Source organism: Ascidiella aspersa, chromosome 7 (genome assembly GCF_963924565.1).
Source record: "Ascidiella aspersa chromosome 7, kaAscAspe10.2, whole genome shotgun sequence".
NCBI lineage: Eukaryota > Metazoa > Chordata > Ascidiacea > Phlebobranchia > Ascidiidae > Ascidiella > Ascidiella aspersa.
Window position 1 is genome coordinate 5,759,024 of NC_139453.1, and position 144,179 is coordinate 5,903,202.

Genomic DNA, 144,179 nt, shown 5'->3' on the forward strand with positions numbered 1-144,179 from the left:
GTTATCCTGGTTGTCACCAAACGCTCCTAAGCTACCGCAGCCTAGCGACCAAGTATAGCCCACGATATAAAGGATTTTTTTGCACGGTTGATCCTGAAATACCGGTAACCAGGGTTTCCAAGTAGGCTAACCGTTTTTTTCGTGAAGTACTGGTACCCAGGGTTTGGCAACGGGTTTTCATACCCCGTAAAATGGAAATAATTTTTTTCTCGACCAACTATTGTTGTTCTTGAGGATGCAAAACTTATTCTAAATGTGAGTCGATATTTGTTATAAGTTTATAATATTTTTATTAAGTAAACATATATGACAAATGTAGATTAGTATTTTTGTTAAATAAATGACTTTATTTAATGTATTTCATCATACTAGTTTTGCAGAAGTTTGAAACAACAAGATTTGTTATTAAAATTGTCATAATTTTGTTTAACTTGCTAGAGTATTTTATTTCTCGACCAACTATTGTCAACACAATTCTCCTATTCGCGATTAAAGTGACATTAATCCCTCATTTAGAAACTCCAGTACCTATACAGATGATAAAAAACGGCGAGAGTTTTTTTTTCCTTTCAAACAATTTTACTCTTTAATTACCGATACTTTTATGAATTGATAGACATTCGGGCGTGAGTTAACTTTAACAGCCTATAGCAAAAGTCGTATGATTGGTTAATTCCTACGTGTTTAACCCGCAACTAAGCACATAATCATACACGAAATTAAAGCAATGAAAAAAGTTCGAATTTACTTTATTAACTTCGATGTCAATATATAGAATGTCACCCCTTATCATGTTAATCACACTATATCCAAACTTTGACAGTTGTTCCCACACATCAATTTTGAGCAAAGGGAAATACGCAGCTCGAAATTATTTGCGTAATATCTCCAGAAGTAATCAACTCTTTCACCAATCATGACTTCTAATTTTTCTCCAAACTCCAACTCTATAACTCTAATTCCATCAGCTCTTCAACTAATTCTGACTCTTTTGCTAAACTCTAACTCTACCTCACACATTGTGTATAAAATGATCGCATCCCTGTCTCAAGTGCCGGAAGTAGCCAATAAACTTGTTTTACGCATGTTACCAGCACGTAACGTCTTACCGGTGGTCGGCGTCTTCCACGAAATGGTTTAAGTAAAAAGAAAACAGTTAAAAGAAGTGGCATTAAATTGTGACCGTAACGGGTGACCGGTTGTCTTATCACCATCGATAAGAATAAAAGACATAGCGACTTTTAGTTTTTTTGTCATCGCTAAATTCGCGGTGATATCAGCTATAGGGCGGACCGCGCAGAACCAACTTAACCTGATAACAACGTGTCAAGGTTTTGATAAAGCCTGATTGAAGTATCGGCCAGGTTGCTTAAGTGATATGTAAAAATATTGACGGAAAATCTTCTTTATTTCTCGAGTTATGGGACTTTTGCTTTTTTGTCCGATTTGAAATTATCGACGTTTATGAATTCCGAATATTACTGAATATTAATATTCATAAATATTTTTTTTAAAAAAGTCTGATTGCTGGCTAGCTTAGGTTGCTTTAAGTAATGTGTAAAGATTTCAGATCGATATCTTGTTTACTTCCGGAGATATTACTCAAATAATTTCGAGCTGCGTACCATCTTTGCCATACTACACAAAAAAAGTTTTATTTTTGGTTTGTAATGTTTGCGTTGTATTATAATTAAACAAACCAATGTGGTGACTAGACAAAAATATGTGTATCAGTGGTATTAATTACACTTTTTTTTATATTTATCGACTATTTTTGTTTCAACATTGGTGAAAATAAAATGGTTGCCATCGTAACTTTATACGCTTGAAGAGAGAGATTTTTAATTACTCCAGCACTACAAGGTTTCAGTGCAAAGAAGTTGAAATAAATATACAATTTTATTACCTTTAAAACTAATTATTGTTTAAAGCCATCTCTGAAGTGTTTGTTGTTTATTTATAGATGGACTTTAAACCGATTGTACAATGTTTATAATGTAGTACAATCTACCTCGGATGAGGCGGATTAAAAAATAAATTGTTGTGGCTTGGAGTTGTGAAGATCTGTTAATTTTGTAACTTTTTTAAGTTTAAATAGAAAAAAAAGAAATATAATATGGTAAGTAGGAAAATAGGACCAATTGTTAGTTATAAAATTTGCGTTGCATAACGTATGTGTGTCAGCTGTTTCACATACATAAGAGGCACAAGCATTTGTGTAAAACTTGTTTTCGCTTCTTACTTATACCTCGTTCAAATTTAACATGCTTTGTACACTGTAAAGGTCAATACATTTTGGTTGTGTTTAGGAAATATTCGCCGCATGTCTAGAATCTTGCCACTTTTTTTAGTATACCAACGAAACCAGTCGTCAATTTTTTTAATTCAACGAAACCAGTCGTCAATCATTTTTTTAGCCTCCCAAATCACCGAATCCCTCGGGCAAATCGACCCCAACCAGAGCTCGTCCTGTGGACAAGAAAGACGAAGAAGAAAATCCAGAAGAAAACGAAGAGGCCAGACTGAAAGCTGAAGAGGAAGAAAAGCAAAGACAAATCAAGGAGGTTTATTTGTAGCTTTCTTAAATTTAAGAGTTAAAAAAAAAAAAAAGCTTTTTCGGTGTGGTAGTTGGGTTCTTGTTACAAAATAGATAAAAATATTTATTTTATTTTTTAAAAGACTAATGTGCCAAACAGAGTTGGATCAATTACATTAATTTAGTTCAATTACAATTGCTCCCAAATGTTTCAATTACATTAAAAACTATAACTAATTATATTAATTACAACTTTCAGCATTGACACATTCTTTTAGTGTGGTACCATTGGCTTTAACTTATGTTTAATATTTTTTTTTTACCTGCCAACTAACTTAATTTCACTTTTTTGTAAATAAAGGCACAAGAACAACTTGAACAAAAACTACTGGAAGAATTGATCAAGATTCGTGATTTACAAGAGCGTGAAACGACTAAAGAGCTGGAGAATATTTTAAGCAAAGTCGAACAAGTTATCAATGACAAGCGAGCGAATGCACAAGTATGTTTTGGGGCAACATCCTTGGTGAAACTGCAATAATAAAGTTTAAAACTATATTTTTGATTGCTTGTTATTTTTTTTACTCTAATACCCTTAAATAACCAGCCAAGCCTTTAACAACTACTAATCAAATTTTAATTAGGGGTATTTTATTTGAATAGGCCTAAGTCTTGGGAGACACAGGCTTTAAGAAATATCAAAGATACTAATTTATAAACTAAAAATAATGATACATTTAATTTAGATTCTGTGCATGGGTGTGTCAGCTCAACATATTCTTTTTGGGGGTAATTTAATAAATCTGTGTTCAAATTTCAGTAATTAAGTAATTTTTTTCTAGTGGAAGCGCTTTATGAGGTGCGATGGCCGACCAGATCCAACATCTACGAAAGAGATCAACACATTTATAGCTTTGAGTAAAGAAAATGGGAACCCAGACATTAATGTTGTTCTTGAGGATGCAAAACTTATTCTGACTGTGAGTCAATATTTGTTATAAGTTTATAATATTTTTATTAAGTAAACATATATGTCAAATGCAGATTAGTATTTTTGTTTAATAAACGATTTTATTTAATGTATTAAATGTAAAAACAAGATTTGTTAACAAAATTAGTCATAATTTTGTTTAACTTGCTAGAGTGCTAGACTATATATTTTACAATAAAAATGTATGTCTGTCCACTATATTACCAACTGTAATAAAAAGTCATGCTTCATTTAGTTGATTTCAGAATTGAATACAATAACTGAAGATCCAGCTTTAGAAGAAAGCCTTGCTGAAGAGTACAAACAAACAGTTCTGTCGCTGCAAAAACTCCTCTTGATTAGATATAACGAAGCAACCTTAAAAATGCTAAAAGTAAGTAAGACCTTATGACTGATGTTCTTAATTGCCTTTCTAAATTTCAATATATTATAGCATTAACTAAACTTTTTAACAAAGATGTTACATGTCTGAACCTATAATCTTCTGATGATAAGTATTTTTCCAGTTTCTTTTAATTTCTGTGTTTTTAATTATTTCCTCGACATGTTTAGATTCAATGTATTATATTTTTCCTAGGAAGCAAGTTTTGAGGCGGATTCAGAGACTGGTAATCTTCAGAAGGTTATAAAAGCCGACAACGAGACCCTAATGATTTGGGGAAATTTGAACAAAAACCCTCGCTTTAAGGGTTACGAGTTTGAGCAGCAAAATCTCATGTTTGAACTTCCCAAGGTGTTGGCACTTGCTGATGTGGCAGGTAGCTTTTTTTTTTAAACAGTGCTCAGTGGTTGCTAGTTTATTTTTATCTGGTAATATTTTTTTTTATATTTCTTCCTGCAACATTTATTTTAAAAAAACACTAAAATCTTCGAACTGCTCATTTTTTTTAAGGTCATTATACTAACAACTTGAGAACTACTGGTTTAGCAAAACAATATTATTTCCATCATATGGTTTGTCCTCCAGTCAACAAATTTACCTTCGCAGTGTGATTGCAGTTTTGACATCAAACTAAAAACTTCCGAAAATCAAAAACGTTATATTTATAAAATTATTGGCCAATGTATTGCAGTGCGGGTTCTTCATACTGACTTTGATCACTATTCTAAACAATGCAACACTTTTCATGCCAAAAAGCCCAAGACAGCTCCAGAAGAAGGTAATTTGAAAAAACGATATAGGCCTACTATATTACTTCCCTAGAAAAAAACATGCCTTTCTTATTTTCAACATAACAAGTTGAAGAAGAGGTGGAAGTACCACAAGAGGCCGGAGATGAAAATGCAGAAAATGCCAACGTTGAAGATGCAGAAACAAAGTCCGTCTCCGATGGAAGAAAGGTTATACTTTTTCAGTGAAAGATTTGTGAAAGATTGGCTTTTTTATAGCTATAATATAACGATGTAATTATCCTAATTTGGGCTAAAATACCGCCAATAAATGTTTAGGTTTTATCTTCTGTTTCACCTAATTTTGTTTCATTATGTTACGATGTTTTATCAGTTAAAATTTGTTAGATCGCAAAACAAAAAAAACTGTTTGGAAAGCCGAAGTCGGTTAAAATTACCACCCTAAAAAGGGCAACTGAGCAGTAAGTTAACAACACCAATGTTTGACACCTTAACACGCTCATTAATTAGAGTCGAAAAGTTATTAAACGATGTTTCGGCAGAAGGGTGAGTTAATACAGGGTTCCAGAAAGTCTTTATTTGTATTGCGGGAATAAAATACAATAAAATACTTAAACAAAAAGTCAATTTTTCTGTTTAGAGTGAAATGAGTGCTTCTTCTGATAAAGACAAAGCGGAAGAGAACCCCGCAGAAGAGAACGAAGAGAAAAAAGAAAAAGAAGATGAAGAAAAAAGCCGAGGTTTGCTTTGCTTTTATTATTACAACGACCTATTCCGACTTTGATAATTCTTTGACAAATCAAAAAAAAAACATAACTATTTTTTCTCTTGCACATAACAAACAGTGTAAGCTAACTCTGATTCCAAAAAATAATTAATCTGTTTCTATCACATTTAAATGCACATTGTTTTTTCAAAACATAAGTAAACGTTGTAGGTAATATTTAAAGCTTGAAACAAAACACGTAAACGAAAAACAACAAACATTTTAATCGAACAAGCATTCCTATGCCTTGTGTGTGGCGATATGACTTTTCAAACTGTCGACGCGCGTAAAACGTTTGCCGCACTTTTCGCACACGTGACCCCTGATCTTGAGATGGACCGACGAGACGTGACGCTTTAGATTGGAAGGCAGCGAAAAGGCTCTCGCGCACAACTGGCAACTGTACGGTTTCTCACCGGTGTGAATCCTGACGTGGTTCCTCAGATCCTCAAACTTGCCGAATTGGGCTTTACAAATGTCGCACATAAAGTCCTTAATCTTGTCGTGTACATTTGCGACGTGATACTTTAAAGAGCTCGCGTAGCCGAACTGTTTCGGACAACGCTCGCACTGGTAAGGTTTGGCACCGGAGTGGCTGACCACGTGGCGCTCAAGGTCACCGGCAAGGTGATAGCTGCGCGCGCACTTTACGCACTTGTGTTCTCTAGCGACGCAATGCACGGCGCCCATGTGACGTTTGAGGTTGTCAACCTGCTTGAATTCCAGCCCACAGGCGCCGCATTGGAACGGCTTGTCGCCTGTGTGTGTTTGTATGTGTCTTTCGAGGTTGCCCTTGTGAGAAAAGTCTTTAAGGCAGACGCCGCACTTGAAATCCGCCCTTTTTAAATGCACCGAGTTTAAATGCGTGGTCAGCGAACCGCGGCTTGCGAAGACTTCAAGGCAAAACTCGCATCGTACTATGGCGCCTTTGCTTTCTTTCTCCACTATCAGTGTTTCCGAGGTTTTCGAATAAATCGTAGTTTCCGAATAAATTTTCTTGTTTTCACGTTCTTGCATTATCCTCTTTCCGTGTGTGACGCGTTACAGTTTAAATCCGGGCGACAACAAAGGTCTAAAAATATTGCGCTATCCACTATTTAATCAGGTTTGCTGTAACTGAAAATCGATAAGAACATCACGTTTTAGGAGTTGAACATAATTACCTAACACCTGATACAAAAACTGTAAAAAACACAGCAACACTAAAAATAAAATTTCAAAAATACAGATTGTCTAATAATTTAATCGATTGCAATGCCAAAAAGGTTTTCATTATCAAGCTACATTACAGACCCGTGTATAGTGTACCCAAACAACTCGTTCAGGGGTATAAGAAACCCACGATTATTTTATAATTTTTAGGTAATGTAGCAAATGACAACGGTAGACATAAATTTTTCTTCTCGCAGACGGGGAATCCCGTGTGTCGGGCGAGATCAGGATAGAAATCGAAGAAGACGAAATTTTGGATCCTGATGTGGTGGATTTGCGCCAGTTTTCGCCACTGGGGGGCGTATACCACGTCGATCTACTCAAGTTGCCTCCACAGCCCAAAGTTGTGAACGGGTGGACGTTGACACAGGTTGGTATATAACAGACTGGTGTTAGGTTTCAGGTCGATAATGAAATCTATTCGTGAATTTTGTTACAATACAAAGGATGAAAAGCTTTGTGGCCCGCTAATACCTGTCCTTTACGCACTTACTTACCTATTTTCTGTTGTCTTTCATTAAACCTAAGAAATCTGCTGTTTTTGGTCCAACAAATGTGAAACTACAATTGAGTCTAAATAAATGGCCTGCTAATACCCGGGGATTTATGCACTTGCTTATAAGTGCATTGAAAATGGGATTGGGTTGTATCGATACCTGTAGGGCTTGTTTCCACCTACTTGTAGACAGCGCTATACGACTGGTGAACTTGAACTACCTTTTTTTATTTTACCGTAATATACGTATTGCTCGAAATTAAGCCAGTTTTCGAAACACTTGTTCATAGAACTGCGATTAGGTAGCTTCAAACCACTAATATAACTCAGATAATCGACCACCCCCTGAGCCAAGTCAAGTACCCCTCCGAGCACCTGGGTAAATCCTCGTCCAGAGCCCCCTCCGCCACCCCTGAAGCCAGAGAGGGTGAGTCTGTGTCCCCTTCGAAAACCCCCATGGAGCAGCAGCAACCCCCGATCGGGGTCACCCTCACTTTACCAGAAGACGTGGCCTTCTTTGAGGAGCCACAGGTGGCGAAATGGGACGATAATGGTGAGTTAATCGATTTAAGGAATAAGTGCTTGCGATATATCGACCTAACCAGTGTTTGTTAACCTTTTTTCAACCAGAGACCACTTTATGCATAGAAATAATTTTGCGGAACACGGTCCCGGTATGGCAGAGGTCGTGGTTCAGCAGGCAATGGTTCTACGGTTGTTTCTCGGCGTGGTTCCTCTGAGCGTGTGTAGCTCAGTTAGCAGATCGACAGTCCCGGTATGACCGGAGGTCGTGAGTTCGATCCTCACTGCAGGCTTCATGTTTTTAGCCTTGCCTTGCTTAAACAATAATCCTTGTTGACCAACCGATTTCGACCCGTATTACGGACCCCATATATTTTAGAACCAAGCTGATCAAATATGACCTAATCATTTTCGGAAAAAAGCTCAAATCCAGGTTTTAACGTAAAAAATTGACCTCTCATTTCATGCGGCGTTTATAAAAAAACAGTGTTGAAATGACTTAAGTCAATGACTTGGCTTTGACTTAAGTTACTATTTTTAAATGACTTTACTTGACTTGAAATGAAATGTTTTCATTAGGCATTTTTTAAACTGTGTTGTTTATTTTATTTTTGCACATAAAACAAAGTTTCTTGCTAAATGTTGCGTTTTTCTTGTTAGTTAATTTATTGCTCACTTACCAATTTTAATAGCTTAACATTTAAAAAAATGACTAGTTTACAACACTGCTGAAAACATGACTGACAAAAAAAGGCCCTCGTTATCTTCAATTTTTGTCTAACCCAAAAATTTCTTTTTTTTTCGCAGACAAGCACTGGAAAACGTCGGGCATCGTGGACCCAAGTTACGACGAAGAAAAGCGGGTTCTCAGCTTTAAGACGAGCGAGTTTGGAACGTTTTGCTTGATGCAAGAAACGCACCTTAACATGCCCTTTCAATCTTGGGAGCTGCGACCTAGGGGCGTCAACTCTTGTCTCCTCACAGTTACTGCCGCTATCGCAGAAATCCACATCGAGATACAGGTGACTATGGGGTAATAATATGCTTTACAGTTTTGGGATATTGCAGTGATTCTCAACCAGGGTGCCGCGGCGCCCTGGTGTGCAATTTCTAATGCTCAAAGGTGCCGATAGGTATTTTAGAATATTTAAGAATCTTTTTTTTGCTCAATTGGTAAGCTTCGTGGTACAACTATTTGTGTACGATGAGAAACCATTATATCAAATGACATTTTCCTTCATGTTTCAAGTTGATCGTGTTGCTCCAGTTCCATTTATAGTGACATTTAAGCTACTATGTTTCTGGAAGGGTGGCTTACTGAAATGATTCTTTGGCAATGTCAATTGGCTTTTTATACCGTTAAACACTTTTTAGATGTTCGGAAACAACAACAAGGCCTTTCAAATGTACAATTCAAAACTAACTGGTTTGCAGTAAACAAGGTAAATTATTTGAACAGCCGGGTTACTCTGCACATGTGGACGACTTAGGGAGTTTATCACATTTACCACAATCGTTTAAACTAGTTTAGGTTAAGTGCAACTAAGTGGAATTGGTAGAAGCAGCCCTATACAAAACGAGAAGTCTGAATCCGCGTAAGCCAATTAAAAAACACCCCTCAAAATGGTTTCATTCTGTTTTTTTTCCATTACAACGCGTACATTCTTTGCGCAGGGCAAGTTATGTCGTCTTATGAAAGGGGAAGAACCCATGAACGAACTCGCCAAGATATACGACCATTGGATGTCGCCCAAGAGTCTGATCGCGCAAATCCGGAGCGCTGGGGTGAACATTTTCCCGGCATCGGATGCAAGCAAATTCGCAACGGTTCAGGAAAAGGTTACCGTCGCGTTTTTTTCCACAAAACTGCTGTTCTTTTGTTTTATTGTTTTGTAGCTTTCATTGTAACAGTCTGCATTTTTTACAAAGTTTGTTTCAACTTAGGTTGAAAAACGATTGCAAATTATAGGTAATATTTACGAGAAATTATATTGCAAATGGTTTAAACTTCCAAGTCAACCACATTTGACTTATATACCTACGACCAGTCCCGGATTAACCATTAGGCTACTAAAGCAATACCTTAGGCCCTTGGAAAAAGTCAGCCATCAATTTTTTTCAAGGTTAAAGGCTGATAGTGATACAGATCCAGTACCACCAGTACAGCTTGGTTTACAAAATTAGGCACTTCTCTAGTCTACAGCCTTAGGCTTACAGTACCCTTGATCCGGCCCTGCCTACAACAATACTAATTCTATTTATTCTTCGCACAGGATGTTGATATGGACGTTGTGTACCAGCAGATGGCGCTGTTGTCCTCGTCTTTCGCTTTCTCTTGGAGCAAATGGAACAGCTCGGGGGCAAAGAACCGCATTTTGTTCCAGGTTTGACCCAACTTATCATGCTCAGTTCTATTTGAACTTATTATGCTCAGTTCTAGTAAGGATGCCCAGAAAAATAACCATTGATATTCACAAACTCAAAAGTCATATATATAATTCCATATCGCAAATCTTCAACGATTTGGTGAAAAATCAGTTCTGAGGCCAGTCGTTTTTTAAGCATTGCTTCGTCAAAAGAGTCAACCCTAATGAAACTGTACACCAAAATCCATCGCAGACTCACCCAATCTGTCGATCAATGATGCAAGCAAGGCAGGCTAGAAAAACTAACCTGTAGTAAGGTTCGAACTCACAACCCCCGGTCATACCGGGGCCGTTTCTCTACCAACTGAGCTACTAATGATACGTAAGCCGTAATCGTTGGTCAAAAAGCAGCTTCAGAAGGGCTAGATCACAGTTGTTAACACACATACGTGTGTGCATAGTTCATCTAATTAAAACGGGTAAGTAGAGTGGCACTAGAGAATTTTTTCAGCGGCGCTATTTGAAAATGACAAAACAAAAACGCGCACGGCCTTTTATAAAACACAGTCAATCATCAGTGCCGCACGACAAGGCAATGAATGAAACCCATATTAATATTATTTGTCTACTCTAATGGATAGTGCACATCGCATCCTTGCGTGCTAATGATTAATACGAAAATAATTGCTGTTTAACTATCGATACTGAGGAATACAGGCTCCATTCGTTTGAATAAAAATGGCCTGACGTTTAGTTTTTACCTCTACAAGTTTCAAGGTAAAGGTCCAAAAATAACGTTTGGTAATCGCAATTTTGATATTGCAAGTATCAAACCATTTGGTGTAAAATCATTTGTGAAACGTACGACATGTGGAATGGGAAAACCGTTAAAATAGCAGCAGTTAACGTTAAACCGCGCCACTTCTTAATAGCATAGACGTTTTACATATGATGCATGGAAATCGCTCTTTAAAACAAAGCGTCTTTACATAACATTTTGTTAGGCAGAAAAACAGTTTTGCGTGGGAGAAGCCTGGGATAGGAAATAACGTATGAGATCCGCATGAAATGACGCCATTAAGCTGCCCTGTAAACATCAGGAAACTTTCACAACTCCTGTTCACAACATAGATACTTTGCCTTTCACAATGTAACGTTTATAAACTTTTGCATATACCGTGGTTCCGAAACCATTTAAATCAAACCACCAGTTGTTAACAATACGATTTTCTATTTACTTACGTAGCTCATTTTATTCAATTTTAACACATTTTAAAAACTGGTCCTAACACAATTAAATTCATAGCGTAATTAAATGGAATTTCAGATCCAATTTGCCATAGCTGATGTCATTTGTAATACAATTAGATTCATGATCTTAGCATACGAAATATCAGAGCCCACACTCAATAGATTTTATATGCTGTTTGGTTTTTAAAACGAAACAATTTATAAAATGTTTTGTTTGGCTTTAATTCGTGTATTGATAAAGGTGTGTCAGAAATGGGTAATATTGCTGCAAAATCTTTTAAATGTTAAAGAAACCCGACAGGTTTTCTTCATCTTTTAACCAAGACCTTTGCACAGGCGCAATAAAAGTAAGTTAGGTGAAAACATAACGGTTCTGCCCAATGAAAAAAGGTGGTTGTGATATGTCTAAGATATCGATCAAATTGGTCGAAAATGTATATAGTTCATTTAAAAACATCGAAAAACTTTAAGAACATCCAAAATAAATTTCTGTAAATATTGTTTTTCGTAGGCCTACCTACTACAGCTTCCGCACAGGAAATAATATTTAACAAAAATCGCAAAAAATGCCACTGCTATTACCCGCGAAGGCGAACAGTTCTGTTTGCAGGTGCTTGTAACACAATACACCGGAAATCACTGGTTGATCCCCAAACTTCGAAAAAATACTAAAAATCTATTCGATATTTACTTTACCACGGACGAAATTTATACATCCAGCCGAAACTAGTAGCAGTTTTTCACGATTTTGCTTTTCAGACGGCGCCCCTCTACGTCATCAATGACGTTAGACCGGTGCCGGACGACGATTGGTCGATCTACGCATGCGCAGACGACCGTTGCTACAAGCTGGCCCTTCAGGAATACGACGAAGAATACGCGCAGACGCTCGCCGCCGACGCCGCGTACCACTGTGACGTCATACACGCCCTGCGCTCCACGTCACTGAAGGGTGACGCGTCCGGCAAGCTGCTGACGTCACTAGTGGAACGGTCACGCTCGGTTGACCCCTTCTACGCGGACGCAGTGTACAGAGTGCTGGCCGCCACCAAAGTGATAAGTTTTTCGTGAAGAAACATTTTTTTCCTGATTTTTGCGCCTTTTTTGTTTTGTAATAGTCTGGAGTCAATACAGTTTACAACTTGACATTATTTGTGGATTTTTGTAGGGTTGAACCCTTTCAGAATTTTCACTGACAAGAAAAAATAAATTCTATTAGTAGAACACACTGTATTACCTCGCTAAGACTAACCAAATTCGTTCCGTCTAAAAGGTTATCATTGCAAACAGATAATCAGGTAATCAGGTTTATGTTTGTATCAGGGACCGCCCACCAACTATAATGGCTAACGATAATGGAGCGGAAGGTTCATAATTTTGGAAGAAAAAAAAATCGTACACAATAGGCATGTATTCAGACATAGGGAACTTTGAATTTGCAGTAAACATACGAAAAACGATTAGATCTACTTAAATTATATTTACTTATTGACTTGCTGTACATTTTGGCGAATGTTACATTATATCTTTGCCTTTTAGAAAATGTACCACAAGTTAATAAAGTTTAAGAACCACGTATTTATTGCGACGTAAAGACTTATCCAATCAGGCGTCCTACAAGGGGAAATTAATGCAGGGCAATGTATTGGTCTCTTGGAAATATGCCGTATCTTGCTTTGGTTGGTTATATATTTTACTTTCCCGTGAGGGTTCGTGTGACTTTTTAAAAGTAAATTTTGGTTTAATAACTTTAAACTAAATACCCCGGATTGTTTCAAATACATCACTTTTGCTAATTTGGTCATGGAAATGACGTCAATTAGTATAGGATCGGTATAATTTTTTTTGACTGAAGTTTTTAAAAGTAAATTCTGGTTTAATTCTCTTATGTTTTGCCCTATCAATTACGGCATCCTTTTGTCCAAACCATCAGGTGTCGGAATAATATACCGAGAACCGGACATTGCTATTTTTTAAAGCTATAAGACGGGCCAGGGTTTAATTCTTCCAGGCTTGTTACACAATTTTACTAACAAAATACATTTAAAGACTTTTCGAAAAAGATTAGGTGTTTTAAGAACTTAAATTAAAGATTCAAAGACCTAGTGGCCACCCTGTCCTGTTATAACGTCACACTTAAACGCAGCTATATTTAGACGGCTGTTTCAAATCTATCCAAATAAAGGATTGAAGGAATAAAACAATGGCCCTGCACTTAGCTGTCGGAATTTTTCACGTTGTGTGCAACATACATGGAATTCAACATAGGGCTTAGTCGCCAATGCTGTTTTTAAAACAAAGCCGAAATTTTCGATGACTAACGCCACTCGTTTTGATACAGGTTTCGATGCGACTGTTCTACAGCCAAGAAAAAATATTTATAGCACGAAAAATGTCGTTGTGGGTTATACTGTGTGGAAAATATGGACTTAAAAACAAAATACTCAGATCGATCAGGGAGTTTTCGAATAATAGAGGTTTGCGGAGCAGTTGGTCGCCCGTAAAAGTCCTAATCAAAACCAAAAATAGGTAAATTACATGAATTGAAGCAAGTAATATTCATTAATACACTTACTAATTTTCAAGTTACCTTTATTGCGATATTGATTAATTTTACAGCGGTCTTTAGGTAGTGGCAAGGCACCGCAAACATTAAAGGAACTACTATCCCATGCTCTACTATAGTGTCCGCCAAGTAAACTATTATAAAAGTTTGGAAACCAACTGCACTAAACAGTAAAACAACACTGTTGTATTTCCAGTGCGATACAACCTTTTATTAATTTATTACCCCTATTTGAAAAAACTGTAAAAAATGTAAAAACTTTCGAATGGTTTTCGTTTACAATTAAACTGGCTACCCAAAAGAAAAAAAGTTATTGGTAGTTTATGTTTGATCTAAAACAAAAATCCCCACGAAACCAACTTTCGATGCTGCAGTTTCACAAGCCTTGTACTAACGTCGCCCGACCTTCCAGCCACTGGCGTCTAACCTCACGGACAGTCAGAATCGGAGTGACGTCATGCCGAGCGCTCTTCCTGCAACTGTGACGTCACAACAGTGCGGCAGTGAATCAACAATCGATGAGTTAGAGCTCGGCGCGAAAAAAATCTCGACTCAGCGGTCACGTCTTTTTTTCAAAAATAGCAGGAGACAATTGTTGTCCGGGTGGCGAGAGACTAACGTTTCACCCGGGTGGTTCACTAGTAAATGCCTAGCTTGTGTAAGTGGAGAACCTAAATAGGCGACTGCCTATGCGCCGAACTTTTAAAATAACCGGGCGTTATTTTTTAAACAGTGCAAAATTGTATATTAATTACAAAATGTGAGCTTTTAGATGGCTGCTTTTGAAGTCTTACATGGTATCACTGAAACAAACCATTCCGCATTATATAACTTTCTTATAGCGCCTTACTAAAAAAGATTCTATTAAAATGGAAAAAAATTAATTAACGTAAATATTGTTTTTATTGATAACTTGGTTAAATTCGAGGGCGTTTTGACGCCCTTTTAAAAATTCAGGGTGTCTAAAAACGTTTTTCACACCCACGTTCGACGCCTATGGGTGACTGAATATTTGTTTATCTGTCATTTCTGTAATAAATCCATAATTTCTCCTGTACTTCTTAGATTGGGCGAAACAACTAAAAAAAATTTGACCTAAAAGCATTTTCTGTATCCCTGTGATTTAAAATACCTTTTTTCATTTCGGAAGTATGAGCTTTATGAACCAAATTATTGCGCGACGCAGCTATCGTGTGAAATACGACCGCAATTTCATGTGTTATGCAGTAATTTACGAACTCACCACAGTTTTCTTCCAAAGAATGTGGCAGGACACGATAAAGCAATACAGAGAAGGCCAGACGGCTTTTGTGGTTGTCATTACTTTAACATTTTACCCGTTGTTGGACTACTTAACTATACCAGAGTCACTAGTCCGACGAACACAGAGTATACCATTTTTAAACCGACAAGGCCGCAAACTGTAAATTGACACAGTAAAATAATAGTACATTTTATCACCACGTATTGCGAGCAAATTAATTATATGGCACACCCTTGAAGCGGATAACACCCTGTTTGAGTTAATTAAATGGGTGAAATACATGCTATAGAACGGAATCCGCAAATTGGCTTGAGTTGGACTCGAGACTTTTTTTTTCGCAGCCCTGAATCAAAGTAAACTTTAGATTGAATGCAGTTGAATGTAAACTAAGGTAGCCTACAAGCTACAACAGTTCAAAATATTGGGTAAATAAAAACAAAGTAATATATTTAAAGGTTTGTCAAAAAAAGTTAAACTTGAATAAAATTTCTTTGAATCTGCTAAGGTCAACAATCAGCAAAAACACTGCGCTATAACCTTCAATGCCTTCCGATCCCTTTGAAAGGACACGAGGGAATGTTCACTTGAAAAACACATAACTCGAAGACCACGTTTGACGTACTTATCTACACGTTGAACGAATATTACAATTCCCCAAACATGTCTGGATCAAGTTACGAAAAGTCTAAAATCTCTCTAGAGATTTCTTCAACTACGCACGATAGTGTTAACACAGGTGTGGCTGATTTAATGCATTTTTTTAACACAATCTTTCACAAATAAGGCTTATACTTATATTTTTGTTTTTAATAGTGCAAGAGAATGTATAAAATATTGCAAACGTTTTACACCATTGCCTTCATTTTTCGAAAATTAAAAAAACGGTTTTCTGTAGCCTATACGTATTTCTAAACAACTTTAAAGTAATCACGCCAAGGAAAGCAAATAGGTATAAATTAACGCGTCTTAGTCAGTCATTACCTAACTTTGTATAAGGGGATTCTATCAAAACGCGAGCAACCTGTTCGTAGAAAACTAAGACCAAAATTGACAGGCCAAAAAAATATTTTTCTAGGTCATCGAATTTACAGAAACAAATTGCGATGTGACGCAGTAACACAAACGTGGTGTTAAGCCTTAAATTCACTCAGGGCTGATGCATTTTAACCAGCAGAAACGTCATGTAGAACAGGGTTTCTTAAACAGGTGGATGGTTCACCCCAGGGTGAATAATATTTTTGCAGGGGTGAAACAACAAAAAGGGGTGAACAAGGGAGAACCGTCAGAAATGGATGAACGCTTTGCAGTAAATCGACTACTGAACTGTTGTTTTTTGGTGTATTTTTGCTTGTTGTAATAGTGAAGTTGGTTTGCACTGTAGTGAATAAGTACAAAAATTTGGTGACCTTTTTAAAGCTTTTGTAGCTTTATATTTCTGGACTCAAAAAATTGTAGATTTGCAATAGTAAAACTTAGCTTGAGCTGATCTTAACAAAAATCAAAGTCATTTTGTGCTGTTATATATAGACGAGTTAGTTCTGTCATATCATGAGACAAGGCTGAACGAAATCTAGAGATAGGTGCTAGGGGTGAACAAAACTAAAAACGTTTAAGAAGCACTGGTATAGTCGATGCAGACAAAACGACAATACTCGAAAAACCAAGACATTTCGCCAAGCAAATTAACGGTCTCAGTGGGTAAAAATCGGTTCAAAATATCAATTGACTTTCGCCTATTCAGACTAAGGATGCGTATTTTGCTTCGCGCCATGGAATGTCAATTGGGATGCGCTTCGCTAAATTACCTTAACGGGGCGAAACATTGCCTTCGTTTTGCCCGACGACAACGTTGGCCTCCATTAGTGAGATTTCTTTCTATTTTTAACCGAAGCGACTCAGTTAAGGTTAGACGCGACAAACGAGAGACTGGCGCGTCTGCTGACATTTGCCATGATTACTGTGACCTAAAAAGTGAAGAGTGGCCGTTTTAAGGCCGGTTTTTAGCACGGGCCACGCGTTTTAGTAAATCAAACGAACGGAAAAAGTGGCCTTTTTTACCACGATGTGGCACTTCCCGAAACGACCGAGCTAAATATCCCAAATGTAGGAAAATAAGAAGTATATGTATATTCGATATGGGTCTACTGCGTTGGATGAAGTTCACAACAAAAAACTTCGACTTAATGGTAGCGGCAGCAGTGGTCCAGCAATCCAAGGTTGGAAAGGGGGAAGCGAGTTTACAAGACGACTGACATTTCACCTACGCTCGCGACAAAATGACGCACCCGCAAAGGCAGCAAGCGCGCGACGCAGCTTTGTGAGGTCATAAACAGAAGGTGACCAACGCCGCTGCACAACGCGAGATTTCAGGCTGAAAATAACAGCTTCACAAGCGGCCATAACCTTTTTCGCGGGCGTGCAGTTTATTCGACGCTCGTCAATCGAACAGGATTTCCTGCCATATTCGACTGTGGCCTTTTTCGCATTTTTACGTTCTGGACGCGAACAAATACGTACGCCAAGTTGAACAGGCATCAGGTTGTAGTTTTTTTCGCTTCAATTCAGACGAAACCATATTTACAAAACATAAACTACTTAATCTTTGTGGTGTTTTAGATCAGAGGCAAAAAAGTGGTAAAAAATAATTAATTTCTGAAATAGTTCAAAGTGCATACAGTTATTCTATATGTTGCTGCCTGAACAATTTAGCAAACACACAGTATTCTCGCTTTGGAGCATACTGCTTTGTGGTTGTAGTTAGACGCAGTAGGACTATAAAACCCCATGTTTAAGTAGGTAACGTTTTGAACGGGTTAAATTACCCTTCATTCATTTATAGTAGTCTTACTATTGGAGAAAGTTTCTAAAAGTAATGTGGATTTCCACGTTTCTGAACACACATCGCTCAGCTGAGCGTCTTGCCTTGCTCAAAAAATCAGCACACTAGTTTTCAATTGTATTAAGACGTGTTAATTATTAATAGTCGTTTGAAATAAGGGACAACAAAGTGCCCAACACGGTTGCTACTGCCTCGTCAGAAAGCAGTGTAAAAATAGATGCTCACTGGGATGGGAATATTATGTACAATCAGGGTAATCTAGGGAAAAGGGTGTGATTGCTCAAGGGAAAGTTTCAACGAAAGGCACAAAAACAAAACAGAGCACCCAAAATCAGAATTCGTGAAAAAAGAGGCTAAAAAGAGATAGGATAAGTTTCTAAACTTTATATCTTGCAAATAATATAAAGGTGGAAAGAGTTCATGATTTAGGTGGTTTTGGGAGGAAATTCTTTCAACTTCAAAAAGTAACAGTAAAGTTCAGGTTTTCGACGCTGGAGCCAGTATACATAACCGCCACTTCAAATATTTGCAACATAAAAAATGCTTTGCTTGCCTTTGGTTGATAAAAAGAATTCAGTATTATTGGTAGTTTCAGGTTTACAACTCAATAAAAATTCTGACATAACAAATTATGTTAAAAAACGCAGTTCTGTGTTTTGTAATGTAATCCAGCATGAAAAGTGCGTAACCCGAAAAAATGACAATATACGTATTTAAAAAAACAAATGGTGACATGGCAATTAGTTTTGTGCTATCTCTGCAATTGCCAAGGTCAATAGGCATGTTTACAATACAAGGGAAATGCAAAAGTGTCAAGAAACATGTAAAAACAGCTGACATAAAAACACTTTGATTACAAAACAGCGGATAACATGGGCTTCGACTCAAAATTTTCGCAGCATTTTGTTTCCACCCAATGAAATGTTAAAAACCTAGCCTAAATCTTGACAACCATGTTTAAGATTCTTAGCAATAAGAATAACCCATTGCCAATATAAAATCAGTGCAATTAAAAGATTATTGATTTTTTTATGACCCTTAAAATCATGGATAATAATTTAAATGACAAAAATCACTAAGTATTGCCAAAAAAGGAAACAAAAAAAAACGTTACTAAAAATTCAATCATCGGCATAAAAAAGCGATACAAACTTGCGAGCGTTTGAAATATTTACAAAAGCACGCCAAAGCGCAAGGAGTGCTGCTGAGAGTAAAAAATACAAGACAATTTCTTGTGCGTTAAATTAATCGCCACTTTATTTCGGGGCGTGTAACGCTGTACATTCGCCAGCTTAGCAGGACTTCAATCAAAAATAGAGGATATATTGTCATAAAAACAATAAGAAGAGCGCCAGCTCACGATTTGTGCCCATCTTTCCAATTTGCCTCGATGATCTTCACATGTGTGAATGGAAATCTGCCCTGTTTATCTTTGCAAACTCCTTCCCACTGACCGTTCTTGTTCATCTTTGTGACTTTTATGACATCTCCAACCTGAATAAAAAAGTAATGTCGTAAAATAAAGATGCTGTCATTTGTCGAAAGCAGCTCAAGTGATTCTAAACTGCAAAAAAATCTTGATTGGCCAAGATATTTTTTTTTCTAAAACAACATGTAAAATTATAACTTTTAGAAACTAAAAAAAAAACATAATAAAAACAATTAAATGTACACTACAGTGGGATTTAATCTTTGGTAGGATCCGCCAAACTCAAAACCAATTGTAAAATAAGCTTTTAACTTTGGGAACTACATTAGGCTCACAATTAAATAGCTGTTGAGTGGATACTAAAAGAACTTTTTCAGATATGTCATCCCAAATGCAAGCAGAAATTTACTGCGTTTGGATATGGAAAAATATCAAAAACCTATTACTATCTACCAAATGTACAAAGCAAATCGTCACCATTTAAATGGCAAAAGTAAAAAATGACTTAACTGTAACAGGATAAAAATAGTTTTTTTTATGTGTTGCATTTGTATCTAACAATTAAAAAACATAAGATTAATCATTAACTATTTAAAGCACCTGCATACATTGTAGAGCCAGATGACTAACCCTACTACATATAAATAGTGGTATTAGTCACAAGGCAGACTTGGCTATTTAATTAGCAGCAATAAAAGCTCAATTGTTACATAATTATGAAGAGTGTTTTTGTTTCATAGAACAAAAATAGAGATCCAATGACACAACGAGTAACTGTTTGCATCACTGAGAACTATGATTTAACAAACAGAACCTATATCATCTTGCAAGTTAAGTGATGATTAGGGCGATTCTTTTTTTGTTTAAAATTTTGTTTAAATTTGCACAGTAGGTCAAAATTTGTCAAAGTATTCAAGCCACAATCAATAAAAATTGCACATAGAAATATACGGTACAAAAGAGCTTGCAGAATTAACCACATTATTTGCTGTATTTTTTGCCTGTGATTTGTAATTATACCAATTCCTATTTTGATAACTAGGTCTTTGTTAATTTTCTGAAATTATTTTTTAGCCTAGTGAATAAAGTGATAAATATCAATAGTTTTTTTTTATTATTTGGTGGAAATAGCCCACTTTTAATGCTTTTCAATTAATTTTTTTATGTTTTTTACTACAAACAACCAAAAAATATTCAAACGCTCTTACTGTGAATATGTATCATTGGTTACTATCATTCGATAAAGAAAAATTGAGTAGGCGGGGTTACAGATCCTTATAACAACACTGGGAAACTAAACTACAACCGGATAATATATATCGATATGAAATCATATAACAACATATTTGGTACATAACAACGGAGCAACAAGTCAAAAAAAAAGAAACTGTGCTGGGAAATAGTGCTCAAGTGAGAGTTTATCTCACAACATTGGGTAAAACGTGCCTCTTATTTAAACAATTAGGCTTTTTCAATTACTTATGTCAGTTATTTCAGATAAACTGTACAAAGATAGTTTATATTCATGATAATATTGGTTTGTCTAACTACGTTATAATACAACTCTTATTTTGTATATTAACATGATGCTGAATGTATGTTAAATCATCCTGCCATAAAAATTTATGAAAACAACAATTTTGGAAGATAAAAAATAAAAATAAAACAATGGTGTCTAAAACAAGAAACACTATACAAAATAAAATGTAGGTAAAATTATAGGCCAAATTCAGAGATAGTTGTATATTGGCATGAGCAATATATCGGCAGATATTATATTAGTGAACTGATTTATCGGTCTACTAACTATAGTAGTTTTAATTTAGAAAACAGATTCTAAACTTTAAACTATTTATGAAGGGTTTTCAGGTAAACTTTTTAGGAATATTTACCTCCAATGCCAGAGCGGTAGGGTCGTATGCGTTGGGAACCCGTCGGGTTATTACTTCTGCATAAACAGGGTCATTTATTGTTGGCATTGACATTGGACGGCTTTGAGGAGTCTGAAAGAAACTCAACATTAATAGATGCCAGACAACAGTGGCTAAAACAACTAAACAATTATATATATTTGAATTATTACAAGCAATTAAGCTATTCACACAGCTGTTCACTTTAAAGGCCCTTTCTTTAGATTCACTAAGTTACAAATTAGACAAAAGAAAAAAAATTGCAGTTTTGATTTACCTTATATATTTTTAACATAGTTTTAAAGAAAACCTCATACCTGGTATTTGTCACACCCTTATTTCTGTTTTGCTGTCAAGATAAACATTTTCTTTTCAACCAACAACCTTTCATTTTCAAAGAACAATAAAACTAAACTACTTGTCAAAACCACACAGAAATGTTAAACCATTTCCGACAACCTATAATTCGCACTGTCACATTAAGTCATACAAACAAGCAACTCCCATATACATATCTTCATAAAATGACTACATTCACTAATCAATTTGGTATAATAACACTACGTTTTTGTGAAAAACATATAAGCTATACTACTTTATCACAAAACCTCAGCTATGATAGTTTTGAAAATCTTTTTAATTGGACAAGATAACTCTTTAAATTGCAGCACAAGGAGCTGCACAGAATTGTCTGCATTATGGTGCAGAATTGACTGCAACTGCATTATGGTGCAAATTTTGGCAAACAAATAGTATTGAAACACATTGTGGCATAAAATCGGTAGTTACTCTGAGATAGCTGACCCTTTACTTAAAACACAACATTTTTCTGAAGAATGAAGTAGGTTGCTATGTTTACCATTAGGCTACCAAATCTTGTTGATTTCTTCTCAGCTGATAAGACATTTATCTGGCTGATTCTACAAGAACAAATCGTTTATCAGGAACACAAAACTGTCTTGCTAAGTAAAAAATATAAGGAACTATGGTGCCACATACCTGAGTTATTCCAGGAAACTGGTACGTACTCGGCATTGAGTTTCTATTAGGCACATGCGGTTCCACATAGGGTACGGGAATCTGTCCGATTCGCCCCTGTGAGTTTCGGGCATTCCACCAGTTTTCCTCCGGTTTTTCGATCACCTCGAGAATTTCACCTTTCGAAAAAGGCAAATCGTCAAGGTCGTCACTTCTAAAATCAAACATGGCCTTCACCAGCTCGGTTCGACTTGCAGGAGCGCTGTCGACAGTATCCTTGCTCGCCGTATCACAGGACGGGCCGTTAGCGCACTGATCTTGGCTAGAACGATTGTTCACCACACTGGGTAGGGTCATTTTTGAGATGGGCTCGATTAGGGTCGTTGTATCCAAATAATGCACTTTGTAAAAGTCAAGCAAGGCTGGCATCGACTCGAACGCCTGATCTCCGATCTTGAGTAAGTTGTCCTGCTTATTGATGATGTAATGGCTCACGCGGCTGTTCTCGCTCACAGACAAAACATAGTCGCCCGGGCACGAAGTGCTGTCTCTAACCAGGAATGTGCCGTGCTTCTGGTGAAGCAACCGCTCTTGCGACTCTGTTCTGCTTAACTTTTTGAAATACCACGACTCCTTGTTGTTGGAATTAAAGTTGGCCGAAGCCATGGTTAAATTGGTAAACAAAACCTATACACAAAATCTGAAAAAGTGGGTTTAAATAGAGAAATCTGTTGTTTTGTTTCGGCAGCAACATGGAAAAGTCAATTTTATTGCGACCACATTATTTTAGTTTTTATCTAATATGATTAATTTATATTTTAATTTATAAAGTTAAATAAAATTAATTGTTTTAAACATGGCTAAAATTTAAAAACAAAATTCTTTGAAAAAATGATTAAATATGACCTTTTTAAAGTATAGTAGACCAAACCGAAACTATAAAAAAATTCACAAATAAAATCTTGTTTTTTAAAGCATTGTGTAAAATGTTGAATCTATGGAAAATATACAACACACAATGGATAACCAATAAAACATAAAATAGCACTGGTCTAGAATCCTACCAAATTTTTGTCTGGTGGTCAATGTTGCTAACAATATTAGGGTTATGGTGAGAGTTAGCGTTTGAGTACGTGTCGAGTATTAATATTATATTTATTCTTACAAATTTATGCCTTTTCTTGCAATTTGACTTTAATAACTTGTTTTGTTGCTGTTATAATAAATGTGGTAGGATTCTGCGCCCATGAAATAACTAAACAAAATTATAAAAACACAACGATTTACTAACAATAAGTTAAAGTTGTGCATAATATAACCATTACTCGGACAGCTAATAATAGATAAAAGTTTTGAAACTTTCAAAACTGTGATTATCAACTAAACTTCAAAACCTTCAAAGGTATATAATTAAGTAAAATGTTTTTTCGTTAAAATCGATTTAAAATCTTAAGGAATAAAAATCAATCAACTATTTTGTAACAACGCTTCGTCCTTTCAATGGAAATTAATTACAGATCAATAAACTGATAACCCTGGCAGGCCTTGTTTGGGCTTTAACGCATAAAAGTCTATAAATAACAAACTTTTTTTAACTACTTTTTTGACGAAACCCGCCGGGCAAGTCTTTACCAAAATGGAAAAATACAGTCTATTTACACAATGGTTCGATAAATATGTTACTTAACAAATTAACCTGTCGGCTTGAAACGTGGTGTAAATAGATAAATATTTCAAATTTATTGTAGTGGGGTAGCCTGAAAAAAACAACATAAACTGCAAGGAGTAAAATTAAAACGCAGTCGTCAATTATAAAACAGAGTTGTGAATACTATTTGCCAAAACACTTTAAATAATCTTTGTTTAGTACAAATCTAGCAAAATTGAAGTAGGAAAGAATAGTTATTTCGGTTTCATCTTCTAAGAGAAAAGACTAATAAAATAAATCAATAGTCATCATGGGGTAGCCCTAAAAAGCACGTAAAAAGTTCTGGGAAAATATAGGCAAAAACCACAAAATTAAACAAAAAGAAAGACATGTGGGCTTTAGTGTCTTTGAGCACCAATAATTTTATACAAAAGCGGGTCAAATCTTAATTGAAGAGAACATATGTGAGCCATACTGTTAACAATTTTTTGCAAAGTTGAGCGCAAATAATAACATGTTGCTTTCGGTCAATAGAAAGTCGTCTTCAGCCAAACTGTAACGGAACTATTTACGCGCTTCGCGTTAAAGTGGTCAGAGGATTAAAAGATTCGAAATTTTTTAAACTGCTAGTTGAAAAAATACAGACCTCCCGCCCAGTTCAAATAACAGCAACAGGTGCTACGAATTTTTTAGTGGAGCCCAATTTAGGCAATGAAAGTTAAAAATATGCCTTTGAAGTTAAAGTCAATTTCTGCGATAGCACCGTACGTACCGTAGCCTACTCCATTCAAATAAAAAAATAATTAGGCCTATTTATTAAGTAATAACAATTGGACTGCCAACCGATTTTTTAACTTAATCCAAATCGTTGATTATAACGTTTGTGGGTTTTAAGCACAATTAAATAATGTTTATTGCAAATAAACAAGCGACAAACGACAAACAGTACTTACACAGGTACTTACGATACATAGGCTACAATAAATTACCTCAGTGTACGGTACGTAGCGATCTGACCCCAGCTAAGTGAACAGTGGAACTGCTAAATTAACGATTTACAACATTTCTTATATAGCCTACATCGGACAAATGTAAGTAATTACTAATTCGTTAGAAAACGCGACACAAAACACGACTTAGGAAATCGGCCATACGACCAACAAAATTACAATACGCGACGGGAAATTAAAGTGACAGCATGAGCGATTCAGCCGGCAGGCTGTTCATAGAATGGACAGAGTTGACGGGGTCACAGAGTTCCAAAGAATCCACTACAATTCACTCTCCCTGCCTTTAAGACAAGAGGTCTGGAGAAACTTTATCTTCGTGGTGTTCCTCCTGCATGTCAAACATTGTTCATTGGATAATGGTGTCCTCCTTGTCGGCCGGCTCCTTGTAGCAAAAGTCAGGAGCGGTGGCGGACCGTCAAGGCGTAGATGACTGTTGTCCGGCGATGAAAAGCTCGCTTCGTACAAAGCGCGTTGGTGGTCAAAGAGCTGAAACTGAACTGCTCCTTATAGTGTTCGGGAATCCCTCCGTAATCGAGCTGGTACTTTGTTGCTGAACGATCTGTGTAAAAATACTTACACCGGCGATTAACAACATGCTAATGTACAAAAAAATAGCCTACAATGCAGAAATAGAGCCGTAAAAATCGTAATTTTAATGTAGAAAGACAAAAACCGTCAGTCAAATGCCTAGAATCTATCGTTTACCGAAATCAAGAAAGTAAAAGGTGCTAAACTCGGAAACTCGAAAACAAAATTAACGCCTTGTCCATTTTAAAAGTAATTCCTAAATGACAGACATTTTAACCTTGGCGTAAAGGTTAAACTAAAAAGTTACACTATTGCAAGCTTGTAACCAAAATGGACATGTGACGGTACCTCAGCCGTCAGTAAGGTAAAAAGGCTTCACGGCATCACGTGGCCTTGAAATCATCGGGAGCTTTGCCCGGAATACAAACAAAACGGTCAGGTTATTTTAGGTGTGATATCTCTGATCAAACACCGTAAACCATATAGGACCAGACTGCAGGTTAGCTGCAAACGGAAATGCACTTCAGAAGGCGCAACTTCTGTAAGTGTGAGAGATAAATATATCTGTTTATAGGCTTAGAGAATAGTTTACGAGAGAAGAATATTCTCTTACGTAAGGTTTCACCTTTAACTTAACAAAAAGAGACGTAATTTTGAAAATGACTGAACAGCTATGCCGTAAATTTAGTTTTAGCTCAAAGGCGGTTTTAAATCTGCATTGATCGACCGATATGACAACATTAAATCGTGCGCATAATTTAGCAACAACATACTTACAATGGCGGCGGCTTAGAGAGAAAAACAGGCGTGGTGCGTTAAAAGGTAAACAAGGCATGTATCAATAACTGACAATGCATAGCGCGAAAAACATTACGAATAAACTATAGCTGCCATCCTACGTGAGCGTATTAGTGAAATTCAATTTGATTATGCAAGGCACATCCCTGCGTTAACGATAACTTTAAGCCATAGGCGCTAAAATTACCCAAAAAATGTTAACTAAGCGTCTATCATAAAAAACTAACAAGAGGCTGAGAAATAAGGGGAAACCATAGTTTAGGAAAGTCGAAGGTTAGAATAGTAAGAGGCCGTAGATAGATAAGGTAAAGTAAAGTAATGAAAGCTTACTAGGTTATCATCAGGTGTAAACGTCGTAGGAAAGTGCTGTTTCCTTCGCAACAAATACGAACGGTTTTCTTGCAAGCAGTTAAGTCGGGCGGACGTTTCCAAGCACCGCAAAACTCAGCAACATCATATGGTCGGCAAGAAATCCTGTCTGATAAGATGAGGTAAAGAGAAAGTTGAAATAGACAGGTTAAAAGTACCTTTCGAATAGAGTCTGGCTTTAAATAGCATGTCGTCTCAGATGTTTGGAACGTCGTAGATGCAGTAAACTCGCTTTGTTGACGAGGCATCGCTTCTGCATTTGAAAGTTCGCTGTTGGACGTAACTGCAACAGGCTGAAAAGATTTTACCGGAACATTTAAAGGTTTTGCCGTGGTGCAAAACGACGATGGAGCGGCTTCGAAAGTTGAATTTGGTTGGTTGTTGTCAAACTGCAGGTCAGCTGAAAGAGAAGCTGCAGGTTGCAAAACTGAATCGTTAGACGAGATTGGCACTGCAATCGGTGGAACAACTGGAACCGATGGCATTGAAACATCATTTTCTGTAAATTTCTTTTTAGAGAAAGGAGAAATAGGTTTAGAAATAGAGCCTATTTTCGTATGACGTAGCTTAGAAATGGAAAAGTTCGATTTAATTCCCTTAGGTTTCGGAAAAACATTACCTTCCCTTATATTACATAGCATGGCAGCTATACGCGTTGAAGGTTTGACGTTGCAAGCTTTAAATTTGCTTGAAACCTTTGAAAACAAAACGGAAAAGTTATTCTTCGACATAACGATTTTAAGAATAGCACACGGTAAATAAGACTAAAAATAGGTACAAAAGCGTAGGTTACAAAATAGATTTAAATCAACACAATAGGTTAATATTAATTATTTTAGAATATTAGTTAGTCAGAAGGTATATGCGTGTTCAATATCACGTCGGGGTCACCAATTTGTGGGTTTTAAGCACAATGAAATAATGTTTATTGCAAATAAACAAGCGGCAAAGGACAAACAGTACTTACACAGGTACTTACGATACATACAATAAATTACCTCAGTGTACGGTACGTAGCGATCTGACCCCAGCTAAGTGAACAGTGGAACTGCTAAATTAACGATTTACAACATTTCTTATATAGCCTACATCGGACAGATGTGAGTAATTACTAATTCGTTGGAAAACGCGACACAAAACACGACTTAGGAAATCGGCCATACGACCAACAAAATTACAATACGCGACGGGAAATTAAAGTGACAGCATGAGCGATTCAGCCGGCAGGCTGTTCATAGAATGGACAGAGTTGACGGGGTCACAGAGTTTTAAAGAATCCACTACACGTTCGTCAAACAAAACCCCGTTTGAATAACGTGTACAACCATATTTTCACCAGTATAGTGTCGGCGATAATCATAAGATAAAAAGTCAATAAAAAGTCCTTTTTCAAAATTCAACACGACTTTATATCTTGGTACACCCGAAGCCATGGCAGATTTATATCGCATCAGAGTTTTTCGATTTAACAAAATAGCTTACTTGAAAGGTTTAACAACCAAATTACATTTTTACTAAAACAATTAATGACTTTGTTTGCGAAACTGTTTCGCTTGCATTAAAAGTGGGCCTACCGTGGCCTACTGTAGAAGATTTTTAGTTTTGCTTTTGTATAATTACCAGTGTTGCATAAACAAGTCATTTCAAAGACTCAAATCTTTCAAAAAAAAATTTAAGTTAAAGTCTATTCATTCCTAACAAAAGCTAGACAGCTCCTCCAAGTCAAGTAATTAGCATCAAAACCAAACGTTTTAAACTATATGGATGGTAAACTAATTCCATCTCTAGTTTCATTTCACCAAAAAACCACCAAAAGAAACAAATAAAAACAAACTGTGTTAGGCGAAAAATGGGTAAAATCCATATTCTACCAATTGTATTCAATTAAAACGCGTCCAAGTTTTTCGCCAAATTTACCAAGAAACTGAAGTCAATGACTCGACTTAATGGCACTTAATTCACTGTGTTCCAATGACTTGAACTTAAGTCTTTTGGACAAATTACTGACTGAAGACATTGTATCAAACAAATTGGATTGAAATAACGTTTCATTTTAATTTTGTTTAATGAAACTGGGTTATTTTATCCCAATGTTTGCACGTAAAATAATTAGCTTTCTATATGTTTTGTTGTTTTTCAGTTGAGATATTGCCCATACACATAAGAGTTTTTCAAGTTTTATGGTTTAAGATTTTATTTTCATGTAAAAGACTTGACTTAAAGTTGACCTGCTTCAATAATGACTTGACTGGGACTTGGAATTTTTTTCAAATGACAACACTGGTGGCAAATGTTGAGGCGATAAAAGAGCTGAACATATATTTTTACAGCGTTTTAAAAAGCCCTAGTAAAAATATTTGTATAAATTAGTCTATATAGTCATCTAAAACTGTGACTAACTGAAGGCATTAGGACAAATACTTTAACATTCAACGACCACCAAGTTTCGCGCCTCACACTTTTGCAATAAAGGGTGCACAAAAGGCCTATGTTTTGAGAATTTACTTCTATTGATTGTACAGCAAATGGCATTGTAAAGGTGGAGACACGAAATATTGCTTGTAGGAAACGGCGTAAGCGACCACGGCGACAAGCTTTTCAATTGCTCTTCGTTAACGAAAATGACAAAGTGATAGTACAACAAAGTAAAAGGCATTCCAACAAGAACACTGACGCCGAAAAAAACATCAATGCTACAGCAAGAATGGCAGTTCGGTCAGAGAGGATCCACAAAATCGGGCGTTTAATTTGAAATAACAGGTGTTTCAACATCACGACAAAATCATAGCATATAACAGAGCTTTGCTGCAATGACAGGCGCCGTACAGTTTGAAGTGTGAAAGATACAAAGCATCGACAGCGGTGGTTCTCAAACCATTTTCAGCTTAGGGCGGAATAAGAAAAATAAATAAAATTCGCGGCGAAGTTTTCGTCATTACATAACAAACCAACACAGCTTTAAGTTGGCAATCGCCATTACTATACGGCAGGGGTGACAAACTACTCTTGACAGCGCAGGAGAAGCAGAAATTTTCTTTGCGGGCCGTGTCAAAATAGGGATCTCGAAAACACATACCACAACGTGCGATTTTTTTTAAACGAATTTTCAAATATCAATAGGAGGATGCCTTACATGAGTTATGTAATCGATAAAATATTATGAAATCAAGAAAAATATGTTAAGGCCTGTTTTTGCCTAAAAATTTTTTTGAAAATGGAGTTAAGGGCTGGATTATATTGCTTGCCGGGCCGTAGTCTGCCCAGGTCTGGTCTACGGCAAGGCAACATATAAACACCATAATATTATCAGTTATATATTTGATGGTTGCTAGTGTGTAAGCCTTTTTGCAACAAGAATAGGTTATTTTCTTGCATTAGCAAACGTTTTGCGGTGCACAGTTCGAGAACCACTGCTCTAAAAAGCATAAAAGTTACAGCAACAAACACTCTTATTATACAATGTAACCATGTTTGAAGTCTGATAAATTTTGAATACACACGTACTTACCCAACATGTTTTTCTCGGGTATTTCGGCCGCAGTTGTATACGCAATTGTAACATTTACGTTTTAATACGTAGCGTCTTTATTCGGCTAATACTATGAAGAGCATACACTTGGTATTTCGCATTGCATTTGAAGGCGTTACTTATGATCCTACTCGATACAATTGAATGTGAATGTAGCATGCAAAAATCAAAATGAATGCACGCAATTTTAGAAACAATGTAGGATGAACAAAAATAGGGTCGCCTTTACAAGAGTCGCTTGTACAGCGCGTAGGAAAATATTTGTCTAACAGTAAATAAATATAACTTAATTTTTTAATATTTCGTAGAAAACCGACATTTTTCAGAAAAAATAAACAGATTTACCTAATAAACTTCAAGTTAGGTGCATTGTACACGGATATGTAATGTAGCTTGTAAATGAATGTCAAAGCCTAATAGTCATTTTAATAAAGACGTTTTGTTGTATAGTGATAAAAGTGCGTTTCAAAACGTGTTCATTAATAAGATGTCTAACTACTCGACCTATTTGACTTTGACATTTATTTACAAGCTACATTACAGATCCATACACACAGTGCACAACCTGATATACTTAAAAATAGCAATATCATAGCGTTGTTACTAGGATATTCGGTTTGCTGTGGAAAACAAACAAATATTTTGACTAATACTATTTCTATAGCACTTTACACGCCAAGTCAATTTGCGCGTAGAAATAAACTTGGACTGAAGACAAGATAATGAGGTAAGACACACACACATTACATTGGCTTGTTGACTCGATCAAGTTAGAAATAGTGACGTCATTCGTTACGTATAGGTGCGATTTAGGTTGAAAGTTCATGCACAGCGGATGAGTCCAGCAAGCGGATAGCTAAGCACGAAAAATCATGAACGCTTAACATATATATATATATAAATTGGTTTTCGTTGTTTAAAAAAAAAAAATTAAAACAAGGGATGTTTTGGATGATAATTACAACTAAAATAAATAGTTTTTTTTAGGATACACGAAAAGAAATAAAGTTTGCATGAGTTAAACATTATCCATTAGAACTAATAAATAATTTGCTTTTATAGAAAAACTCCGGAAATGAGCAGTTTAAGTCGCAGTCACGCATCATAATAAAGAAGAGGATTGTGTGTAAGAAAAAGCGGAAAGAAAGAACGTTGTAAGCCCAGAGGGACAACCGAGGTTTATTGCACTGACAGTACTAGCTCTCTGCAGGTAAAAGTGGATTGATGACGTAATTACTGTTACGTCATTATGACATCACCTCTCGGTCTGCCGAAACTTGATCGTCATCTAAAAAAATAAAAAGTTTTAATTTTACGGTTTTTCTCGGTCGGAAAGTGGTTTGCGATTCACAACAAAAGTTAAAAGTCAGTTTGTTTTCTCCAAAAAAAAAAAACCAAGAGTTAAACTAAATCCCTTAAATAATAACCTAAAATAAATATTATACACAAGCCTGAATATTTTATTACGTCTTCTGAAATACTCACCAACAACAGTTTATTAGTTAGCAAGTGATTGAACCGTGAATAATACACATAGCAATAAATATACTGTTGCTGCCAGGCATTATATCATTTTTAAAGAGGGTTCTTCTGACAAATATTTATTCTTCGCCGACGTTTCGACACATAGGAATATCGTGAACTCGCCTCAATCGTTCAGACAACGAAAACAAAGTAAATGGTCCACTTCCTGCCTTCGGAATAGCCTATTATGATCAAACCAAATTTACCCCAAACTTTGGATTAATTTTTGCTAAGCACATTGTGTATAGACTTAAGAAAGTAGGCCATTAAGTCCTTTCGGTTAAGGCAGTGGTTCTCAACCTTTTTTCATTCGTGGCCCATTTACGTTGCAAAAAAAATCTGTGGCCCAATAAAATGTTACAAAAGAAAAAACTGTAAAATAGGTTTAGAACAAAACACAGCAGAACATATTTCAAAACAGATTAGTTTTTCAACCGTGTATTAGTGAGATACCTACGGCTAAACAATAAATTTACATTCCTTTTTTATTTCCTCCCCCAAGCCATTACTCCTGTAAAATTAAAATTAGTGACACAACTGAAACTAAATCTAGCTTTTTTAAATTGGTCTGTGGCCCACCTTAAATGTTCCTATGGCCCACCAGTGGGCCATGGCTCCAGCGGTTGAGAACCGCTGGATTAAGGCAATGTATGATGGAAGTTATCGGTACTCATTAAAAGCGAGTGAAATTACCGAGGAAAAATCATGGTGATATAGCATTTGTAAAAAATGTTGCGTCTCCATTGCGCACATGATATTTTATGTGAATATCACGTGGTGCTGCAACTTCGATAAAATTAAAACCTTGTATATCACAAATCCATACGGTTCTTATGACATCTTCAAGACCAAGGATTCCAAACGGGGTCATGAGCCTTTCTGGGATTCAAGGGGTCGCGAGTGGGTGTACGTCAATTTTAACCGAGCGCCACAACTTTACATATTGTACTTTTACTAACTTTCGTTATGAGTATGTCAAAATTATTCAAACACAATCCTAAACTAAGTTGCACATTACTTCAACAACAGAAGCGTACAGAAGCATACATCTAAAAATGTTTTGTGTATGTCAGACGATAAAAAAGTTTTACGAGAATAAAAAGCGTCACTAGGGATGTCCGATAATATGGGATCGGGGCCGATATCCGATGCCAAGTGGTAGTATCGGTACTCGTCCGATACTAGGGTGGTATCGGTGCCGATCCGATACCAAAATAAATTCATTATATTTGAACGTAGAGTTTTGTACTTTGAAACATATGTTTAGATAAAGTTTATAAAGATTTATAAAGTAAAAAAAAAAATAAAAAAGATTTATATAAAGATTTATAAAGTAAATAAAAAATTACTTTATAAATCCTTCCCAGAGCAAAAGCAAATTTCAGCCTGATACCCGGAAAATTATTATTACATTTGATTAATTTTGTTTATTTCGCCATATAGTAATGACGTCATTTGATATCGAATCAGACCGGCGGTACTGTGGCCCAAAATATCGGGTATCGGTATCGGAATAAAATATCGGGTATCGGACATCCCTAGGGGTTACCTACTAAAAAGTTTTGAAAGCACTGTTCTAGACGTATTACAAATTACAAAGTTTACTAAAAAAAATAATTAGTGTTGGCGTATTTTAATATAAGCTTTGCTATTTGGGTGAATCGAAAATTTGTGAAGTTTCAATGACGAGTAATACAACACAATTCATTGCTTGGTGCACATTTCGAACTTACTTCATGGAAATTTAGTCAAAATGGAATCGTGTTGTTAACTTGAAGATTGTGATAAACTTCAACATGGTTGTCCTAAACCAGGGGTTCTTAAACTGGGGTCCATGGACCCCTTGGGGGTCCGCGAACTAGTTTTAGGGGGTCCGTGGAGGCCTACTTGGTATATTAGTGTATATTTAAGAAGTAATCTTTTTTTTAACAAAACAGTTTGATTAAAATTAAAACGGTTTTGCACTGAATTCTATTTAGACTCTATTTCACTTTTACATTTTCGGACCGAAATTAGCAGATTTATGAAGTCTCTTTGCGTTGTGACGTCAATTTATGACGTCATTTTGGAATTTTTTTGCCGACAGTGGTCCACGCAAGGCAAAAAAAAATTTAGGGGTCCGCGGTAAAAAAAGTTTAAGAACCCCTGTCCTAAACTAATTGCAACATCACAATACTGCCAACATAAATGATAAGCTGGTAACAATATTTTTCTTAACGACAAGGTGTCCCTTGATACAAACAACAATGAGGACTTGGTATGAAAGGTGAGCTAGAATCAATCTCAAGGGTGAAATGCAAAAATTACAAGGTGCTAGCGATTCTTGCGTTTGGTCCTATAGTGATCCATTCCTTATTTTTAAAGTAGCCAAAATAGGCGAAAGGTTGATTACTGTTGTGTTTTTTCAACATTACTTTATGGAACCTGTAGTAACAGTGATAGTGATATGAAAATTACGTCTTACTGATTTTAAACTAAAAAAGTTTAGACGCTATATTGCCAAAGGGTCAATTAAAGTGGTGAAATAAACCTTTCCTTCACATTAAATATTGAAGTTAGACAAAATTTTTTGAAGGTAATAGTCACTTTAGGGTAGATTTTTATGTTTTTGTCTTTCCTTGTGAAATGCGAAAATAAGCTATTTCGAGAGTTGATCTGATTATCACTGGCCTTGTGTGATTTGAGCTTGTTTTGTGAAAATTTCTTTTTAATTGAATGTTCGTTGTGAGCTGGTCTTCTTTCCTTTTTACACTCGTGGCTTCTTTTTGATTTTTCCTCTCTTCTCGGATTAGTAATTATTCGCTCTTTTTTACCAAACGAACAAATGCTGAAAGAAACGTCGAAAAAACACACTAAGCCAAGAAACACCGAGCCAAAGATTACTAAGCCAATGAATACCAAGCCAAATAGTACTGAGGTAAATAGTACCGAGCAAAAAAGTTTTGAGATATAAGCAACGTAGTTCTGAAAAAACAAGTACAAAGCAAGATAGTGCTAACTGCTAAGCAGAATATTACTCAGCAAAAGGCCCTGAGAAAAATCAAACGCTAATCGAAAGTCGAAAACAACACTAAGCCATGAAACACTAGGCAAAATAATACTATGCCAAAGAATGCAAAGCCATAGTATTAAGCAAAACATAATACTAAGCAAAATAATCCTAAGCAGAAGAGTAATAAGCCGAAGAGTACACGCAATACAGTGCATTAGGGAGGCTCAAAGAACGCAGCACAGCTTATAGGACAAATCGCGCCAAGCACAGTTTGGCAGGCTTGATGTAAAATTAAAAGCTCAAGAGTTTTCCGTGAGAAAGCAGTTTTCACCACTTGGGGGAATACCCCAGCGCCAAATTAGGCCTTTCTTTAATTTGACGAAGATTTTTGCGAAGAACACGACAAACAAACAAAAAGCCTGGCACTTTTTGTTGCTTTTTAAACTGAATTTTTCGCACAAAACACCAGAGTGCAAAGAGAATTACCTGATTTTGTACCGCGCGTATCATCGAAAAACAATTTATAGCACTGTTGCTTTCAAGATTGGTCCAACAGCTTTTAAAATGAGGGCGACTTTACGTAAACATATAAGAGCTAGTTTCAAAAAATTATAAAAAAAATTAGGTATTTTTCAATAAATAAATTATCCGCCTTGAAATGGTTTGCCTGCTATCCCAGTTTAAAACCGTTTGTATATAAATATTTTTGTAGGAATGTATGAATCTTGTTCTAACTAAAATTAGGGGACGCTACTTGAATAGTTAAAATGTCAGATAATATAGGATCGTCGTTGCTAACCCGGTAAAGAGTTAAACCAGCTCTGACTGTATTAGGTTGCTAGCAGTACCCCAACTTGGACAACTAGATTTATTTTAGCGTTTTTTAAAGTAGATAAGTATTAAAATTAGAGCATTTTAGTTTTTCCAAATTAGATTAGAATTAGAATCACCGAACTTAAACTAGAATTGCATTTAATTAATTAGTTACAACCAATTTTATTTAATTTGCGATTTATTCTCATGTAAATGGTTAATATTTTGTGCTAACTTTATATGTTTTAGCACAGCACATGCTTTTCAAACTGTAAAAATTACCAACAAGTCGTTCCAACAGAAGAGTATTAATTCCAAATCTTTGTTATGACTGGGAAAAGAAAAATGTTGTCGGACAAAGTATAGAATTTTTACTAAAAGCCAAATTTGATTAAAACTAGAAAAAGAGCACACAAGCAATTCACAAATTAGATTAAAATTAGAATTAGCCGCATTTTGCTCTTTTCTTTCATTGAATTACAAAACTAGAATTATCTAGTGTCTAGTTGTCCAAGTCTGGCAGTACCGCTATAATAAACAATCGAATAATCTGCTTCCAGCGAAAGTGCAAATAAAACTGGCCCCAACCTTGGCCGATCTTTACGAACGTCACGGGCGTGAGCATCTTCGTGATCGACATCACGGCCAGCGTGAGAAGAGCCATCACCGTGATGCCACCGATCACGAACACCATGATGTTGCGGAAGAAGATGCCGCAAGCCGGGCACTCGCACCTGCGCGATTGTGACGTAACAGTGCTTTAATAATGGATTGTTGCGCGTGAAAAGGACTGAATGGATTAGAATTGTTGTACTTTTTAAAAGAAAACAAGTGCGGTATGTACTGAGTTAATGATGAAGCAACACTTTTCAATAAATTTGCAATTTATTGCCATTTATGAAAAAATTGTAGGCTGGAATGTTTTTTTTTAACGGTCAAAGATTATAAAAAATACCATGTTAAAATAACTCCTTTGTGTGAATCAGCTTACAGTTTAAAAGTTAATAGCTAAATCCCTTTTTATTCTAAAACGTTTTTTCAACTAATCAATATTTTTTTTAAAATTGGAACGTTTTGTACACTAAATGCACAGATGTGAAATATGCTTGAAAACGAATGCCAACACTAATTAAATCAAGAAATCGACAGCATTTTTAAAATGACGTTTCGATACGAACATGTTTACTCACTTCGCTTGGGCATTGCTTTTCAAGAAAACTTTTATTTATACATTTTAAAATTAGTTTCAAGAAATTAGGCTAAATCATATAAACGCAGTCGAAAAAAGTACAACCATGTTTTTAAATGCAATAATTCTGGGTTTATTACACGGCGGCCATTAAACCTGCAGCTTAAACCATTCAAAGTGTTAATGTTTCAGAGTCATAAGTCAAGACATTAACTAATCGGCTCGTTTATCAACTTAACATGCCTATCATTACGCCTATTCGGATAGTCAAGAACAAAATGATTTCCACTCACAAGCACGGGTTAAGGTTTTGTATGATGACGACGGCTGCTCCGTTTGAAACCTTGTCTGTCAGGCTCATGGCTCCGTACACGAAAGCACCAGTGCCCTGGAAAAAAGTATGTGAAATCTCAAATATATTGTTCTGCCAATTACCTTAACCAGTTTACCGTATACAGATTACAGATTGTAAAAACTTGCTAGTAGATTTTTGACACACAGTCCTGACATAAAAAACGCCAATGCCCAAAGTAAAAAAATCTATAATACCATGTAGTATTAAAAGACCAATGACATAATTAAGCCAAACAAGCAGTAATACCCACGACAAAATAAGAACTTAATCGTTTGAATAAGACATAAACCTGTCGGAATAAGTCCTTAATTCATCGAAATAGGGCCGAAATGGTGGCCGCCGGTCTGGCATCGGCCGTTTTGTTGTCGACGTTTGGACGCCCTAGTTTGTCCGCGCCGTTTTGGTGCCCTAGTTTAGGGCGCCGCTGTTTTGGCACTGGATTTTTTGCCCATGTTTGGGGTTATTGGGGGGTAAATGTAGGGCTTGGATATTGGGTTAGGGTTAAAATTATTTGGGCGAGTTAGTAATGTAGTTAGGGGTGGGGTTTAGGTTAGGTAAAAGGTTGTATAGGCCTGATTCTGAGCATTTGGGTCTTATTGGACTTATTCTGATTCCTATTGGACTCATTCCGATCATTATTACGACCATGGGCATTAGTCGAATTTTGGTTTTATTTCGAGCTGTGTTTGATTCAGACGTTGATTTTTTTCTTTTCGAGTCCTTCGATCATAGTTATGATGTCATTTGGCATCAGATTGGATCGCAATACTTTTTGGGCAGGAAATCCTAAAATATACCGCCATTAATAGTTCAAAACAGGATGTCTTTTAAGCGTCGCATTTCTCAATTATTAATTAAAAAGAATTGCTTTTTGTGCTGGAAATGCTACAAAAATACCGCTATTTATAGACAAAAACAGGATGTCTTTTAAGGGTCGCATTTTTCATTTATTGATTAAAAAAAAATTGTTATGTTTCCTGCATATGCGATTTTGTTTTGTCAACAAGAATTTTTAATTTACTGTTTTAAAAGGTGCCAACTACCAAATATTGATAAAAGGTATATAAGAGATCCTGTATCATTTAGCTAAACGACGCACACATAAATACACGGGCTTACATTTTGACGTATACTAGAATAAATTGAATGCACACAGGGCGTTCTCAGTATTTTTATGAGCTGTTGACAAAAGCACGAAAAATAAAGTACTTTAAACACTGGATGAAGGCGCGTAAACATATGTGCTTTTGGATAAGAAAAACAACAACTTCTTATCACTGCTTTACAGTATACCTGCATTGTTTTACTTGTTTGATTGGACTTAAGGTAAAGAAATCCTTGTTTAATAACATTTTACACAAAACACTAACCTAAAACAAAAACATAATAAACACAAACAAACCGTTGCTTTCCCGATGAGCTTGGCCAGCATTGAGAGCGACATAACCAGGATGACAGAGGTGCCAGTTCCCAGCAGGACAGCCATCCCAAACACCATTAGGTTGTGTTCAGGTAGAAACTGGGACCACACACAAGAACCAAGCACGAAAAAACATCCTACCATGTACATCACCTGAGAAAAAATCGGTATTTATTGGGTAGTGTGCGGTATAAGTGAGGGGTACACCGAAATCCCATCTCAGACTAAACGAATCTGTCGAATATTGCAAGGCATGCTAGAAAACAACTAGACAGCGGTGGGGTTCGAACTCACGACCTCGGTCATATCGGGACCGTCGCTCTACCGATTGAGCTACACAGGCTTAGAGAGAAGCGAGTCGAGAAACAATCATATGCCAATGCTTGCTGCATTCTGTTAGTACAAGTAACTTCACATTGTATGTGTTCAACAATTGTGATCTAGCACTTCTGAAGCTGCTTTTTGACCAACGCTTACAGCTTACATATCATTAGGTAAGGTACTGTCAAACAGGGGGTCGCTTGATGAGATTCATGGGGCAACATCTCAGTGTTCTTAACCTTTTTTTGCCGCGACCAGAAAACTAAAGCGTAAGTACAGAGTTCGGTACTTGTATAACTGATAGTCACAAGCAAGTGACTTATTAGCGCTTTTTATTCAGGAAACTATACTCCCGACTGATAAAAGTTATAAGTCTGTAAAATATTTGATGTTATGTGAACCCCTTTAAAGTTCTTCAAGGATCACCAGGGGTTAGTGGAACCCAGTTTGAGAACCAAGTGGTATTTTTTCGATGTTGCACTGTATATGTGATAAAACAAATCACGGTGACCCTTGCAAGATGAAAGTCGACCTTAATTCCTGATCAGTAACAGCAAAATACTCTAGCAAAGCTAACAATTTAGGTGAGACACAATTAACAGAACTTTTAAGATTGAAGACTATTTAGCTGTACTTTTTTCTATTTGAAGATTTGTCTACTCGTCGATTTTTCTACATTTTTAATAAAACGGTCATGCGATGTGGAGTGCACAGAATTCAAAAGCACAAAACTTAATTGAAGTTTCAAAACATTTCGTTTTTTCGTCGCTCTGTTCACCTCCTGTTTGACTTTGCTGGAAATTGGGCGAATCAAGATGGCGGCGAAAAAGCTGGAAACGAAGACAACGAGTGGAACAATTGCGATGAAGCGCTTGTGGAGCATCAGCGTTTCGGTGAGGTACATAGGGATGTAGACCTATGCGTAGGAACAAATGCAGGGGTTAAGGGTGATTTTCAGTTTCACTTTTGTTTGACAGAAAGAAAACGGGTTTTCTGAATCTGCTTATTTTATGACCTCATCTCTAAAAAATCCATGCCGACTCTGAACGAGAAATAAAGTTAATGGAAACAAATTTCGGTGTGAGTGGCTTAAAAAGATATTTCATAAAAATAATTTTAGGTAAAAGAACATTAAATCTAATTAAAAAAATGCAACAAATAGTCTAAAAATGCCCGACTGAAAACATGAATAAATAAATCTTAATTTGAAAACTGTGAAAGTTTCCAAAATTTGTTGCATCGCCCGGTAGAAAATATTAAAAATTACATTCCTAAGCTATGTTAATATCGAGCTACACAACCAAATGCTATTTATGGGCAACGCGGCGATATTTTAGTCGCTGCTCTGTTATATCAGTCAACAGCGCAGTTAAATTGAGTTTGATTGCATTCGAATTCGAACCATCAAATATTGACCAACGACAGTATGCTGCATATAAACAGGCGTTGCAGACCTGTATAAGCAAAAAACAAACACAAGTCCTGCCTCATTTAAAAATAGCTCTGATAAGTAGGGCGATTATTTTTTGACTTGTCAAAAAAAGTCAAAATTTTGCCAAAATTTACACGTTAGGTCACAATTTGTCAAAATTTTTCAAGTTAAAATCGAATAAAAATGCACATAAATCGTTTACAAAATTAAAAAAAAGTGTAGTCAGCTTTTTGAAATTCGTCTTTCGGTTGTTTTGAAATTTATCAAAAAATATTAGTTTCAATTTACGTTCAAAGTCATTTTAACCGTTTTAGATCTTTATTAGAGCAATATACGGCAATATATAAAAAAAAACGCGTGATTAACGACACCTAGGTTATTTAAATCGATGTATTTCTAACAGGTCAAAATTTTGTCAAAATAAATTATTTTTAGGTCAAAATTGGTCAAAATTTAAATTTTTAGGTCAAAATTTCCTATTTTTTAGGTTAAAAAATATTCGTGTAAATCTTCTCAGTCCATTTCTCCGTATATATTTGTATTTGTAATTTATCCTGCCAACGCAGCAACTTTTATTAAGTTTAATAAACATATTGAGCAGGCGTACAAGTTATCGGGTTAAAATAACCAGTGGCAGTCATTTTCAGGCTGCCAAGTCGCAGTTGGACATAGGAATCTTGACTCGATTTATTTTTCTTTTATGTTTGAGGACTAAGTAAGACTACCTGAATCCCGAGTCCGCCATGCGCATTTACAGAAGCAAATTAGAAATCGATAAGGCCTCAAACTGTAAATTGGAAAAGTTGAATAGCATATAATGTAATATCGGACCAGGTATTGTTGGTGGATGAGTTATATTCATGACCTTCAACCCACTTAAGTGAATTTTCGTATATCCAACCTGTTTGGAGCATAATGGTTGGAGGTTGTAGTAATACGTAATAAGAATACCAAAGCCCATACAGAAGTAGGTATCATTTATGATGTTGAAAAGTGAATAAAGAGTTATTCGAAACGTTCAAAATTATACCTACTTCTGTATGAGCTTTGATATTCTTATTACAACCTGTTTAAGTAAATGGTTGAAATACATGCTGTATGGTAGGAGCCGGTTTTGGACCCGTTTTTTACCAAACTTCGCAGTCCTAGTTGTTTAGCGCAAATGCCTGACTTCCTTTGTTAAAACTGTACTTTTAATCCATGGTTATAAGTAGTTAATGTGATCAATAGAAGTCGCTTAACTTTTTTCGCGCTGTATTCCTGAAGTTTCAACATTGCCCACAATGTAAATTATTTATGCACCACAAGCTTCAACTGCAAAATCCAGCGCCCGAGACAAAGTACTTTTAGTGGCTTATGCAACTTTTATATAACGCCTTGGAAGTCGATTTTCAGCAGGTAATATGTTTGGAATAAATTTCCTTTTAGTGATAAATTTGTAAAATAAGGCGTATTGCCGATTTAACCGGGTTACTTGGCAAACTACGCACATTTATTTTCAAAGCTATTTACGCCTAGCATTTATTCCGTTTGCAGTTTGAAAGAAAACCGCAACCGTTTTGACTTTTAAACGTTTTTTTTTTCACCTTTCGAGGTGATAAACAAAAAAATAGACACACACACAATGTTTTAAATGTTAAAAATCAGTAGACCGTTGTTTTTCTAGGCGACATTTAAGATGACCTCGTACAGCACTCAATAAACGGGTTGGTTATCCGTTTTGCAGCGTGCGGATCTAGGGAAACTATACAATAAACATGCTGTAGCTACTAGGTATGGTATATACCGACAATAAGTTCTTGTACGATACTATTTTTTTCTGGTGGCTCTGTTATTGCAAAAATAGAGAAATCATAGTGAACGTCTATTTCGTGAATCGTGGCGTATCCACCAGCGGCTGGATACCACGAACATAAAAACCGACGTTTAATTTCCAGCTCCATACAAACAGGACAAACAGGTGTTATTTAAAAGATAACAAACGGGGTTGTGCGTTGTCGCTCTTATCTCTGTTTATTTTAAACGTTGTTTGGCGCATTTTTTAACTTCTTTTTTATGTCGTTTGATGAGCGTGCTGTTGGGCGTGTTGGTACATTCCCTGATAAAGGCATCCTGGATAGGCGAAGGACACTAGGTAATCGGCTGTAAAATTCAGTGCATGGCATCCAACGATGATGGATTTTACGGCATCTAACGAATATTTTTTTGCGACAAGCTCCAAATTGAAACCGCCATGTTGTCAATAAAAGTTAACGGTGCAAGATCAAATTAACTTCGGTTACATTGTGATTTGTATACGGATATATGATTTTATATTGTCTTTTTTTACGATTTCCACACATTTTGGTGCGGTACACCAACGGTTGTTAACGTTTTATGTGCTTGATAAATTAGGCTTTTATAACCCTTTTTCTCTTGCCCATCGCTAGAATGACGAGCGGAAGTAAACAGGATGGCAATTATTCGACTGTGTTTTATAACGAATGAATTTGACGGGTTCGTGCAATAAAAGTGAAGTTGTTTCAAGTCCAAAAAATCAATCACGTTGCTAAAGGCGTTTTAGCTCCATTTACCAAAATATCAGGTTAAGGCGGTTTATTTCTTTGAGAATGAGACGTTTATATTTTTGTTATGACCTAAAACAATTCTTAAAAGAATTGATTTTTTCTAACACTTTACTATCCAAATTAGTGTAAAAACTGGGTTCTCACATAAGTCAATGAAGGACATTCAAAGACCAAAGAAAATTTGTAGGTTTTTAGACACCAAAAACTAGAGTTTTTAAATACAATCGAAAACACAATAAAGAACAGCCCTAAAACATGTTTATGGTACTTTTTAAACACAAAAAACATAAAATAATTTAAAGACTATTATAAGACTTTGAAACAACATAGGGTTTTTAAAAGACTTTTTAATATGGTAATTAATTCAGAGATAGGTTTAAAGACTTTTTGGCAACCCTGCAAAAAGCACTTGCAACATTGATAACGACATTAAACATTTACTGGCACCTTTTTCGTGGCGCGATTTAGAGCTATGGCAGTTGCGATAAATATACAAAACTTAGCGAATTACCTGCGAAAGGTTGACGATTAGCCGCGTGCACATGTACAACATCGCCATCTGGAAAATACACGTGAAATTGTTACTGCCAAAAAATGTTTAGTAGCACAAAAGAATGCATTTATGGGAATTGGCAAATTGATTTTCGTGCAATAAGCAGCAAAACTAGCTGTTCCAATATGACTGAAATCGCGTATAAAGTACTTTTACTGATTTTTTTGGTCACTTACAAATCATTTATTTCCTTTTTTTCTTTTACAAATAAAAGTGCTATGAATTTATTAAACGTTTTCTGAAAAAGATCCACACACATATGTGTGTTAACAAATGTGATATAGCCCTTCTAAAGCTGCTTTTTGACCAATGATTCCGGCTGACGACGGAAAGGCCATTGCAGACTTACCGAATCTGTCAATCAATGTTCGAACCTCACTGCAGGCTAGTTGTTTTTCTAGCCTGCCCTGCTTGCATCATTTTCTAAGACTAAGCGGTTTTCTAAAATTAAAATAAGAAACACACCAAGCTTACCAAATAAAACTGCGGCTTTTTGAACCAATCATACCAGTGACGAATAGAACACGCTGTCGTGACTGAAAAGACAACAACGAAATTATTATAAACTGTAGATATATATTTCAATATTTTTTACTGGTTTGGCATAGACATTTGATAAATGGCGTATTAGGCAAATGTGCAACAGGAACAACAACACCTTTTTATCTGTAATTATCAAGGGTAAATGGCTAGGTTAAAAATTCAAATTTACAATTCACACTAAGCTTCACTTTAACATAAACGGGCAAAGAGTTTGAAAAAGCAGCTTCAAAATCGTTAATTGATTTCAAGCTTCTTTATCCAGCATATTTTTTTCTTTCGTATCAAACCCTTGTATTACCACGTTGAGCTAACCAATCAAGCATTATATATGAAGAAAATTATTTTTTTCTAAAACAACGAAAACTTTGAAAGTTATAAAATTTCGAAAATCATGAAACTTAGAATTGCATTTTTTGTGACACAGCACTCACTTATTTGAGGCTTGGTGATGAGAGGTGTATCTTCCACTGGAATGATTCCGTTCTCCTCATTGCCTTGTACTGTGTCAACAACTGAACCATGAGATAATCAGAAAAAGGGTTATTTTACAGCAAATAGAAATGCTTATCCTTGACTAGAAAAAACAAGGCGAGCAATGATTTTAAAGTCCTAATAGTTACAAATTAGTGACAGAACTAGTACAGGTTAACAAAGTGAGTACAAATCTCAGCATGTTTACTCCAGTATTTTCTTTTATATTGATAGAAGCATAATATCGGCCATTTATCGGTAAACCGATATATCTCTACTTGTAATTTACACTTACTATCGGTGTATCCTCCGTTAACTGCAGCCTGTGGAGGCACATTTTCTTTCAATCCAAGGTGAAAGGTCAAAGTAAAAATTATTCCGATGCCGACAACAATCAGAACAAGTGTCTTTATATAAAACAAGTATCGTCATTGATGTGCTTAACTAACTTGGGACCTTTTTACGTGAAATAGCAAGGGTCGCCAGCAAACAAAAGTATTTGTATATATGAATCTTTCCAAATAAAATCAACAAGGCAACTACAGCAAACAAATATTTTTAAAATATCTTTAGAATTAAAACACATAATTTTGGTAACTTTTAAATCTATCCTAATGACATCAACAAGGTAAGCAAAATAAAAAATAATTTTTGAAGACTTTTGTATGCTGTTTAAGGCCTATTTTATTTACGATCCAACTTGCACATATTGAATTTTAAGATTTTCTAAACAATTACACACAGTCCTAAACTTACACAACACTACAACAATATAGTTTATATTAATAGTGAACAATTTGTCCCTTAAAAAGTTTAGCAAAGGTGTTTTATTATTTAATTAATTTTGATGGTAAATTACCCTGAATGCTGGTGCATCAGCAGGTGATAGCGTGCTTGATTTTGATGATGGAGAAGATGGCATGTCTAGCACCCCCCAGGCAACAGAGTAAACAATTATGCAGCTGATCACAGTAAATGAATATCTGAAAGTCGGAGCAAATTTATTTGTTGGTTTAGGAGGTAACACCAGCAATTAAAAGCCTAAAGTTTAAGGTTTGAACTTAAAAGATTTGTTATGTTAAAAAAATTGGCTGTTACATACGTTCAATAATATGGTTTTGTGTAAGTGTTTTATCATGCTTAAGATTGTAATCATATTTCATAATAGTAAAAAAAAAAAAATTGGAAATCAGGTGAAAACAAATATATAATTAATTTACCAAGGGGAACAAATGTACAACAACAAATTGAAACAATAAAAATAAATGTGTTAAACAATTTAAATTTGAAAATGTCACTAATAAATAGCAGAGTTATAATTACTTAACTTAATGACTTGACTTGGTGTTTAAGTGTTGATAAACACGTAACATCATTCTAGTACATGTCTTAACTGGGATTTAGGTTATTTCAAAATGACTTGTTTACAACACTGATAAGTACCACAATACTAGTAGCACTACGGTATCTTTAAAATTTTGTAACCAAACTTATTATTTAAGAGATTAGAGGTATTTAAGTTGCATCCTTCTCTGGTTTAAAACCGCACCTTATTGCATTTAAAGTCACTTTGTCGCTGTCTTTATGGGTAAGATCAGGTATTAGGGCGAGATGGTTGATCTGCGTTGAAGCCCAGCCGAACTGGAAAATTATAACCAGCGGAGCGTAGTAGACGAATTGCGCATATTCTGCCGTCTCCTGTTCACAGCCAATGCAGCTCATAAATAGCAAGGGAAATGTCAGTGCCACCGAAACGGAACCTACAAGAAAAAAACACATAAATTATTCATACATAAAGTCAAATAAAATAATAAACACAGCTCTATTTTATTTGGTTATTTCAAAAAGTTCATAATAATCAATTTGAATGCCTGTAAATTTTTTTTTTTCTGTGATGTAGTCTCTGTTCCAGTAAATAGAGCAGCAATATTTATATAACAAAAATATTTAAAAAAATATATATTTATAAAAAACATAATAATTTTCTATAATAATAAATGTGAATACCTGTAAAATATTTTTTTTATAAGATTTAGTTTAATTTCTAGTAATAAAGGAGCGTTATACATTACATAAAAATAATATACATAAACTATATAATGTGAACTTTTAAACTCGATAAAATTATAGTCGAGTTATATAATCCGGTACATGCAATAACTCATAGACATAGAACTTACCGACCAAATGCCATGATTTTCGCTTTCCATATCGGCATGTAATACTCGAGTGGTCTGACTCATAACCTACAAATGGTGTCGCCAAACCGTCGGCGAGTTGGCCAACCAATAAAATGTTGCCGGCCATGCTGTTGCTAAACTGCAATATCTATGTATACACATACTTAGCATTAGACAAGCACTCCATGAAATTAATCTACAAGAAAGTTTCCTTGCAAAATAGATTTAACCCAAAATAGAAACAGTTTAATGTAATGCATGATCAGATTTCATGATTGCTAATAGTTTTGTTCAAGGTTGACTTTAATAATTATAAAAAAAGGGAACTCTATTTTAAGTATGTAAATGACTTTGGGTTTCAGAGTAGGCCATTGAAACATTTTCTGTTCCTAAAAGTGTCTTTAAAAAACACGGATTGTTTGTAATTCACTAACTCTTAGCTATAGATGTTAAACAACATTAAAAAAAACAGTAAAAAATATAACCACAACTGTAGTAAATCTATGTAGTCATGGCTGCGAAGCTGGACTAAAAAATGTATAACTGATTTCAAACGCATCGCAATATTTAACCATTGAAATTGTACAATTGTTCTTCCGTCAAATTTTATTTAGAAAAAATTCTTTCTGGCAAAATTTTACAATCAATGTCTAGAAGCAACAGTATATTCATTTCACTGTAGCATTGTGTACCAATATTACGAAAAAATAACATTCTTACCTCATGAAAGAAGACGAGCAAATAGCTAAACCACATAGAAGCACATAGGTCGTTTAGCACATGACCCACGCCATAACAATACTTCTCACGTCTCGTTAGAAAACGAGGCATATTAATGGAATATGAAAAAATAGCACTTGTACAAAATAATTACTTTCCACTTTACAAGACTACATATGACGATATGGTGCTAAACAGTTTAAAACACCTGGAAAAAGTATGTACATAGCAAAATGTATTATGTTCATGTTTCGATAAATAAAAAAACTAAGTTTGTCAAAGTCAAATTTACTTAATAAAAATATTTAATCTGTTTTATATTTGCCGTTTAATTGGTAACAACTAACAGGTAAATGTCACAGTTATAATACTTTTTAACTAAATGACTTTAAGTAATTCAGCGGCTTCAGCCGAATTTTCATAGCATTTTTTTAACAAAAGCTTAAACTGAATAATTAAATTAAAAGAAAGTGCTTCTAATTGACTAAAATTGACAAGTTACTGCATTTGCAAAATGAACTGGGCCATAGGTCAAACAACAGCTAAATACAAGACTGGCTACATGCAACACAGGTAGTGCGTATTTACTTGTGGTTTAGAATTCGTTTTTTGTAAATTAAAGCACATAGAACGTCATTACAGAAAACAAATTTGCCAAAATCATATAGGTTTGTTCAAAATTTGTCTTAACACTTCAATTTCCAGTTACGTAACACATTTTTAGACTGCGTTCTGAAATAATACTGCTTGCCCCTGTGGAAATTGTACTCAATAACATAAACAAATCAAAGTCCAATCGGTGAATACTACCACTTTGACTGATTTCTTCATTATTTCTTAAATATTATAGATCATAGAACAAACTTTACTGCGAATTTACTTAAAGAACGCCCAAAAAAAACACTGTTTACACCTGTTTCGCTGTACACTTTCAACCCATTGACTACGGTTTTAGACAAACGTCACAGGACCTTATATAACCACAAACAATTGTAAATCGTTGAACTGAAACAGATACAAGCGGCAGAAAGAAGGTTCTATAATCAGAGAATTTAAAGCGAGAAGACTGGCTTTTAAAAACGATCTCCAAGTCTGCAGTTACTAGCTTAAAAGTCAATAAAGTGCATTAAAATGCGCCTTTTTTCAGTTTGCATTCGGTCGGTCACATGGGTCTCGTGATAAAAGGGGTTGTAAGTGAGTGACGACTATTTGCATTGCAAAACTGAGAGGCTGGAACCTATTGTACGAACAATAGCTCGTTTAAACGGTTCCTCTGTGTGTTTTACAAACAAAGGGGTCCAATGGCAAGTTTCGTAATTGTTTTTGCCACCAACCATGATTTTTTTTTGCTTTTTAGTAGATAAAAACACATTACATCTGAATAGTCTAATTAAGATCAAGGTTTGGGTTTTTAACTGTTTATAAAGTAGGTTACATGGTCCAATAGTCTTTTTTCAGTTCTAAACTTTCTTTTAAATCAAAGCTGTAGTAGCCTATGATACGAAGGCCGGAACATAAGTTGTAATAAAACGCCCTAAAAACGGGCACAATATCCAACAATTTATTTCTCTTATAGAAAGGGTTTTAACAAAAAATACCGGCGAATCTAAAGGATTATTTACGAACAGATTTTAAAACGCTAGAAGCTAAACGGTACAAAATGTGAGCCAATGCGAGTTCGGGCAGTTCATACCAACATAGCCTACCATGAATAATAGCTTAATCAGTGTCGTGTATGTGTGTTATAAGCGTGCACTGAAGTATCTAGTTACCAGATACTTGAGACAGGCAAAATCTTGAATGACGGCCAAACGGACGTGACGTGTTTTGTTAAACGCAATGTATCAGCAAATGTTAGGCACGATCGCAAAAAGTCTCGGAAAAAAATATTGCGATCACGATCTAGCCTACTTAGCTTATATAACTCTGCAATTTTGTGATAGGATACAACAATTTGACCCAAAACATGGAAAGTCCCATGTAAAAAAAACAAAAAACATATTTCTTAAGTTAAAGATCGCCCTATAAACTGGTTAGAAAATGTGTTAAACAAACACAATGAAAAAATACCTTAAGAATACAAGAATATTAAAGTTAAAAATAGTTAAATCTTACTTTAACTCTTGGCATTAGGTTTTTTCATGGCTAACTCAACAAATAGTATTGAAGCTAAAAGTTGATAAAATTTATTTCAACTTTTAGCATTAAATTTTTGACACGCCCAACTCAGCAGCTAGTATTTATATATAAAGTAAAGTGACTTTGCTGGGACGGCTGTACTTCAAAGCAAACACTCTTGTTACACGGAATAGTTTATTTTACATGTTTTATAATGCAGTGGAGACCCATGTAATGAACACATCAGAGCTATACACAAGACAGAGAATTACACATGATGATGATAAAGTTTATGTCATCAACCGCTATCGCCAGTTCAGCTACGTAATTAGGTGACGTCACAAAAAAATATTAGGGGGACAGCGTTCTAAAAGCAGGGTCACGTCAAAACAGTAAAATAGGGACTCGGGGAATGTCTCTCAATATCAAACCCCGGAAATTTTACGATTATTTTTAAGCGTTTTTTTAAGAATTTGCGATTTTTAAGGCGATTTTTACTTTCATTCAGGTGGAATTTGGCAAAAAAGCACAGCACACACTTACACACGTATACGGAGGACGAAAAAAGGTTGAATTTTGAACAACATGTCGCGAGCCGGCGGCTATAGCAGACTGATACACGTCGATATCTTCAAGTTAAATAAATGATTTTTTCGTTGGTAAAAATAGGCGCAAACTACAATTTTCACTTCTTTTACATTCCGAAGTTGAAGCCAGACCCCGGCATCATACCCGGGGCCCCAGGCATGGCCCCACCAGGCATGGGGCCGCCCGGCATGGGACCTCCGGGCATGGGACCTCCGGGCATGGGACCTCCGGGCATCCCCGGCATTTGGCCCCCTGGGTACCCGGGTTGGACGTATCCGGCAGGACCGGAGGTGATCATAAGTTGGGGGTTATCTAAAAAAAATAGGAAAAAAGGTTAAAAACTATAAAAGAAGAAAGGGGTTAAAATCTGTAAAAATAAAAATAAAATGTCGAAAAAGGGTTAAAATCTGTAAAAATGTCGAAAAAGGGTTAAAATCTGTAAAAAGTGGTATTTTGAGGAATGGTATACTTAATGCACGCTTGATTTTAAGGTTTATTTTTTTTTTCCTAAGTATACTTTAAAATAAATTGTTTCGCCCTATTAGTTAGGTACAAGCGACAATTGGTTTTGAACGATTATAGAGTGTAATAAATCAACAAATACATTCCAGATTATTTGCTTTCTTTTGTATTTATTTATCGTGGCATAAACCATTCAGTGAAATTGTTAGCAAGGGTGTGGTAATCAATTTTTTTCTGTGGGCACATAATATAATACAGGTTAAGATACTTTCAACAAGACTTGAGTAGCGCTATACTAATGTACTTCAGCTTCAACTCACCGTAAACAATGGGTTTGTTTTCGGTTTGTTCTTCTTCCTGCTTTCGAACGTTCTCCGAGGTTTCGAGCTTGTCGATCTGTGTGACGTAACAATCATTATCATTTGAAACAAAACAAACAAAAAACGATACGAAGTGCTGACAAGGAAATAGGCTCAATTAACACAAATAAAGAGAATAGTAATCAGTCAACATTTTAGGAAAATTAGACAAGAAACATACCAAACATAATATTTTGCCATTTCAAAACTACTTGAATTGACGAGTTTAAATTAACACACAGAGACTCCTGTATTCCAGGCAAACGAAAACGCATTTGGTGCTAAATCCAATGTTTTAAACCTCCAATGAAGGATGCATACTTGGTCGCCAAGCTTATCCCATTAGCATAATAAGCTTCATTTCCGCATTATTTTCCACTACGCAAAGTTGCCATTCATAAGCGTTCAAAGCCTTACTACGGGGACTTCCCAAAGCGGTGTAGTCCCACGTGTTTTAACAAGGAGCGCTAAAAACGACTTGGCATTAAGCTAAATATAAATAAGTTTTCCTGACCTGACACCGCACTCTCTACTTGTTTATTAAGTTGTAAAACGGGAATTTATTGAAAAACAGTTAAAAATCGCATAAAAAAGCGTATATATATATATATATATATGTACATATATTCATAATAAAATGTATAGGGTTATAGGGTTAAATTTTAGAAAAGTACATGTAATTTTTCAACAAGTGAACCTAAACGCAGCTACCAAAGGATGAAAGACCATAGACGGAATTTGAAGCTTGGTTTTCAATTTTATTTTTTTATCATTTTTTTCTATTTATTTATTTTTTCATTAGTGACATGCTGTTAACTCGTTACGTTTTCTGGCGTCCTCGTGTCATAAAGCCCACATTTCTTTAGGATAAGTTTTGCCAGCCTACTTAAATCAAACGACATACAATAATAATTTTATCCCTGGTGGTATCTCACCCCTAGCTTACCAAGAAGCAAATTGGATTCATTAGCACCGCAGTTTAAGGAAAATACAAGTAATTTACAGCAGGTCAAAGAGCGCTTGTGAAAACCAAAATGTAGACACGTATATTATGAACGATTTTGCGACGTTTACTTAGGTACGATTGCTAGTTTTTTAAACCCCTATTGTCTATGCACGCTATCATAGCAAATTAGGTTCATTACCTCTAGGCAGTTTTAGGAAAATCCAAGTAAATTACAGCCACGCAAAATAAAAAAAATACGAGCACTTGTAAACACCTGTGCTTGATTTCCCAACGTATTTACGTACCTTTTCCTAGTTATTTAAATGGTTTAGATGGGGTGGGGTATGGCATAGTCTCATACACGGTATCATTGTAAATTAGGTCATTATTACAGGAATATCGGTCAACTAATGTCAAATCCTTGACATCGGTAGAAAAATACATTCAGAGCGTTTACTGGGCCCATAATGCCATACACGGGACAGGTGAACGATTTTCCGACACTTAGAAAAACACTTACCCTAGTTGAGTATTCCCTCATGGTCTGGATAAGGTAGGGCATCGCATAATCGACGATGCCGTGTCGCCAGGCCTGCTCCAGTACCACGTCGGGTCTAAGCAGGTCGTAGCATGTGTAGAGGCCAGCAGAGAAGCACTCGTAGCGCTGTCGGTCCAAAAACCACTCAAGCAATTCCTCGGCCAACTCAGTGTCACGTGACTCGCCAGCATACGTCATCGCGTCCTGGGGAAAATGAAGTTGAGAAAAAAGTTTGAAAACACCGGTGCGGTAAACCGCCCGGAGAGGAATTGTCGTGTTCTTCAACAAATTTATTTTTAATTTTTTGGAATTCAAAGAAAAAAAAATTAGTTCGTGAAATTTAAAATTTGTTTTTAATTTTTGAAATTTAAAGATTTTTTTAAATATTTGTTGGACGAACCATTTTAATTTCGATACAATGCCAGATTTCTTATTTGTTTCGAACTTTTTTTAAATGACAGATAGAATATTTAAAAAAATTGTTAGTGTTTAATTCTGTTTTTTTTTTCGATTTCACCTTGTAGAGCAAATCCTTCTTGCACAGCTCAACAGATTGTCTCCAGCGGTTATTCCCCTTGTACAAGTAAGCAGCAATGCGACGAAATTCGATCAACTCGTGCTTCTCCAGTCTCTGTGACGTAACAGTAATCATTGAATCGTTTTAATTTATTGCTTGGTGCACAAATCCAACATTTTTTTCCATTAATTTGCCAACCTTGACCTTACAAAGGATAAACTGGTTTAGAAAAACTTTTTCCAGCCAAATTTTCGCCCATAACTTTTTGATCGTAATTCTACGCCGGCAATATGCCAGAAATGCAATTTTTTTGTTATAGTACAGCGTATTTTAAATTCAATAACTGGTCGCAATGATCAATATTTTGAAGCAACAAAACAATTGAATAGCGCCTTTTTGTGTGTTAACCCACCTAACTAGCAGAATCCCAATACATAGCAACGTGTTGCGCTAAACTTTCTAGAACCTAGTTGAGCGAACTAGCTATTCCGCGCGCACATTCTGCCACACAATTTTAACGACTTTTTATGGAAATTTCTAACGTTTTAAAGACCAAAAAAATTTGGATAGTTGTTTAATATAATTTGAAAACAAAACAGTAAAAAGACAAAACGGCCTTGGCCAGCATAACCACAAAAGTTGGGGGGATTTAGCGGCAACGATGATTCGTTGAAGGCCCACTGCAACCAAAAATATTTACCTAAATAAAATTTTTACAATTTTTTTTTTATCCTTAACCAGTAGTCGAACTTACCTGGGCTAGCGCGATGGTGTCGAAGTTGTCGTAAGCGTCGATTGAATTTCTCACGCCACTGTAATCTTCCTCTTCGATCAGAAGGTCGTTCAGCGCCTCGTTGATCGCCTGTGACGTAACAATATAGGCTTTGTTTGACTTATGGAATATACAACAATCGCTTGAAAAAGGCGATGGTTTAAACCAGGGTTTGACAACCTTTTTTGACCTAAACTAAATTTAGAAAGGTCTCTACCGCCCGTGAAATTTCAACTGTGCAAACTTTACGTATCTTATTATAACAAGCTAGCGCGTGAAAAAAGGGTTTTAACTACATGTTACACTCAATGCAAGAACAAGATTTGCAAAAACAATTTCCTATAACCAGTAACAACTTATTTTAATGCAGGGGTTCTTAAATTTTTTTTACCGCGGACCCCTAAAATTTTCTTTCATCTCGCGTGAAAAAAAAAAAAAAGACGTCATAGTACAAATAGACTTCACCAACTTGCTGATTTTGGTCCAAAAATGTGAAAGTGAACTGGAGTCTAAATACATTTAGTTCAAAACCTTTTTATTTTTAAATAAATTATCTTTAATAAATTGATTACTGCTTAAATGTACACTAATGTTTCAATTAGACCTTCATGGACCCCCTAGGACTAGTTCTCGGACCCCCAAGGGACCCCAAGTTTAAGAACCCCTGTTTTAGTGGTACTTTATAAGTTTAGGACAATTTTTTTAATTCCAGAAGGTACTAGCATTATTACAAAACAATAGGCTATGTGGGACTTTGAATATATTCAACATTGGCTTTAAATGGGCTATGTAACACCGGTATTGATAAATAATAATACTTGAGCTTGCTCTTTTTCTAGCAGTAAATACCAGATTTAAGGATTTACTTTGTGTTTTTGTGCCATTTTAGCGATTTTAAACAAGGTGCTTGATAAACTTTTGAAAAAATTCGCAAAAAATCGTGCCAAAAAAGACGCCATTTTAGCGATATTTTAAAAGAAATCGCACCCTTTTAAACTGTTTACAGCCATCTTGTAATTTTTTGCGAAAGATTTTATGTGAAATGCACCTACTAGGTTGTTTTAAAGAATTTACCAGCAAATATGGGTAGAATAATTGCGCGCACCATTTCCTTGAAGGAAATTCCTTGATGATAAAACGGTATTTTAGTCAAGGGGAGTTTGATTTTTATATTAAACGAAAAAGCCGATCAGCTATTCGGGAATTCTTTACTATGCTGAATCGGTGTTTACGGAAGATATAAAAAATCGGCATTTTAATCAATAGTTTCGAAAGATATCAAAATAAGAGCGGTTGTTATAAAATTGTTTTCTAAAGCCTCCCTGACAATTCTTTCTGTTTTTTGTTGCCAAACATTTTATGAAAAAAATTCAAAGACATTTCAAAGCAGATTTGTAAGTTTAAAGACTTAAAATTGCTCGACGTTGTTTGAATATAATCAAAAAACAAAAACGATATGAATGGCACGGTCAACACAATTAAAAACATGGTTTTTAACAGCACTTTTAAAACACAGAACTTGAGCTAGAAATAAAATAAATACAAAGATTATTCAAACACCTTTGAAAAAAAAAAAAAAAAAAGTTTTCAAAGACTTTTTTTTCGTAAATAAATTGACGTTCATAGACTTGTAAAGACACAAGGAATTAATGGCAACCCCGAATATACCATTGCGTTATACTAATATATTTTAATTTTGCGTCAGCCATCATTTACAGTCGGTGTGCTTTACCGTGACAAAGTTTATTTCCTTTAAAGTTATTAACTTACCATTTTCTCAAAAAAATTTACCATTTAAGGTAAAAATATAGCTGGAAATCGCGTCATTATTAGGTATAAGATGATACCAGTCTAGCATCGGACAAATACCGATACTACCACTTAAAATCCGGTATCATCTCCATATACTCACTTTGTTGTTGGTATTTTGCACCGAGCGAAGGTAAGGCTTGACCAGTGCCAGGGTTTTGACTTTACGGAAGAATGCCACGGCCCTGGTGTGGTCCATACGTGGGGACAGGACGGTCAGCAAGTCGTTGATAAGCATCGGCTTGTAGTCCAGGTAGAACTGCAGCGACTTGTAGTACAGCTCGATGTTGGCCACCTGAGCGGGACGAAAAATAATCGCGAAACATTAAAACGGTAAGCGGTGGTTAAGCAATGTAATAAAAAGCAATGAAAATCGATAAGAAACGAGAAGCGTTGACAAATCGATAAGAAAGTCAAGTAAAACTTGCCCCTATAGGTCTACAGAATTTTTTCATAAAAAACTTCGCATAGTATGGGTTTTTCTGAATTATAAATGATTACAAGGGTAATTTCAAAATAATCCGTTTATTTAAACCATTTCAAACAACACCTACTCTTGATTATTATTTATTCTTAACCCCTTACCACAACTTTGTTTTAAAACAAAATTTAAAAAATATGATTAAAACAACAAATAAAAAATGCCAAAAGACGCTAGCATGTAACCTAATAAATTGAATTGTCAGTAAAGTACAGACAAAAGTCAGCGGAAATTAAAACTCACCTTGGTGATAATGTCCTTGTACTGGCTCTCCCTCCAAGCGTCAGTCGGGTGTCCCATCATGGTCACTACTGCGTTGTCGTATTCCTCGTACTTGTCGTACAAGAACACCAGCTCGGCCCACAGATGCGCTTGTTCAGCAGCACGAAGCACCTAATAATACAAGGGTCGGTTAGGACGCTGTAATTCTAGTAGTTACGTTTACAATGCTTAACAAAAAGAGATATTTTAGATACTTTAGGACCTGATTATTTTCTATATTGGCAAGTTTATTATCGTTTCTACAAAATATCATGCCATATTCAGCGTAAAAAGCAACACGACACAAAAAAGAAATGGACAAAAATTAATTAAATTACTTAAAAAACCTATGCATCTGGTTCTAAAAATGGTTCTACATTGTGCAGTTGTGAACACACTTAAAGGTTTTGTTTAATTTCGTTTGTTTGGTGAGACATTTCAGAAAATCACTCGTCGAATAAGCTAGTAAACTGGTGTGGCAATCTATTGAAAAGTTCTGTGGCGCGACCGAGGCCATTCAATAACAAAAACGGTTCGTTCATATTTTGTGGAAAACAAAATTACGAGTTACAACAACTGATAGGTTTGAACCCGGACTTAAATCTTACAAAAGGCTTTAAAAACAACATGGAGGAACAAGACTTTTTAAATGACCAAGTCTTTAAACAAGAAAAAAATTAATTTGATCAATATTAAAGGAAAACCGGACAGAAGATTTTGCTCATAGTGATTTTCAATTTTTATGTGGCCCGAAAAAAAAAATTTTTTTTTGGACACATGTTGTTTTTATCCGAATTATTATTATTATTTTTTTTTTTTTTTTTTCAGTCAATTTTTTATGGCTCACTTTTGACAAGGAAAAAAACATAGTTGGAACATGAAATTTTCACAACTGTTAAATACCCTCCCAAAGTTGTTTCTAATATAAAAAAAAATTGCCTAGGTTCAAAGGGGTGGTTTTTAGGGGGGTAAAACTGTCATTTTTTGTTAATTTTGGTTTTCGGCACTTTTCAGAGATGAAAAAATGTAAAAAAAATCTGATATATTTATGGATGATGGATAAACGACATACGCAATGCTAAGTAACAAAATTTTAAACCTTACCCCTGAACTGTTCATCCGGGGGGTCAAAATGCAAAACACTTTAGGAAATTTCAATGATATATTTACACTAGAAGGAAATGACATAAAAATCTGAAAATTTCACAAATGTTAGACAACCATTTAAAGCTGATGTTAAAATAAATATTTTACCTCTTGAAAATAGGGGAGTATTTTAGGGGGGCAAAATTAAAATTCGGCCATTTTTGTGTTTAGAGGTGTCTAAAAAACTAAAGAAAACATTGTTAAATAGTTTTCAATTATAAAGACAAATTATAGGTTGCTTCACAGCAAAATTTTGACCTTCAACTCAAAATAATTAACCCATGGGGGAAAATATTTAACCAAAAATATAGAAATTAAAGTGATTTTTTGATGGAATAAAAATTGCAAACAAAGTGGTGTACAGTGCCTGGCAGATTTTTCATTTAAACTTGCGTCGGTAAAATATGTTGTTTTGTAAAAGCAATAAGTTAATTTACTAAGAGAAACCTCTTTCTAAAAGGCAAGTCGCACGCGCTTAGTTTCACTGAGACGAGACACTTTGCACGATGAATGTTGCCCGCGCTGGACAAAATAAGCATAGCAGGGAGCCAGCCGCTCGCGGCCAGAATAAAGCAAGCGATATGACCAAATTCTGTATTGAAGGTTTTCTGCCGCTAGATTAGAGTAGATAGCTTTAAAGAACTAAATCGAACACATCACACTATTGACTTTTGTCCCCAATTAGAGGCGTATAGGGGTGCAAGAAAAAATTGTCAAATATTTATTAATTATAAAGACACGTTATAGGTTTGCTTCGCAGCAAAATTTATATTAAGACCACTGGCAATCTATCTTGTAAAAGTGCACCATGTCCAACCTATAACACGCAACTTCGGGCCACATCCGCTTTTGCCTGCTAAAGCACCGAAACTGGAAGCACAACATTGGGAGTATATGGACGCTGACAAATAAGACCCGTTGAAAGAATATAGAATAACTAGGAAATAACACCCTGGTAAAGTATAGTGGAACTGCGCTGTACCCCCTCTGGTATAATATAGTTCAACCGCACCATACCCCCTGATATAATATAGTAGAACCGCGCTATACCCCCTGGAAAAATATACAAAAACAGCACACCCTGTCTAGTTTTTTTTGTTTTTTTAATGAATCAGATAAGCACGATCCACCTTGTGTTATTAATCTTTGACACAGAATTAAAAGTGAAACACTATAGATCAGTGTCGGGTCAGAATAATCGAAAAAAATCAAAGCTAAATAAACTAAGTAACGCATCATATAGACGAGATAACATACTAGTTTAACCATATTGTGATGCATGTTAGGATCGTTTATACAAACGGGTGTAAAACATAAAATCATTTCTTAAAGTTTTATGAACAGTCACAACATCGTCTGATACGAAAGGAAGAATATTTCTTTGACATTTTATTGCCTACGATTTCTTACTTTAGAAAGAGTTTCAGCTCTTCTGGTGGATATTTTTTTTTTATCTAAAATGAATATATTTTTTTAGGGGTAATGCACACCTTTGGAATGTTGACTCTGGACCAGAAAAGCTCCAAATGCTCTCTCATCTTTCCTGGTTTGTACTTGGAGTATAGGATCGCCAGTTCAGTGAACATTCCCATGTGAGCTCGCTCGAGTCCCAGAGCAGCTTCCAACATCTGGATCAGCTCCTCAAAGTATCCGCGCTCCTGGAGGAAAAAGAGGATGCCGTTGCTATGACGACACCAGCTTGCTAACGGCACAGTGGTGTTAGAAACTAAACCGATTGGCTGCTGTAAACTTGAAAACTTTTAAGTAGGGATGTAAGACACTTTACTTTCATTCCGATTCCGATACCCGATATTTTGGACAATAAGTATCGCGATACGATCCGATACCTATGACGTCATTACTATGCTTAAACAGGCAAAACAAATAAAATTGAAACGGTTTAAGCCATTTATGCAGGTTATGAGCTAAAATTGGTTATCATCATCTGTTAATCTAATGTAACCGTAGTTTTTCAAAATTCGCAATGAACTTTCTTTTGTTAGGATTAACATATCAAACGTCAATTTTCAGTGTTTTCTGTGTGTGTTACTGCAACAAGCCCAGGTTTGTGTGTATCGCTGTAAGGCTTTCAATGCTTCACCTGGTAGTAGTTGATTAGTTCTTCGAGCTCGTCAGCATGAACCACGATGTGGAGTCCACAGATCTGAGCCAAGCGGAACTCCTCGGCGTCCACACAAGCGAAGCAAACCTGAAAGACAAAAAAAAATCGATAAAGACAAACTGCCTTAAAAGTAGGGTTTCTAACAATAATTTCGCATTTCAGTATGCCAATTTTGTAGATTTGACTCCCAATGCAAGCATTTCAAGCATTTGCCTGTCTGCAAAATATTCATTTTTTAAGTAAATTTCCCAAATATTTCGGGATTTTGTATTTTTTGGTAAAGTTAGCCTCGAACTCTTTTTTTCTTTTAGAACGGTTTCTAATAGTCTCGAAATGAATGCACATTACACAATTGCACATAGTTGAAATGTTTACGTGTAAAGAATTAAAAACCAAGAAAAGATATTATCTGAGTGAATTATCACTCGATTTACAGTAACCTACATAATACAATGACGCAAAAAACGTCATAAACTGATAACGTCACCTCTTTCCAGGTCCTGGTCGAGTTGGCCTTCCTGGCGGAGTCGACGGCGGTCTGGAATTCCCCGAGATGGACCACGGTCGATGCGAGCCTGGCGAAGTTGGAAATGTTGTTGAAGAGGACCTTGGCTGCTTCGTACATCTTCTGGTCGAAACAGCGATCTCCAACCTGGACGAGGTAATGTGGGTTAAAAATTGTAATTTTAGATCAGCGTTCCTTGAAAACCTTAAAGGGCAGTTAGATAAGTTGGTTGTTAAAAGCGGATTAAAAATATTGAGTTTGTTAGGTGTCCAGGTTTTGCGATTTTTTCTTCATGTTTTGAAGTTCGCCTAAATTTAAGCAAACGTATGTAGTAAGAATATCGAGCCCATAGAAAAGTAGGCATCATTTTGAAATTTTTCAAAAAATATTTGTACGTTTTCAACATAGTGAGAAGGCCTTCAAAAACGTTAATAACTTCTGCATGAGCTTATGATATTCTTACTACTCCAACCATTGTGCTCCATAGGCAAAAATACACTCTTAATTTGAAAACCTAATTTTCTACAATAATATTACAAAAAGTGTTGACCTTTTTGGGTTTATTTAATCAGAAAAATAAACGTTATTTGAACGGTCTACTTATAATAAAAGTAATAAAAGGTTTATATTATTTTAACCAATTTGGAGCAATAAAAAATGCACTTTTATTCAATGTTGGTCAGAAAAACAAATACTTTAAACCTTATGAAAGTTAACTAGCTATATACGAGATTGTATTTTCCTGAAGACATTCCCATTGCAACTTACTACAGGTTTAAAAGGCCAAGTTTTTTCACTTTTTTTTTGTACTTAAAAAATACTTATTTTTTTACATTTTTACTTTAAAAAAATACTAGTTTTGGGACATTTTTTACTTAAAAAAAAGGCCCAGAGTTTTGACATTTTGCACTTGAAAAAGACCATTTTAAAACATTTTATACCTGCTGAATGTTTGCGTTGTTTGGTCCGCTGATAAATTCCTCGAGGTCGGCGAGTCGGTTGGTCTTGGCGAAAGCGAACACCAGCTCAGTTTCAACGTAAGATTCGCGCGCCTTCTTGCGAGCCATCTGCAAGTAGCGCACCAAGTCCTCCCAGTTCTCTGCACCAAGAAAATTCGGTTTTAAGTTTCGTTGGGGGACAGATATCGCCCTATGGTACTTTACAAAACACAAATATGAAACATGAAGCAGATTTTTCTAGTTTAAAATTTGCTCGGTTGTTTTGTTGCTTAATTTTTTTTTTGTCTTTTGGATACCGCTCTATAATTGGGTACTTCTAAATTAAGGATGGAAGATGCCACAGATTTTCCAGAGCAAGAGATTTTTCTAGTTTAAAATTTAAAAAGTTGTTATGATAGTTTTGTTTTTGTCTTGATGGTTGCGTAGATCTCTCTTTAAATAAAATACATCTTTTTTTAAGTTACTTACCTTTATTCGTTTATCTCAAGAATAAAAGAGTTTGAAGTACGCTTTTTTCAAATTTCCAATTATTGGTCGGCTTAAAAAAAAATATTTTGTCCATGAGTAGAAATGTGACGATATATAGTACTTTTTGCGAGTATGAGTACTAGTATACCGTTAAAAAAACGTTGTTTATCGTCTAAGGTACTTTACTTAAAAGCTAAAAAGATGTGCAATATAGAAAAAACGCCAATTCAATGGAAAGTGCCAATTTCTGTTATAAAAATAAAGTACCTTAAAAGGTTAAAAATAAAGACATTCCGATGCGAACTTGTAGTAAAAAGTAATTCAAGCATCACTTATGAAAGGGTGGGACGCAATTGCTGATTGATAACAAGTTCGTATCGACACGTCTTAATCAAGATGATGTCGATCTACTCGACCTTTTTGGCTTTGCAGTTAATTATCATCTAGCTAAAAACTGTAACTTATTCGAAAACTTGACATTGAGGGCTGTTTTAATTGGCATCCCCACTCACCTGACTTATTTGCGGCCTCCACCACTTCCATGTACGAGCTTGGGTCGTCGGCCTTAATGTATGAGTCAATGGCCTCCTTAACCATCCCTGCGTTGAGCTGAGCTCGAGCAAGTTGCGACCACACAGTTGGCTCGTTACAACGCTCAGCAAACTCGTAAGCTCGGTCCAAGTTGTTCACGTGCTCGATCAGAACCTACAGCAAATCGTGAGTGAGTGTGTGTGTTATCAATACAATACCTTGACTTACAGTAAGTGCACTTAAGTCACTGTTTTTAAATGACTTTACTTTGACTGAAGTCTTTTGGACATATGAATTAACTTGACTTTAGTCTTTTGAACAAATGAATTGACTTGACTCAAGTCTTTTGGACAAATGAATTGACTTGACTCAAGTCTTTTGGACAAATGAATTGACTTGACTCAAGTCTTTTAGACGAACTACTTGACATGACCTTAGTATTTTTAATGTTACTTTAATTAAACATAGTACTATAAAGAACTTCGACTTTTGGCCTCCATGCCGAAGTGTTGATGTGCAATTATCGAAGTCGCCAAAATTTTAAACATGGAAAAATATTTTTGAGGCTAGACGAAAGACAGAAAACATTAGACAACCAAGATCTAATTTCTCAAGTAAAACTTGCGCAACTTACAGAGATGGCTGAAGTGTTGACGTCGAACTTGTTGAAGATGGCGAATGCTTCCTCGAAGAGTTCGTTCTGGATGGCAATGTTTGCGATATCCGGGGCATCGTAGTTGTCCAGCTGCATGATGTAATCCATAACACGAGAGCTGTCCGCTTTGATCGCTGTCAGGATCAGAAGGTTCTGCAGGTTCCTGTCAATCAAACACGGAGCTGCCAGTCAAATTTAAACGGCAGGTTTGGTGTATATGGAATTTTAAAGTTAAAAAAAATTATTTTAAAACGAACAATGCTTAACAAGTGGTTGCTCTCTCAACAGTTGCTCTCAATCAAACAACAAGTCTGCGAAATCGGGATTTGAGCAAGACTACGTACTACGTAGACTTCCCGAAACCAGAGGTTAACGCGCGCATGCGCAGTACCAAATTAGCAACAAACTGCTTATTGTACACCAGAAAGCTATTGCAGACTTGATCAAAAACAGAATGCCAAGCAAGTTGATCAGGACAAGTTAGAGTGTTTTTTTTTTCACCAGAAGTACACCAGAAAGCTATTGCAGACTTGATCAAAAACAGAATGCCAAGCAAGTTGATCAGGACAAGTTAGAGTGTTTTTTTTTACTAGATAAAGTTAATCAAAATTTTATCTTTTAATCTGAACTAAAACCGGAAGAGCCTTCAATACATTAACAGCGTAGAAAAAAACAGGTTCAGGTTTTAAGCGATGCATTCCACAAAGTGTTTTCCAGGTTTCCAAAATCCCTACTTTAAACGCTTGAGTATTTAAATTACCCCAGAAATATCGAGAGTTTTGCCCAGGTTTTAGATATAAGCAATTTTTAGGTTTAAGAAACACTAAAAACTATTAAAAATTAGCTGAGAGCACTTATTTAAACTTGTGTGAGAACTAACCCAACCAAAGTGTACCAATTACGATGTTACACGCATTTATAAGTAACCTGTGGTCGGAGAACATGGAGCTGTCCAGCACAATCTTCTCCAGCAGTTCAATCAGCTCGTTGGGAAGATCTGCAGCCATGAAAGCCTTCACTGCTACAGAGATCTCGTCGGGGTCTTGAGCCTCTCCTAGGGCTGTTTGCACAACCTGTCGGGGTCATATAGAAGTTAATACAAATACAGTGAGTTTGATCTTCATTATCTTCAGTAGAAAGAGAGTGGCCCAAATAACAGATAAAAGATTCATTCTTTTATTAGCAAACGTTTCGGCAAGTGCTTTTGCCATCATCAGCGTTTGCTAATAAAAGAATGAATCTTTGATCTATTATTTGGGCCACTCTCTTTCTACTGAAGATTATGAACAGATCCGTGTTTAGTGTTCCTGAGCTTCATTGATGTATGTTTTTACGGAATGATCAAATTAAAACATGAGACAGTGCAGCAACAAGAGATCAAAAAGTGTTGCCGTACATTAAATAAACTGTTTTCCCTACAGTCAATAAAAAATTGTTAATCACGGACTGGTCGAATGTGTTTGTAACGTTAACACATTTGCCAAATCCTTCGGAGGTTTTTGATAAAAAGTTTTTTTTTATGTACAAATTCATGTTTGTGCAAACAAAGTATTGCCAATTTGAAAAAAATAAGTAACGAAAAACGCAATTTTTTTTTACTGAAACACCACTGTATTCTTTTTTCTTTCTTTGTTAATCTGTTAATCATGGAGACTGTATTTATTACACTAGAAAAGCGGACAGATTAAATCATTCTTAATTTTAGACAAGGTTATTTGTCAAAATTTCTCAACAAAGTCAAATACACTCTTATCATGCGGGTGAGATTGGCACCTGGTCAATGAGCTGTCTTCTGAACTGGTTTGTGTCCTCCAGCACTTTACCCCACAATTCGCCGTCCTTGCGACGAACCAAGTAGCGAGCCTCCGACTTGAAGAGAGAGTTCTCGTTGCAGAGCTGCGAGAAGAAGGCAAAAAAGAGAAACGATTGGAAAAACTGCACAAGTCTGTGACTTGTTTTAAGTCTTAAGACGACCGCTTAATTAAAAAAAAAACAGATCTAAAAACAAAAGTTTAAGATGCTTCAATAGTTGAAGGGCCTTTTTCGAGTGTATAGTTAAAGTTCGCAACATGATTTTCGAAATTCTTTACACACAAAAGCAGCAAATTCGCAAGAAAAAATACGTTACAGAAAAATCGGCAAAATGTATCAATTTTATTTTTTTGGTTGGAAATTGAAAAAGCATTGCTGACAGGTACCGTTTTTAACGAGCGTGAAAAATAAAGAAAAAACAGCAAAATGGTATTCGACAAAATCGCCTGATCAAGAAATTATGCAATCTTAAAAATAAAAAAAAAACAGTATTCTTACAGCGATGAGTTCGTCGTCACACTGTCCCCTCTCGTAACAGACGCAAGCCATATGCGGGTCACGTTTCTCGCAGTACTTTCCGACCACGCGGCTGTCGTAGTACGGGTTCTCGCGTAAGAAGCGCTCCGGGTTGTTGTTGGAGTCGATGTAGATCTTGGCGAGCGCGTTGTGGGTCGCTGGCTCCTCTGATCCCTCGTGGACGCGAGACTCAAGCCATGGAAGAAGCAGTTTGAGCCTGAGAGTAGGTTTTGGAGGTTGTAGTGAGACGTAGAAGGAATAAGAGAGCTTATACAGAGGTAGGTAGCATTTTCAACGTTTCGAATAACCCTTTATTCATTTTGTTGAAAATAAATAAAAAAACAAACAAAAAAACATTTATAAATTCAAGGTGCAAAGACAATAAACAGAACATCGCGTTTTAAATTTCTTTGCCTTTACTTTGGTAAATATAATTCACCCGAGACACTATAGTTCTAAAATTAGCTAAAAAATTAAAATAATATAAACCACCACTAGTAGCGTCTCGTATAACATTAACAACGATAGAAGTGTAAGGACAAAATAAAACCAATTACTTGACTTAAGTGCACTTAAATCACTGTTTTTTAAAGACTTAACTAAGTATTTTGACCAAAATGACTTGAATGGACTTCAGTCTTTTGGACAAATGATTTGGTCCAATCAAAAGACAATAGCTTGAGTGTTAGAGTGTTTTAATTAAACTTCGTTGTTTTTAGGTGTGTTATTGCGTATAATTGGACGACTTTTTATGTCAATGCCTTGACTTAAAGCTGACTTGCCCGCATAATGACTTGACTTAAAGGTGACTTGCCCGCATAATGACTTGACTGGGACTTCGGTTATTATTTTTGCAAATGACTTGACTTGGAGTTAAGTTATTTTTTTTCAAAAGACTTGACTTGAACTTGAATTATTTTCAGATGGCTTGACTTGAACTAGAACTAAAGGTATATCAAAATGACTGGTTTAAAACCCTTTACTAAACTCCACCACTTTTAAGCGCAAGCCCGCCCCTTTCGCCAACAAATATTTCGACGCCCTAGCGCCCCCTGCGGTACCTGTTCCTCTTCTCAACTTCTTCAACGAGTTCATCGGTGGAGAACTGACCACGGACGACCAAGATGAGGCTCTTGATCACGTCCTCCTGACAATCAACGTCCAAGAGTCCTCCGACAACCACCGGGAGTCGAGAAGGGTTGACCTGGAGCAGAAAAGATGATCGGAATTAGAAGAAAATATCAAGGTTAAAAGACGTTTCGAATTTTAATTTTTGTTTCAGTGTACTGAAATTTTTTCTTTGCATAGTTTTAAAAAAATTAAATTAAATAGACCACGGGGAAAAATATTTCAAATTATATTGATTTTAAAAATAATGTTACTTGGTTTGTGTATTTTTTTTTTCGTTTGCAGAATTTAACAAAAAAATATTTAAAAACAGTAAGAACCGCTTTAATGAAATGGCTTTTAAAATAATGTTTCTGTGTTTCTTTTTTTTTCTTCGCAGAACTTTTAAAATTAAATTAAATGGAAACCAGAAAAAAACTGTTTTTAAAAACAGTAAACACGCAGTAATGCCATGAATTTTTCTTTTTTTATCGGAATTTAACAGAATTAATTTAAATAGAAAAACATAAATGTTACGCAGAAAAAAGGTTTGTGAATCACTGCCATAATAGTCTATTCTTTGCCGCCGTGCGTTATCTAATGCCTACAATTCGCCAAAGGATGCACAATTGAGTGATGACTTACCTTCTGCACGTAAATCTCGATGTACTTCTGCATGCTGTTGCGGTAGAGGTAAAGCACCAAGTCGTGGATGAAGTCGTATCTGTCGCACACGATGATCAGTGGCAGCTGGTCGGTCAACTTCGCTTCTTTCAGGAAGTTTTTCACCTGGATAGCAAAAGCAATTATTTATGTTTTTAAATTCAAAAGATTGGCTAGTTTATTGATGGATTTTAGTGAGCCGCAAGTTTTTTTTTTTTTTAACATGGTTTTTAGAAAACACACAATTCTGATCAGGAATATATGCATAATGAGTAAATAGTGAAATACATATATTTTTACATTTAAGAGGAAGGGTGTTATATTAAAAATTTCATTACTGATTTTTAAAATAACTTGTTTTTATGAAAATACTAAATTGATCGTTTTATTTTATTAAAAAAATGTAGTATTTTTATTTGGCAACACTCCAGATTTCTTTACAAGGACAACACTCGAATTATGCACCTTATCCGGGTCGTAGCAGTTGCTCTCGCGGCAGATTCTCTCGACTTCTTTGATCTGTCCAGTCTTGCAAGCAGCCTGGATGTACTTGAAGTGAACGTCTGGGTCCTGGCTGAAGTTCACGATCGAACCAAGGAAATAGAACAAACCTGGGAAATGAAAACGTGAGTTTAGTGAAAGAAGTAGCTTAGCAATATAATCTGGGGTGACTAAAGTTAACAATCTAACCAATAAAGTAGAACAGGCAAAAGAATGTGAAAAGTGGAGTGAAATAAAGAGCTTAGAAATACGGTTTGCGGCTGTGGCTAGTCCTTTAAAAGAAAGGGATTGGTCAGTAAGTTTAATGATATCAAGAAAATCACCCTGCATTTCTACAATTTAAAATGTGCCTTTGCCTTAAAACGTCTAAAGTTTCGTGTTTGTGTGTCAATGGTAAAGTTGCCGGCGCTGTTCTAAAATCCTATCATTTTTATTTAAAATAAAATTACAATAAAGAAATAAATATGGGAGAATATATTATTATAATACTTGGGCCACCCGAACCAAAACACTAACCGGCACCGCACCCTAATCAAAATAATGTTAGAAATATAATCCAGCGGACATAAACATTATAGGATTCTTAACCAGCACCAAATTGCCTCGTTTATCAAGTTGATCGACGTGCATAAGATTTTCTTACATCCGGTCACCACTGAATTTCTGTTATGTCGGAATATACACAAGATTCTATGCAACTATTAACATGCTCAATCCATTTTCCCCATTTTAAAAATGGTGTCAAAAAAGTTCTTCTCGGCCAACCCAACCCATTGACATTTGAGTCCTAATAAATCGATAGGATAATTAAAATCAAGCTCAGCTTATATGAGCCAAATATAGTCATCCTTTTACATAATGTACCGAAATGCTCAGTAGTTTGGTGTAAAAACAATTAGGTACCGACCACCGTTGTAAAGATGCACGTCAATGATTTGACTAAGTACACTTGAGCCACGGTTTTTTTAAAGTTAACTCACAAATGACTTAACATTTTTAAAATGACCTGTTTACAACACTGTTACCGACCATGAGTTTTACAACTTTAATGACAGGTAACCCTTTTTAAATTTTTTTTTAAACTTAAAGATACTTATACAAGTGAAATTAATGTGATTTTAATCGCTGAATTTATAGCTTAAGCTGGACAAAATCCAAAAAACCATAGACTATTTATTCACTTTTGAAAAAAAACATATAAGAAGTTTTTTAAAGGATTTAATACGCAAATCAACTCAAAGATTTTTAAAGATTCAAACACTTGTACAGACTGTACCTTTCTGTAGTTTCAACCAATTTTTGAAACTACTTGAATAAAATTAAAAAGAAAACATAAAAACGGCGACAAACCTTCGTAGCTCTTGAAAGACTCGAAGAGCTCAATGAGCTTATCGGTGGTCAGCTGCTCGTGATACTTGGTCGCGACTTGAACGCAGATCTGAAGGTTCTGTCGGATGTTGGCTGTCAGCATTGCCTGAAAAAAAAATATATATTTTGTAAGTTGGACAGATGTTACATGTTACAAATTAATGTAGATTTTAAGATTTTCTTGGTATTTTAGATTTTCTGAGGTATGGGGACGACGTCCAGCATAAATGCTGCCATTCTCTGTAAAATGTTAGGAGTAAAAATATCCAGTATTTTAATTTTTGTACAATAAATACACAGGGGTATTCCTAATATTAAAATTTTCATTTTTATTGAAAAAACTGCTTGCAAAATATACCCTGTCCCTTGCCCACAAAAAAATGTTCTGCAAACTTAACCTAAAGAAAGTCGCGTTTTTAGGGCTACTCTGCAACAACACTCATTCAAACCTGAACGAATTTCGGAGAAAAAAAAACTATGCAAAGACTTATGGCCCGTTGTTGTACTTTGTAGTTTACCACTGTTGTATTTGACGTCAAAGTGGACGCATTTGAATTACCAGGAACCACAACACACAAAATAAGCTAAAATCAAGCTTAAAACAACGCTAGGCTAACAATTTTTCTTAAAGCCAGATTTTGAATTTCCAGGTACCACAATAGAAGGAATAAAACACCGCAAGCTTAGTATGATGGTAAGCCACATACGACAAGCCAACCCTATTTTTTTTCACAAACCTCAACGACTTTGAATTTCCAGGTACCAGAATAAACGAAAAAACACCACAAGCTTAATACGATGACATGGCCAAGCTAACTCCATTTTTCACAAAAAAATTTTAAAAAAAATTGAGAAAAAGAAGAAAAAAATAAATAAATAAATAAGAAAATTGTTTCTACTCTTGCCCCTGGATAACCTTTTTTCAAACAAAATGTAAATGTTTTTTTTCACAAACCTTGACGCATTCAAGCGAATCCTCGACCGACAGACTTCCAAAGTAGTTGACGAGCCACTCCGGGTTAAGCAGGTGAGTGTGGATGATGGCTCGCTTGATGTCGTACAAGTCGGTGAAGTGCTCCAATGCTCGCTGCAGTAGACCTGCCTTCTCACACAGCTGGGCAACGTGAGCGCGGTCGTAGTGAGTGAACATCTGGTTGCCCAGGATCGCGTCCGCTACCTGTGGGTGAATTGAATTTGAATGCTAGGGTACTTGAAGTTAAGAGTGATCAGTAGTTACACTTGTTTTGTTTTTCAACAAACTTTGCCTGATGTAAAGTTTTTTTATAGAAATAATTTCTATTTTTAATGCGATTGGTATATTATGTTTCAAGGTATATTGCATAATATTTAGCCTTTCTTATTCACGAAATTACGAATAAGGCAGATTCTTTATTAAAAAGATAATTCTGAATCTCATTCACATTTAAAAAATAGTTATTCGTTGAAACACGTCATCTTTCTCAATTCTATACTCAATATTGGTTATTTTCTTTTTTTTCTGTAAATAAGTATGCCTAAAATCCTAGCGAGACAGCTGACTAGAAGGTACTTTAAGCTTCTCGCTGTTCCGGCCAAATTAAGAATGCAGTTTTGTTTTGTCGTTCGACAGTTGCCTATTTGTGTTCACCCCAATAAAACGCACATGCGCACATACAACATCAGGCATAAACGAGCGTCCGAAAACCCGTTGGGTATTGAATATGGATTAAATGCGGAGGGGGTCGGAGCCAAACGACAAGTTACCTGTGGAGCGTGCATCAAATTCATCTCCAACAATCTGGTCTGTAGGGCGCCCTCTGCTGGCCGGTTGTTCTTGAGTGCGTCGAGCAGAAAAGCGGTGCACTGCTGGATCAGGTTCGACTCCATGAAAACGTCTACGATCTAAAGGGAAGAGTTAAACAGATTGGCATATCATAGAAAATATATAACATGGCGGATGCACTGTCAACATCTGTCGAATTTTAAAGCAGTGTTTCTCAACCCGTAAAAGTTGGGTGGCCGTTTAATTTGGGTTGGGAAGGTTTATTCACAATATAAGGTGCATACTTAGTCATAACACTTGGTTGAGAAACACTGATTTAAAGCGAGGATGTTAATCTGCTAGATCAGTGCTTTTCAACCTTTTTGCTGAAGTGGAACCCTATGGAAACATTTCACTGGCTCGAGGAACCCCAGTGCAATAAATACACCTCAATTAGCTAAACAATTTAGAAATTGCGGAACCCCTGGTCTGTACTAGCGGAACCATGGTTGAAAACCACTGTGCTAGATAAACGTTTTTCAATTATAGCTCTGTGAATCTTGCCTTAAAAAGCAGCGTAAAGATAATTTCACACTTCCGATATACTCCGGCAACCCTCGTAAAAGCTTATTTCTCTAAGCTCTTGACGTATGTACAATTGTACATGCAAAGTAGCAGTTACAAACAATTGGAAGCAACCCCTGTTTTGCAAGGGCTTATTTGTGTAAACTTGAAAGTCCTAAACTTTAACACCAACTTTTACAGATTTAAGGACAAAGCTGAACTCAAAAGGAGTACATATATATCTCCATGACAAGGCTGAAATCAAAGCAGGAATTTTTGTTACTGACGATGATAGATCACACTTGACACTTCCTTTAACATTTTGGGCAAAACTTCTATTTTTAATACAGCTGCAATAACTAATAAAATGTACAGTGTCCTGCAGCTAGAACTATTTGCAGTGAAACCATATCCTACATAAATAATTATAATAGTCATATACTACGTTAATGTTAAGATCACGGGCGCCGGTTGTGAGTGCGCAGAGCGTTTTTAGATACTCTGGATTTCTGGCAAAGCGTCAGAACGCTTGGGAACTTGACCAAGATAGGCGCTCAATTAGTGTTGAAAATTAATTCGTTTAACACACTCTTAGGCTACCGAAAGTTTTTCCTGAATTAAAACGTATGGGCCAGGGTCCATGGCAGCCTAAACTGCATGTTTTTAAGTTTTGTAAATCCAATTTGTTTCTATTTAAGGTACGTTTTGCCTATTTCAATGGAATCTTTTTAGCCTAAAGGCGCTGTAAGAAAGTTACTCTATGCTAAATGGTTTGTTTCAGTTTTATTGAACAACCGCGCAAAATATGTTATCCAAGAGCTGTCGCATTTTATCAATGTGAATAATAATTATCTTTGCACTGGTTGGGAAAAAGTCCTGGAATTTTGAAATTTTGGCGCCCATGGTTAAGATTAAGAACTATAACATTTACAACGATAAAGTTAAGATTACGAACTTCAACCTGAAAATAAGAACTATAACATTTACAACGTTAATGTTAAGATTAAGTAATTTACCTGAGCCACGTCGGCCAAGGGTTCGTCATCCTGAACCAGCATCATGGCGAACTGCTTGCCAGTCTCCGGGTTGACCCGCATCACATTACGTAGAAGGAACACGTAGTCAGGAGTGTAGCCAACCTTCTTCGCGTAAAGCACGATCTTCTGGAACTGCCCGGTCTCCGCGAAGCACATGATCACCTACGGATGGGAGATTGTTTCGTTCAGGTTTTATTACAAAAATTCGGCAAAACTACTTATGGAGATGATGATAAAATACAGGTTCTGGCCTATTTGCAAAAAAAAAAAGTATTCGCAATGCACATGGTTTTGTTCAGTGTTTGTAAATGACTTGACTTGACTAAGTCTTTTGTGAAAAATGACGTTACTTTACTTAAGTCTTTTGGATAAATGACTTGACTTGACTTAAGTCCTATAAACAATTAACTGGAGTTGAAATGAAGTGTTATCAATAAGCATTTTTTTGTAAAATTGGGTTATTAACTATTTTAATAGCTTAACGTTAAAGTTTTATTATGACAAGGACTTGAGTTGGAATTGACTTGCTTTCATAATGACTTGACTGTTCATTTCTTCAAAACGATTGGACTATGACTTTACATGACTTAGACTTAAAATTAAGCGCCGAACCTTGTTTGGTACGTTTGCCCTCAGGTAAATGGATAGAGCGAGAGTGGAGTCGTGAGGCTTGACGAGATCTCCAAGCTCCTCTGAGCATTCCAACTTCTCCTCCTTAAGCCATTTCTCCATGAGCTGCTTGCGCCCTTGCTGGAGCACAGGTCGGCACAACTCAAGGGACTCGAACTTGTTCAGATTGCCCTGGGAAAGATGGGAATAATTCAGTAATGAAAACTTGTTTTGTCCAACAATTAGTGTAGGGTTATGAAAATAAAAATAAAATAACAAGTGACCACCCTCGAATAAATATCATGAAAAAATACTGCAGCCTTTGATGCTAATTGGAGAGAGCATCTCCGCATATACAATACATTCGCCGCATATACAATACAAAATGTTACTGAATTAAGGACAAGTCTTTAATGAAGAACTTTAGTCATTTTAATTTTAGAGAGAAAGAATTAAAAAAAATGTCAATTGGGAAACAATACAAAATATTACTTAAATAAGGACGAATCTTCATGAAGACAATTTATAATTCAGTTTGACACAACTCAAAGGATTTGATTTAGTCCAGGTTTCCTTGAAAAAATTTTCTCAAAGACTTTGCAATACGCAAATCAATTCAAATACATTGAAATACTTTATGGCAACCCTGTAGGAACAGACCCATATTTTCTTCATATAAATAAAATATTGTATTTTTGCATACCTGGTCGAGCAAAATGCCAAAGTACTGCAGCAGGGGAGGTGAGCTTTGACCAGGCTGCATCGGAACAGAAAGAAACTTCTGGATGGTCTGGGTCGTCCTCAGTATACCCTGGAAGAAAAAAGAGAATAAAAGTTTAACTAAGGGAATAAAAGCTTTGAGCAAATGCGTGGGGAAAATGCCAAATCGTAGAGTGCCCAGCAAAGTTATATTGAAAGTTTATATAAAAGGGTATATTTATATGGAATCCAAAATCACTGGCAGCAGGTTTCTGCTTGTCGATCACTGTACCCCTGACGCGTATATTAACAATAAAACTCAAAGTTTAAAAACCCTGAGTAAAACCAGTAAGTTTAAAAACCCGAGTAAAACGAGGATCAGTCATTTTTTAAAGGAATATATCTTTCGCCTATAATGACATCGTAAGTTCATTTATTAGAACGATTCATTCTTATTACCGCTTACTTGCAGTTTAACAGCACTTGGATTTCAACAAAATTAGAAAGTGTTGAGAATTGGGATTATGCTGGAATGCAATAGTCGGCACACTTGTGACAAGATTATTATCAAAACAGCGTTGTTTTCGGCGTTGCGATGTTTCTATTAGATTATGACCAACATACAATCGTAAACAATGATAATGTTTGAACCCAGAAAATGAATTGCAAAACTGCTGAATACAAAAAGGTGTGTCTTTGCGAGTGGGCTTTAAAGGTCCTTTTTGTGTCAATAATTTGTGGACTCATCTGTCAAACATTAACTCTAAATTCTCTTGTCAGCTACAACACTTCAGTCCATTTATTTTTTAATTAACACAGTGCGTTTCAAATGCTTTCGAGACAAAATACGTGCACTACCAAATTGAAAGTTAAAATATTTAAAAACTTATCTATAAAACATTAACTTCAAATTCTGTATCAGCTACAACCATCTAGGCGAATCTATGTTTTAATAAAATACAATGCGTTTTACATGATTTCAAGGCAATATATGTTTTCTACCTATTAAAAATTAAGACAAAGATACGAAGAGGATATTGCCACTATTAGGTTTTTGTTATTCATAATCAACATGATGCACAACAATGCAAAACGCTTATGCAGCGAAGCCTGTTGTACTTTGATTCTTTGCGTGTGCAACTTACGCAAACAAAGCAAAGCACCGGCCGGTTTCAATGCGAGAACCCGGCTTTTCGTTACGAGCGAGGCAAAAGTCTCGCCTGGTACCACTCCGAGTAAATCATTCAAAGTAAATAGGCAAGAGGCATTTGGCAGGGAAGGCCGCCCGCGCCTGGCACAACGAATTGTGACGTAATTGCTTCCTCAATGAGACCCTCCACACACGAATGAACGTGATTCGCTTTTAAGTTGGGACAAAAAATAGGAGTTTAATGCAAATTTTTTTTAATTGGTAAAAATTTTAACAGATGCAATTATTATTGGGTTGGCTATGCAAAAAAATGTAGCTTAATAATGAATTGCAAAGTCAAAAAGGTCGAGTAGATCGACATCATCTTGATTAAGACGTTTCGATACAAACTTTGTATGATCTGCAGTTAATCAAGACATCAACTAAAAATAATACGAGTTCGCATCAAAACGTCTTAATCAAGATGATGTCGATCTACTCGACCCATTTGGCTTTGCAATTCATTAATTACCAATCATTACTACTTTTACCCATTTTTACCTTAACATTTATTGGTCATTAGCCAAGCATCACTAACTGAGATTACTGGAACATACCTTATATTTTGTCTAATTGGTGTTTTTGTATTACAATAAATAACTACAGAGTTTCACCAAAAAAAATTGCCACAATATGTATGTTGCCAAGATGATTTGCACAAATCCAAATTCGGAGAAAATAAAATTTCAATATGATTTTTTTTAATGCTTTAAATTGTTACCATGTTCAATATGGAATTCACTTTTTATTTCAATTCTTGCCATAACTCCCTACCATAACACTAATTTTAACCAGCTAAAATATTTTCAGAAGTAAAGAATCTCTTAATTTCTGTAAAATTTTAGGAAATAATTTATGTTTTATACCTGTTTTTGTAAACAGTCATAACTTCATAATTTTAACATTTTTTTTTATTTTAGCTAATTTCACCTTGGGGGCATTGGCAGCGACCTTGGCCGCCTCGGCGTAGTTGCCCTGCGCGAAGAGGGTGTTGAACTTTCGCGAGAAGAGCTCTTCGGCCCCGGCCAGGTTGTTGCGGACAGCAAAGCGTAGAGCCAAGTCTGGGTTCTGCAGGGTGTTGGTGATGTACGGGACCACATTGGTGTCGTCCACAGACACAGAAAGAACCTACATAAGCAAAACAGTGGGTTTATAAAGTAATAATTTGTAATTATTTTTTTGTGCTTGTAGATTTTGAGCAACACTAATAAAGCTGCTGCTTTAGACAAAATGCATTTAAAAGAGGTGTTTTTCAATTGTTCTAAACCTTTCAACTTTCTTTGTGATAAAGCAGTGAGTGTTTGTGGCTTTTTGTCGAGATCACATAACTTAAATTTACAATTTAAAGAAAAAAGGTAAAAATAAAGAAATATATCAGTGACATTATATGTAAATTATTTTGCACAGAAAGAACCTAGATAAGCAAAGCAGTGTTTTTGTTAATAATATTTGTATTTATTTTGTGCTTGTTGCTCTTGAGCTGAACTGGTAAAGATGTTTTTAGTGAAACTGCAGCATTCTGTGCTTTAAAAAGTTGATTTTTTTTATTTAACTCTTAGCGGTTCTTTTTGAATAAAGCAGTAGAGTGTTTGTAGTTTTTTCTCTAGATCACAATACCTTCACAAATTGTTAAAGTTAAAGAAAAAGGTAAAAATGAAGCAATACTAGCGGAAGTATTCGCTAACTAATTTGCATTTAACGCACATTGAAATACAAAAGAAAAATATGTTTAATGGTTGCTCTGTGAACTGAATAAACTTACATTATTCTGTTGTCACTATCTTCTTATTTTATGCAGCAAAAAAGACAAATTATACAATTGAGATGAAATAGTTAAATTTTCAGACATTAGGCCATTTCCTGCATTGGGCAGTGGACGAATAATTCCTAACATTCAATTGACATCTATTTATGGGTTTGTTCATGACTTGTTTCTGACAGCAGAAAAGTGCTTTAAACACTGCTGGTTTGACTTGCAATATGGACGCACTGGACAGGAATTGTATTGTTACAAGGTAAGTCAATTGATCACCAATTGTAAATTATACTGCTAGTTAGCATCACTAAATAGCTGGTTAATCTCTACAAGTCTACAACCACTAAATAATTGTGGTGGGTGTGCAGGATCTCAATTGAACAACAAATAATCAACAGTGTCCACTGTTTCAAAGGGTCTACCTAAATGTTACGGTTTACTTTTTTGCCAGGAATAAATTATGATATATAGATATTGCCAGAACTTAAATTGTTATAGACATTTTAAGGACAGCTAAATGGTAAAAAAATTTGTCCGAATTTTATATAAGTTTTACCAGAACTACTAAAGTTTAAATATTTTGCCAAGCCTTAAAATTAATTTTTGACATAATTCAAAAAGTTATACTACTTCACTACTACTCCGAAATGGCCTATACTTTTAGCAAGAACTCCTAACTGCTAAAAACCTTTGGCCAGAACCCAAAATAAGTTCACTAATTGGCACGACTCCCTAAGTTTCTCCTGTTTTGCCAGAAATCTCGAACATGGGAGATGAAATGACATAAACTTTTAGCCAGGACTCATACCTGTCCCTTCCGGTTAACGCCAATCAAGCCACTGGTAGCCTCGTGTTGAGCAGTAACGAAGATAGTGTCAGCGCTGATCCTGTTCATGAAGATGCACACGGCAGTCTCCAGGTCGTACATGTGGATGTAACCATACTTTGTTACCAGGAAAACCACGTTGTGCTTAGGGGACACCTGGAAGTATGGGTTGTATAAATGAATGCACCTATATTAGAATTCAATGCAGTTTGGGACACCTGGAAATAAAAGTTGTATTTTTAACTGCACTTACATCAGCATTTATTGTAATTTGGGAATTTGGGAAACCTGGAAATATGAAGTACATTAAGGAATGCACTTTGCATTAACGTAATTGTCATCTGCTGAAGCATATTTATTATAAATCAGATAAAAACTACTGTCATTCATAATTGTGGTGTCTACAAGATTAATATTTAGAATGAGTTTTTAGAGTTAAGATGCAGTGCTGGTAAAGTGTTGAATATTTTATACAAACTGGCAAGAAATATGGTTGCCGTCATCAAGGATGCTAAACAACTCGCAACTAAACAGAATGCTTTGAAAAGTGATTTTAATTCATACAGTACTGGCTACTATATACTTTACATAAAAACATTAACTTTGTGCTATTTAAAACTGTAAAAAAAAACTTGAAATAAAATCTGTTTGAACCATGTTAGAAATCCAACGATTTGGAGAGCTTTTCGCGGCTTTAAAAAATCAATAATTTAATCCCATAAACTTGGTCTCACTGGGACCATGAACATGGTCAATTAGGAAATGCATCAATACTATAAACATGGCTTATGGATTCACATATGGCCTAATTGCCTATTCTGGTGTGAAGTGAAATAGATACACAAACAACATAAAAGAATAACCATTTGATTTTCTTGTAGTTATAAATAAAAAACAGTTTGTTAAAATAACAGACTGGAAAAAGTTTTTAACTATAATATTAAGCAATGCAAAAGTGTTATTACTTTTACAAAGCCACCACTGTTGCTATATAGTAAACATGTATAACAGGTATAATAGCATGCATTGATTTTCCAGCTAAACAGCTAGCAAACAAGCGGATATATAAAATCCAGGCTGTTCTATAAGTCAACATATTCTTTTGTATTAAGGTTTCGGCATGAATGCTTTCAGCAGAGTTTTCCCCTAAAATAAACTGACTTTACCTTTTCAAATTCAATCACTCGATGCACGAAGTTTTTGTGACAACAATAGATTTTTTCCTCATTTACGAACCTGCATTGCGACTGGAAAGTCGTTTGAAGCCTCTGGTGGGAAGAAAACATCCACAGCCTTCTTGGTGAAAGGCTGGTTGCCAGAAGCGGGTGAACCCACCTCGATGATGTGAAGCTTACCCCCCTGGGCCCCACGCACGGCAAAACAAAACAAGGTAGACTCCTCCTGCAAAATCGATTAAAGTAGTTTAGAAAATAAATTTAATAACACAACGATAGTCATAAACTTCTGAAGATCCTCTAATGTGGATCATTTGAGAATAAAAACATTCTTTATACTTTTTTTAAACTAGAAATATTAATCAAGGACCAGGGCTTCTTAACTAGGGGGTTGTGGGCCCCAAGGGTCAATGTTGAACGATCAAAGGGGTCTATGAATTCATATAAAGCAATACTTCCATTGCTAAGATTCGATAGAGTTAACGTTATTTAAAGAAGACATACAAGAACTGACTATTCACTTTGCTGCTGATCAATAAAAGTAGTGGCAGTTATAAAGTTTTGTGATTTTATTTTTGTGCTGGGGTTCTTGGGAGTTATCTCAAGAAGCAAATTAGTCCAGAAACGAAAAACAAGTTGAGCCCTGATCTACAACGACTGCATACTGCAAATGCCAAGATTAAAAAAAGAGTAACATTGTTAGAGGAAATACATTTAAGTTAACTAGATTGTTTATTTGGGATAAATTTACAGCTGTTAATCTAGTAGTTAATGTAAAAAGTTTTAATTGTTCATTATATTTTACCTTGTTTCCTTCCAGTTTGAGTTGAGCAAAGGACGCAGCATGTCCTTCGATTGGCTGACTGACTCTACGCTCCACCGAGTACAACTGCATTGCTCCGACAACGCGTTTTGCTTGAGCGGAAATCCCAATCAGCAAAAGCCACTTTTGCTTGGCATCAGTCCTGCAAAAAAGGAGTTTATTGTTGGAAAATTATTTGCTTTTATGTAGCTTGATAATGAATTTCAAAGCCAATAGGTTGAGTAGATTGACATCATCTTGGTTAACTTGAACTTTGTTTGCAATTCACTATCAAGATACATTACAGATATGTGCACAGCTTACCCAATTATAAATGTTTTATTGGCTCAAAAATATTTAACTAAAATTGAGATTTTGAAACCATGTTTTAATATGAAATAAAGAGGACAGTTTGTTTCACACAGAAATGTATCAGAAAAATGAATGGATTAAATTGAAATACATAATGCGAACAATCCAACTAATACTACAGTTAATAAATTTAATAAAATTCTAGAAAAGTTTTACATGAAATGACAGTATTGAAACTAATTAAAATAACAAAGGTATTAAGTACAGGTTAACACGGCGTAAAAGTACCTGTAGTTAATAATCTGACAGTTGGCCAAGCTTGCGTGTTTGTCGAACATCTTCACTGGCTGTTGAGAGTCTCCTACAATAAACCGTACATTTTGATTTTTACTTGTTCCAAAACTTACAAAACGAACCGAACAAAAACTAAGTGTTTAGGATTACTTTATGGTTTCATTGGGGAATGTAATCAAAAACTCACAAAGCAAAAAAGTTGTTTTGTACAGAAGTAGTAGTAATTACACATATAAAAAATATGTGTTCAATTTTTTTTTAAACTTTATACCGAAATTTTAAAGATAATTTTTCTTTCTTGATGTTTATTGCCTGATTTAAGAAACCTTTATGCTGTCAAACCAACTGTCTCTACTGTTTTTACCTTCCATACTCCAGTGGTAGACAGAAGTTTCAGTAACCAGGCCAATCATGTTGGTTGAGATCCACTTCCAAAACACGACATCCTCTGTCATGGTGTGAGCTTTCAATTTCGATTTCATCTCCATGTTGAAAATCTGCAGGGTCCTTCCAGCTACAAATAAAGAAGGGCATTATTTATCTGTAAAATAGATAATAAAGCTACTGATAGGTAAACAAAATAGTTGTTGGTTGGGTTTTTCAAATAATTGGATAATGAAACCTGTTTTTTAGTACTACACAATAGACTTTCAGTTTATAGTTTTATGGTTAAATGTAATAATGATTTTTTAGATCCTCTGTGCCAAGATGAGTAAAACAATTTAACGCAGAATCAACAAAAAGGGTTTGGCTGGTAAGAGATGCATGTTGTATCAGGAAGTATGTCGCAAAGTAAATATTTTTTCTGTTGCTTGGCAGAATGATAGTGAAATAAATCATTTTAATTAAGCTACTGATTGCGTTATTAGTGGTGAAGCATATTTTCCTGGATATCTCCTACAATGAATGATGTTAATCATGTCCCGGAACTGTCTTCAGACTACGTGAATGTAGTTTTAACAATCCAAATGTAGCAAAGGAACTTATTTTGGAAATAAAAGCAGTTTTACCTTTTAAGGCAATCACTTTGCTTGCCGGGTTCATAATGGCTGACTCAGCAGAAATTGGTCGCCTGATAGGGTTTGCCGAGTCAGCCAGGTCAATGATAACAACCTGAGCTTGATCAGCCACTTTTTCTCGGACACAGATGTATTTGTCCGACTCCATTGTCAAAGTGGAGAATCCGATATTGGCAGCATTGATTCCAATATTTTGCAACTGGGATAAAACAGCGTGAGTTATATTTTAAGTTAGGGTGGTATTTGCCATATAATATAAAGCCATGATTTTGTCATAATAAAATTAGTAAATAGTTAAAAATTTGTTTTGGAGCATAATGGAGGTTGTAATTGGACGTAGAAAGAATATCAAAGTCCATACAGAAGTAGGCAGCATTTTAAACATTTTGAATATTTCTTTCCTCATTGCAAAAAAATATTCAAAATGTTCAAAATGATCTCATTAGTATGGGCTTTTATATTCTTACATTTGTTTCATTTATCTAATGAATTGTCTGTGGTTTTATTAGTTTGTACCAAATTTTTAGAAACATTTAATATTAATAAAAACATCTAACAAAAAAATTAAAAAATTAAAGACTGCCAAATGTACCTGCAAATGTTCCTGAAACTTTATTGGCAGATTCTGAGCCATTTTGCTTTTCTTTAGTCTTCAAATTATACTTAAGGATTCAAAACAAGATCTTCCACACCAAAAGTATCACTTGTAAGGGTGTTAACAGATCTTTTAGTCTTAATCACGACTTCACCTAAATTAAATCAAATTGTTAGAATACAGGAATAGAATGTGTACGACAATTATGAGCCTTTAACACAGCTTGAACATATAATCCATAAACAACAGCCAAATGAAATCACTTAAATTTGTATTACGTAAGAATTATGCAGATTAAACAAAATAGTAAACAGGATAAAAAAATGAGAGCATTGTGCCAATAAACTCTAAAACAGGTAGATTTTTAGTTTGGGTAGTATATAGACTAATTAAAATGAAAACTATGGTATATATATAATAGATGTGCTGTCTTTTGTTAAGCATATACGCTAGGGTTCCCCTCCAGGAATGTTTTGACGGGAAATTCCTGGGATTTCCTGCGAATTAGCAATCCCGGGAATATTTGTTTTAATCCCGGGTATTCGGCAACATAGCAAAACTTGAAATAAATTGTCGTTTTCTACTGATATAAAGAAAAATATTTAACCAACCCTCTTAAAGTCGTTGCCTGAGTTGCTTTATTTGCGCTTACCAGCGTAAAAAAATTGATTAAATTTATTCTATTAAAAAAATGCGCTCTTTTTTAAAATAAAAACAAATAAGGGTGCTGACTTCAATACGAGAAGGTCTTTTAGGATTGCAGAAACAATAATACAGAACATAAATGAGCTTATTTAAATCTTTGGAGCTAATATAAAATAATTCTAAAGCCATAATGACATAATTTTGGGTATAATAATTTTTTCGTCGGGAATCCCGGGAATTTTCATTTTTCAATCCCGTTTCCCGGGAATGAAAAAATCCAGGAAAAAGAGGAACCCTAATATACGCTTTATCTAACGTTTAATTAGCTTATTAACTTTACAGTTTTATATCCTAAAAAATGCCAATAAACCAACATTTTCAAAACTGTTTTGGGCGCTGGTCTAGAATCCTACCACAACGAAACACCATTTGGATTAGGGTGCGGGTTAGCGTTTGGGTTAAGGTGGGTCAAGTATTATTATTAAACAAAGAATATAATAATACTTGACCCACCCACACCCGAACGCTAACCCGCACCCTAACTCAAATTTTGTGCGTTGATTTCAGAACTGTGGTAGGATTCTAGACCAGCGCCCTGTTTTGTCATATAATAGAAGAACGTTTCACGCTGATCTAGAATTCCCATAACATTTATCAAATCAACGCACAATATTTGGGTAAGGATGCGAGTTAGCGTTTAGTTATGGGTGGGTCAAGTATTATTATTTAATAATATTACTTGACCTACCCTAACCCAAATAATGTGCGTTTCTTTTAAAAATTCGGTTAATAACTAAAGAATTCTACCATTAAAAACATTTTGCCAGCTTTAACAAAAAACTTTACTTTTCCGTTAAACACTAGTGTTTTTCCGGCTTCTTTTCATTCATTAATTTACAAATCCACCTGCCTTGGCAAAAAAGTGAAACAAGCGAAACGTCACCGGCCTGGATGACGTCATTTGAATGTACGATTTCTCTGCCGACTTTAAATTTTAGCAAAACTCAAGCACTAGAAACATAACTTAGGTTCGTCTACGTGTAAAAAAATTATCTATCAGTTATTTGCAAAGAAATTTATCCGTAAAATTATGTAAAAACGGCAAATGTATTTTTTGCCAAATTTAAGGTTTCTATGCGCGAAGCCGCCCAAGGGAGTCATGTGATTTATTTTCCACTCAAGCGTAACACGTGTAGTTTAAGCTCGTTATGGTACCCGGCACTTTCTTTTTCAAAAGAAAACCAAAGAACCTCTTTACCGGCGTGACTCGGAACTTGTAAGTTTGTTTTTGTTCACAACTATTTTAATAAAACAATATTTATGCCTATGCAATTATAAATAGATGTAAGAAAATATATCACAAAGTAGCGTCCCCAAATAACGACCGTGGACAACAAAATCGTCAAGAGTACTTTTTAAGTTTAGTTATTTTGCGAATTCCTCGATTTGGATTGAGTGATTAGAAGCTGTGTAGGTAAGTAGGCTCTGGACTTTAGGGCGAGAGCCGAAGGCTGCCAAGTCTCTTACACGTTCCTTGCCAGGACTGATTCCAAACAGCAGGCCGCCAAAATGCCTGTCCTTAACTTATTGAACTCTAAACAGAGTCACTTCACTTAGTTGATATTTCTCGTTGAGTATATTCATAAACTTAGTACACACGATAACGTAACACGGTAATTCAAGTCGCAACTATATATTAGCCGTATATATGGTATAAAGAAGAATAGCGAATAACAAAACACCAAAAACACTCGATTCGGGTGCTGGTCACATGTCAGTCCGATCACGTGCATTGTGACGTCAAATTGGGCAATATAGTGGGGTAAAATAAGCTCCCTAACGCTACATTGGACTTGGGAATGTCTGATAATGTCGGATCGGAGCCAATACTCCAAGCCGTATGTTTGGTACTTGTCTGACACTAGTGTAGGATCGTACCCAATAAATATGTGAATTCAAGCCAAATTGGTTTGCCAACTATCAGAAAAAAATACTTCTTATAATTATCGAGTTATCTATAGCTGAAGCAAGTTTTGAAAATCGGTTCGGAACGCCTTACTTTGTACAAAATTTCGGATATCGAAATGCAATGCAAAGTACCGGATCTTCTAAATTGGCTTTGTGTTAGTTAGGAATGACTTGGTGACAAAATTAAAAAGTATACACTTTATTTATTTATTTTTTTATTATACACATTTCTTCTTTTTTCGTGCATGGGTACAAGCGCGGACACGCCATCTTGTGGTACAACAATACATTAAGAAACGAAATCAAACACTGTGCTAAAACGCATATAGAAAAAAAGCAAAATAACTTAATAAAATGGCATACAGGGAGATAGAAAAACTGCTGCAGGTTTGCATGAAGTCAGGTTAAAAAACAAGATGGCTACCTGTAGAGCTGACTTCTGAACGTCAGTCAAGCTTTTTTGGGCAATGTTATGCTGTTTGAAAAGTGTGTAGTTGCCGTTACGTTTATAGACGCGAACAAAAAATGCACCTTTAGGTATAACGCAAAAAAATGAAAAATAAACAGAACAAAAAAATGTTTAAACGCGATCTAGACCAGGGTGATCAAAGGTTGACAGCATCGCGGGCCACAATATTTCATGCATATTCTTTGCGGGCCACATACATTAGGCTACATCCGTACGAGGGCGTGAAATGTTTAAAAATCGACGTCACAAATAATCGTCCAAGACATATAAGCTTCACAAACTTGCTACTATCGTCGAACTTGTGCGCAATAAAATCGTAGGGTATGAGACTGTGGAAAATGGTGCGTAAATGGTGCGAAAAAAAAAAGTTTTTTTTAGTTAGAAGACAGCATTTTATAAGCGTAGAATGTTCACGGAAACAAAAACAAAAAATTAAGAGCGATATCGCATACTACACAATCGCCAAATACAAAGACGTTTTCGTTTTGCGCAAAAAGGTTTTAACCAGATCAATTTAGCTGAAATTTCATCTTGGAATGGGTCAGCGCGTTAGGCTAAAGTCACAGTGAAAACCACATTTTTAGAAAAGTTTCGTATAAGACGCACTGCGGCTCAAACCGGTCATTAGTTATAACCAAAATGAGGGGTCCTTGCTACTCCCTGCTGCAAATTTGGTGAGCGATATCTGGTTTATTTCATGGTATAACTGGAAAAATGTAATCATGACCAAACAATTGCAGTACGCTTACTGTTCGTTTGTCACTTAGATTTCTTTTGAGTAAACAGTCATTTCTGTCAAAATTCCCAACACACCTATTTATTTTTTGACATGACTGAACAAATTTTAGCAAAACTTAAATAAACGCTTGATAAACTTAAAACAGTTTTTGTTATTTTCTTGCATTTCTACATCGCCAATACCATTTTCAGAGCAGTGCAATCAATATCAAACCCAGCATTATTTTTTGTAATGAAAAACAATAACCTGTTCCATGAATTTAATACTTTATTTGATTGGTCAGAAACATTTTTTCCTGTGTTTTTCAACTCATGGGTCGCGACCTACATTTAGTCGACGTTTATTAGAAACTTATTCATGCTGCTGTCCTATGTTTTATTAGCTTGGAAAAAGTTCAGTGAAAAAAATTGGGCCAAAGCTTCACTGTTATTCTTCAGCTCAGAATTTGGGTAAAAAAAAAAGAAAAAAAAGGGTAGTTCTCGATAAATATAAACACATTTTTAATATGAAAACACAGTCCGAATCGGTATTTGATATATAAAAAGTTGAACATACAAATAATATACGCAAAACAAAAAAGGCATAAATAAATGCATATAAGGCGAAAATAGTCGGAACTGTTTTTATATGCTGTGAACACTTTTCAGAAAACTATTAAAATATTCCAATTGACAAGCAGGGCAAGAGTTACACGACTGTTTGAGGTGGTGGAAGGTTATACCCTGTATCATCTTCAAAAAACACCAGAAAATAAAGTGAAAAGCGATTATTTTCATGTGATTATTTGAAGATGATACAAGTTCGTATCGAAACGTCTTAAGCAAAGATTAAGTAGATGTCGATCTACTTGACCTTTTTAGCTTTGCAATTCAAGAATTATCAAGTAACATCAGAAAAGGTATAAAGGACAAAAATTTACTTAAAAATAGCCTTAGGTAAATGAGTAAGCAAGGGAAAGTTTTGAAGTTACACGTTAAAATAAAGGAGGTCGACCTTGAAGAAATAATAGTCGGCGGCTTCCATATTTTTGCAATGGCAAGCTTCTCACAAAATGTTGCAGAAGCTGCCGCGTTTCTCTGTAAGAAGCCATTCCAGCTAAAACACAAACGCGAAATTAAATTAGCAAAATTGTCAGTATATGTTTGCACGTTGAACTGCTCTTTAACAGTATTGTAAATACTTAATCAATGACTTGACTTAAATGCACCCACTTGGCACATTTTTTAACCAGTGAAACCCAAATGATATATTTACTTCAAACGCTTACATTTTTTGTATTTTTTTCAGTGTATGGGGGGTAGCGGGGGGCCACCATGGCTTCCATGTTCTGCTTACGACGCCAGACGCTTCTTTCGTGCGTGAAAGTGTCGAAGGACTTCTTTCCGTGGTAACTTCCCATTCCGCTTTGGCCTGAAAAAATGCCAGGTATTTTAAGTTTATGTGGGAAAATACACAATGAGGATGCCCGATAATATCTGACCCAACCAAAGATGCCAAATGGTAGTATGAGTACTTGTCCAATTGTTTCTCGACGTGTTCTCCTCTGAGCCTGTGTCCGTCAGTTGGTAGAGCGACGGTCCCGGTTTGACCCGAGGACGTAAGTTCGAACCTCACCAAGGCTAGTTTTACAAACAGCATACAGTAGGCAACGAGGTTGTTTCTCGACTCACTTCCCTCTGAGCCTGTAGGTCAGTTGGTAGAGCGACGTTTCTGATTTGACCCGAGGACGTGAGTTCGAACCTCACCAAGGCTAGTTTTACAAACAGCATACAGTAGGCAACGAGGTTGTTTCTCGACTCACTTCCCTCTGAACCTGTAGGTCAGTTGGTAGAGCGACGTTTCTGATTTGACCCGAGGACGTGAGTTCGAACCTCACCAAGGCTAGTTTTACAAACAGCATACAGTAGGCAACGGTGTTGTTTCTCGACTCACTCCCCTCTGAACCTGTATACTAGGTCAGTTGGTAGAGCGACGTTCCCGGTTTGACCGGAGGTCGTGAGTCCGAACCTCACCAAGGCTAGTTTTACAAACAGGATGCAGTAGGCAGCGGTGTTGTTTCTCGACTCACTCCCCTCTGAGCCTGTAGTGTATAGGTCAGTTGGTAGAGCGACGTTACCGGTTTGACCCGAGGACGTGAGTTCGAACCTCACCACAGGCTAGTTTTACAAACAGCATGCAGTAGGCAACGGTGTTGTTTCTCGACTCACTCCCCTCTGAGCCTGTAGTGTATAGGTCAGTTGGTAGAGCGACGTTACCGGTTTGACCCGAGGACGTGAGTTCGAACCTCACCACAGGCTAGTTTTACAAACAGCATGCAGTAGGCAACGGTGTTGTTTCTCGACTCACTCCCCTCTGAGCCTGTAGTGTATAGGTCAGTTGGTAGAGCGACGTTACCGGTTTGACCCGAGGACGTGAGTTCGAACCTCACCACAGGCTAGTTTTACAAACAGCATGCAGTAGGCAGCGGTGTTGTTTCTCGACTCACTTCCCTCTGAGCCTGTATACTAGGTCAGTTGGTAGAGCGACGTTCCCTGTTTGACCCGAGGACGTGAGTTCGAACCTCACCACAGGCTAGTTTTACAAACAGCATGCAGTAGGCAGCGGTGTTGTTTCTCGACTCACTTCCCTCTGAGCCTGTATACTAGGTCAGTTGGTAGAGCGACGTTACCGGTATGACCGAGGACGTGAGTTCGAACCTCACCACAGGCTAGTTTTACAAACAGCATGCAGTAGGCAGCGGTGTTGTTTCTCGACTCACTTCCCTCTGAGCCTGTATACTAGGTCAGTTGGTAGAGCGACGTTACCGGTATGACCGAGGACGTAAGTTCGAACCTCACCACAGGCTAGTTTTACAAACAGCATGCAGTAGGCAGCGGTGTTGTTTCTCGACTCACTTCCCTCTGAGCCTGTATACTAGGTCAGTTGGTAGAGCGACGTTACCGGTATGACCGAGGTCGTGAGTTCGAACCTCACCACAGGCTAGTTTTACAAACAGGGTGCAGTAGGCAACGGTGCTATGATTGTTTCTCGACTCAATCCCCTCTGAGCCTGTATAGGTCAGTTGGTAGAGCGACGTTCCCGGTTTGACCGGAGGTCGTGAGTCCGAACCTCACCAAGGCTAGTTTTACAAACAGGATACAGCAGGCAACGAGGTTGTTTCTCGACTCACTCCCCTCTGAGCCTGTATAGGTCAGTTGGTAGAGCGACGTTCCCTGTTTGACCCGAGGACGTGAGTTCGAACCTCACCACAGGCTAGTTTTACAAACAGCATGCAGTAGGCAGCGGTGTTGTTTCTCGACTCACTTCCCTCTGAGCCTGTATACTAGGTCAGTTGGTAGAGCGACGTTACCGGTATGACTGAGGTCGTGAGTCCGAACCTCACCACAGGCTAGTTTTACAAACAGGGTGCAGTGGGCAACGGTGCTATGATTGTTTCTCGACTCAATCCCCTCTGAGCCCGCGTAGCTCAGTTGGTAGAGCGACGTTCCCGGTTTGACCGGAGGTCGTGAGTCCGAACCTCACCACAGGCTAGTTTTACAAACAGGGTGCAGTGGGCAACGGTGCTATGATTGTTTCTCGACTCAATCCCCTCTGAGCCTGTATAGGTCAGTTGGTAGAGCGACGTTCCCGGTTTGACCGAGGTCGTGAGTCCGAACCTCACCAAGGCTAGTTTTACAAACAGGATGCAGTAGGCAACGGTGTTGTTTCTCGACTCACTCCCCTCTGAGCCTGTAGCGTATAGGTTAGTTGGTAAAGCGACGTTCCCGATATGACCGGATGTCGTGAGTTCGAACCTCACCAAAGGCTAGTTGTTTTTCTAGCCTGGCCTTGCTTGCACTTTAATCCTGATCAGGTTGACTTCAGTAAGGTATAATGTCCGATACTAGGGAGTTCTAGATGTCATACCAAACCAATCTTAAAAACATATTTCAGGCTCAAATACAGAGTGATTGGAAATCGAAAATTCAGAAATCAACTGTAAGTTAACAAGTGGATACCTTCATCTTAGTGGAAGACGATATTAATTGAATTATATTTGTACGTTTTAATTAAATACATTTTGGATATTTGACTATTAAGCATTGGACGACAGTATTTTTCAGCATTTTATATTTACTCAAAAGTTTACAAATCAACGCTACTTTTTCGACCGTGCAAAATAATTTTTTCGTAAAATAGTAGATTAACGATGAATAGTTATTAAAATCTTCCCAAACTATTTTACCTCAAAATGTTTTTATGTTCCAAGTTTATCAATTTGGCCGTTTGACCACAGCATTGCGTAACTCGGTGTCGGATCTGGCCGTTTATCTGCCCCAAATAGCGGCATTCGGTCTCAAAAGTTATCAATGATCGGAATTCTTCAATTTGCAAGGCGCAATTTAAATCAGCTCACCTACGCCACCAAACGGCAGGTTTGTAGCACCGACGTGCATAAGAAGATCATTAACCATGGTTCCCCCACTTGAAGTGTTCTCCAATATGTTGTCAGCCACCTATAGTAAAAAAACGCCTTTGCATGAATTCAAAAATAGGGGAAGGCAAAAACTCCCCCCCAAAAAACAGTGCTTCTTCTCATGGTTATCCCACAACTAAGGGGCCTATTGAGGGCATTCACACTATTTTTTTGGTTTAGTGTTGTAATGACTTAACTAGACTTCAATATTTTAGGCAAAATTTCTTGACTTAAATTATTTGGACTAATGACTTGACTTTAACTTATGTATAGTTGCTGAAAATGACTTACATTAATCTGAGTGTCTTAAAAAAGGATATTCACGTCAATTTTTAGACGTAAAAATCATCTCGCTATTTATTTCGTTTTTGGTGTTTTCTATGCGAAGTTTTGCTTGAAATTGAATAAATTTACTAATTTTAGTAATACAACATTTGTTTTTAATGCAATGACTTGTAATGAATGCGGTTAGCCATTTTTACGGTTGCATGTAACAGTTAGAATAAAATTCCGAAAACTTTAATAAATGTTGCACTACAATTATGTGTAGGCTACCTTATTTCGGTAATAGCCTTTTCGAAGGCAGCAGGCATAAAATTAATTTAATGCATATTCAATATTCATGTTAATAAAATAAACCCGCTTACTGCCTTAGTGATATAAGCTATGTTAAACATGAATAAAGAGTTATTTGAAACGTCCAAAATGCTACCTATTTCTGTATGGGCTTTGATATTCTTATTACGTCTTACTGCAACCTCCAACCATTAAGCTCCATACCTTTGTGCTGTTTGCAAAAATGTAGAGCGCGAGCGGCTTCTCTCCGTTGTTTATGATTTCTATGGCTTGTTGTGGTCCCGACACTGCGATGATGGGAAGAACTGGTCCGAAGATCTCGCCCGACATGATCGAGTCATCCATCTTCACGTCTCGGTAGATCGTCGGCGCTGGAAAGGAATTGCACGATAATTTTTTCAGGGATTGGAAAGAAGTTTTGAGCACAATTTATGCCTCTATGTCGGTGGTTCTTGAACTCTTTGCCTTGACATTCTAAAGTGTGCCGCGGAACCATTTGTTATTTGGAAAATTAACTTGTTTGTATTAAAAATACGCATGCAGCCATGCATATGAGACTTGAATGTGCACTATCCATGAGATAGCTGATAACATTATCGTATTACCCAGTGTTGTATACTAGTTATTTTGAAATGAGTAAAATCCCAGTAAAGTCAATTTAAAAAAAAGTACAAGTCAAGTCATTTTGAAAGAACTAAAGTACAAGTCGTTTTGAATAAATAACAAGTCAAGATTATGAGCAATAACCCAACTAAAAATAACACAAAATGGAACATATAGCAAGCAAACTGTCTTTTGTGCAACTCTCAAGTTAAATAAGATACCCCAATTTTTATAATGAAAAATGTTTAATGGAAACACTTAGATTTGTGTATTTTTATTTTTATCATTAATGCATTAGGCAAACCATAATATAATCAATTCTTTAAAACGTATCACTCTAAAAAACACGTACTACAGTATGTAGTGGCTTCGGTATGTTATGGATTCTACACTAAAAGCTAACATTGTATAACGTTGTAGCCCTAGCAAGTATCGGATTGGATCCATTAGTGTTTTAGAGCTAGAGTGTTCAATTTTAGTAAGATAAAAATCTTATTTTTTGCGATTTTTGGGTCACAATACCTATGTATAACTCGCTGACGTCAGTCTCCCCTCCTGCAACGAGCTTCCCCCTATCCATTCCCTCCATGAGTCCGCAGATTCTCTTGAAATTTCGCTCGTTTACGATCCTCGCAAAATCGGGGCTTTCCTTAGGGTTTTCTCCGTACATCTTGACGATGGTTTTCCTGGCGAAGTAATGCAAAATTAAGGACTCCAGCAACAAAACGGATTTTGAAAGAACCTTAACGTTGGAATTTTAATTAGACTGACAAATAAGGAAAAATACAGCTTTAACCGACAAAACAACAGTTCTAAACCCAAACCCCACCTAACCCTACATGCACCAATATGTCCATCTCTGGCCCCACCAATTATCCCCACTTCACCCCCTTAAATTTACCCAAGGGCCAACAGTCTGCTGCAAAGAATCAGCGGCCAATGGTAGAACAGTGGGCATAAAACTTTCCCCTTCGAATTATGTGTGATTGTGATTTAAGGGTATTTTGTGCGTTTGTTTTTGTAATGTTGTTGGTCGAACATTAGGGTTATAGTTAAGCCTGCTTTATAAATTCTTGCTTTGTAGGATTTATTTCATCTGTGTTTCGACTTACTGGACCTCACTTAGTTTATACAGCCTTGAAGAAACCATTTTTTTTGGGGGGGGTCTGTTTTATTTGTATAAGTGGATAAAGTTAGTATGTTGTTGTAAATTATAGTAGAGTACTTTTTAACTGCGAAACAAAAATTAAAAAAAAAATACTAAAGAACGATGGTTATTATGGCTTTGAAAGGTATTTCGCTTATACAGTTTTTCTGCCAAATGTGTCCAAGACAATTAGTCTATGGTTTGAGACAATGAATATTTATTTTATTTCAAGTTAAAAATGGTATTAATGAATGAAAAGGGTGATAGACTTAAAAGGTTGTCAGCTTATATGACTTACTGCAGGTACGGTTTTTCCAAGATTATTGACACAATATTTTAGATTTGTTAAAACATATTATTATTTATTTTTAACTCAATCTAACTATCTACTTCATTCAAAAAACCTACTTTAATTTGGTGCAAAACTGATCCACAACGTCTTGATGACAGAGAATGTAGTCGGCTGCTGTACAAGTTTGACCCGCATTCACCCATTTGCCCCATGCAATTCGGGAAGAAACTGAAAAAATCGGAAAACGAAACATTAAAATCTAGCACAAAAAAAAGGTCATCATGTTTGTAATTTTTTTGTAAAGTACAAAAGTGCCATCTTACAGAAAAGTGTAGCGACAACCTGGTGTGTGTTTTGATTTTTCAAGCGAACACCAGCCATGGCTCCTATACATTTACCCATGTTTTAATCGAAAAAAAAAAATTTGCGCCTCGTGCAATTCGACTAGATACAATTCAATTTGCACAGGAGTTTGCTGGACACAGGATGACCTTTTGGTAGTCAAGCAAAGTTTTTCAATCAGCTTATGTTTAAAGCGCAAATTTAGTCATTATTTGTTAACGAGTAGTAAATTTACTACAAGTGACAAAATATATGCAAAATTCAGTTTTTTTCAAAAAGTTTTTTTGTTGTTGATTTTTTTAACATTAAAAAAAATATATATAACAGAGCAGAGTTTCCTATTGTCAGTTGTTGCGATGCATCATGCATGGTTGTTTATTTTAATTTAAAGAGGACTAAAAATAAAAAAGTTTCAATTTGATCTATCTGCCTGCACAACACAGACCATTGTTGTGTAATTCAATACTAAAGTCAAATTTACCGATATCAAAGTCACAGTCGTCATGTACATAGACGGGGGATTTCCCTCCAAGTTCAAGGGTAACTGGGGTAAGATGTTTCGTTGCAGCCGCCATCACAATTTTACCAACCTGAAAGAATCATTTTAAAAGATTAAAACAACAAACAAAAATATGCAGGTTAAACAGCAATGACTTTGCGAAAAAACAGTGTTATAATGCAGTTGTTTCTAACCCCAGTCTGCGATAAATTTTTTCCATTTCGCTAAAAATTTTCTTTAATTGTGCAGTTGGAAACCATGTTTTTTTCACCAACTTTAAAAGCATTTTTTTTTTAAATTAAACCTGATGTTTTAGTATGAAAAGCCCTCTGTTTAGCACAAAAACGCGTAGTTCATGCACTCTAGCTTCAAATTAGTTAATATGAATTTGGTGCCTTTGAAATTCTAGGATTTGATCATTGTATTTTTAGTGTCAAACGGTTGAGAACCACTATTCCAAAGTAACACAAAAAAACAAACCTACTAAAAAAATTTTACAGTTGGAATTGATGACTCTTTAAGGTTTTGTTTCCAGAAATGATGTAAGTACATATTGAAACGTCTTTATTAGAATGATGAAACTTATTCTACTTATTTGGCCTTGACATTCATTTTCAAGTTATAATAAACCTGTTCATCATATTATTCCTAATGCACAATGTTTCTTAAAAATTTGCTTTTCCTAGATACAGTTGGAATTGATAATTCTTAATGCCAATAACAACCTCACAATTGATGGAATATTTAAACTGAAAAGAAAAACTCATCAGTAAAAAGTATTTCAGTAAAGAAAATTAACAGGAAATCTTACAGTGCCTCCGCCAGTGTAGAAAATGTAGTCAAACTTTTCCTCAAGAAGCTCTGTTGTTCCTGGTATCCCAGCTTGATATACCGGGTAACAATCCTGAAATTAGGAATAATTTAATAAAGATTTTAATGAATTTTTGAATAAAGTAATCCATGCACAATTGTGTTTGTTAACATTTTGTGATTTCTTATACTAAAGACTGCTACTAGTGGCACGCCTTGCCCCGAGCAGAAACCTGTCTCCTTCATGTTATTCATTTCAGATGTGACTTTGTTGGTGTTAAAAGTTACTTTTGTTGCTGTGTAAGTTTGAGTTTTATATTTATGTGTTCTTGATTGTTAGTGTTGGTCATCTTTATTAATTTGGAATCATTTGAACTTAGAAATATCCAAGTTGTTGTCACCATCATTGTGTTTTTTAAATACTAACTGATAAAGATTTCAGTAAACAATCAATATTTAATATTCATATCTTTTTAGGTGTTTAAATCATAATTAAGCAATATGTCAAAAAAGATTTGCATAGTTTGATACCACAAGTTAAAAGAATTGTAGGAAAATTCTTTATGATTTTTTTTATACAACATTAGCTATTGACAATATTTGTCGTATTTGTATGAGTTGTTATCGAGAAGTTTTAGAATTTATTTCAGAAAAAAATTACAGAAATGGGAATTGCTTCGTTTGGTAGTTCTAGGTTAAAATTGGTTGTGTTAAACCAAACTGGATAACACTACTTCCGAACAAAAAACGTTTTTAAATATAAAACTAAATATATTATTCCAAGAAATAAATCAGAAAATACTTCAAATTTCCTATAATAAAAAGGTATATAATTTAAAAAAATATATTTTTTTGATTTTAGTACATTTTTTACGCGAGCACTTACTGAATCTAAATATTTTGGAAAAAGTTCTGCCATCAGTTTGGATGTCGTAGCTGATAAATCTGATGGTTTCAGGACACAACAATTACCTACAAAACAAAAAAAAAGAAATGAAAAAATATAAATTGAGTAGGTCAAGAATCTGATGTAAGTTAATAAAGTGTTATAGAAAACAAGAAAATGTGCAAAACCTAAATTAATTAAAAATAAAATCTAAATAATGTTTTAGATAATATACCTACATCAATTATTGAACTATTAATTTTCATACTAATTTGACAATTGTTAAAAGCCAATTTTTTTGGCCAAATTTGTTTTAGGAGAATTTGTTTGTTTCACAAGAAAATATACACCACATTTTACTAAAATATGAGCCAAAGTATCGGCCTACATTTACAGATACCAATAGTAGCAAAATATCGGCAGCTATTATCGTTAAATTGCTATATCGGTCTATCTCTAATTACAAAAATACCTGCAGCAATGGCGCCCACAAATGGTGTCAGCAGGAGAAGTATCGGATAATTCCAAGCTCCCATAACAAGTGCAACACCCAGTGGCTGTTTTTGGATGTAGAGGGTGTCAAGTTTTTGCAGCATCGTTTTGTTAACATAGGTTGGTTTGGCCCATTGATGTACATTAGCAATAGCGTGAGTAATCTCGTTCTTGGTGACAACTATTTCCATGATTATGGTTTCTAATGAAGGCTGAAAAAAAAATTTGATGTACTGTGTTTTTGATAATAAAAGAAATGATCAGTATGATCAATATCAGAAATAAGATTATTTCTAGAATTTATTTCTAGTTGAAAACTAAACCTAAAACTAACAGTACACCTTGAATATGTTACACTACACATAGGATATCAAAACATACTATACATTCTTTAGTTTTAACAAGGAATAATTATTTGGCTTTGAATATAAAAAAACCTGCAAAAAAAAAATTTTTACCTTTCTTAAGTCTTTATGAACTGCTTTCACCAATGCATCTTGGTTTTCTGTGAGCAAATCATGAAGACGCTGCAGCTGGTTAATTCTCCATTCAATTGGTTTGGTGAGATTTTTGTTATAGGCTTGTCTAGAAACAAACTTTTACATTGATTGAACAAGCCAATATTTTCGCATTATACATAAGGAGATAACTAATGAAAATCAACTAATTAAAAGGACAAAAAATATTGAAGGCTTTTTAGTGGTCTCAAGTTTTTATGCAGTTGGCATATAGACATGTGGGACATAAATGAATTCTAGTAAAACTGGCTTTTAAATACAAAACATATTTTTTATTAAAAAAAAAACATTTTTACTTGAAGTTAATATATTAATAAAACAAGAAGAAATTTTCCCTAAAGGCACCCCACTACCATAACATAATGTAAAAATATTTGGGGTGCATATTTATTTTTTTGGGTTAATTAGAGCCGCCACTGTGGAAAGTATGGCATAAAAGTGCACCCGCGAGATTTTTTTAACCTTTCAAAAGGTTGTTTTTTTTCCCCGAAAAAATTTGAACTGCACCCCAAATATGTAAAACGCTTGTGCGGCATACATTTACAGTGCAATGTCAATCAGAGTGCTTTGGAAAATCATAAAGTGCACCCAAGACCCAAGGTATACTTTTTTGACCTTTCTTGCACAAGGTCACCCGGATTTTTTTGGCCGTGCACCGGCGAGATCTCGTCGAGATCTGCCATACTTTCCAAGGGTGGGGGAAAATTGATGTCAAACAGTTTTACCTTGCTGCAGAAACGACGGTTTTGGCTTGCGACATTTCTTGTGTTTTTTTTATATTACACATAAAACATAAGATTGACTCGAACAACACCTGCCGACGACAAAAAAACTAAAAAATAAACAACTAGAACCGAATTATGGTTGGACACTTGGACTATGGTTCATTTTATTGTTGCATTTCTTTATATCTCATGTTGATCAACCACTATACAATCAAGATTTGCCAATGATAAAAATGTAAATACTAAAATTTGTTTGTACACCTATCAATAGTAAACAAAGTTTTTACTACAGCTTTCATCAGTTATTTCAGGAAACTAAATAGTAGAAGTTCTAAAGTCCATTTTACGATGACAAGCAAATAACACGCATGACTGCGGTTGTCCCAAACGCTAAATCATAAAACACTCAAGTTGCGTCATTTAAGGGTTTCACCATGGTTTTACATTACATCAGTAAGACTTACTGATATTTGGAGCACAATATCTTATAACAGTTTATACTTTTTGTTATCCTGGCTCATCAAAAAAACAAAATTTGGAAAAATTTTGTTAAAGGCAAATCAACTAATTAATTGCAGAGTTAATATTAGGGTTGCATTTTAAAAAGGCGAACTCTCGGAAACCTAATAATGCCCTAATTATGAATAAATTACTGAATGTTAAACATTGATGGATACAAACTGTATTACTAAAAATCTGAGCATGTTTTGAAAAAATCCAGACGTACTGCAGCCCGAGTTAGGATAAAAAGGGGAAGCTTTTTAAAGGTTCTCCCTTAAGGCCCGTTTACACTACAGCTGCACTGAGCTGCGCTGGGCGTAATTTGCATTTAAATTCTGTTGTGGCCAGCGTTTCACGCTTTGCTAAACTCAAGCCCCGTGCAGCAGCTGCAGCTAGCTTAAAGTTACGCTTTGCTAAACTCAAGCCCCGTGCAGCAGCTGCAGCTAGCTTAAAGTTACGCTTTGCTAAACTCTGCAGCTGGAAAAAAATACGCTTTGGAGCGATTTCCACGCTTTGCTAAACTCAAGCCCAGTGCAGCTATAGAAAAACAGTACGTTTTGTCGCGATTTTTACGCCCAGCGCAGCTCACTGCAGCTGTAGTGAAAACAATTTCACGCCCAGTGCAGCTCAGCTCAGCTCCGCTCAGTGTAGTGTAAACGGGCCTTTATCATATCTAAATTTATTAGGCTATATCTCAGACACCCAACATGTAAATTTCCTTTTCCAGAAAAAAAATCTCTATGGAGTCTGTTAACTTCATTAACCAGGGTAATACATTTTATCTCGCAAAGAACAACGAAAAAAATAATTGCAGGTTGGTTTAAGTGAGAATTAATTTGTATTGAATTATAAGAAAGCAAAATTTGTAGCACCTACGAAAAGTAAAGGAAAATAAAATAAACAAACCAAGTCGCGACTTAACGAAACATATTTTGGTCATTTAACTATTTATATTAAAGCGAACGCAGCATAGATGCTGTTTTTAATGATAGTTATACTAAATGGCGAACATTTTTGAATCTTTATTTTTAAGTCGGACTTTATAGGTTAATTTCAAGTCTCTTTAGTTGCTATAATTTAAAAGTGTCAAGGACTTTAATTATTTCCTATAGCACAAAATAAATATTCGCTTGTTTCGTTTGAGCAGTGTGCATAGAAAGCGAGTAATTAGACAAGCATGAAGTGTAAAATTAAAAATATTGCATACGACGAAGCACCTGTGAAAAGATAGCCTACATATGAAGTTAAGAGAACAGGACGAATAAGAGCAATTAAACGACAAGCTGCTATTTGATGGTGTATGTTTGTTTGAAATTAGATGGAAAAACAGCACGAACTAAAAGCTACTTGCACACAGTAAGACGCGGTTAAAAAAGTGCTGTACAAAGTTATCAGAAAATACTTCATTTTACACGCTTTTCATAATAAAAAACAAAAATTTCTCGACATTGAAAAACACGATATAATAGGGTAGGAAGCAATGCCCGATACTAGGCTGTAGTATCGTTGGTCGTCCGATACCAGCGTAGAATCGATTACGATAACAATAGTGTCGCAATCGTTTAGGCCAGTGGTTCCGAACCGGGGTGCCATTTCTAACACTTTAGTATGCCGGGAGACATTTATATTTTTATCAGATTGCGATTTGTGCTCTACTAAGTAAGCTTTTTACCACAATCTTGGTTTCACGTTTAGAAGGTTTTTCAACCTTGGGCGCAGTTGATGTGGGTTGTTTCAATTTCGTTTATTGTAACGTTACAGTGGAAACCACTTACCAGTTAGGCCTAGCACAAAAAGTTTATAATATATGTAGGGTCCCGCAAGCCAAAAAGGGTTGGGTACCACTGATTTAAGTCGTTGATGGTGGATTTAGACACAGTTTTGTTCCGAGTTCATCAAAGTGTGCAATATAAGATTAGGTGCATCAAAAAGCCTTTACTCCATCTAAACATAAACAAGCCAACTATGCAGTCTAAACACGCGTGTGCGGCTGACAACTTTACAATACGCCTATAGGCTCCAATTAGCTTTCAATTATTGCTCGGATGACGAAACCTCCTCACATTACGCTGCACGAGCTCCCGCGTTTTTCGGTGAGCAACCATTCCAACTGAAAAAGGGCACAAAATTAAGTAAATAAAAATGGGAAAATCGCTAGTTTAAAAACATAGAAAAAAAACATAAAAAACATAAAAACATGCTAAGTATTTATTTTAAGTTAAAATTATAAAATTTGTTTCCACAATTGTTTTTTTTTCGAAAAAATAAGTGTACCCTTAAGCGATAATTATATATCTGAGGTGATTAAGAAGTACGCTAAAGAAAGGGTCTATTTGTCTGGTTCGCCCGAGTTATGCATACACCTATTATGGATTGTATATTAAGTTACCGTTTTAGCCAGGCACGCATACAACTATTAAGTATTATGTATTACATTAAATTACTTCGGAAGGTTGGTAAATAGCCTCTTTTAAAAAATATTAATTGGTAAACTGATTTTTTGTAAGATTTTTCTCGCAAACTTTGAATACTTGTTAAACTGCTATAAAAAACGTCGTCTCAAGTTCGCTTAGTAACCCCTTTGGATGACCCGTGGAGCACTTTTGTTCCACGGAACATCACTGAAAAGCTTTGGTTTAAGTAAAGGTTTAACTGGTTAAAAAATGAAATATGGGACGACTAAACCTCTGGAGAGCAACTCTTATGTTATTAAAAAATAAAATAAACCAACAAAAATTTATAAAAAATAACTCTAAGGTTGCGAAAATGTTTAACGCGCCCTCCAGACATGGAAAAGTGTCAAAAAGGGACGCCGCTTTACTCCGCCTTGTAAGCAAGACTATAGAATACCAATTTGAAATTATAGCAGAAGGGCTTTGGACAGCTATAAGCCAACAAAGAAGTCGAGAACTCTTACATTTTTTGCATTCTTCTCAGTGTATGGGGGGTAGCGAGCGGCTATAAGCGCTTCCATGTTCTGCTTACGGCGCCAGACGCTTCTTTCGTGCGTGAAAGTGTCAAAGGACTTCTTTCCGTGGTAACTTCCCATTCCGCTGTTGCCTGAAAAGCATACGTTTTTTCACAACCGTGAGCGTTACCGTTTTCCCGCTAGAGATCTTAGTTAAAGACAAAACGAAAATTGTCCACATGTTAAAAAATAATAATAGTGAGGTTAAAAGCCTACAGGAAGGCTGTGTGGTTGAACCTTATGGTTTAGGGGCTCCCACAGTAAGACACATTGCACAAGTACATTTGTCGCACTATACTCCAGATATTACCAGGACTAAGAAGTGGTACTCAGGACTCGATGGAGTCGGTTTGTTTGCTGGAGTGGAACTCGGCACTGGAGTAAGACTACTTAAGACTACACGAGCAGCGAGTCCGACATGCGCAAGGCCACATTTTAAAACTGATATGGCCGCCAACCGTAAAGTGTAAAGGCGGAATAGCAAATGGTGGATGTTTGCCAACCATGTGTTGTGAGTGGATGAATTACATGACACTATTATGAGGAGATTGCTCAAAATCCACCCTAATTTAGTTATGTTAATGTTTGCACAGGCTGTAGAGTCGGAGCCGGACTCGGGACTCGACGAAATCGCACATTTGGCCGAAGTCGGACTCGGAGTATTTTTACCCGACATAATAGCCTATCCCTAGGATATAACCAAAAATAAGACATGTGTATAGTTGGAATAATAACAACCAATTTTTAGAAAACGTACAAGGGAAATTTAAGTAACTTATAGCTAAAAATAGGTTTTAACAAGATTAATTCTAATAAAAAATATAACAAATGTTAGATTGGTGCACCGGAAAACGTATGTGACGAATCTTGATAAATGAAAAACTATAGCACATTGAAAAAAAGGCTGTTGTCCACGACTCACCTACGCCACCAAACGGCAGGTTTGTGGCACCGACGTGCATGAGAAGATCGTTCACGGTGTTTCCCCCGCTTGAAGTGTTCTCCAACATGTTGTCAATCACCTTAAAAAAATCGATCACTCACAAACTGAAATTTCACACCTTGCAAGATAAATATCAAATTTGAACCAGCATGAAATTTCAGTACAGCTATTCCTATTTATCGAGTGGTTTGCTCAACGGTTCTCAACCAGTGGGTCATGAAAACATTTTGAGGTGGGCCACACACCAATTTCAAAAGCTAGTTTATTAAAGAATTTAGTTTTATTTGAGTCACTATACTTGATTACCCAAGAATAATGGCTTGGTAAAGGAATTGAGAAGGAATGGAAATGAAATGTAAATTTATTGGCCAACCACGTATCTCACTAATGTACGTTGGAATATATAATAATCTGTTTTGTAATATGCTCTGCTGCATTTTGTTCTAAACCTACTTTTTAGTTTTTTCTTTTATAAAACTTATTAAGCTATAAAATTTTGTGCAACGAAAATGGGCTACTAAAGAAAAAAGGTTGAGAACCACTGGGCTTTCTAAATGTTTGAAGACAACGATATTCTATTTTCTAAACCCATAAAAAACAACACTGTTTTAGGGTTACCAGGCTGACAGTGCGTAATATCTCCAGAAATTTATTATTGCCTCACTAAAAAAGGATACATTATTATTTCTCACATGGTTTATCTGTTTTACACTTATTCGTACGAAAACATAAGATCCCCTAATAGTAATCGATGCAATGTGATTTCTCGGAATAAGTTCAGCATTACCGTTAAAAAACGTCAGTAAGTCTACGAAACGAAAAGCAAAAACAAAGTTTAAACGTACCTTTGAGTCATTGGCGAAAATATACAGCGCGAGCGGCCTCTCTCCGTTGTTTATGATTTCTATGGCTTGTTGTGGTCCCGACACTGCGATGATGGGAAGGATTGGTCCGAAGATCTCTTGCGACATGATCGGGTCATCCATCTTCACGTCTCGGTAGATCGTCGGCGCTGGAAAATGAAGTTTTACCAAAGCCCATACAGAAGTACGTATCCTCTTTTCACCAAGTAATATAAAGCGGAGCATTCTGCACACTTGTCAAACTTCGTCGCATGATGGTTGGAGCTTGTAGTAATACGTAGTAAGAATATCAAAGCCCATACAGAAGCATTTTGAACGTTTCGAATAACTCTTTATTTATTTTCAACATAGTGAGAAGGCACTGATTGTGCGTAGAGTGATTCTTGTCCATCTGAGCCTCAGTGCCTTTTCACCATGTTGAAAATGAATAAAGAGTTATTCGAAACGTTTAAAATGATACCTACTTCTGTATTGGCATATTCTTACTACGTATTGCTACAAGCTCCAGCCATTATGTTCCGAAGTTTATCCAGTTTTCAGAATGCTTCTCTTTATATTAGTTGGTGAAAAGAGGCAACAAAATAGATGTTTTTGTAGCGGTGAGATCAGTGTCAATTATTTGACTTTGTTGTGTAATCTCGTATAGGCTTCCGGTTTTAATTTAAACGTGGTTCCTTTAGCACAGTGGTTTTCAACCTGGGGGTCGCGACCCCGGGTGGGTCGTTTGCCTTTTCTCTGGGGGTCGCGAAGACGACAATTAAAAAAATAAATATCTGTAATGATATTAGTGAATGTTTAAACAGTTAGAAAAAAGTTGAATGTTCAAACAGCAGCCAGGAATAAAGTTGCGAGACTAGTTTTGTATCACAATAACGATTATTATCACGAGAAATATTTGGGGATAATGTCACCAGTAGAGCCACATCTAAGGTGTGCTTTGGCAACAGCGCAACAAATAGACAAGCTTGTCGCCAAGATGCAACACCAGCCACTTCTCTCATGCTGCCTTGTGCATTAATTTGATTATTGAGTATTTGTTTTAACAGAGTGGTATCATAATTTATGTTACTTTTAATTCTATATTTTGGTTCTATTGCGCATACACAAGTGTATTACATATGCCTAAATTATTGTTATTGGAAGGGGGTCGTTAGTTACATTGGGTTGTTAAAATGGGTCGCAGTATAAAAAAGGTTGAAAACCACTGCTTTAGCACAATGTTTCTTAAACCGCTTCACTGTTTACAAAAACAGGTATAAAACATAAAATCATTTCTTAAAATTTTACAGAAATAAATATTTCGCCTTATAAATAGGCATCTTCAGTTCCTTAATTGAAATAAATCAATATTTTTGTAAAAATTTTAAGAAATGATTTAATGTTTAATACCTGTTTTTATAAACAGTTTTAACATTATTTGACACGGAAGCAAGAATCTTTCTTTTAAATTTAATTGTCTGCAGGAGATTCCTCACTCCCAAGTGTTTCAGCTATTATGCAGCTGTTTGACTTGGTTGGGTCGGTGACTGCAGTAGTTATTGGTAAGACATTATTAAGAATGCTTCTGGCAAGATTGCTCAAAAATTAAAAAAACTGTGGGAGAAACACGAAGATATTAATTAATTACAATTTATTTATTCCCATGTCTTGTATTTTGTTCGTCAGCAAATTAACCGTTAGTATAAAACAAACAAATCCGACACTTGCAGCTGGCAACTAATCTCAAACGAGAAAGTTTGACGCGTCTGTGACGTCACAATACCTATGTATAACTCGCTGACGTCACTCTCCCCTCCTGCAACGAGCTTCTCCCCATCCATTTCCTCCATGAGTCCGCAGATTCGCTTGAAGTTTCGCTCGTTTACAATCCTCGCAAGATCGGGGCTTTCCTTAGGGTTTTCCCCGTACATCTTGGTTATGGTTTGTCTGTGAAAGTTGTGACACAAAAGTTTTGCGATATATTGCTGGTTGGATAGCGACCTTTTTAATCTTTTCCATTTAATTCAGAACTGCCAGGTGTGAGAATAATTTCAATTTTTTACGGTTTGATTTGTATCTATGAAATTAAAGTGACACACAATCCAAATTGGTAAAATTTTTCAGTCGGTAAGTCGTTTTTTTCAATTTTGCTCCAAATTGGTAAAATTTTTAGTCGGTTGGGTGCTTTTTCGATTTTGCTCAAAATTGGAAAAATTTCAGTCGGTTAGTTGCTTTTTCAATTTTGCTTCAAATTGGTAAAATTTTAATCATATTTCAGTTTTAAAAATTTATTATTATAAAGAATAAAAACTTACTTGAGCTTGGCACACAACTGATCTACAATGTTTTTGTGACAGAGAATGTAGTCCGTTGCTGTACAGGTTTGCCCCGCATTCACCCATTTGCCCCAAGCAATTCGGGAAACAGCTGAAATAAAGCAAAAAAACTGATTTTGAGTTTTTAAATTTCTCTGAACTGTTTTAAATGTTGTTTTTTTAACACAATATAGGTAATTGCTTTCAACGTTTGTAGTTTTTGGCATTTCTTAGTACTTTTTTTTAATATAAATTTTGCAATGAATTTTTTTTAATTTTGTTAAATGCCCGTTTACCGCCAATAAAACCTTGATATTGCATATGCAGACTTTAGCTGAATATCATGCTTAAAAGTTAAATTTAATAGTTGAAAACACTAGCAGCTTCACCTATATCAAGGGTACTGTCGTCATGTACATAAACAGGAGATTTCCCTCCAAGTTCAAGGGTGACTGGAGTTAGATGTTTCGTTGCAGCTGCCATTACAATTTTGCCAACCTAAAATTAACATTTTTTTAAAAATAAAGCACAACCGATAAACATTAAAATACAAACCTACCATTACTACTTAAAACAAAACAAAAATCTTGTAAAAAAAGCCAAGTAAAAAAAATCGCAATAAAATTGAAAACATCTTACATTAGACCCTCCAGTGTAGAAAATGTAGTCAAACTTTTTTTCCAAAAGTTCAGTCGTTTCTGGTATTCCCCCTTGGTACACTGGATAACAATCCTGAACAGAAAAGTCTGAGGTTTAAAACAGAATTTTGGTGGCTTGTTGTAATTATTTTAATCATACAGGTTCAAGCATGCAAACACCAAAAAGCATTAATGTAACCCTGGTTGAACGATTTGGGCTACTAATATTTTTTAACAAAGAAGATATATACTACATAGCAATGCCAAATCAAAACCGATATTTCACCAAATAATAAGTAGATGTGTACAAAAATTTTTTTGTGTTAAAATAAGCACCATTGTTAAAAAAAAGAACACAAAATGGTTATTCAAGATGATATGAAAATTAGAAATGTTTGTTAAATAAGATTCTGAAAAACAAAACGATAAATTGTACTTAATATGTTTATTAAATGAAGCACATACCTTGTCCATATATTTGGGGAAAAGCTCTGCCATCAGTTCGGCTGTCGCAGCTGCTAGTTCAGATGGTTTCATAACACAACAGTTACCTACAATACAAAAAAAGTTGAAAACTAAAGGTATAGAAATATATAAATCTTCAAAAATTAAATCTTGCTTTAAATTCTTTAAAAATTCCATAGCAATGTTAAATTCTACTTAAAAGCAGTATTTTAAGTACAGGTTAATAACCCTAAACATACAAAAAAATTGCAAATCAAACTTTTCTTGATTTCTTGATAACAAAGTTTAAAAAATACCTGCAGCAATGGCGCCCACAAGTGGTATCAGCAAGAGACCAATCGGATAATTCCAGGCTCCCATGACAAGAGCAACACCACGTGGTTGTTTCAGGATATAAAGCGAGTCAAGTTTCTGAAGCATCGTTTTGTTAACGTAGGTTGGTTTGGCCCATTGATGTACATTGCTGATGGCATGATTAATCTCGTTCTTGGTCACCACTAACTCCATGATTATGGTTTCTAGTGCAGGCTGAAAAAAAACAAAACAATTTAAATAATGTATCTCATCATTTTAACCTATGATTATTTTAATTAAAAAAATAAGTTGCTTGGTTAAATTAAAATGATGGACACATGTAATTTAAGTTATATTAAAGATTGTGTATATTGCACACAAGACAAAAAAAAATTTGCAATGTTTTAGAGCTGTTGATGTAGATTTTGAAATTTGTTTTTTCCATGATAAGTTAAGTAACACATGCAACTGTTTAATGTGAGTTTTATTTAAAAGAAAAACAGTTTTGTGAGCATGCTCTTACCGATACAAGTATTTTTTTATCAAAGGAAAAAATACACATTTACTCAGCATAGACTCTAAGTTTCTAGAAAGATAACCACAATAAAACTTTAGAATCGAGAACAATTGGTTTGAAGAACTCCTTCTTAAAAGTTGGTTTACTGTACATGAGCGAATATGAAACACTGTACCTTCTTCAAATCTTTGTGGAGAGCTTTTATAAAGGCATCTTGGTTTTCTGTGAGCATATCATGAAGACGTTGTAGCTGGTCAATTCTCCATTCAATAGGTTTGGTGAGATTTTTGTTGAAAGATTGTCTAAAAATTCAGTATTTTAAAAAACTTTCCAAAAATATAATATTCTTTTTTAATTTTTACACAGTTATAAATAAATACTCTATTTCGGATATGTTAAAGGATATGAAAAGTTTGGTAATTATGCAGGTAGTTTAATTTAAAAAGCTGGTTAATATAAAAATACAATAAAAAAGTGTATAAAAATAGCTTGAAGTTAGATAATGTAATCAGACGTTTATAATATGTTAAGAAAGAAAGAAAGTAAATTCCATGTTCAAAATAAGTAACAGAAATGATTTTTAGCAGTACCTTGCAACATTAACAACTGATTCTGCTCTAGACATTTTTCAGTCAATTTAAACAAATGTTCAGATAAGTTTGAAAAGTGAATTATCTGCAAAAAACAAGATAAATATAAATAATAATAAGGTTTATATTTATTATATATGTTACAAATAATGTTTTTTTTTTCTGTGCTGATTAAGTAAGTCAATTTAAATCAATAAAACCTAAAGTTTCATATTTATATAGGATTAAATGTTTGTTAAAATATAAATATTTATTTTGCCATTTAGAAGTAATAATAACAGTGAAATCAAACTAAAAGTTTCACAACAAAACTTAAGGCACTGGTCTAGATTTCTATACAACCTTTTACATTAACAGAATACAGTTACAAAACCAGTCGTCAAAATGGAAAACTGGAAGAACAAACATAAAACCACTTGACCCACCCCAACCCAAACCAGCACCATAACCCAAATAATGTGCGTTGAATAAACGCTATGGTAAGATTCTAGATCGGTGCCAATAAACCTCTAATTTAAAAACTTAATACAATATATCCATTTCCATAAGATTCTGCATAGAATCGCAAGAGTTAAGCTTATAATATCATCATACCATAAGCCTACGTTAACGTAAAATTCCGCTGACTCACTCTTAACTCGTCAGTATAAGTTAAAAATTAACCAATTTTGAAATTCCAGGAAAAATAAACAAAAGTTCCAAAGTCTAAAGTCCATTTGATGACGACAAATCAACAAATGGAACGCATGACTGCGTTTGCCAGTCATAGAATACTAAGTTCGTGTTTTACACACGGGTCTAAATGGAAAAATAAAAACATATAACGGACCGTTTAGCAAGTTTTATCAATTTTGATCATGTGTATTGCCCAGGATTATCAGGAACCACAACCTTTCGGTTAGTATTTTTTGATAAAATTAACTTTTAAGTTATAAATCACTGCGTTGTATTCAAAAATCTTGCTTGAAATGCCCATATCAAAGTCATCGGAACGGCACAGATACGGGAATCAGCTCCAATCCAACTTTATCGCGTGAAGACCTTATTAGTAAGGCGAATATTTTTTGACTTGTCAAAAAAAAGTCAAAATTTACACGTTAGGTCAAAATTTGTCAATATTTTTGTAAGTTAAAAATTAAAATCGAATAAAATTGCACATAAATCGCTTACAAAATTAAAAAAAAAACTTAAGACAGCTTTTTGAAATTGGTCGTTCGGTTATTTTGACATTTATCTTTAATTTTATCAAAAAAAAAAATTAGTTTTAATATAAGTTCAAAGTCATTTTAACTGTATTATATCTTTACTAGAGCAATATACAGTATAAATAACGCGTGATTAACGACGCCTATGTTATTTAAATCAATGTATTTCTAACAGGTCAAAATTTTGTCAAAATAAAATATTTTCAGGTCAAAATTTTCTATTTTTTTGTTAAAAAAATATTTGACCTACTTATTAGTGTTACATTGCTTAAAATTTCGCTTCAATAGCCTCTGCCTACACCTACACAAATTTGTGAGTAATATCACCTAAAATCCCGCTACATATTTATTAGTTAACAACAAAAATACCTCTTCTTTATGTTGTTCAGTTCTAAATCATTATTGCCTTAAACCGAAACTAGAATTTCCGTAACCGTTACTTGTCCTAACAGGTAGTTTGTTTTTTACACTCAATATTAAAATAACGGCAATTAGTTACTGAAAGCAACATGGCCATTTTTTCGAGTTCGACAAACTTTTACTTCGTTCTATATGCTTTCCAGCGTTGTAAACAAGGCCTTTTTTTTAAAAAACTGAAGTCCCAATAAAGTCTATTGCAAATAGGGGAGACCGGGGCGTAAAGTAACACGGGTCGATTGTAACACTCTAAATTGCGCCACCCATGGACACACTAGAATCACGTGATTAACAATGCGCATGCGCCTTTCGGTTTATTTCCGCCATCGAAAGTTTGAGCAGGCTACGTGCAGTACAAACAAAGTTGTGGACAAAAACATATATTTCAGGTAAGAAAGTAACTTTTTTTCTTTTTTTAGTTTTTGTTAGTGTTGTTTAACCATTTAACTTTATAAATTAAAAAGCATACAATCGGATTTAGCAAGTATCATAGTTTATTGCTGCAAACTTTATGAACTAGCCAGTTGACTGGGCAAGTGGTGAACGAAGGCAATTAATGGCTGACATGGGCCTGGGTCGGTTGTAACAAAATTGTCGGGGTTGGTTGTAACATTGAAAGCTGTTACAACTGACCCCGGCGAAATAGTATAATGTACTAAATCTTTAAATATTTTCAGCTATGGTGAGAAACTTTAAACGAAAAACTGACAGAGGTACTACACCTGTGCAAGAACTTGCAAGAGCTGCCAACGATGTGAAAAACCAAGGAAAATCTATTCGATCAGTAGCAAAAGAATATTCTATTTGTCATGTCACATTGTCTAGATTTTGTAAAGCAAAACAGAAGTTAGAAGATAAAGGTTCAAATGAATTGCCTTCTGTTGGTTACCGCAGTGCTACTCAAGTATTCACGGAGTTGCAAGAAAAGGAGTTGACGAAATATCTCTTGATGTCAGCGGATGCTTATTACGGATTGTCTCCAAAAAATGTAAGATATTACACTTACTACCTTGCTTTTTGTTTTTGTAGAATCGATGATATCATTTTTAACATAAGTTATAAATAGGCTGTAAAGTTTAATTTTTTTTAGGTCCGAGAATTCGCTTACGAACTTGCAGTGAAATACAAGTGCAGTCATCCCAAGAGTTGGGAAGAGAATGGTAAAGCCGGAGCGGATTGGTTTACTGGCTACATCAAAAGAAACTCAACGCTATCAATACGAAGTGCAGAGGCAACGAGTCTGTCAAGGGCTACGAGTTTTAACAAACACAATGTCGGTGTGTTTTTCTCAAAACTAGACGGCGTAATATCAAAGCATAAGTTGAATGGTAACGATATTTGGAATGTCGACGAAACAGGTATTACCACTGTTCAAGTTCCTAACCGTGTTATCGCAAAACGAGGGTCAAAACAGGTCGGTGCTTTCACCTCAGGTGAGAGGGGCACGTTAGTCACTCTTGCCTGTGCAATAAACGCCATCGGAAATACAATACCGCCCATGTTTGTTTTTCCTCGGTCTCGATATTCCGATCACTTTGTTCGAGATGGTCCCCATGGCTGCATAGGATCCGGAAACAAATCCGGATGGATGCAACAGGACGACTTCCCTATTTTCCTTAAACACTTTGTTAGCTACACTAAAGTCACAGTAGAACGAAAGGTTTTGCTTTTGCTCGACAATCATAGCTCCCACCGTACAATTGCAGCTATAGATTTTTGTAAGCAAAATGGTATCATACTTCTTTCGTTTCCTCCTCACTGCAGCCACAAACTTCAGCCTCTCGATCGAAGTGTTTATGGACCTTTGAAAAAATTTGTTAATGGTGCCAGTGACGCGTGGATGAAAATGAACCCCGGAAAAACCATGACCATTTATGATGTTCCTGGGCTTGTTAAAACCTCTCTTCCAATGGCAACAACGCCAAATAACATTCAGTCAGGATTCCGTTGCACAGGAATCTGGCCCTTCAACGCCGATATATTTGAAGAACACGAATTTTCTCCTTCACAGGTGACTGATCGGCCAGACCCAGCTCTTTTTGACTCATCTTTGCAGGCTCAACATGAAGAAGAATCGTCATCGTCTGGCAATTTGCCTCCAGCTAGGACATCTTTTTTGACTCAAGATGCTGAAGAAGCTTCATCGTCTGGCAATTTGCCTCCAGCTCCCATTGGGACATCTTTGTTGTCTCAACATGGTCTGCCACCAGCTTTTCTGTCTTCGCATTCCACAGGATCGAACTTCTTACGTCAAACTCCATCAACTTCTTCTGTATGCGAGCCTCATTCTAAATTTAGTCCTGAAGAACTTCGTCCATTACCAAAAGCACCACCAAGACAAATAGTTGGATCCAAACGAAAAAAGATGCAAACAGAAATTTTAACGGATACGCCAGTCAAGAAAGCAATGGAAGAGGCGGAGAAGCAGAAGCCTGCAAAAGCTAAAAGAAAAATAATTCTGCCCAAAAAGTCAACAAAAAACAAACAAAATAAATTTAAACAACCCAAGAAAAGGCGAGCCACGCTAACTGATTCTTCGGACGACGAAGAAAATTTCTGTTTGGTATGTATGGAGCATTTCCAAAATTCTAAAACAAAAGAGGTTTGGATTCAATGTGTCAGATGTCACTTGTGGGCCCACAAAGCGTGCACCCCCGACATGAATTATTCGTATTTATGTCACAACTGCGACTCAGATGATGAAAACTAATTTTTTTATAACTTTGATAACCGTGCCATGCGAAGTTGTCTAATGTGTATGCACAATTGCACACATGCTACGCACAATGTACAGTAGTTTACGATACGTTTAGAGAACGTATTATTTTTGCTAACTTTTTTCGTTTACCTTCGAGTTGCCAATTAGTTATCAGCACCAAAAACAACCAATTTTGTTTAAGCTAGTTTAGTAATCATGCCCATCCAAGCCTGCAGTTTCAGCTGTAGGCTTATTGAACTTAACAGTAATCGAAATTTGTTTGATTAGTAATCCTGTCCTTGTGCAACTCCTGCTTACACCCAGGTTGAGACCTACAGCTTGATAGTAGCCCTTTTGCTCTATCGTAGGCTAACACTTTGTTACATTTACCTTTTGAGTTTGACATTTCGTTGAAATTTAACAATAAAAATACATTTCCAATGTGTTTATGCAGTTGTTTTCATTTGTTGCAATTTGCCCCATCAGGTGTTACAACCGACCCGTGCACGGGGCACGTTGTACCACATTTTTTGTCTTTTTTGAAAGGTCATAACTTTTGCTGTGAACAGGAAATTTTTATAGAACATGTGGCAACTTATTGCTAAAAGATTGAATTTTTGTATGGCGAGGGTTTGATTTTATTTATTCAAAAGATAATCAAGTTACTAGATAATATGTCAAAATTGTATCAACACGCCCCGGTCTCCCCTATAACAAGTCAAACCCCAGTCCCAAGTAAAGTGATTATAATCAGGACTGCGGAGTCGGTTAAAAACAACCCGAGTCCGACTCCGGCCAAAAAAATACACCCGAGTCCGACTCCGGCCAAATGTAAGATTTTGTCGAGTCCCGAGTCCAGCTCTGACTCTACAGCCTGTATTTTACCCATTTACGCAACTAAATTAAGGTGGATTTTCTGCAATCCACTCATATTGGTGTCATAATTGATCCACCCGCATTACATGGTTGAAAAATATTTCACATTTGCTATTACACTTTTACAACTTACATTTTGCCGCCTTAACTGTTTTAAAATTTGATACTGCGCATGAGCACGTCGGACTCAGGACTCGGGTAGTTTTACGCGGTCTTACTCGAGTCCCGAGTCCGACTCTGGCAAAACATACCGACTCCGTCGAGGCCCGAGTCCGACTCCGCAGCCCTGATTATAATGCAAGTCAACTTCAAGTTAAGTCATTGACATAAAAACAAAACGTTAAACAACAAATTGATAAACTTATAACACAAACGCAACATATAGCATTCAAATTGTGTAACGTGCAAGCTTGAGATAAATTTTAATGAAAAATACTCAACATAATCCTAAGATTTTTGACAAAATTACTTAAGTCATTTTAATGAAAATATTTAAGTCAAGTTATTTGACAACAGTGACTTAAGTAAGTCAATGACCTAAGTTGTTACAACACTGATTTTCATAATCAGTCCTAAAGTATTGGCAGCCTACAATTTTATTGACGGCTTTAAATGGAACCACATTATCACACAACTCGAATATGTAAGAATAATTAGAAAATACGAGAAATTAAATGACACAGGTATGTTATTAGCGGTTCAATTATATAAAAACACTTAGTAAAAAATGTAGTATAAGTGATGTATTCACAGTAAATACTGCAAATTCGTTTAAATCAATGGTAAAACCACTAGGTATATTTTGTTACAAATTTCCCTTTTTATTGCAATGGACTCGATCGCGCTTACAAAACTGTAATTGCACAGCGTCAAATATTAGTTTTGTTCGTGGTGGCTCAAATACGAAAACGGAGCGTCGCGATAAAATACACATACAGCATAGAATTTAAAATATTGCATAATATATGTTATTAGCTCGGAGTAAAAACGAAGTGCGAGACTTATTATTGCGTTCAAAAGATTAAGATGTGATCTACCGGTATGCTTCAAAGTAGGGATGTCCGGTACTTAATTTTTTGTCCGATACCCGATACCCGATATTCTGGGCAAAAAGTATCGCGACCCGATCCGATACCAAATGACGTCATTACTAGGTCAAAATAAAAATTGGATCAAGTTGCTAAGAAAAACCGGTCATGATTATCAGGGTTTCTGGACGAATCTTTCACTTGTATTAGGAAACCAGTTTATCTTCGATTTTTAATGTATTTTGTTGTATGACCTGTATTGAATATTGATACTACAAGTTGGCAGTGTTGTAATGACTTAAGTCAATGACTTGACTTAAGTGCACTTAAGTCACTGTTTTCAAATGACTTGACTTGACTTAAGTCTTTCGGGCAAATGACTTAGGTTGAATTGAAGTGCTTTCTGTAAGTCTTTTTTTAATAAAATTGAGCTATTAATCCAAATGTTTACACATAAAACAATTTGCTTGCTATAAGTTGCGTTTTTCTCATTTTTTAGCTCGGTTATTGCTCATAATCGTACGAGATTAAAAATTCCAATAGTTCAACGTTTTATTTTTACGACAAGGACGTGACTTGAAGTTGATTTGCTCTAATTATGACTTGACTCGGACTTGACTTGCGCAACTGATGACTTGGGACTGGGACTTGACTTGTTATTTATTCAAAAAGACTTGGACTTAGGTTATTTTACAAATAACTTGACTGGGACTTAAGTCATTTCAAAATGACTTGTTTACAACACTGCAAGTTGGCAACGGGTGTCGGTTCCGATCTGCTTATTTCGGACATTCCTACTTTAAAGAAGTACAAGCGAGGTAGACGCAAATTAAAACACTAAGTACAAAGGTTCAAATTGTGTCTTAAAGTATTTTCCCTGGAAGTATTTTCCCCATCGGCAATAAAACCATCAGAGTATGGTACAATAGCCGCTGTGATTTTCCGTGATCAGCCATTCAAGCTGAAAAATGCACACACAGAATCAATTAAGTGACATATAGGAACTGGAATTAAACCACAAAACGCGCTTGTTGCTCTTAACGGTTAAGTCGAAAAATATATATATACTACCTGTGTTAAATTTTGGTGCTCATGTCTAACAATTTTTTACGTTTAATAAAATTAATTTTTAATTTTTTTTTATTTTTATCGATAGCAAATCGTTTAATTTTTGTTTTCAACAGTTTACTGATTATCTTATGCTAAAGAAATGTTTTTTTTCGCTGGCGATTGGGATTTCTTAACACCAATAAAATAGCGCGGTCACGATTAAACTAAAGATTCCCGAAGAGTGGTTAAAGACAAAATAGTATTTACGGATTCATAAAAAGAATTTTGACAGTTCTTAACTTTTTTGTGGTGCATTTTAACGAATTTTGTAAGTGTGAATCAGTGGCGTAGCCAGCCAAAAATTTTTTTTGGGGGGTGGGCAAAAAGTTGGATTTTTTTGTTTAGCATTTGTAATTGTATTAACTGCCGTAACGAACACAAATAACAATGCTAGCAAACCGTTTCGAGCAGCAACTGACTGGGTGTTAACGCAATACTCAAAAAACAGTGAAAGAGCAAAAACTGTCTAAAAGTAGTAAAACTACATTATTGTATAGCAAACATTATATTAACTACATCGTTTGTGACGTAACAACGTGGCACTGTGGCATGCCTGTGATCGACTGTTGTGGTACTACTCATAAATACTACAAAACAAATTATTAAGAGTAAAATATTTATAAATTCTGTGGGGGCGTCATGGCCCCTCGAACTCCAAAGGGGCTGTGGGGATGATGAATTAGACACAGAAAATTTACTACTGTAATTTATTTCTTTGCCCAGTTAAAAGTAACACTACATCTTGTGTTAATGTGCTATCAGATACTTGCATAAAAATAAAATTACATTGTTATTTAAGCAATTCCCCAAGGGGTTGCAAGAATTGATTGGTGATTTGAAAGGGGTTGCAAGAATTGGTTGGTGATTTGAAAGGGGTGCGAGAATTCGTGGACGATTTGAAAGGGGTGCAGCAAGGAAAAAGGTTAAAAACCACTGAATATCAGTATTTTCAAGTTAGCATTTTAACTATATTAACCGGAGCCGCTTGATTTCGCAAAACGGCTAAACATGAAATTAAAACAAATATTACCATGGCGGCGTTGCTCTTGGTATATGGGGGGTAGCGAGCCGCCACCATGGCTTCCATGTTCTGCTTACGGCGCCAGACGCTTCTTTCGTGCGTGAAAGTGTCGAAGGACTTCTTTCCGTGGTAACTTCCCATTCCGCTGTTGCCTGAAATAAATACGGTGATTGACTTAGTGAATTAATTTTTTTCAACTTTTGACAAGAAATTTCTGTTTAGTCAAGCGGCCCTTTATAGTCCACAGGGTGCAAGTTCGAATCTGACTCAAGCAAAAGATTACTTTTCAGACTTGTGCCGCAAATCATTGGCAAGTTTCGAAATATTTATTTGTGAAAAACTTGTTGTCAACCTACGGTTCAAACAAGAGTGCCTTTAAATGTGTGTAAGATAAAAACAAATTTTGAAAAAAAAGGAATTAAAAAAATGTCAAATGTCTTGTGGACGTGCAATGTGAGTGGGGCTAGTCATACTCATGACCCTAAAAACAAAACCTTTAGAAGGGTTAGATTACAAAATACACTAATTGTTTCTAACCGTTTGTTGTGCCGAGCAACTTAACCTATATTATTATTTAACAATCGCTGATATAAGTTCAGAACTGAATTTGAAGTCTTACGACTCACCCACGCCACCAAACGGCAGGTTTGTGGCGCCGACGTGCATCAGAAGATCGTTAACGGTGGTTCCCCCACTTGAAGTGTTCTCCAACATGTTGTCGGAAACCTTTGGTAAAAAGTCGAAAATTTTAAACAGAAATTTAACTTTTTACAGGTTAAAAATGGCCAAAATAAAATTTAAAATAGTACAATCTGGATTTTACAACGCTTAGCCATGACAAACGTACAAAATTACTAACAATTAGTTTTAGTTATTTTTTGGTTGTTTTTTCGAAAATATATTTCACATTGATTTCGTGATCGTTTTGAAAAAAAAAACTATTTCGGTGTGCATCTTGTTAACACATCACACAGTTTAATAGTAATTCTTGCGACGTGGTTAGGGCTGCTACAGAGAACAGTAGCCCAACTTTACTTAATTTGCCATCCACGCTTGAAATCGTACAACATGACTGTTCAGTTTGATAACAGCTTGCAAAATGGCGACTTTGTGTGCTTAAACAAATTCTTTATAAATGCATATAAAGCATACCTGTGTGTCGTTGGCGAAAATATACAGCGCGAGCGGATTCTCCCCGTTATTTATGATTTCTATGGCTTGTTGTGGTCCCGACACTGCGATGATGGGAAGGATTGGTCCGAAGATCTCGCCCGACATGATCGAGTCATCCATCTTCACGTCTCGGTAGATCGTCGGCGCTGGAAAGGAAGTGTATATATAAACTGTTGCTACCAGGCATAGTAAAATTAATCAAAAAAACACCTCGTCTGGTAATTGTTATTCTTTACCAACGTTTCGGCAACCTATTCATATCGCCTTCTTCAGGGACCAGAGGAGCTGTATTTTGACTAATATGAAGTTCATATGTTTTTGTTCATCTTTGAAATATTTATATTAAACAACACAAACTATAACGGTTAAAGAAGCAGGCGTAGTTATTTCACTAATCAAAATAAAAGGAAAGTTTCGAAAATATGCCAGTGGTGCATTGCGTAAAGGAAAAGTTGCTTACTGAATTGAAAAGATTGAGCTTTAATGGAAATACGTCGGGTGCGAACGAATTGAAGCCTACGTTTAACAGGCTCGTGGGCAGCACAAAGGTTTTTTAATAGTTTGTAACTCAGACCACTTAATTCCAAGAAATAATTCGTGCTTATTCCTATTTCATTGAACAGTTTAAGTATTTATCTGATTCGAAACATGTTCTTTGTTTTACAACATAGGAGATTTCTTACACACAAAAATTGTTTCAGTTATGAACAATCAATCATAGACTTCTGTGACGTCATAATACCAATGTATAACTCGCTGACGTCAGTCTCCCCTCCTGCAATGAGCTTTCCCCCATCCATTCCCTCCATGAGTCCGCAGATTCTCTTGAAGTTTCGTTCGTTTACAATCCTCGCAAAATCGGGGCTTTCCTTAGGGTTTTCCCCGAACATTTTAACGAGCTTTTCTCTGTAAAACAGATAAGGTCGTTATCTCGACTGCTTAAAAGATGGGTTTCGCCATATTTACAACCTTCCTGCAATTTCGTTAAACTCCATTACTACATGCTAGTGTTTGTCAACCTTTTTGAGCCATGGAATACTTTATGCATTAAAATAATTTTGCTTTATAAATTTTATAAATTATTATGCATTAAAGGAAACAAAACAACATAAATTGATTTATTTTCAATTTTTCTAAGTGCTTGTTTGAATGAGTGTAAAATTCATATTGTATTATTGTACAGGCTAACAAAATTACAATGTTATTATTCCTCAAAAGTCCATGGCCCCCTTGGGGGAACGTCTAGTTTTAGGGGGTCCATGAGAGTCTAATATACTCTAATTGAAAGATTAGTGTATATTTAAGAAGTAATCAAATTTTTAAAGAAAAATATTTTAATTAAACATAAAACATTTTTGCTCTGAATGTATTCACTCTAACATTTTTTTGGACCGAAAACAGCAGATTTCTAAAGTTCATTTGTGTTGTGACGTAAATTTATGACGACATCTTTAAAAATTTCTTCCCTAACGTGGTCCATTTGAAGCAAAAAAACTTCTTTAGGGGTCCGCGGTAAAAAAAGTTTAAGAACCCCTGTGCTAAACCAATGGGTTTTTACCGGTGTTCAATGGAACATTTGTTTGTTAAATTAATTTCGCGCAAAACCCTAACTATATTTCACGGAACACGTTTAAAATCACTGCTTTACACCCATAAATTTGTAGTTAATTTCACTTCAATTCTGTTTGGGCATAATTGATTATCGTTTATATACTCTAAATGAGTTCTTAAACTTCCAGTAGATTAGTTTTTCTTTTTACATTTAAAAAAAGAGCAAATATACTTTAACATTATCGAGAATATATAATATAACGAGATCTAGTTACAACTGGTTTGAAACATTCATAGAAAACCCATAACAAACCCAAGACAGTTTGTTAACAAAACTATTGGGAATTTTACTAAGTCAAAACGACTATCAAGGATAAATGCTGAATGGGCGAAGAAAAAATAATGTAGCATAAAAAATATGATTAAGTTATTTGTGCGGCATCTATCATTATTTTTAGTAGTCAGGCTTGACTCAAATTTGGCATCAAATTTCAGATTTCAGTTATGAAACTTTTTTTGCAATTAAAGATCTAAAAAAGCAAACCTACTTTAACTTGTTGCACAATTGATCCACCACATCCTTGTGGCAGAGAATGTAGTCGGCTGCTGTACATGTTTGTCCAGCATTCACCCATTTGCCCCAAGCAATTCGGGAAGCAACTTGAAAAAGTCAACAACAAAAACATTGATTTTTTTTATAGGTAGACCAACAGTAATTTGTTTAAAGCTGGTATTTAAAAAAGAAAATGAATAAATAAATGAAATAAAAAAATTATTTTCGGGATGGCTTTACGTTTTTAAGTATCTTCTTTCTTGTTTAACTCATTACAGTTTTAGTTTTTGAATTTGAATTTCACAGAAAAAGTTTGTATAATTGCTAAAAATTTTCCCTAATCTGCCGTTGTTTTGACAAAATAAAATATTCAGTCATTGTAATCATTAAAGCATATAACCATTGTTTAAGACATCACCTATGTCAAGGTGACAGTCGCCATGTACATAAACAGGGCATTTCCCTCCAAGTTCAAGGGTGACTGGGGTGAGATGTTTTGCTGCAGCCGTCATTACAATTTTACCAACCTGAAAGAATCATTGCTCACCAAAATACACAACCTTGTGAAATGAATGCAAAGAATTATATACCAGATAACAATGTTGTGATGAAGTCTTTTGAACATACTAACTTGACTTGGCTTAAGCATTTTGGACAAATGACTTTGACGTTATTTAAAAAAAAAAGATTTTTTTATAAAACTTAGTAATTTATCGCAAGTTTTTAAAGTAAAACATTTTGCTTGCACTATCTTGGGTTTTTGTTATTTTTTGAGTAGAGGGTATTGCTCATAATTGGACTAATTTACAAATTTTAATAGTTTACTGTTTACTTTTCATGACAAGGCAGTGACTTGAAATATATTTATGACTTGACTGGAAATCGGCCTATTTATTTAAAATTACTTGGCCTGAACTTAAGTTCTTTCAAAAATGACTTGACTTGGACTTAAGTTTTTCACAATAGACTTGGCTGGGATGTCAGTCATTTCAAACTGACTTGTTTACAACACTGTCAGGTGCAAATAAATTTTGGTTGTGAAAATAAAAAAATACTTATATTTTACAGCATGTCCCCTGGGCATGTCCCTGTGTAGAATAAATGGCCAAACTTTTAGAAAATTGAAAGTACAGTTGCTGATTGAGATGATCAGAATTTAAACAAGAACCAATAAGAAATATAGAAAGTAATCTTACAAAAGAGCTTCCAGTGTAAAAAATGTGGTCAAACTTTTGTTCGAGAAGCTCTTGGGTTTCAGGGACTCCGCCTTGGTATACTGGAAAGCAATTCTAAAAATAAATAACTATTAAGGATTTAAGACCAACTAGTTACGGTGGCTGTTTTTATGGTTAAATGTTATAAATCCTTTGTGTATGTTATTAAAAGCAACAGATAAATTGCAGTCTTGCCAGGAAATGGCCTATTTGTTTTACTTAACCGAACTGATTAATATTGTACACAAATCAAACATAATCATTTACCAAAAAAAGTTACAATTATAAAATAAACAGATTTGATGATAAAGTGCAACAAATGTTAGCCTAAAAACATTAAAAAATTGATATATTTATTTAAAAAAAATGTGAATGAATCAAGATCCACAGTTAAGTACTTACTTTATCCAAGTACTTTGGAATCAGCTTTGCCATTAGTTCAGATGTTGCAGCTGATATTTCAGAAGGTTTTAAGACACAGCAATTTCCTGCAATGCAAAGGATGGAAACAATTATATTATATGGAACTAATGTATAAAAAATAATGATGCAGCAGGTACCTGTTAAATATTAAACAGAAATAAAAAATGAGAAAAACAAAGTTTAAAGTTTACAGTTGTTATGCACATCGGAATGGTAAACATTTGCAATATAGAAAAAAATAAAAATAATTAAAATACAGTTTGCCAAAAACCTGAAACTATTCAGTCAGACTTTAAATTAATAATTTTAGCATTTTTTAAGCAAAGGATTTTGCAAAAATCACCTGCAGCAATGGCGCCCACAAGTGGCAAAACCATTAGGACTATCGGATAATTCCAGGTTCCTATGACAAGTGCGACACCAAGTGGTTGCTTTTGAATGTAAAGCGAGTCAAGTTTTTGAACGAGCGACTTGCTTACGTAGGTTGGTTTGGCCCATTGATGCACATTGTTGATGGCACAATTGATCTCGTTTTTGGCGAAAACTATTTCATAGACAACTGTTTCCATTGAAGGCTGAGAAAAATACAATTTTTTTGTAAAAAAAATTACATTAAATTAATTTTACTTTAGAGAAATGCATGATTTTACGTTTTGGTTGCCAAGACGTATATATTGCTTTATTTATTAAAATTATTAAGTTATTTTTAAGGAATTATCTGGGCTTGTAATGCTCAAAAAAACATTATAATTGATTATGTCATTATGATAATCGTGTTCCATCTATAGAAGGTAATTTAAGCTGTATAATAATAAAAGATTAGGCATTTTTAAAGTAAACAATAAAGAAAGCTTTTTAAAGTTTTGTAGGTCAATTGTAAAATTTTGTAGTCTAGTATTTGTTGTATAAAACTTTTGTATAAGCTAAAACAGTTATAGTCTTAATACAGCTTTAAAAGCAAACCTAAACAGATTGTGATGGCACTTTTGAAGGAAAATAAACAGAACTAAACAAATATGAATCACATACCTTCTTTAAATCTTTATGGAGGGCTTCTACAAATGCATCTTGATTTTCTGTGAGCAAATCCTGAAGACGCTGCAGCTGGTTAATTCTCCATTCAATCGGTTTGGTGACATTTTTGTCAAAAGCTTGTCTGAAAAATAACATTGAAAGATTGTTTGAGCTTTTATCATTTTAAAAGGTTGAAATTAATTCAAACTAACCATTCAATTAGTTGATAAATATATAATTTTTTTTGTACTACTTTGTGGACTAGTTTTGCATGTTTGTATAACTATAAAATTAAATTGTTAAACTATAAAAATTAGTAAAAATATTATTGAATATTATAAGCAATAAATAAACTAAAAAACAACAAAATCCAACATACACCGCTAATTGTTTTATGTGAAAATTTGAAACAAATAAAGCAATTTTATATAAAAAATGTTACATGAAAACACCTAATCTCCACTCAAGTCATTCGACTCATTGTTTTAAGTTATATGTCAAAATGACTTTTTTGAAGTGCACTTTATTTAAGTCATTGACTTAAGTCATTACAACACTGTGGTAATAACCCTCAAGGCAGTGTGACCTTATCAAGCATTACTCCACTACTTAACCCAATATGACATCACAATTCATGTAAAACAGGGTTCTCTGACATGTGACCAACACCCAAGCGAGTTTCGGCACTTCGCTGAGATTTTACAATATGCAATTTGACTGGATACAGCTTTAAAGTGATGGCTTGAATCACTGTGTTATGTTATCTTGTTTACTGAGATTTGTAAATATATATACTCAACGAGCAATATCAACCGAGTGAAGTGACTCTATCTAGATTTTAAGATGTTATAAGGACACAATTGTTTAGAGGCCTGCTCCTTGGAGTCAGGTGTATATAAGGAATTTGTAAGAGACTTAGGCAGCTGTCGGCCCTCGCCTTTAAGGCCCTACTTACCTGTAACAACCCACAATGCTACAGCATACATCATATTTCAGCCTTCGTTGTAGTTTGAATTTACATTATGTAGTTTAATGTTATAAAAAAATCCATTTTTTTATCAAAAAAAAAAACAATTTTATAAAATTTTTATACAAAATAATCAATTTGGTTACACCTATATAGATTTTGCAATTTAAAATAAAGCGTAACAGAATTATTGTTTTACCTTGCAAGATCAACAATAGTTTTGGCTTGTGACATCCTTTTGTTTCGTATATAAAATTTTCAGGTTGCTACATGTAATTTAAACACAAGTTGAAACAAACTACTGTAGCATATAGCCTACTTTTACGTCACTATACACGTGACCATTGTCCACTGATGTGTGACCGCCGCGCCTCGCGAATTGCTTTTCCGCATTTGACATTTCATTCTACTTTATACGTCTTAGGCTGAATCCCCACCGGTTAGACAAAAACGCTTTAAAGCAGTCTGATCGCGACTAATGAGATGGAACGCTATTTCTTTTGTTGTCGCGTCTCCACCGACCAAACTTGACGCAAATCTTACGCACAGCAGACAGACACGACTAAACGCGTTTTTAGCGAGATAGCGCGTGCACTACTTTTTTACCGTGTCTGAAGATGCTTTTTGATAGAAACCATTAGTTTTTTACGGGTTTTTGTAGGTTTTATATTCGGAATGTTATTTTAAAAGGTTAAGCCGGTTATTTTTTTTTAATTCCAACAAAACTATATTCCTGGAAAGGTCAAAAAGCCTTTTAATTCGTATCTTTCTTTTCCATGTATGATTTTACCAGCTTGACTAGTTCAAAAAACAATTTTGAAGTTCAAAAAACAATTTTTACTTTTGAAACTTATCTTTGTGTTTCAATAAAGTGTGAAAAAGTACATGGAAAGAAAACTCTCTATACCTTTTTTTCACAAATAGAGTACCGTATACCCACTACTTGTGTTGTCGTATAAACTGCTGGTTACGTTTCCAAATACGCATTTCTTCCAAAAGTTACACGTTATTTGCCTCGGCCATGATCACAACTGAATTATATAGCCTACTAGCTTTGACCAGTTCAAGTTTTGCACGCTTTGTCGGTGGGGATTGGACACAGTCGCTTTCAGGCACGACGCGACAAGTCAACAGACAGACATGTTTCGTCGCGTCGTGTCTGAGGTCCGGTGGGGATCCAGCCTTACTGATTAGCGGCTTGAATCACCGCTCTGTTTATCGCTGTATTTCTGAGATTTGTGAATATACTCTAAGAGCAACTATCTACTGAGTGGATTGTCTTTGCTTAGAGTACAAGAAGTTAAGGACAGGTATTCTAGCGGCCTGCTCCTTTGGAGTCGGATTAAGAACTTGTAAGAGACTTAGGCAGCCGTCGGCCCTCGTCTATAGGGTCAGCAGCCTTCTTATAGCTCCCAACTATCCCTCTACGCTTCACTGGTGACCTCCTTGTTCTTCGGAAGATATCTGAAGACAGAACATTGCAATCAAAAGCAGGCAAGTCTCAGAAAAAACGGACTAAAAATCTCGACAATTAGAGAGACGACAGTCAATCGTCTCTCCCCGAAGAAGATACATCGCCCTTTCAACGGCCCCCGGGAAGATCCTCTCGTACGAACAGCCCAGGATTCCTTCACATTCCCCGCACCGGCAGCGTGCGACCTTAAAGACGACCTAGCGTCAAAGGATTATTTTGGAGGAACGGAACCGGCTTCGTGTACGATCTTGTCCCCAGGGAACTTCAGAAGGACGTGCGATTTTCTTCACGTCACAACTATAAAATTAGTAAGATAGACAAGGGATTTTCGTTAGAAAATAACTGATAGTTCGCTTGTCGAATTTTCAAATAAAAATCGTCGAATTTTCCTGCAAAATAATTGTGTAAATTTATCGCATAATTTGCATTAATAAGTTTACGCCCGTTGAATGTTGTGTGTTGTGCTGAATGACTGTTGGATTGGCATTTTTATATTTCGAGTAACTGCTTAATATAAAGCGCTTAAACCGTAACGGCAGGCACAGCGAAATTTGGCTAACACCAAAATAGCTTCCGGTTCTCACGCTCTAAACCGCGCTTAACCGAGACCGGCATAAAAGCTTGTTTACGCTATAGCTAACTGAGAAGACCTCTGTTTTCTGTCAGAAATCGAACTCGAACCTATAAACCTTACTAACCCCTCCCCCCTACTAACCACACAAACAAAATGCCAAAACGAAAGCCCTCTGATGATGTTGACCAAGAGACCTTACAGGCAAAGGTTGAATCACTTGAAAAGAAGCTTCAAGCATCAAAGGTATTTGAAGAGCAGGCACAAGATCGTCAAGCAGAAGTGGAAGCTACATTGAAAAGACAAGAGCACAAATTGGAAATGAACCAAAAGAAGCAGCAAGACGACCATCTCGAACAAACTCGCTTGCTGGAAAAAAAAATTGAACAACTCCAACAAGCTCAACTCCAAAGAGAAAAGGAAGCCGAAGAATTATCACAAAAGATGAGCAAACTGCTACAACAACAGGAAAAGTTACAAATTCCTGAGCACAAGGCCTCACCACAAGAAGAAAGCTACGAAGATCAACCAAGCACATCTGGACTGCTTTCACTTCCAAAACCAAACTGGGAGAACCTAGGAGAAGATCAGAAGACACCAGAGAGAACAAAGACATCAACAGAAGAAAGCAGACAAAGAGTTGAAGGAGGAGAAAAAGACGAAGACACCCGATCCGGAGACAGTGACACCGCCTCATCATCCTCGTCTTCATCCTCATCATCAGAGACAAGAAGGAAGTCAAGGAAGGCGAAGAAAAAGAAGAAGAAGAAATCAAAGCACAAGAAGAGGCGCAAACGCGACTACAAAGTGCCTGACATGAAAAAAGGCAAAGTAAAACAATGGTTTGATATCGCAGACGACACCTTTGACCGTCACAAGGCAACGGACCAAATGCGATACGAAGACTTGTCAGATGCCATCCCTAGCTCTATGTTTTGGACACTCACCGAGCAAGTGAGGAAAGCAGGAAGACACCCAACTGACAAGTATGGAACTTTAAAAAAAGCACTTTTAAAAGCCTACGGTTTCGAAGACGAATCAGGTTGGATGGATCGACTGGAAAAGACAAGACGCAGAAAGAAGGAATGGCCTTCGCTTTTTGCTGACAGGCTGATTCGGGTGATTGGAGGTGAAGATGAATTAAACATCGACAAAGTCAAAGCTTCAGTCAACAGGAAATTCATAGACGAAATTCCCGAATGGCAGCGCGCCACAATAACCGCAATGGATCCACAAGACCTTGCCGCAAGAGCACAAAAAGCGGACCAGCTTTGCAAGGAATCCCGCATATGGAACAATCAGAGCAGCGGACAAAGCAGCGACTCTGACGACACCAATGACGATACCAGCAATGAGGCAAAACCAAAAACAAAAGAACAAAAAGGAGTACAAAAACAATTCTCCAAGATAATGTTAGAGCTCTCACGAATAAAAGAAGAGAAAACAACAACTCAGGTTCCAGAGTCCGACAAGACAAAGCATCGACAATTTTCCAGAAACTGGAACTCGAAAAGCGGCAGTTGGAACCCAAAAAGAAACAAAACTTTTCAAGACCAAACAAGAAGAAACAGCAGTTGGAATCAGCCACAGACATCAAGACGCCCAGAAGTCCAAAATAACTCTCGTTACTGCTGGAAACACAACAAGTTCGGCGCCGAATCAAGAGGTTGCATACCGCCCTGCGCATGGAAAACGGACCACCCTGTGAAAGAAAAATCAGTTAACAACGTCACAGGAAATGATACAGCCACTTTGCCATTTGTAATGGACAAAACGACTGGTCAACGGTACCTAATCGACAGCGGAAGCCCTTTCTCCTTCATACGCCCAAAACCTCACGCAAAGCCAGATAACAAAAATGACTTTTCGACGACAACGGGAACGCCAATAAACACGTATGGAGAGAAAACTCTAACTTTAGATTTGGGATTTTCCTCAAAAATCACACATACATTTATTGTAGCCGACGTGACCTACCCAATCATTGGATGTGACTTTTTGGGGAGAAACACACTCGATGTGAGCATTGCTGACCAAAAACTACGCAATACATCGACGAACGAACTGATTGACATACAATCAGACCAAACGGAACCACAAAGTGTAGTCGAACGACGTTTTGCCAGAATTCTAAGTTCTTTTCCAGAGCTAGTAAACCCACAGCCAGACTACCACAAGGCTCCGATACACAAGTACCAAATCAAGTTAGAGACTACGGGAAAACCTTTTCAAGGGAAACCCAGGCGCCTACACCCAGAAAAGTTCAAAGCACTAAACGAACAACTTGATACTTGGGAAAAACAAGGCTTAATAAGACCTATCGAGTCGGAATGGGGCAGCCCTGTGAATTTAGTTGCCAAACCGAACGGCAAATATCGCATCACAGTGGATTTTCGCAAACTGAACTTAGCCACGACGAACTCGAGCACCAACAAAGCACTCCCAATGATACAAGATTGCACTGATTTTCTCAGAGGTTCGACAATTTTCTCAAAACTCGACTTAAAAGACGCATATTACTCCGTCGGAGTAAGGCGCCAAGACCAGCACAAGACTGCCACAATAGCGCCGGGGAGAAAACCATTCGCCTGGACAAGACTTCCACAAGGACTGAAAAACGCTGCAGGATGCTTTCAAACATTCATGAATGATGTGCTAAAAGAAATACCAAACTGCCTGGTATATCTAGACGACATCCTAGTATTTTCAACGAACGATGAACAGCACGAAACTGACTTACGTCGTGTGCTTGGCAGACTCGCCGAATACAATCTCTATGTCAACACGAAGAAATGTGAGCTCGCAAGACGGGAATTGCAATTTCTCGGACATGTGATTTCAGGCAGAGGAATTCGACCGCCAGAACGCAGAATCCAGGCACTGCAAAAAGTTCAACTCCCAAAGACCCAAAGGCAACTGCGACAACATTTAGGAAGCTTAAACTACTTCAATCGTTTTTTACCGAAGTGCGCGGAAACCCTAGCACCCTTGTATGCAATGCTGAAACGCAAAGGGACAAGACAAGCCTTGACCTGGACCGAAGAACAGAAACAGGCCTTTCAAGCTTCAAAGGACAAATTATCAGACGCCGTCGCACTTTGTCATCCGTTGTTAGACGCACCACTGTCAATAACGAGTGACGCTTCAAACCTTGGATGCGGCGCGGTTCTACAACAACGTGTAGACCAAAAATGGGAACCTTTAGCTTTTTTCTCAAAAGCCTTCAACAAAACCCAACAAAAGTATTCCGCGTTTGGACGCGAATTACTTGGCATTTACCTTGCGGTGAAACACTTCATATATTACATTGGAGAGAGAGAAACAACGATTTTCACCGACCATCTGCCTCTCGTTCACGCTTTCACATCGAATGCGGATCGCATAATTCCGCGAGAAGCGAGACACTTGGCCTTCATCGCCGAATTCGCCACATCCATGGAGCATGTAGCAGGAAAGGATAACGTCGTAGCCGACCACTTGTCTAGAAACGCGCTCAATCACATTCAACTCAACACGGAAGCGATCGACTGGAAAGCCATCGCACACGCGCAAGAAGAAGACCCAGAATTGAAAGCCCTATTGGACAACGGCACTGGCATGTCACTACAAAAACTCACTCCACCAACCATGAAGACGGAATTGTGGTGTGACACTTCAAGCTCTGTGCCAAGAATATATATTCCGCAAGGGTTCAGACATTACGTCTTCCGGATTCTACACTCCGTGACCCACCCAGGAATCAAACCCACCATCGAACTGATTGCAAAACGCTATGTATGGCCACATATGAAAAAGCACGTTCGCATCTGGACCAGACAATGTCACGAATGCGCGACTTGCAAAGTGACACGACACAATTTCACTCCAATTGGACGATTCCAACCAGTTGAGAGGAGATTTGAATGTGTGCACGCCGACATAGTGGGACCGTTAAACAACAGCAACGGTTACAGGTACATTCTAACCATGACTGATCGTTTTTCTCGTTATACCGAAGTTTCGCCTCTAAAAGACATAACAACCGAAACTGTGTTAGAAGCTTTTCTATACACCTGGATTTCAAGATATGGAATATGCAACACTTTGACCACAGACCGTGGATCTCAGTTCACATCACACCAGTGGAAGGAAATGATGGAATATTTGGGGATACAACACAATACAACCACCTCGTTTCATCCACAAAGCAACGGCCAAATCGAAAGATTTCACAGACAGCTAAAATCGTGTCTAAGAGCACAGACTTCAGCAGAGGACTGGTACTACAACCTGCCGCTCATTATGCTGCAATTACGATCAACGTGGAAAGAGGATTTACAGTGCTCGCCAGCAGAACTTCTCTACGGCCAAACACTGAAATTGCCCAATGACGTTTTTGCCACTACGCCGCCAGAAAGCGAGGCAACAGCAGGAAGTATTCTTTGCAAAATTCGCTCCTACATGGACAAACAGCGATACAAGCCGACACGGCCGCGAAATAAAAGGCCCAATTACGTCGACAAGGCATTGATGACCTGCAAACACGTCTACGTGAGAAACGATGCTTCAAAACCAAGCCTGGCCCCACTCTATGACGGGCCATACAAAGTTCTTGACAGAAGCGACAAGTACTTCAAGCTTGACAAAAATGGAAAACCTGATAACGTTTTCATTGACCGCTTGAAAACCGCTTACGCTATTCTAACTGTTCCAACACAACCGTCACCTAACGATGTTTCAACAGATGTCTCCGAAGATGAAGACACTGAAACGCCACCTGAGACGGAACGGACTACTGCAAGAGGACGAAACATCCGCCTCCCAGCCAGATACCGTGATTAACGCATCACGCAAACAGACTAATTTTTCGTTCGTACTGTTGATATTGTATATATTGTTTTTGCCGTTAGCAACCCCCATACAGCTAACAAATCTACGCCTTTGCAATAAGGCTCAAATCTCACAAGATTACGTCATCAAGACGCCAGAGCAATGCGTCTATCACGAAACAGGGTCAATCAAGCATTGCTCAGCAAAAGTTTACAATCCGGACTTGCATCTTCAACAACTAACTGCCTACAGCTGTCAACAAACAGTAACAACCTACTCAACTGTCTTGTATTTCTTTGGCGCCAAGACCAAAGAACAACACACCGCTTTCAAAGCAGCACCAAGCAGGAATCTTTGTCAAGAATGGTCAAGAACAAAACAGACTAAATTTGGACATCTAACGCAGAAAACGCCCAACCAGTGGTTGACAAATAACAAACCAAATTTCCGATACGTCTGGCCAATCAAATCCACCGGAACAGTACAGAACGCAATTTTAACACAAGTGACAATTTTATACGACCCAATAAAGAAAAGGATAAGCAGCACACTAACTTCACTACAAGATTGCCACGTTGCAAAAGGCAATTGCTTATCTGGAACACATCGGTTCATTTGGGAAGTTCCGCAAAACATCGGATGCCCGAAACTAACCACCATCGGAGAAGAAAAGATGCTTCTCCACTTCAATACTCAAAAGAAGCTTTTCCGTTTGGAATTCCGAAGCCTCGCCATTTCGTTACACACGTGGAACCTGTGTGATGAAAACACATTGAGATGCCTTCGAGTTCCCACAGCTTTCTGTGACCTGGGCGGACTAATTTTCGCCCCACAACGCTGCAAAATCCCAACGAAAGACTTTCAACCCCCACAAAACTTTACACTGGATCGATACTCTCCTGTGGGTCGAGCGCTCAATAACCTACAGGACAACGTCGAATCACAGCTGACACGAATAGTAAGCGAAATCAATTTGCTCGAGTGTCAGATAAAACGAAGTGCAACTATGACATTAAAGATGCTTTCACGCGTCTACCCCAGCGAGGTTCTTTCAACCATGAAGGACACGAACTCAGCGGGGCTATCAAATTCGGACACAATCAGCCAACTTTCTTGCCGAACAATAGATGGGAAACTGATCACTTCTCTGACATACAACGGCAGGTTCGCGAGGCGTCCGCTGATAAGTTATCGTCACCCCGATGGTACCACTCGAACAGCACAGCTAGGTTACGATGGCTTTGCATACGACCAAGTGGAAGCCCTCGAAGATTACGTTCCGAACAGAGTACAAAAATTTGTCATACAAGGAGTTCTTTACATCTTCAAGAACTACACGTTGGAATACGAAAACGCCCCAACGACAACGCTAATAATGCATTTCGCAAAAATTGCGTTGAACTTCACAGCTCAAGACTACGTGGATACGCTCCACACTTTTGCTTCAATGTCTTCGAGTTCAACCGACCTCAGCACTCTCGTGAACTCCATAGAGGAATCACGTCATATTGCTGAAACAATGAAAGCTTACTTCACCGACCTGGCAAACACCACGTCGTCAGGCGGAACAGGCGCAAAACTCAGCTATCTTGCAAAAGTTCTAGACAACGCGCTGATAAGCATGATATCATCTATATCAAGCCCTTGGATACAGGGAATAATTTGCTTCCTTGTAATTCAAGCGTGCATTTGGGGAATGAAACTGACCATCGCAGCTCTATCAGAAAGGCTTCAACAGCGTTTCCCTAACAACCCGTTCGAACAACGAATGGCGAACATGCGGATTCGCATCTCAGAGTGGCGCAGTCGCCTACGCAATATTGCTAGGAGAGACCCGAATATGCCACCCATACAAAACAACACAAATAACCCTACCCAAACCCCCACCCCTAACCTACAGTCGGCGGCAAGACCGTTGACAAATTCGATCTCTGACAGCGCGAACAGCGACACAGAGGCCTAAATTAACGTTTGCTAACAATAACTTAAAAGCCAAACGCTAAGCTTACCGAATTGTGCATGAAATTTATCGCCATGTATCTATAATTCGATGTACCGCATTTCATCAATGTACGCCTGAAATTTATTTGTGTCACAAAGGGTCCGAGCGACCAAGAAAAATATTCGTGCAAACTTTGTTTACAAAACAGACAGCCTTCAGCTGTTCATTTGAGCTGCCGCAGCTTGAAAGAGCCCGGCCAAACATTTATTGTTTCCTCTATTGCATTTTTAATCGTTTGTGTACAAATATATCACGGAGAAAAATCTTTCAAAAAATCGCCCACAAAAAAATTATAAAAACACCCATAAAACGTTGCTCTCTTGAGTTGTAAATATATTGTTTTCTTACAACGCCACGCTTGTTTTTCGCTCGCCATTTTTACATGCTATTTCTCTTCATGTCCCACAGCTTTTGGACATGCACCCAAACCAAATACTAATATCAATCTTTCAGATCTCTTTTTTTTTCTTTAATGAACAACCCATTCTACGTCTGACTTGTTCATTGGAAGGGGAATTCTGTAGCATATAGCCTACTTTTACGTCACTATACACGTGACCATTGTCCACTGATGTGTGACCGCCGCGCCTCGCGAATTGCTTTTCCGCATTTGACATTTCATTCTACTTTATACGTCTTACTGATTAGCGGCTTGAATCACCGCTCTGTTTATCGCTGTATTTCTGAGATTTGTGAATATACTCTAAGAGCAACTATCTACTGAGTGGATTGTCTTTGCTTAGAGTACAAGAAGTTAAGGACAGGTATTCTAGCGGCCTGCTCCTTTGGAGTCGGATTAAGAACTTGTAAGAGACTTAGGCAGCCGTCGGCCCTCGTCTATAGGGTCAGCAGCCTTCTTATAGCTCCCAACTATCCCTCTACGCTTCACTACTGTCATCAATTTTTTTTATATAAACATACATAACCAACAGTCTGTTTACTTTAACTGCACATTAGGTCTAATAGTCTGCATTCTGTAGCAGGGCACACCAAATATTTTTTCTAAAGAAATTTGTGTGCACACCTGAATTGGCATAGTGTGCACTTAAACTGTAAAAAAGGTAAATTGTGGCGGGATTTCAAACCTAAGATGTGCAAAAGAACATGGTTGCACACCTGCACACTTTAAAACTAGGTGCTGCACATCTGAGATCTTGGCGTAAAGTGCCATGAAATACAGACTGGCATTTGACAGTTAATTAACTACAACAGAACAATACTAGTATGAATATAACTACTTTTTTACAGTAGAATTAAAACATACTTCATTAAAACAGTGGTTCAAGCAAATTGTTTGTTGTAGAAAAATGTAAATATATTACCTAACTTCAGAAGAGAAAAATACCTAATTAAAACACTTCATTTTAACAGAAGTTTTCAAATGACTAAAGTCAAGTCAAGTCATTTGACAACAAACACTTAAGTGAACTTAACTGAAGTGAACTTAATACAACTGGAAACGAAGGACGGTATTACATACGCACGTGGCTCAGTTCATTGACCCATAAGCTTGTAAATAAGACTGTGGAAACTAAACCCCTTTTCATTATCTTTTCATTATCTGAATATCGCTAGCAAAAATAAATATTAGCGTTTAATCTGTCAAAAACAGCTGACGATTCCTTAAAACAAAGCCTTCATATATTGCAACAGCAAATTTTGCTGAGTCACTCGTACTTTTTCTTTTGTTTTTGTCGCACTTTCTTGCCCGCGCGTCTAACTCTAATTAGCGAGGATAGTTTGTAATAATAGCAATTACATTTGCGAAGCTACGCTCGCTAATGGGGATGTCCGATACCAGGTGCTTTATTCCGAAATCAATACCCGGTAATTTGGGAAAAAAGTACCGCTGATGAAATACTCAATGACGTCATTACTATGGTAAAATTTCATGCAAAATTAGTGAACATTAAACGTGCAAATGTGCTTTTCGGGTTACTAACAAAAAATTGATTTAGAACTAGGAAACTTGCTCACTTTAATTGTTAATACAGTACTTTCTAAAAAAATACTTATTGAAGTGGATATTGGGTCAATTATATCGTAATTTATGGCTGAAATACGTATATTAATTTGGCATTGGATCGGCACTGATACTACCCTAGTATCGGACGAGAACCGATTTTGACACAGTGACACTTATATCCGATATTATCGGATATCTTAACTCGCTAATACAATCCGTTGTTGCATCGAAACCAAAGCTAGTTCAATCAGAGAACTAGTTAGTGTACAAAGTTCCGCCTCAGGCCAGATGACAGCATAAACTACGCTGTCCCACGATTTTGCTGGCGCACGTCTGCTATCTTAAAATAGTTAAAGATTAACGAACTGCAAATTTCAGGAAAACACTCAAAACACGTTTGATGACGACAACACACAAATGACACGCATGACTGCGGTTGCTCCCACGCTCATTCATAGAATACTTATACCGGTACTTAATTTTGTAATAAAAAATATTTTTGCCAAAGGCTTGGTTACATATGTTAGCATTTTTTTCAATAATGACACATTGGCGCAAAATGATTTAGAAAAGTGTCTTTGGTGTACTTCTGGTGCATCAACCAAAGACGGGACTCCAGCCATAAGACCGAGACAAGAACAACACCAACATCAGAATAAAACACAATTCGGAATAAGGCCAAAATAAGATTAATACCTAATGGTATTAGTACCGTCTAAATCAGAATAAGTCTTAAATCCTTCGGAATAAGACCTAAAAAGTCAGAATCAGGCCTAAACAACACGTTAACTAACCCTAAACCCATACCCCTAAGTACATCACTAACTCCCCTAATAATTTCAACACTAACCCATTTTCTAACCTAACCCATTACCCACCAATAACCCCAAACAGGACCAAAAATCCTGTGCTGAAACAGCGGCGCCGGTCAGACTAGGGCGTCCAAACGTAGTCACCAAAAGGGCCGATGCCAGACCGATGGCCCCCGATCGTCCCATACCCTCTACCTACAGGTTCGGGGGTTATTTTGGCCAATTGGGCCTTCTTCCGATGCATTTAGGCCTTATTCCTAAGAATTTAGGACTTATTCCGATTAATTTAGGCCTTATTCCGATGAATTGGGGCCTTATTCCGATGAATTTAGGACTAATTCCAATGAATTTAGGCCTTATTCCGATGAATTTAGGCCTTATTCAGACACGGTGGATCCCCTTCAATGAGGTTGCTTGTACTAACAAATGGAGCAAGCATTGGCGTATGGTTGTTTCTCGACTCGTTCCCTTCTGAGCCTGCATAGCTCAGTTGGTAGAGCGACGGTCCCGGCTTGACCGGAAGTCGTGAGTTCGAACCTCACTGCAGGCTAGTTGTTTTTCTAGTCTGCCCTGCTTGCATCGTAGATCAACAGACTCGGTGAGTCTGCGATGGCATTCGGTGTACTATTATTCCGACAGATTTCGGTCTTATTCAAACGATTTTGATATTATGCTGTACTGGAAATTGCTGCGTAATTGGCTGTATTATGTCGTTGGTCTTAATACTATGGTTTTATAGATTTTGGTGCTTTTGGTATTGTTGCTTTTTAGGTCTTATTGTGTGTTCCCCTTTCAAAGTGTTTAAGCCTAAATATATTTAGCAAAATCGTTCGATAACAACAACAACAAATGTCGTCGTAATTTCTAAAGTTTACCTTACAGCAGTTCGTCTCCTTTAAACGGCTTGAAGCTCCAACCTATATTCTTATTCTGTTCAGTTTTGCTACGGTACTAGACACATTATACCTTCTAAATGTTGAACAATTAATCCGATGTAATTTAAAACTTTAAGAAGTCTGAATACGCTTTTCCCTGAAATATCTTAAGCAAAGAAATCATTCGAAGTAAAAATTATTCAATGTGAAGCAAATTTGGATTCGCAAGAAAAAATAACCTAGCGTTCGCATGCCTAAAAAATTCTTAACCACACCGGCTACAAAAGATTACACATCAGTAAAAAGCAATCATCTTTGGAGTTTGGATAAACGAAAGAGACATGGCAATTTAAGATGGATATTTGGTTAATAAAGAACTCTTTACTTGTTAGGTTTTCCAAACTCAGACCGACCAGTAAACGCATAGTTTTATTAACTGGGCCTATATTAAACACACACCAAGTATATTACAAATATGAAAAAAGATAAAATGACTCCATTAAACAGTTAATATGAGCGATAAAATGGCTTCATATGACATCATTGCAACACAGTAAAAAGAAAGTCGAGATTGAAGAATTTGACAGAAGAAAATATGAAATTATTAAATATGCTATCTCGCACAAAAAACAACATTTACCGAATAAAAACGATCAAATCAAACTTTCGGTTTTGGATAATAATGGTTGGAGGTTGTAGTAAGACGTAATAAGAATATCAAAGCCCATACAGAATTAGGTAGCATTTTGAACGTTTCGAATAACTCGCTATTCATTTTCAACATAGAGAGAAGGCACTGATAGTATAATTTACAAATAATTATAATAAAAAAGCAGTTGGGTATTTTATGTGCTGGACTTACCATAATGTCAGCGATTAAGTTAATAATTATGGGTTTTTGTAAATTATACAAATGGTTAACATGTAAAAAAGTGCAATTCATTCCTAATTAAGGGCTATTAAGTTTAATAATTTTAACTTTGCAACCTAGCCTATAAATCTGTTAATGTACAGCTCAATCAAAATGTTGCGGATGTGAAAGAATATATATGAAAACGAAATCCTCCGGTAAAACTGCATAACAAAAACAATATAAAACTATCGGCTTAAGCTGAAGCACTTGGGCTATTTAGAAATATCGAATAAGCTGCATTCAAGCAATAATAATAATAGGTATGGTGCACAAATATTTAAACGATCACATAAAAACCTGCATCTACAAGCATGTTTCTTTAAAAGGAAATCTGACAAAGCCAAAAGAAGAAAAACTAAAGGTGGAAGATTGCAAGCGGCAGGATAAATCTGGGATACAGAGCTGGTGTGAATACGATACCAACTTTTAAATCAGTGGTCGGCAAACTGTGTGCCGCGGTACAAATGTGGGCCTTAAAAAATTATTGGGCAGCGTGATGAACGTGCATTTATCGCACTGTATTTTAACAGAATGACATTAGCTCTTGAAAGGGTGTTTTGGGCCGCGACAACAAAAAGTTTGCCGACCACTGGTGTAAGACTGTAAGTCATCTAAACCAATTATACTGACTGGGGTAAAATCTAGATAAGAAACTTTTTTAACTTTTTGCAGGAGGCGTCAGAATGCTGGTAATCTTGAACCGATGACGAGAAACCATTTTAGAGTATTGTGCAATAGCTGCTGTGATTTTCCTTGATCAGCCATTCAAGCTGTAAAAGACAACCAGAATCGGGGTTACTAAATGAGTAGCAATCACTAAAAGCAAAGCACAAGTTATATCAGCAGACTTCACACAGTGTAGGCCAGGGGTCGGCAACCTTTCGTATGCAGTGTACTAATGTACAAATAATTTCAAAATATCAACAACTCGCGTGCCAAACATTTTTCTATGTTTAGTTTTGCACTGACGGAGTCGGTCTGGCCAAATGTGCAATTTCCTCGAGTCCCGAGCCCGTATAAGACTCTTAGTCTACAGCCTTATAACTAAAATAAGATGGATATTCAGCAATCCACTCATAAGGTTCATTGAAAAAATATGCCACCACGTGCTATTCCACCTTAAAAATTTAGTTCGAAATTTAGTACTGCTCATGCGCACACGTCGGACTCGGGTAGTTTTACCTAGTCTTACCCGAGCCCCATCCAACTCCTCAGCGCTGCTGTTATCTGACATCTAATTTACAAATAATCTGACATCTATTTTACGCATCTTGGGAGACGCCATTAAACCTAATTTCAGAAGTTAAATTCTGTAAAAATACCCTAACTCTGCTGAAAATAAAACGAACTGTCACGAACCCATAACTGTGCCCGCTACTTTGGAATATACTACGATGCTTTTCAGTCGATACCTAGAGGTGTTAACTGTTAGTTTCGCTTTTCGCTTGGTTTCTTAGTCGCACAAAAACACACGTGCTTACTTTCAATGTAGAATACCCTGCTTTAACGCAGTAAACATCACGCAAATTTTAGGGCATTGTGACGTAATACGAACGGTTAGTCGTAAACAATAAGTTTAACGCCCACAAAAAAGTTAAATACAATAGTTAAGACGCTAAATTGTGACATCACAGGAACACTGCAGATCAAACTGAAATGGTGTGCAGCCATTTATTTTGCGCTAGTGATGCGATAGTGGTGGTGTAATGGCTGTACTTTCTCAAAAGGATATAACGTGCGCGTTAAATCATTTGGCGTGCCCTGAAAAAAAAAACCCGCGTGTCCCTTTTGGCACGCGTGCCAGGGGTTGCCGACCCCTGGTGTAGGCAATACTATTGTTAAAAAGCAGTGTTGTAGTTGGGTACACTAGGCACGGATCTGTAACGTAGCTTGATAATAATGATTTCCAAAACCAAAAATGTCGAGTAGATCCAAGGCATCTTGATTAAGGCGTTTCAATACGAGCTTGTATCATCTTCAGTTAATGTGACTGAGGAGCAATTCAAACATCATTTATAAGAGATCCAAGCAATTGCGTCTTAATCAAGATGCTGTCGATCTACTCGACCTTTTTGGCTTTAGAATTCATTATCAAGCAGCGTTCTAATTAAATAAGATTTTTTTACCATCTTGGCATTCTTCTCAGTGTATGGGGGGTAGCGGGCGGCCACCATGGCTTCCATATTCTGCTTACGACGCCAGACGCTTCTTTCGTGCGTGAAAGTGTCGAAGGCGGGCTTACCGTGGTAGCTTCCCATTCCACTGTTGCCTGTAAAACAAGTTGTAAAAAAGTCAAGTCAAGTTCTTTGTCCAAAAAACTTAAGAAAATATATGTTTATTTGTAGGGAAGTAAATTCCCAGGGAGCAGCGAAAGACCGTTAGGTCATCAAAGTCAGCCGCTCCCTGACCGCAACATCATCCGAACACATGGGCAGGTATACGACAAATTAAATCATTAGAGAACAAATTTAAATACAAAGAAACAACTTAATTTGTGTCACATTAGTGGCTACTATAACAGTGAACAACCTTTCTAAAAAAAAAAAGAGGTACAAACAAACAGAAAAAAACAAAGGACAACGATGCAACAGAAGCGACAGAAAGGGGACAATTTGAGAAAAGATATTTTTTTCAAATGACTTAAGTCAAGTCAAGTCATTTGAAAACAGTGACTGAAGTGCATCTAAGTCAAGTCAAAAACTTAAGTCATTACAACACTGTACAGTACCTATATGCCAGTCAATTTAAAGAATGGCCTGAACTACAATAATTTTGTGGCTTTTGAATTTTTTTAAGCCTATACCAACAGCTTTTTCTTCATTTTTTACAAACAGTACACATGGTGAATTTACAAACATTACACATTGTCCTCAAAATCTTTCTTTGCTCGCTTACGACTCACCTACGCCACCAAACGGCATGTTTGTGCCACTGGCGTGCATCAGAAGATCGTTCACGGTGGTTCCCCCACTTGAAGTGTTCTCCAACATGTTGTCAACCACCTTAAGGAACAAAGGACTCAAAATTACAAACTAACTCAATTTTGATGCTGGGATAATGCCTGGGTAATGCACATTACTGCTTCAGAAGGTAAAACATCGCAAAGTTAAGACAGGGACTTTCAAAATACGATTTTTAAACCAATTAGTACCTGTGTGTCGTTCGCGAAAATGTAGAGCGCGAGCGGCTTCTCTCCGTTGTTTATGATTTCTATGGCTTGTTGTGGTCCCGACACTGCGATGACGGGAAGGATTGGTCCGAAGATCTCGCCCGACATGATCGGGTCATCCGTCTTCACGTCTCGGTAGATCGTCGGCGCTGGAAAATAAGAAAAAAAACATTTTTTTTTTCTGACCTAGTTTCCCAAATTGTCAAGTATGTTGTGCTGTGAGTGTTAAAAATGAAATTTTTGTTTTTTTAACTCCTTATTGCTATTTTTTTCATTATTTTTAGAGGTGGCTTAAAAGATAAACGACATATTTCGCTCTTATCGCTTTTTAATTTGATCGTTGGTAAGCGGATTTTTATCTCCTTTTTTGTGTCGTTCTACTTTGAGTGATGGTGTTACATTCCCTGATGAAAGCATCCTAGTTAGCCGAAAGGTCAGATAAATCAAATATTTACCGGAAGAACTTTGTTGCAGATTAACAACACGTCGTTTCATTCCAGACGATTGCTACTATATATTACAGCCCTTAAACGCACTTCCAGTATTTCTTTGGCATATTTGGGCCAATTACGGTCAGGAAATACAGGTTTAGCACGTTGGTTGCTCTGACATCATAATACCTATATACCGCTCGCTGACGTCAGTCTCCCCTCCTGCGACAAGCTTCTCCCCATCCATTTCCTCCATGAGTCCGCAGATTCTCTTGAAGTTTCGCTCGTTTACAATCCTCGCTAGATCGGGACTTTCCTTAGGGTTTTCCCCGTACATCTTGACGATGGTTTGTCTGTGGAAGTGATTTAAGGCAAGTTTAGGAAGGTTGGGTGTTTTAAAGACCAAGTTTACATTTGATACCAAAAATCAGAGTTAAAGATTAACTGATACAGACATAAGAAACAATCGGTGTTGTAAACAAGTCATTTCGAAATGACTTAAGTCCCAATTCAGTCAATTTTAAAATATTTCCAGTCCCAATCGAGTTATTTGTAAAATAATTGAAGTCCAAGTCAAGTCTTTTTCAGTAACTCACCAGTCAAGTTCCAGTCAAGTCATTTGGCGTTTGTATTTTAACTGAACCAAGTTTTGCATTTTTAAATTTTGTAAAATTAAAAATAAAATTATAACGGACGTCAGAATTTTCTTTTTATTAGGATCAAAAAAAGGTATTTTTTGTACTTTTTCAACAAGGGTTTTGGATACAGTGGCGTAGCCAGCCGAAATTTTTTTTTTTGGGGGGGGCAAAAAATTTGAACTTTGTTGTTTAGCTTTTGCCTCTGTATTAACTGCCGTAACGAATACAAATCAATATGCTAGCAAACCGTTTCGAGCAGCAACTGACTGAGATACTAAAAGTACTAAAACTACATTAATTTATAGCAAACGTAATATTATTATACATCGTTTGTGACGTAACAGTGCATGACAATTAAAGGTGTGGCATGCCTGTGATCGACTATTGTGGTACTGCTTATAAATGTTACAAAACAAATTTTAAGAGTAAAATATTTATATTTTTTTTTCGGAGGGGGACATGGCCCCTGTAGCAACGCCTATATTCGAATATCACTATACCTATAGTGTACGTCTTTTGAGAAGTATTTAATTACGTTTGCAGTTCTATCCACGTTTCCTTTATCCGTCCACCAGCCAGTTTGTATGGGCGATTCATGTTACAAAAAAGAGAAAGCTATGGGCGTGGTTGAAATTTCGACATAAACAAATATTTCAAGTTTAATTGCGTAAGCAAAAACTTTAGAAACAATGCAAAAAAATACTCGTGACAAATGCGTCCTACTGTTGGTTGTAGTTGAGTTAATTTATAAAGCAAAATGTCCACAAAATGACACTTTGGGAAGCGATCGCAACGCGTACATAACAATGTACAAACAAACGCACGCCGCGTTCATGTCGGATAGTCGTGTACAACGCGACGGTTATACGTCTCAAATAACGTCATAGGATCGCGTTGACTTTTAACGTTGTAGTATTCCCCAATTGCTGCATGCCGCGACAGTTTTGAAGGCAGTTGCGCTCATTGTGGCATATAACCACCAAACAAGTGCTGCTTTCTAACCGTGTTGTGGCGTTTCACAATGCGCATGAGGGCCGAGAGATATTTGACATTTTGTAGGATTACTTTTTTTTACTTAATTTTTCTGAATCTTTAATAGTTGAATAAATAAATCAAAAACTTCCCTATTGTGTGCACAGAAAAGGGTGTCGTTCTAATTTCTCCAAATGTGGCATCACAAGAGATTAATTAGCGAAATGCTAGTTCGGATGCAGCAATATATTTACCTTTCTTACTAGTTTGCTGTAATACAGTGGTCGGCATACTGTAGGCCGCGACCCAAATGTGGGCATTTTAGCCGTTTTTAAATAGTTTCGTTTTATCATGTAGTTGTGAGCTGCGTGATAGCCGAACATTCATTTTACCGTATTTTAAAAGTTGGTATGGTTAAATTTTTTTATCTTGACGCATTGGTGCGTCATAGGGCATCCACAGCGTTTTGCCAATGAAAAACATGGCAACGTACAAAGTATTATATACGATTAGACTGGCTTTTAGTATATTTGTTTTCTGTATATTTGCGCACAAGTTCGCTCCAGAACAACAGGTGTTTTTAAGATTAATTAAAAAAGTTTGCACGCCCAAAACACAAACAAATATCTTTGATATCACAATTTCAGTAGTGATTTTACGTAATACCTCTGAAAAAACAGTATTTTGGGCCATTACAAAAAAAATCACTGTATTACGTCATCGCTATTCAGTTTACAAAGGGTATAGTAAAGACGTATTATTAAATCGCAAAATTTTTGTACCAAAAATTTAATTTGGTATATGTATTGGAACGGGACAAAAAAGCCGACCACTGCTGTAGGCCAAAAGGTTGGGAACCATTGTGTTTAAGTGCCACAGTCAACTATTACATTTTAACCTTTGGAGCATAATGGTTGGAGGACTGGAGGCTGTAGTAAGACGTAATAAGAATATCAAAGCCCATAAAGATCAAATGCTGAAAAATGAAAAAAAAAATGTTGAAAACGAATAAAGAGTTATTCGAAACATTCAAAATGATACCTACTCCTGTATGGGTTTGATATTCTTATTACATTTTAACTTGTTTTGCTGCGATAGATTAGACAGGACGCCGTCGGTTTGGTTTGATTTGCCAGGCGACGAGAAATGGTCATTAACTTTCGCCTGGTATCCGCAAATGCAACAAAAGCACCAAAGAGGTCAATCACTGACGCACTCATATCGTGTCACCAAGCATTGCGAGTTGTTGTTGTTGTTGTTATACGTTGATTAATGCAAGTGACAACGTCCAACCGGGTTCGGGCGATGAAGTTTCATTTTCAATAAGCTGTACAGTAGAAATTTGAAAAATATTGGCTACTGAAGAGCCAGTCAAAAAACGCGGTAAAACCCATTTTGATGCCCAAATATTTTAAAGCCAAATAACGGAAACCTAAAATAAAGCATGGTAAGAATATCAAAGCCCATACAGAAGTAGGTATCATATTGAACGTTTTTTCATTTTTTACATATGTTCAAAGTGCTACCTACTTCTGTATGGGCTTTGATATTCTAAATATGCTTTGTATTAGCTTTCCGTTATTTGGCTTTTACAACCTCCGCATATTTTGCTCCCAAATAAAATAAAGTGACGAAACAATATAGACAACTGAATAAGCCTCTATCGAGTCTTAATTCGAATGAATTCGAATTAAGAAACAATATAGTCATTTGACTGTCATTCAGACAAAAAGGAAATAGTAAACTACCTTGCTATTTGTGTTTAAACGCAGCAGACAACAAACCCACTTTAGCTTGGCGCACAATTGATCCACCACATCCTTGTGACAGAGAATGTAGTCGGCTGCTGTACAGGTTTGACCTGCGTTCACCCATTTGCCCCAAGCAATTCGGGAAGCAACTTAAAAAGTAAAAAAACACTGATTTTTGGTACAAGTCACGGTTAACTACATTGATCTGGATTACTCTGTATTTTTTAACGTACAACAAATGCTGTTGCGTTGATTTATGGTTTTGTTAGTTTTAAACATCTTTTTATAAAGTTGGAGATTTTTTTCTTTAAATAAGAAATAGTTTTCAAAACAGGAAGGTAAATATTTACGATCCTTGTTTTTGCAGTGAAGATATAAAAGCTAAAAGCATTTTTATTACAACCCTTTGCTTTATTTCAGAAATTTGGTTTTTATTTGTGGCGCACAACATATGAGCGTTTTCAGAAAAACAAAATATCACCTATATCAAGATAGCTGTCATCATGGACATACACAGGGGATTTCCCTCCAAGTTCAAGGGTGACTGGAGTTAGATGTTTTGCGGCAGCTGACATCACAATTTTTCCAACCTATAATTAATTCATTATTATTGCAACACAACTCAAACATCATGTACAATGAGTAATCTATTTTTGGCCAGGAAAATTTGGCAAGATATTCTGACAGTTAAAAGTTCCAAAATGGCAACATACTTCAACCTGAACATTATTTTTTTTAAAAAGGATAAAGGGGAATAGGTAATATATTTCTTTAATGATTCCAGAACTTCGACCACAAATCTATAAAATGGAATTGACACTGTCAGACTAAACTAAGAGCGGATTTAGGGGAGACACAAGGCAATGACCTCCCCAATTTGGAATTTTAGGCTTTTTGTCTGTGTAAACGCGAATGTAATTTGACTCAGACAAAAGGTGTATGCATAAAATATGTCCCTATCTAATAAAATTTCACTGCTATAGGCAGGGCTGTGAAGTTGGAGTCGGACTCGGGTTATTTTTAACCGACTCCGCAGCCCTGGCTACAAGAAATGTCAACAGTTTTGAGGTTGGACAAGATAGTTGCTGTTTTCTTTGGTCAATAAAGAAATTTACAAATTATGAACTGCTGACCTAATCTAACATCCTTTGGTATCAAATGTATATTAAATTCTCATGCCCACACAGTTATGCTAAAACTTTAACAATGCGCCTTGGACAGTTTTAAACTTATTATTTGGCTAAAAGGCGAAAAATTTTGAGGAAAACTGGAAAAATACATGATCAAGATTACCAGAATTTAACCAAGAAGCATTTAAAAAGGTAATCTTACAAAAGAGCTTCCAGTGTAAAAAATGTGGTCAAACTTTTGTTCGAGAAGCTCTTGAGTTTCAGGGACTCCTCCTTGGTATACTGGAAAGCAATCCTGAACAAAATAACTTTTAATGATTTATATGCAACATGGGGGGCCTTTTTATGCCATCTATAATTAACAACAATATAAATCAAAAAAAAATATTATTGATTGGACAACATAATGTCCGATATTGGGTCTTAATTACCAATCTCAACATTGGAGCATAATGGCTAAAGCTATACATAGAATGAATATACCCACACAGAAGTAAGTTGCTATCTAGACTGCTGCTTACTTCGGGAAGGCAGTAGTCCCTTACTTCTTTGTGGGTGATATTTATTCTATGTCTAATCTAAACTTTATGTTTGTTTACACAATCTAATGGAAAAGGAAACATAATAGTTGGCCATATTCAGTTTGACACATCTGTTCACAAAACATTGTATCATGTAAAATAGATTAAATGGTGTTAAATAGATTAGATTAAACAGTTTACAAAAAAACAGACTTAATGTGAAATAGACTTAATGCGAATAATTCCTACGAATTACACTTAAAATTAATAAGGAAATAAAAGATAGGTATCTACAGGGTTTTTTTTTAAGGTTTGGTTTGGGTGACCGATAAGTAGTTTTAAGAGACCGCAAGTGTGTCATTTAAATTCCAAAAAGTTGCAAGTCCAAAATTTGGGAAACTGCTGGAGAAATTTGGGGGACCGTTTTGGTCCCCCAAAACACCTTAAAAAAACACTGGGTATCTCAATACAATTTAAATTTAGTTATTTGAGATTTACTACTGTATAAAAACAAAAGTGCTGATTGTAACACATACATTATCCAAGTATTTTGGAATCAGCTTTGCCATTAGCCCAGATGTCGTAACTGATATTTCAGAAGGTTTTATTACACA

At 36.2% G+C, this 144,179-nt stretch overlaps 8 protein-coding genes across 11 annotated transcripts in view; 1 reads left to right on the top strand and 7 right to left on the bottom strand.

Annotated features, from left to right (window-relative positions):
* The first annotated feature begins 1,991 nt into the window (after positions 1-1,991).
* On the top strand, positions 1,992-12,417 carry LOC146137408 (dynein axonemal intermediate chain 7 homolog). Its single transcript, XM_083393505.1, has 15 exons — positions 1,992-2,119; positions 2,418-2,564; positions 2,898-3,038; positions 3,379-3,516; positions 3,763-3,900; positions 4,105-4,285; positions 4,601-4,687; positions 4,768-4,868; positions 5,299-5,398; positions 6,834-7,006; positions 7,463-7,685; positions 8,462-8,676; positions 9,329-9,493; positions 9,928-10,038; positions 12,031-12,417. The coding sequence occupies exons 1-15, from the start codon at positions 2,117-2,119 to the stop codon at positions 12,340-12,342; spliced, it is 2,235 nt and encodes a 744-aa protein (XP_083249631.1). The 5' UTR covers positions 1,992-2,116; the 3' UTR covers positions 12,343-12,417.
* Positions 12,418-18,044: 5,627 nt separating this feature from the next.
* Positions 18,045-22,953, bottom strand: LOC146137409 (crk-like protein). The gene is made up of 3 exons (XM_083393337.1): positions 22,279-22,953; positions 21,262-21,372; positions 18,045-19,434 (listed from the first exon to the last, which is right to left on the bottom strand). The coding sequence occupies exons 1-3, from the start codon at positions 22,921-22,923 to the stop codon at positions 19,297-19,299; spliced, it is 894 nt and encodes a 297-aa protein (XP_083249463.1). The 5' UTR covers positions 22,924-22,953; the 3' UTR covers positions 18,045-19,296.
* Positions 22,954-30,697: 7,744 nt separating this feature from the next.
* On the bottom strand, positions 30,698-47,422 carry LOC146137410 (major facilitator superfamily domain-containing protein 12-like). Of its 4 annotated transcripts, XM_083394896.1 has the most exons (13): positions 47,220-47,422; positions 46,500-46,647; positions 45,869-46,079; positions 45,179-45,302; positions 44,615-44,726; positions 44,280-44,360; positions 43,780-43,841; positions 43,264-43,311; positions 39,532-39,669; positions 38,415-38,585; positions 36,951-37,045; positions 36,057-36,202; positions 30,698-31,427 (listed from the first exon to the last, which is right to left on the bottom strand). In XM_083394896.1, exons 1-13 carry the CDS (start codon positions 47,328-47,330, stop codon positions 31,387-31,389), a joined length of 1,488 nt encoding a protein of 495 aa, XP_083251022.1. In that variant the 5' UTR covers positions 47,331-47,422; the 3' UTR covers positions 30,698-31,386. The 4 variants fall into 4 exon arrangements, with proteins under 4 accessions (XP_083251022.1, XP_083251019.1, XP_083251021.1 ...); XM_083394893.1 differs by lacking the exon at positions 36,057-36,202; XM_083394895.1 differs by lacking the exon at positions 30,698-31,427 and having other exon boundaries at positions 34,589-36,202; positions 44,280-44,348.
* A 2,105-nt stretch (positions 47,423-49,527) lies between these two features.
* Positions 49,528-81,191, bottom strand: LOC146137411 (clathrin heavy chain 1-like). The gene is made up of 33 exons (XM_083393546.1): positions 81,039-81,191; positions 80,438-80,645; positions 79,792-79,941; positions 79,422-79,494; positions 78,825-78,984; positions 78,081-78,245; positions 76,827-77,000; positions 75,193-75,390; positions 73,078-73,185; positions 72,378-72,566; positions 71,745-71,927; positions 70,167-70,304; positions 69,379-69,600; positions 68,406-68,529; positions 67,020-67,165; positions 66,537-66,680; positions 65,846-65,988; positions 64,767-65,001; positions 64,230-64,352; positions 63,384-63,529; positions 62,436-62,619; positions 61,783-61,975; positions 60,785-60,942; positions 59,826-59,990; positions 59,318-59,425; positions 58,707-58,874; positions 56,053-56,202; positions 55,432-55,623; positions 53,502-53,609; positions 52,748-52,861; positions 52,213-52,434; positions 50,708-50,783; positions 49,528-50,237 (listed from the first exon to the last, which is right to left on the bottom strand). The coding sequence occupies exons 1-33, from the start codon at positions 81,078-81,080 to the stop codon at positions 50,032-50,034; spliced, it is 5,115 nt and encodes a 1,704-aa protein (XP_083249672.1). The 5' UTR covers positions 81,081-81,191; the 3' UTR covers positions 49,528-50,031.
* A 4,195-nt stretch (positions 81,192-85,386) lies between these two features.
* On the bottom strand, positions 85,387-96,286 carry LOC146137412 (aldehyde dehydrogenase, dimeric NADP-preferring-like). The gene is made up of 12 exons (XM_083393424.1): positions 96,209-96,286; positions 95,424-95,550; positions 94,946-95,177; positions 94,474-94,559; positions 93,589-93,681; positions 92,760-92,868; positions 92,053-92,164; positions 91,020-91,183; positions 90,099-90,265; positions 89,259-89,358; positions 86,130-86,272; positions 85,387-85,957 (listed from the first exon to the last, which is right to left on the bottom strand). The coding sequence occupies exons 1-12, from the start codon at positions 96,268-96,270 to the stop codon at positions 85,907-85,909; spliced, it is 1,446 nt and encodes a 481-aa protein (XP_083249550.1). The 5' UTR covers positions 96,271-96,286; the 3' UTR covers positions 85,387-85,906.
* Positions 96,287-98,768: 2,482 nt separating this feature from the next.
* LOC146137413 (aldehyde dehydrogenase, dimeric NADP-preferring-like) lies at positions 98,769-106,316 on the bottom strand. The gene is made up of 12 exons (XM_083393908.1): positions 106,282-106,316; positions 105,867-105,993; positions 105,177-105,408; positions 104,881-104,966; positions 104,417-104,509; positions 104,167-104,275; positions 103,778-103,889; positions 103,246-103,409; positions 101,466-101,632; positions 100,600-100,699; positions 99,627-99,769; positions 98,769-98,819 (listed from the first exon to the last, which is right to left on the bottom strand). The coding sequence occupies exons 1-12, from the start codon at positions 106,314-106,316 to the stop codon at positions 98,769-98,771; spliced, it is 1,419 nt and encodes a 472-aa protein (XP_083250034.1).
* A 6,254-nt stretch (positions 106,317-112,570) lies between these two features.
* On the bottom strand, positions 112,571-121,825 carry LOC146137414 (aldehyde dehydrogenase, dimeric NADP-preferring-like). The gene is made up of 12 exons (XM_083393343.1): positions 121,731-121,825; positions 120,580-120,706; positions 119,894-120,125; positions 119,530-119,615; positions 119,110-119,202; positions 118,332-118,440; positions 117,909-118,020; positions 116,552-116,715; positions 115,789-115,955; positions 115,263-115,362; positions 114,646-114,788; positions 112,571-113,466 (listed from the first exon to the last, which is right to left on the bottom strand). The coding sequence occupies exons 1-12, from the start codon at positions 121,763-121,765 to the stop codon at positions 113,416-113,418; spliced, it is 1,419 nt and encodes a 472-aa protein (XP_083249469.1). The 5' UTR covers positions 121,766-121,825; the 3' UTR covers positions 112,571-113,415.
* Positions 121,826-135,489: 13,664 nt separating this feature from the next.
* LOC146137415 (aldehyde dehydrogenase, dimeric NADP-preferring-like) overlaps positions 135,490-144,179 on the bottom strand; it is an 11,082-nt gene continuing 2,392 nt past the window's right edge. Inside the window, exons 4-12 of the mRNA XM_083393442.1 lie at positions 144,102-144,179; positions 143,247-143,339; positions 142,396-142,504; positions 141,952-142,063; positions 138,743-138,906; positions 138,105-138,271; positions 137,856-137,955; positions 137,080-137,222; positions 135,490-135,723 (exon numbers count right to left, since the gene is read on the bottom strand). The exon at positions 144,102-144,179 is cut by the window's right edge and continues 8 nt beyond it. Of these exons, the coding sequence (XP_083249568.1) occupies positions 135,673-135,723; positions 137,080-137,222; positions 137,856-137,955; positions 138,105-138,271; positions 138,743-138,906; positions 141,952-142,063; positions 142,396-142,504; positions 143,247-143,339; positions 144,102-144,179 (1,017 nt within the window). The 3' untranslated portion in view covers positions 135,490-135,672. The remainder of the gene's footprint in view (positions 135,724-137,079; positions 137,223-137,855; positions 137,956-138,104; positions 138,272-138,742; positions 138,907-141,951; positions 142,064-142,395; positions 142,505-143,246; positions 143,340-144,101) is intronic.

What these genes read in the sequence shown, in the direction of transcription:
- LOC146137414 (XM_083393343.1), bottom strand. Translation starts at nt 121,765, where the DNA reads ATGTCACAAGCCAAAACTATTGTTGATCTTGCAAG. An exon ending in TTTACACTGGAAGCTCTTTT is followed by an intron (nt 118,441 to 119,109) that starts GTAAGATTACTT and finishes TGATTCTTTCAG; the next exon opens with GTTGGTAAAATTGTAATGAC. An exon ending in CCTGCCGTTTGGTGGCGTGG is followed by an intron (nt 114,789 to 115,262) that starts GTGAGTCGTAAG and finishes TATTTATTTCAG; the next exon opens with GCAACAGCGGAATGGGAAGT.
- LOC146137409 (XM_083393337.1), bottom strand. Translation starts at nt 22,923, where the DNA reads ATGGCTTCGGCCAACTTTAATTCCAACAACAAGGAGTCGTGGTATTTC. An exon ending in AGTTTCCTGGAATAACTCAG is followed by an intron (nt 21,373 to 22,278) that starts GTATGTGGCACC and finishes AGTTTCTTTCAG; the next exon opens with ACTCCTCAAAGCCGTCCAAT. An exon ending in CTACCGCTCTGGCATTGGAG is followed by an intron (nt 19,435 to 21,261) that starts GTAAATATTCCT and finishes TTTTTTATTCAG; the next exon opens with GTTGGAGATGTCATAAAAGT.
- LOC146137411 (XM_083393546.1), bottom strand. Translation starts at nt 81,080, where the DNA reads ATGGCTCAGAATCTGCCAATAAAGTTTCAGGAACATTTGCAG. An exon ending in TGTCAGATTATTAACTACAG is followed by an intron (nt 78,985 to 79,421) that starts GTACTTTTACGC and finishes CCTTTTTTGCAG; the next exon opens with GACTGATGCCAAGCAAAAGT. An exon ending in TTGGCATTTTGCTCGACCAG is followed by an intron (nt 72,567 to 73,077) that starts GTATGCAAAAAT and finishes CATCTTTCCCAG; the next exon opens with GGCAATCTGAACAAGTTCGA.
- LOC146137413 (XM_083393908.1), bottom strand. Translation starts at nt 106,316, where the DNA reads ATGTCTAGAGCAGAATCAGTTGTTAATGTTGCAAG. An exon ending in TGTGGGCGCCATTGCTGCAG is followed by an intron (nt 104,967 to 105,176) that starts GTATTTTTTAAA and finishes TTTGTATTGTAG; the next exon opens with GTAACTGTTGTGTTATGAAA. An exon ending in TTTTCGCCAATGACTCAAAG is followed by an intron (nt 100,700 to 101,465) that starts GTACGTTTAAAC and finishes GATTTTTTTAAG; the next exon opens with GTGATTGACAACATGTTGGA.
- LOC146137412 (XM_083393424.1), bottom strand. Translation starts at nt 96,270, where the DNA reads ATGTGTAATATAAAAAAAACACAAGAAATGTCGCAAGCCAAAACCGTC. An exon ending in CAGTTTTGCACCAAATTAAA is followed by an intron (nt 91,184 to 92,052) that starts GTAGGTTTTTTG and finishes TTACTTCGCCAG; the next exon opens with GAAAACCATCGTCAAGATGT. An exon ending in CCTGCCGTTTGGTGGCGTAG is followed by an intron (nt 86,273 to 89,258) that starts GTGAGCTGATTT and finishes GCATTTTTTCAG; the next exon opens with GCCAAAGCGGAATGGGAAGT.
- LOC146137410 (XM_083394894.1), bottom strand. Translation starts at nt 47,330, where the DNA reads ATGCCTCGTTTTCTAACGAGACGTGAGAAGTATTGTTATGGCGTGGGT. An exon ending in AAAAGCCGCAGTTTTATTTG is followed by an intron (nt 43,312 to 43,779) that starts GTAAGCTTGGTG and finishes TGTATTTTCCAG; the next exon opens with ATGGCGATGTTGTACATGTG. An exon ending in TAATCGTCAACCTTTCGCAG is followed by an intron (nt 39,670 to 43,263) that starts GTAATTCGCTAA and finishes TCCTACGCATAG; the next exon opens with GTCTACATCCCTATGTACCT.
- LOC146137408 (XM_083393505.1), top strand. An exon ending in AGCAAAGACAAATCAAGGAG is followed by an intron (nt 2,565 to 2,897) that starts GTTTATTTGTAG and finishes TTGTAAATAAAG; the next exon opens with GCACAAGAACAACTTGAACA. An exon ending in CAAGACAGCTCCAGAAGAAG is followed by an intron (nt 4,688 to 4,767) that starts GTAATTTGAAAA and finishes CAACATAACAAG; the next exon opens with TTGAAGAAGAGGTGGAAGTA.